Source organism: Numenius arquata, chromosome 2 (genome assembly GCF_964106895.1).
Source record: "Numenius arquata chromosome 2, bNumArq3.hap1.1, whole genome shotgun sequence".
In the NCBI taxonomy this organism is placed as follows: domain Eukaryota; kingdom Metazoa; phylum Chordata; class Aves; order Charadriiformes; family Scolopacidae; genus Numenius; species Numenius arquata.
Window position 1 is genome coordinate 779,126 of NC_133577.1, and position 112,677 is coordinate 891,802.

The window sequence follows — 112,677 nt, forward strand, 5'->3', positions numbered from 1 at the left end:
AGACGTAACAGGCAGAGCAGCATTACTGATTAACGCACGCCTCAAACCCTCCATCAGCTCCCAGGAGCTCAGAGCTCACGCCAGTGAGAAATGCCCTTTCCTACGCTGTGCTGTCCTACTGAGAACCTTTATAAAACAGATGTAAAAAATATTGCGGTTCCGTCTGCAACATCACCTTTGCGTTAACTGTCCCACCCTGTGTGGCTCTTGGAGGTGACAGTCATTAAAATTGCAATTATAATAATTATTTAAGCATCGATTGGCATTCATTTCCTTCTTAGATTTTGTCATAATGGCTCCCTCTTCTTTTCCTCTTTTATGGAGAAAAGCCTGGTGAAACCATAGAAAGAAACTCCTTCTCAGAGACGTTCCTTTAGTCTACGTTATTAAACCACCGAGTCTGACCAAGGGAAGACAAGCACAAACCACCAAAGAGCAAAGTAGCCTCGGAAAACTAGGTGCTTTTTTTTTTTCTTTCATTATTTTATTGCTAAAAAGCACCAAGAAAACATCGACTCCTACATGGAACAGGAGATTTAAATAAATAAAGATTTAACTGCAGAATTGTGTCCATAAATCTTGGTAATGTTACCCTTTTCACACAAGTGCAGCCTAAAGGACAGTCATCCAGAGATGGTTTCATTTTGAACTGAACTTCCAAACTAAAATGTCACTGTCATACTGGAAAGTGGGAATAGCTCCCTTTAAGCTGTTGAACTGTTCACCCAAATGGGACAGCATAAAATGCTCTTGGTTCTTCTATAAAATAATAACAAAATCATCTCACTTGTCAATCAAAATACTGGGGTGCTTGTTAGTTGTGACCTTATTTGTTACAAGACTTCTGTGTCCTAAGATTGCAGTGTCTGCAGGCCCTCCCCAGCCCTCAGGAGAGGAAGCTTACGTGACTCACATCGGCCTTTCAATGGATTTAGCAGCAGAATTATTCTCAGATGTCAAAATTCACACTGATCTTCTTATAATTTCTGGGAAAAAATACTTTTATGGAGTTTGTTTTAGTTATTCTTTGCTCATCAGTTCTATTATTTCCTCACTTTATTTATTTTCCTATTTTACCTATTTTTTTTCTTTTCTAATTGCCATAGGCGATGCTGTTTTGATTGTGCTATTGTAGCATTCAAAAATATTACCTGCAAAAATAATGATGTGCCCTCTAGTGTAAAAGTAGCTGCTTGCACAGCAACTGTATGATGCTTGATATAGGCATAACTGAAGCGAGAAGCCTCTATTTCCATGTGTTGTGTCCCAGAGAGGACTCTCCGGCCTCGGGGAGCTCACCCGTGGGCAGCTCAGAGCTTCTCACACAGGCAGCTTGAAAACTCTGCTGACTTTCCAAGGAAGCGTGGGTCTTTTCACGCTTTTTGATACAGAGTTCCTCTTTTTTAAATATAACCCTGAGTGAGAGGCCTAAGGGCTGATATTTTCCCAGCAAACACCAGCACAGAAGCAGGCAGTGAGTCTGGCCAGTGACGGAAGGGGGTTTTGGTACAACCCCGGGCAGTTGTAGTCGTCAGGAAGAGCTTTATGGGGTCTGCTCAGCACAACAGCGGGATCAGGAGACACAGCAGCACCTACGCTCTACCGAAAACCTTTCTGAGGAGCTCAGCTTCCCTACAGTTACCACATACCATCTAGTGATACAAAAGGAAACTGCAATTTCTCATTCCTTGTTCTTCACATGAAAGCCGAAGATGACAACATGTCGATATTTTGCTTTCCTTCCACCAAAGGCAGACGGAGCCCTGCCTGTGCTCTCTCCTCTCTGCAATTCACCGTTTCTCCATCCATCACAAACCCTGTGACTGGCTAGTTTTCAAGAAGATTTAATCTCTGGAGATGTATGATTACACAAGAATCTCAGCTTCAATAAAGTTAAAATAAAGTCTGCCCTTCAGCTACAGAACTGCGTTTCATCTGTAGTTGTAAGTTATTTTAAGTCCTACAGAGGTAAAACGCAGGGCTGAATTTAAAAGAAACCCAAAATCTAACCTTGTAATTTTTGTAAATGTCATGATTTTGAAGGTCCAAAATAATAGTTTTTAACTACAAGGTTACTATTCCCTGCTGAGGGGGGGAAGTCAAAGAGAAAGAGATCTTAGTGGTCTCGAGACTAAGGCTTGAGATTGGCTAATGGGAAAAGTGGCTTTACTCTTGGAAACTCTCTGCCTGGAACACTGCAGGACTTAGACACACTGTATCGGGAGGCAGTCACTTTTTTGTGGTGTGTTTTTTTTTCTGCTTGTCTGCATCGCCATATGGATGATTTCAGTTCAGCAGCAACATACACTGTGATATGATTCTGACGGCTGGGATAATGGAAAAAGTCAATGTTTACTTATTGGTGGAAGAAAATTTTACCTTGCCTGCCAACTGGGGCAATAAAATAAATTTGTTTTGTATGCTGTGTGGAATTTCTTACTGCCACTAAATGAAAGCAAAACAATCCGGATCTCTCCCGGGGAGTTCGCAGAGAGAATGGGTACAGATCCAGCAAAAGTCACAGATGGAGAGAACTGTGAGAGAGAACTCGCCCTCAGCTTTTCTCCCACTTCCCCTCCTCAGCATCCGTCAGCTTTCTGGTTTTAGAGCAAAATGGGATTGTTCTTACCACTCACCAACACAATCCGTCCCGAACTGTTAAGTAAGAGTTTATTTGGCGCAGGTTGCTGCATATCTAGATTATGTAAGCAAAATGCAGAAATTCTATGAGGTACAGTAGTTGCTTTTCAGACGCCAGTGCGGGCCTTAACACTTTGCTCTGAATCTACAGCTGGTGACCAGAAACCAGTCCAGGTGCAGTGACCAGAAACCGGTCCAGGTGCAGTGTGGTGGGACTGTAAGTGTAACCCTCTCTGCTGAGATGGACACAAACCTCCACAGTTTCCAGCAAGTCAAAACAAAAAACCGTTTGCAGACCCAAGACAAAGCTTTGGACTCCCGTCGATCTCAACTTACCTTTTGTGGGTCTCCAGAAGAACCGCAGTGGCATTTCAGGGGAGTCAGAGTGAGCGTCGTGTTGTCTCGCTGACACCAGCCTGGGCACCGCTCTTACACTCTGCCTGGCTGCAGAGAGACGGGACTGCCTGGAAAAAAATTATCACTGTAATTAAAATCATAGAATAGTTTGGGTTGGAAGGCCATCTAGTAAAGGCCATCTAGTAAAGGCCATCTAGTTCCAACCCCCTGCCATAGGCAGGGATGCCTGGTAGTGTAAGATGGGGATCCCATGTTCTACAGCAACTTAGAGGAAAGGCATGCAGTGAGTGATGAGTTCATGGGAAGAAATGTGCCACTGGAATAAAATCAGGATTTGTATTTAATATATTTACACTTTGGACCCTCCTCTGGCTGCCAGCACAGCAAAGCCAAGGGTGCAGTTCCACTTGAGGGACACATTGACAACTTCATACCTTCTCTGTGGGGTGCAGAGGATGTGCTGAAGGGGCAGGAGTGTGGAAAGGAGGAGGCGCGATACCACCCACCCACCATCCTCTACTGCTGGTGTAACTCACTGCAGTTCTGAGGGTCTCCCCACCAACTCCCCAAACTGCTTTGATGGAAACTGACCCAAAAGCACAGCAGAAGGAAACTGGTTTTCTCCCATTTCTCCTTAACTGTGCCAAGCGCAGCACGTATTGAGCTCTGGGTGAATATAAGACATTGGCAGATCCAGAGACTTATATAGTATCACATACATTTGAAGAAGCAGAAAAAAAATGGCTTATAAATAGAAACACTGAAATATGGATTAATAGTTCTCCATTGCCAAAGCATCAGCAAAATATTAATGGCAGGACTGCAGACACTTAGCAGGGAAAGTGGTGTCTTTTAAGGATTAGTCTGCTGAGTCTTTACTTTTCAACCCACTGTATTCATGAATAATTTAGTGGAAAGCACAGAGCATACATTCCAGACTGGCGAAATTGTAGACAACAGTAAAAACAAACAAGGAAAAACATGGGAGAGAACAGAACGGTGAAAGCAGCAGAGGTAGAAAAGATATAAAAGATGCGGTCTCAATTATAACAGACAGGTATAAACTAACACGTGTGAAGGAAGCCATCGTTGGAATAGATGGGCTGTGTCCCTGCCAAAAATAGAAACAAAAAACCCAAGATTTTCACGGAATTATTTCACTGAATTTTTAGAGTTGGAAGGGACCATAAAGATCATCTAGTCCAACTCTCCTGCTGAAGCAGGATTGCCCAGAGCATGTCAGAGCATGTTACTCAGGACTGCATCCAGGCAGGTCTTGAAAATCTCCAGAGAAGGGGACTCCACACCCTCCCTGGGCAGCCTGTTCCAGTGCTAAGATATGTGACCAATACCCATTCTGACTGAAATAAGAGCTGGCAATAAGGACTGATAATAGTGTAGGTAATATTTTAGAAGGTATAATCTTACCAGAACTTAAGCAGATCATTTCTGACCCCCTTACTCCAATCTATTCAACTAGATACCTTTGTGCTCCTGATTTCTTCAGTCCAGCCAGGTGCAATCCACTGAATTCCTTGGCTACCACCTTGCATTCCCCTTAACTGCCGTGCTTGACTCATGTTGTTTAAAATAAGATCTCCCCTTCACTCGGGCATTCTCTCAGCTGACCTGCAGGTGCAGTGAACGGTCACAAACCCATCCCAACACAGCTGTGGACCCCTTCTTTACTGAGTACAATCTTCCGATGTGCTGCTTCTCTTATGAAGCCACACACAATGAGAGCAGCTTGACGTGAAGGTTTTAGATCCCCCAGGAGTCCAGGCCTGCTTCCTTTTTTTAGCTCAGATTCTAACCGAACCCAACAGGAATTTGGCCTCAGCAGCTTCCCCAGGATCAAGCTCTGGTTCAGCAAAGGATTAAGGCTATTGTTGGGGAACACACGCTGCCAGACACCGACCCTCCCTTGTCTCTCATCTCTGCTCTTTGACTCAGCCTCACACAGGTCTCTTCAAATAGCAGCACAGGCTGCCACCTAAATGCTTGTCCTTGCATGCAATCACGTCACCTTTGTTAAAACCAGCGTTAATTAAGGGTGGGCTCCTCTAGACCTTTAGAAAAACTCAGTGGTTTAACCAAACACATTTGTTTTAGTATTCCTGATCACACTTAGGATTCAGTGTTCATGGATTTTTCATCTTTTGTGTTCTCTGGTGCTTGTGATTTCTGGATGTTAAAATACCAAGAAGAGCAACATTCCAATATCTAGTCTAAAACTCCCCTCTTCCAGTTTGAAGGGATTACCCCTCCTCCTATTGCTACATGCCCCTGAAAGAAGTGTCCCCCCAGCTTTCCTGGAGCCCCTTGAGGGACTGGAAGGGGCTCCATGGTCTCCCCAGAGCCTTCTCTTCTCCAGGCTGAACCCCCCAACTCTCTCAGCCTGTCCCCACAGCAGAGGGGCTGTGATCATGGCTGTGACCCCGCTCCAACAGGTCCCTGCCCTTCCTGTGCTGAGGGGCTCCCACCACTTCCAGGCCTTTGCTCTCTCGGGGGAGGTTCTACCTGGGCAGGGGCCCGGGGAAAGAAAGGGGAGGAGAGGGAAGGGGACGCCGGTCCGGACACCTCGCCTTCCCCGTTAGCTGGGGCTCTGCAGGCCCCGCCGCCATAGCGCCACCGCCTCAGGGACGGGACAGGGCGTGGCCAGCCGTGGCGTGGCCTAGCGTGGTGGCGTCACGCAGCAGCGTCGCACGCACGCACGCACACGGCCCTCCCCGCGGCGAGCTCGCCCCGCCCCCTCTGCGGCGTCACAATGGCGCGTTCCCCCCCCCCCTCCCCACGCACGCACGCCCCGTGACGTCGGCACGTCCCGCTGTCCCGGCGGCCGGGCCGGAGGAGGCGGCGGCGGCAGGCGGAACGGAGCGGAGCGGGCCGGCGGGTGAGTGCCGAGCGACGGGCACCGCGCCGCCGCCGGGGTGGGGAGGACGGGAGGAGGAGGAGGAGGAGGAGGCGGCGGCGGTCGCCGCCGCCGCCGCCACCACCACCACCACCAGCGGCCGCTCCAGCAGCGCCCGGGGCTGCCCCCTCCCCTTCTCCTTCTCCTCCTGCTCCGCCGGCGGCGAGCCGAGGCCTCACCGCACGGGCGGGCGACCCGAACAAAAGGCCGGCGGCCGGGAGGGGAGCGGTCCTGCCGCGGTGCCCCGGCTGCGCTGAGGGGCGGGCGGCCTGTGCCCGTTAGTGTTTTGGCGGCGGCGGGAGGTGACGGGGCCGGGGGGGGGAATCACCCACCGCCCCGCCCGCGGGGTCACGTGCCGGGGCCGCGGCGGCGCAGGGCGATGGCGGCCGCCCCCGCTGCCCCCGCCGGGCAGGGCAGGCCCGCCCCCCGCCGTGCCGGGAGGGAGGGCTCCGGTGAGAGCCGGCAGGTCCCTCCCGCCGGGCCGGGGCTCTCCGGTGGCGGGGGTTCGCTTCCCGGGGAGGGGTCGGGGCCAGCATCTCCCGGTTTCCTTGTGTGAAATGGGCCCGGGGCGGCGGCTGCGGCCGAGCCCCCCCACCCCGGGGAAACGGGTGCAGGGCGGGGGCTCTGGCACACTCCCCCCCCTCCCCAAAAGAACCCCCGTCCCCGCGGGTTGTCACCCGCCGTTCCGAATGTCCCTTGGGAGCGGCGCCGGCCCGGCATCCTGCGGGCAGCACCGAGCACGGCGAGAGGAGTGACCGGTGGCGGTTGTTCACGGAAGGGCTTTTGTTCCTTTGTGCCCGGGCCCCGGCGCTGGGATCGCCCCCCCTTGGGAGCGGTGAAACGGGGCGCGGGAGCGGGCCCGGCGCTCGGTGCCGTACGTACGGCCGCCCCTCAACAATCAGCTACAACAGTTCCCCAAATATGATTTTTTTTCTACCAAAAGAGGATAATCAGAGTGGTGACATAGTTAAACCCAAATATCAAGCGTGGGGTTTTAACCCCCGGAGTCGCTTGTCGGTGGTGTGGGGGGTTGTTCCCGGGGGGTGCGGGTGTGTGGGGGCGCCCGCAGGGAGCAGCAGCCCCCCGGCTCCGCTCCGGGCACGTTTCTAATGCTAAAAATACGGGGTTTTGTAGCGTTTGGCTCTGGGGAGAGCGGGCCATGCACAGCTCCTTCCTACAGCAGCGCTGGGAACGCTCTGCCAGAAATTACCGTGAGGACACAGCGAAGCCTGGATATTGATTTGGTCATTTTGAGTGAATCTGAAATATCGGCCGTTTGCAAGAACGTGCTGTGTCGCCTCGTGTGGTGGATGCTGCGGTTTCCTCCCGAGCCGCTCAAAGTCCCAGTTGTTTCAGTTGCTGTAATGCAGAGTCTGTACCCGGCGGAACAAAAAGTTCTGGTCTTCGTATTTCCCTCAAAATATACTGCATCAATTTAGATCTAATTGGGTATTCGTTTATTTAGGGAGCTGGAAGTGCAGTGTTTTTAAAGCCTATTGAACAGCAGACTCCTGGAATTGTTGCGGGAGAAATCTTTTGGTTAAAACTGATTTTTTTTTTTCCTTCTCTCTTCTGTGTGCACGCTAATCAAGTCTATAGATAAGAAGAGGTGTTCCCGTACTTACTTTCTGTTTTTAACATAGCTTCAGATGAACCAGTTTCTGCTTCGCTTTCCACACAATATAATTTTATTTGAGTGAAAAAACAACATTTTACTCTGTTAAGTAAATTAAAATAGGGCATATGCTCCAAATTCAGTTTCAGTGCTCTAGTTGTAGTGCAGGAGAGGAACCTCATTTTGAATAAATCGGCGGCGGTTCCGTGCTGAAATGGTTGACTCTTCTGTGCTTCAGTCCCAAACGGGCATCAAAGGGTTGGGCGTTTTCATTAATGTGTAATAGCACAGGACAAGGAGTGACAGGCAGCTTGAAGCCTCATCGCAACTAAAGAATCCTGAAGATATTCTGAGTTTAAGAAACAGATGCAGAGCAGCCGGTGACAGGGAAGAGCGAGGTTATTTATCTGTGGTGCTGCCCGGTGCCGGAGAGCCGTTTAATAAAATCCCCGACAGGCTCAGTCCCCGGAGCCCATGCTGTATGGACAGCAGAGGGATTTTCCCATTTAAAATCCCAGCCCCCTTTCCCTCATTTTTCCACCAGCGTTGGCTTTGGGGTGCCTTGTAGGGAAGGGCAGAAATCCAGGATGCTTTTTTCCCTCCTGCCCCCTCAATAATTGAGTTACGATTTCGGGAGCTTGATGGAAAAATCCAAGTGTTTTAATTACAGAAGAGCATTTACTGTATTGAAGTGATGCTCTAGGTGTTGAGTTGTCAACTTATGGGCGGGGGGAAATGCTGAATTTGTGATAGCTATTTTAGAGTAGTCTGTAGAGAGTTGCAGAATGTGTGAGATCATCTCTCGTTCGAGGCAGGACTCCAGCCTCTCCGGCTGGTTCAGTTCGGAGCTGGCGTTCATTGAGTTCACCAATGATTTGTGCTTGTTTGTTTTAAAAGCCAAGCTTTTACTTGCAGAAATGACTTCTTAAGACTGTAGGTAACTTCGTCATCGTTTAGGAGCTGGCTTCTTAAATAAGTACATTTCTGGGATATTTTTTTTTATTATTGTTGCTGGTTTTTTTCCAAAGAAATAGAAAAGTGGAAAAAACCATGTTGGGTCTGATGGTTTACTGGGGATCCAAGGGGCACAGCTGACTCAACTAACGAGAAATTGCTTCATTCCACCTGGGTCTAGTTAAAGCTTGAAATTTTTCTTTGGGAGAACCTGCAATAGATTTTGGGAAGTCACTCTGGTAGGACCTCCACTACTTCCACATCTTCAGGCTGGGTGGGAGAAGCGGAGGTGGCTTCTCCCTGTGAGCGTCCCTCCGAGGGGACAGAGAGCAGTTAAAGGCTGGCTGGGGCTCAGCCGGGGAGGGGACGCTGCCCGATTTACACTCCCGCTCCTCATCGGTGGGGTTGGCATTTCTCTGTTGCATCTCGAGTGAGAGTGCCAAAATCGGTGTGTGAGAGGGTGCGTGGATGTGGTGCGTGGTACCTCGGGTCGCTGCAATAACGCAACTCCTCGTGCCGCCTGCTTTTCTAGCAGGGAAGATGAATTGCAAAGCGTAGAACAAGGCCCTCACCCACTTGGCTTTAAGGGAGTCACCGTCCTCTGGGAAAGGGCGGGGGGTGTAAGTGACCACAAGTGTCTTTTATCCCGTTCAGTAAAATTTTCAGGACTGGCTCATTAAATAAATAACAACGCCGTGAAGCGTAGAGGTTACCTGGAGTCAGCGCGTGAACTAGTTCTTTTCGAGAGCTATGCAGCAGTGAGAAAGTTGCCCTACCACCATCCTATAATTCTGCCCTAATTGGATTCTCCCAGATATAATTGCATACCTGGAAGATGTGCCTGCATTTTTTTTATTTCCGAAGAAATCTGGCGGAACTGACCCAACCTTTTTCCTCCCGTCTCCAGAGAACATCTGGGGCTGTGATGTGGGAGCGGGGGAGACACAGGGCTTGGGGTGGTCCCTGCAGCGGGAGCAGGACGCGGCTGAAGGGCTGAGCACCCCCCACCCCGCGTTCCCTCTGAGCACGGCAAACAGGGCATCGTCTCCCAGGAGCTTGGCAGAGCCAGAATCACCGTGGGGTTGCGGCTCTTGGAGTGATGTGTGAGGAGAGGGACAGCTGCGGGAAGGAGGCAGGGAGGAAAGGTGGGGAAAGGCTCGTTAATGTTTGCCGTTTTCCTTAGGAGCTTTTTATAAAAATAGCTGCGCAGAACGTTATGTGGAGCTCGGCTATAAAGAAAATAACACACTTGAGTAATGTGCCCGATGCTGGAGTCGTCAACATTTCACTCTGTTACTAATGATAAATGGCCGGTCATTTGCTGAAGGACTGTAGCACGGAACGCTGAAACACTGACCGCTCCGGGTTCTTTCAGGGACTGACCACTCCTTGACTGGACTCTGATCTGCACTGAATTTATACTGAAATGATTCCTTTCAGTTCTTCAAATTTCAAATTTTCAGATTTCAAATTGGAATCTAAGCTGTGACATTCTCGGGTCTGCCCCACATCGTTCCTGTGTTTTGCAGCAAATGGAGATGGTGGTTCAAAATGCTTCAGAATCGTGTTGAAAAGCCGCAGCCCCGAGGGCAGACAGAACCCTGTGGCTCATGGGCCTGTTCCCCGAGGAGTCCCCAGTACTCTGGATCTCAGGGGGGTTCTTTGAGGGCAAGACCCTCCTGGTTGGGGTGTGGGAATGCGACGGTGGAATCCTGATGGTCACCATCTTCTCTGAGCTTGCAAGTCCCTACCTCCCTACTGTAGAGTTATTCAGGTTAGGCCTGGTGGACAACAGGATGACCAGGAGCCAGCAATGTGCCCTTGTGGCCAAGAAGGCCAATGGCATCCTGGGGGTGCATCGGGAAGAGTGTGGCCAGCAGGTGGAGGGAGGTCATCCTCCCCCTGTGCTCTGCCCTGGGGAGGCCCCATCTGGAGCACTGTGTCCAGTTCTGGGCTCCCCAGTTCCAGAAGGACAGGGAACTGCTGGAGAGGGTCCAGCAAAGGGCTACAAAGATGATGAGGGGCCTGGAGCATCTCTCTGATGAGGAAAGGCTGAGGGACTTGGGTCTTTTTAGTCTGGAGAAGAGAAGGCTGAGGGGGGATCTGATCAACGCCTATAAATACTCAAAGGGTGGGTGTCAGGAGGATGGGGCCGGTCTTTTTTCAGTGGTGCCCAGGGACAGGACAAGAGGTAATGTGCAGAAACCTGAACATAGGAAGTTCCATCTAAACATGAGGAGAAACTCCTTTCCTGTGAGGGTGGCAGAGCCCTGGAAGAGGCTGCCCAGAGAGGTGGTGGAGTCTCTGTCTCTGGAGACATTCCAAACCCGCCTGGACATGTTCCTGTGGGACCTGCTCTGGGTGGCCCTGCTCTGGCAGGGGGTTGGAGTGGATGATCTCCAGAGGTCCCTTCCAACCCCACATCATTCTGTGACTGTGTGAGGTATTGTTAGACACTGGTTTCCAGTGGTGATGAGGTATTTGTGCGATGACTTCACTGAGGTCCTGGTCAGGGACACACATACAGAATGTGTTGTGGCTGACGTTACCTGCTGGCCTCGAGTTGCATCCTTGTCCTCTTTTTCAGAGACCACATGCATTCATTCCACGAGTGAACCTCGGAGCCCTTCAGCACTTTCTAAAGAAATAAAGGAAGATCCTAATTAACCTTTTTTTATTCATTTTTTGTTTACCTTGCTAAGCACCAAATCCAGGTCACAGAGCTTGTTCAGAAGCTGCTGTGAGGACATACATGTGTAGATTTATAGAGGAAAAAAAGTGCTGAAGGGTTCTGAGGTTCATTGCTGAAATGAATGAGTGAAAAGGGGAAGGAGGGCACCGGGCTCCGAGCTACAGACCCCTGGAAATAGGGAGAGGAGCAGGGGACATCAGTGTCTGCACCCTTCTCTCCTCAAGCACCCGACTCCTGCCCCTGTTCAGAGACGGGACACAAGCCCAGGTGGTCCCTTGGAAGGATGTGGTAGGGACGGGTTTAGGAAGGCGTTGCAGCTTTTTTAACTCTCTGAATGTACGGAGTCATTTATTAGAGGTTTAATTTGCACATGTGTGACGTGCTCCTCTCTTTGTGTACGTGGTGGCTTTATGGACGCGAGCCATTAACTTATTACAGTTAAAGATAATTGCCTTTTATAACACTTTAGAAAAAGATAATTTGCTTAAGTCGGACATCAAAATAATTAACATCAAAACCATGGGCTTAAACTGGTTGTTGCAAAAAGCAAGGGAGAAGTGTGATGGTATTTTTAGTGCAAACAGCATCAGGTAAATGAGAGCACGGTAATTGCTTTTCTGTGAGAGGACCGTGGTGTCCTGTTCTGCTGGCTCATCCCCACGGACAGCACCGTAACGCTGATTTTATTTGCTTTCCATCAGTTTGCGGAGAAGCTGAAAGGCCACGGCATGTCCCCGGGCAGGAGCAGTGAGGAATGAGCCGGCCCCGGGAGCGGGGACCTGCCACCCCAGCCGGGGACAGCTGAGGAGGGGACACCTCACTCAGGGCGTGCTCCAGTAGGATTCCTCAGAAAAAGTAAGCTCTTGCTTTCTTAATGGACTTACGTGTGTCAGCTCCTTCACAGGCTGCCCCGTCGCAGCTGGAGTTTGAAAAATTGCAGTTTTGAGGTGGTTTTGTGGGAATTTGTTTTCTTCAACAGAGTCCTAGAAGGCCCGGGGTCTTTTCATACAGTTCTTATACATCACCTCTCCCATACTGTGTGTGTTGATGGAGGCGCTCTGCGCTGTGCATCCTGAGCTTACAAATTAAATATATGTTTTAGTATTAAAAATACAAAACCAAGCACAAAAGGATAATAGAGAGGTGGGATCTGGCAAGGCTGTGGACTAGTTCCTTTGTTGTTGGCTTTAGGCTGTATTTCTGTTAAAATGCAGTGTTCAGATCCCTTATTTATACCTGAACTGAGGATCTAAATACTTCAGATAAAATTATTTTTAGAGCTTGTCCTTGAGTTTGATTAATTTTTAGCCTCGCTAGTCAATAATGTCATTTTCCCTGTTGCCTTCAAGTGACTTAAGGGAACCCAACCCTCCAAAAACCAGAGCTTTACTGTTTGATAACGCTTCTCACATGGAGCCTGCTTGGATTAAACCTGATCATAAAAATACTGCTCTTCAATTTGAGGAAAATATTCTGCGGTCAGTTTTGGTTAGTTCTTGGTACCACGCAGTTGCAGTGAAGGTGCCCCCCCAGCCATACCGCAGCACAACAGCAGCCCTCGAGGTCTTTCCCCCTTTCTGAAGGATTCCCTCAATAAAAATCTACCTGTACGTCCTCGTACCAGCTTAGAAACACGCTCTGTGGCCTGGACTTGATATTTACAAAGGTAAACAAAAAAAGGATTAATTAGGATCTTCCTTTAAAAATACAGAGTGAGACAGCATCAGTTGGATCCAAACGGCAGTAGTGCTGGGCTCGGGGCCCGGGCAGGAGCAGTTGTGCTTCTCTCTTAGGAGTCTGAGGTGTCTGGGTAGCGCTTGCTCGGAGACGAGGGTTGATTCCTCCAGCTGCATTCATCTTACACATCCCATCTTCCTCCACGTCATTAAAAATCACACAGGAATGTCAAGAGAAGGCGTTTACTCCTTTCTCTTCACACCCTGCATTATTGTCCTGGTGTCGTGAGGGGTCAAAGAGCCCTCAAAGGAAGGGGTGACCTGTTGAGCACAGTCACTCAACAGGTGAGAACTTTCACTCTGCTTCTTAGTTTCCTGCAAGTTACCTCCCGGGATCAGAACGTGACTTGTCAAAATGCATTGCATTTGTAATCCCGGCATTGCATTTTCATCTCCTCCAAAATCTTAATTAAGATACGTGACTGGTATCCCAGTTACTCATCTGCAGGTGCTTTTCATCTTTGACTCTGAAAAGTAGAACCTTGTCAAGTGTATTCAGGGAGAAGCAGCCTTTTGTAAAACTATCTTGGAAGTAAAAATCTCCGTTGCTGGGCTTTTTTGCCCAGTTGTGTCTCATTGTGGGAGCCCTTGAGAATTCAGATCCTTTACCCCAGCCGCGGTTAGCACAAATCATTCAATCCATGGATTTCTCTTGGAGCTCTTGTTGTGAGATGCTGGTTGGGTTGTATTTGTGGGTATTCTGGAGTACCAGTAGCTTTTCTTCCCCCTTTTTCTGATGAGTTTCTCGTTATAAAGCCCTAGTTTCGGTGTAAAATGCTGTGCAGCCTCAGAAGCGTGAGGTTCCCGGAGAGCAGCCTGTTCCCAGCAGGGAGAGCGTGGGTCTTGGAAAAAGGCAGTTCCTGGGCAGTGGGGAATGCGGTGCCTGGCTCTGAAACGCTGATCGCAGAACTACCGGGCAGATTTGTCTTTAATCCCGGGGAAAGAAATTCAGATACGAAACTGAAACAGAGGTAGATACAATTATGTGCTACTTCAGGAAAAAATATTTGAGCAGAAGAGCTTTTAAGAGAATGATTTGATAAAAAATGGGATTAAAGAGGCATTGGTCTTTGGAGAAGAAATGACAGTGCTAGAAGGGAAGAGCCAGCAGACAGAAACACATTTTTGAGTAAATAGCACTTTATACCTTATTGTAAAGGTAAATACAGGTACTAAAGCAAAAATCTTTTTTATTTTATTTAATCTTGGCACACATTCATCAGGTGTTTAAAGCAGTGAGGGCTTTTACAGTATCACCAGGTGTTTTCTCTGGAGGCAGCACAGTGCTGGCGATGTGCGTAACACACACAGGGGACCCGGGGGGGCTCTGGCACCTCCATCCCTGTGGGGAGCAGGGGATGGGACTCTCCAAAGGTCCCTGTCGGCCCACGTGCCCGTGGCAGTTCTGTACGAGCTGTTCCCGGCTGCTTGTGCCACAAGGACCCGTTTCACTGAAAGGCTGTTTTGCCCAATATCCGCCCCGTGCTGCAGAGTCCCTTGGGGATTTAAGTCAAAAAGGTACCTTTTTAGGGCCTATCCCCCAGAGCCCGTTCTCCTCCTTGCTAATAAACAGGAACATAAAAGGAGAATTGCCGTGGAGCAGGCTGTGGAAGATTGCCATGGCAAAAACGCAGTCGACGAGGCATTTGCATATTTAGGCTAGAATTTTTCAACTGCTGAAATCCCACGCAGTGCCAAATCCACACAGTTTTGCGTTCCCTGCTCTCTTACAGTTGCTACAAAAATGGTTTTTAATGACAGAAGTGAGGTATGGCCAGAGGAGGCAGAGGCTGGTGGTGGTGTGTCTGCTGTGACACTGCTCCTCCTGCCGGGCTGCCCCCAGCTGGACCGTCTGGTGTTCAGGGAAAAAATCCAGCGTGTCTTATGAAAAAGCCATTTTAGTTTCCGAATCTGGTTGTTTCTGCAGCCCCGTTGTGGTTCTGAGCCCAGTGCGAGGGATGGTGTGTGGTGGTGATGGGGATACTCCACCGGAGACCTCTCCGGAGGTGCTGGAAGACCAAGTTAAAAAATGAACGAGTGAGAAAATCGGAGGGTTTGTCCACGCAAATGATTACTTTTTTCACAAATGGCTTAAGAGAAGTTCTAATGTCAGTCTTTGACTTAATATAAACTCAAAGCTTCACTCCCTCACTTATTTCCCCAAAAAGCAACTAAGACGTGAGGAGGGAAGTACCTCCCTGGATTCGCAGTTGCAGCTTCATTTATACGGTGCAATCCCTCACCAAACATCCCCAGTCCTGGAGGAGAGACTGGTCTGAGCTGGGTGTTTGCAGCTGCATCACCTCTTGAGGAGAGAATCACAGCCGCTTTCCGTTTCCGGAGGCGGCTCCCAAGTGAGTGGCTGGTGGGAGGTTTGTTAATTATCAGCACTTCAGAGAGAGCAGAGGAAAGGCCACGCTTGGTTTTCTAACTTGGCGTGAAAATGAAACGGAGAAAGGTTGGTGATTGGCAAAAGAAACCCTCCCAGTGCTCGGTTCGGTGTCGGCTCCGTGATAACCTGTTGCCGTCTTTGAGCTGAGCCTCAGAAATGAGGCCAGGCCTTAGTTTAAGGTCAGCAGCTCCGACCCCATAAACTGATGTGAATCTCTGTCCCTCCGCAGGATGGCCGGCTGTGGGGAAATCGACCACTCCATCAACATGCTGCCCGCCAACCGCAAGGCCAACGAGTCCTGCGCCACCCCCGCCCCTTCCCTGGCCGTCCCCGAGTGTGCCATCTGCCTCCAGACCTGCGTCCACCCCGTCAGCCTGCCCTGCAAGCACGTCTTCTGCTACCTCTGCGTCAAGGGAGCCTCCTGGCTGGGGAAACGCTGCGCGCTCTGCCGCCAGGAGATCCCCGAGGATTTCCTCGACAAGCCGACCTTGCTGTCGCCCGAAGAACTGAAAGCGGCCAGCAGAGGCAACGGGGAATACGCCTGGTACTACGAAGGCAGGAACGGCTGGTGGCAGTACGACGAACGCACCAGCAGAGAGCTGGAAGATGCCTTTTCCAAGGGTAAAAAGAGCACCGAGATGCTCATCGCTGGGTTTTTATACGTAGCGGATCTCGAAAATATGGTTCAGTACAGGAGGAACGAGCACGGACGGCGCAGGAAAATAAAACGGGACATCATAGATATCCCAAAGAAGGGGGTGGCCGGGCTGAGGCTGGACTGTGAGGCCGTCACCCTGGCCCGAGAGAGCTCGGCTGACGGGGCGGACAGCAGCCCGGCCCCGGGGGCCACCGCTGGCCAGGCCCCGGCCACCGTCCCCGCCAGGCCCCTGCCGTCACCGGGCGCTCAGCTGGGGAGCCCTTCCACGCCGTCCCCCGAGGCCAGCGACTCTCTGGAGAACTCTTTCGCCCACTTACAGATCAACGGAGAGAGCGTGGCCGAGAGGAGCCACCGGGGAGAGGGAGAAGAAGACCAGGAGTCGTCGTCCTCGGGCCGGGCGGCAGCCCCCGACACCTCGCTGGAGGAGACGGAGTGGGACGGCAGCAGCGACGGGGAGGAGGTGCCTGCCCCCCAGCAGCGCCCGGCCCCCGCCCCGCAGAGACACTGGGAGGCCAGCGGAGGCCAGTCGGGGGCGGACGGAGCGGTGGCCGGGGTGGCCAGGTCCAGAAGGCCGGACGGACAGTGCACGGTCACCGAGGTTTGAATCTAGAGCCATGAGAATAAAAACTCAGCCCCGTTCCTGTAGGGTCTCTGTCCGGGGGCGGGGAGGGGGAGAGGCAGATTTGGGCTGTTTAACTCCAGCCTCTTTAACTTCCACGTCTGGGCTGGAAGACTCCGACTGCAGGAAACCGGGTTGTCCCGGGAACGGTTTGGGAGCTGCTCAGCAATACCCGGTTTCCCTGGAAATGTCTCGTGTTTCTTTTGTAGCATTTTCCCCCCGGGGGCGACTCGCTCCCTTTCTGGCCAATGTATATCTGCTGTACCACCCCGACTGTCCCGTTCCGTGTCTTACTCCTTTCTGCATGGATCCATGGAGGAACAGAACACTAACGAGGCGGGAGCGGTGCCGGGTGTGAGCGGGGTGCTTAATTTAATGTGAGAAACTAGATGTGAGTTTGGAGTTAAACTGTGTTTTTACTAGACGAGCAATCATTTCCCTCCCCGCAATGGAAATGTAAAAACGCTGGTAACTTTCGTTGCGAATTCTTACCTTTCCACCCTTCGTGGCGTTTTCACTGGCTTTGCCATCTAGTCCTTGTAGGTTTGTTTTTTGAGGTCTTTCTTGATCTGTCTCGTTTTTGTTACGGAATTTATAATTTAATAAAACTACATTTTATCAGTAACAATCTTAGCTGTGCCTCCGGTGTAACTGAGCCTCGCTGGAGGAACTTCAGAGAAACCCGTCATCAAACGGCTTAAGGGGGGTGCTGGCTCCCAGCGGGATCTCCCGGACCCAGCACTGTCCGAGTCTCTCTTCCTGCTGGAGAGCCCCGATTTGCAGGTTTAGTGCTCGCAGGGGAAGGGCCGATGAAGGCGCGTGGCTTATGGTGGGCAGAAGTACCGTACGGAGGGCCGTTTAACAGCAGAAACGTTGACAGGAGAGCGAGCGTTACCAAAGGTGACCCTGTAAGGAAGAGCAGGGAGGCCGAGGCTCTGTGGCTGCCTCTCTGGTCTCCGCAGCACAACGGGCAGCACAGGGAAGGCGGCATCGTGCTTCTGTCGGAAACGCATCTCCTGGATCGGCCCCGTTCCTGCAAACTGATTTCTGGGCGTTAGAGACGGTCAGGAACCGCCTCTCCAGCAGCTCGGCTCCTCGGGCTAGGGCAGTCGGTTTATTTCGTTCTGCTTTTAAGTCAGCCGATTCTGGACTCAGTCTTTAAAATAAAGCTAATTACACTCCGGTTCTCAGTCCGTTTCCCTGACCAGGAAGGGACAGGGGCCGATACACAAGCGCTGCCTCTCCCCAGCCAGAAGGCGCTGCAGCAAACAACCCTCTGAAAGGAATTAAATGGGCTGGTTTTTAAAGATGGTAGACTTAAACTTCTAAAATGTTTTCCTTGCTGTAATCTGGGCTGATGTGTCCAATCTTGGGCAAAGCCGGTAGCGTGCACTTGAGAAGGGAAGAGGATGGAATATTTTTTCTTCTGTTACCAGTTGCCACTGCTGTATTTCCCCGAGTCGGCGCCCGGGGGCTCTGTCGGAGCCTGGCTTTGTGCTGCGGGGACCCGGAGGAAGAACCCTCCTGCCACAGGCACATCCTCTGCTCCAGGTGAGGGCACGTGCTGTGGGAGAGAGCAAGGACCTGACTGGTTCCACGCTTCATTTTGGGACTTTCGGTCCAAGGAGTCTACAGGTAATTCCGTCAGTGAGCGATCATCCCCGGTCTGGTCAGGGGAAGGCTCCGGGTGCTGCCCGTGGCTCCTTTGGCCGACGGCACCTGGGAAGTGCTAAAAATGAGTTAAAATAGGGCTGGGGAGAGCTCAACAGCCCAGCGTCGGTGCGGCAAATGCACTGCCCTGACCCAGCCAGGAAAAGGCGGTGACCGGTAACTCCCACCTTGTATTAAAGCATTTAAGCCCTTGCCTTCAGCGGGAGAGGGGTCAGTGGTGGCCGCGGCCACGCTGCCGTGTGTGGCGGCTGGAATGCCCTGCAGGAAGGGATTCTTAAACTTGTACAGCCTGGCTGGAGAAAGGCCCCGTGGAGCAGAATGGAAAGGAAAAGGCAAATTAAAATCCTATAAAATCTACCGCGTCTCTTTGTTTCCAGGAGAACAGATAACCACAGACGCAGGAATCCCGGGTCAACGGGAGAAAACCTCGCTGTGCCCCAAGCGCTCGGCCGGAGCAGCCGGCACAGCCCGCCGGGAAGGGAGATCCTGCCGGCAGCAAATAGGAGGAAATATCTCAAACGCTAAAAAAGATCATCACCAGGATCCACCCCTGAAACACCTGGCACAGAACCCACACCCCCGTTAAGATATATGTTTTATACATCTCTCTCCCTGTTGGTTCTCACCCCCCCCGGGGGGGGGGGGGGCCGGGCTGGGTATTTCACAGCGTGACAGGAGTAACCGAGCCCCCGGGAACCCCCGCGGGTCCTGCTCCGGGTAACTGGGGACCAGGAGTATCCGTTTTGAACACGGGTTTCTAATTTATTTTGTGCATTTAGTGCTTGGGGGCTTTTTAGGCCATTTCTGAAGGGGAACAAAAACCCGGATGAAGCTTCTGGTCTTTACTAATGGGGCAGAAGCCGGTAGCGGTGCCGGCAGCTGCGGGGTGCGGGTACGTGGCACTTCAAGCTGCTGCTTCGTGACATAAAGCCCTCGGGTGTGCAGGTGCTGAAAAGGGACCGCGTTCATCTCGCTCAGGCCGCAGGTCTCTCGGGAGCGCTCTCAGGAATTCCGGGGCTGGTTTTCATCCCAAGGGCTGTGTGTGTTTTTATAACAGAAGAGAAACCAGAAAATATGGGATTAAGCTGCTCCTGGAATCGGATCAAACCCAGCACCTGTCCCTACCTTCAGGATCCCCTCCCCTTGCTGTGTCTGTGATTCCAACAGAGCAGGGGACAGAAGGAGCTTCTGGAACCATTTCCCAAAGCACCTTCCTCGGCACCGGGGAGTTACCTGCCCTGTTCCAACACGGCCGGGAGCGGGGGCCAGGGAAAGGGAGCTCCTGGGCCACTAATTAAAACAGAAAGGGGCCCCGAATAGACGTACGTACGGGGCGTCACCCACTGGCAGCACACGTCTCGTGCAAAACGTGCAACTAAAACACATCCTGCTTTTCTGCATCCTGGCCTGTGTCGGAACAGCGTGGTGAGTGGGACTCGGGAGGTGACTGTCCCCCTGGGCACTGGTGAGGCCCCACCTCGAGGGCTGGGTCCCGTTTTTGGCCCCTCACCACAAAGAAGACATTGAGGGGCTGGGCCGGGTCCAGAGAAGGGCAACGGAGCTGGTGAGGGGTCTGGAGCACAAGTCTTGTGAGGAGAGGCTGAGGGAGCTGGGGGTGTTCAGCCTGGAGAAAAGGAGGCTGAGGGGAGACCTCGCTCTCTGTAACGTGGGTTTCCAGCTGAGGAATCGCCTCCTTTTCCTCAGGGAGCTTGTTCCACGGATCTGGAGGTAGTTATGACAATGGATGTCAGTGCCACAGAGCCCAGTTTCCCCCCCGGAGCACTGGTGTCCCGGGCTCAGCCCCCAGCCCCTGCTGGAAGGAGAGCCAGGCGCATCCCAACCAGCGGTAGAGGGAACGGCCACGGCTGTGTCTGGGGGGTTTTGCTCTCACTGATGTTTCAAGAATCATCTGCCGAAGCAGGGACTGGGGGATGGTTCCTCATCTCTAAAGGGAAACCCCTCCCCACTGAGTTACCTAACGACTCGCAGAGTCACCGGCGCCAAGCGGAGACCAAGTTCCAAATCTTCCTGCCAGCCCACTATGCCCAACCAGTGAAAGTGCTCTGGAGTCAGCCATGGACAAACCCACACACAAGTCCTTCCAGAAGCTGGAGTGGTCAGAGCACGCCGTCAGGCACGGACATCCCACCCCAGGGCACGACACATCATGACCTTCCAAGGTCTCAACCAGCTTCTATGGAGAGCAGGGGGGCAGCAGGACAGGTCCGGGCTGGGGGAACCTACAGGCGTGTGTGGAAGGAGCTGGTTCCTCGAGCAGCGAGAAGACACCTCAGTGCACTCCCAGACCTGGATGGGTGTCAGCGAATGGGGGCCGTACGCTCCGCAGTCGAGTTACAGCTTCTGGAAGAATCCCCGTTAAAATGGAAGCATCCTCAGCAGCTATACACAGAACTGGCTGAGGATGAAGAAATCACCACCACCATCTCACCAGTCATCAGCCCCTCAAAGCTGCTAAAAGACACCGCTCTCGTATTTTGCAGCTTTAGATGCGCCTGTTCCATGAACAACTGAACCTGGTGCCTTTCAAGCAATTCATTCCCACAGCGCTTAGAAACACAAAGTTAACCCCAAAGAAAATGATCTTCAGCCTCGTTCCTAAAGCATTGCAGTTCTATTCTCAGCACAGCGTTTACCTTTACAGCCTAATTTCCCTGATCTCCAGCCAGGTGGTGGGCAGGGCAGGGAAGGACCTTCCAGGGGCTCCTCTGTGGCTGCCCACCGGTGTCTGCCCGTGAGTGACAGGGACGTCACGGGTGTCTGCCCGTGAGTCTCTGAGGTGAGTGACAGGGACGTTAACGCCAGTCTCAGTGACCAAGTCCTGAAATGACTCCCTTTAATGCCAGCCTCAGCCACAGCTTTGGCCGTAGAAAGGTCAAGAACGTTTCTTACACGCCGACTGTCACTTATGTTTTGCTCTTCTCGCCAACGCCTGCAGATTGGCAGGGCCACCCCAGACCCTTCCAAAAATGTCCTTCTCTGTCCTCAGGGCGGCCTCCAGCGGCAGCTCCCTGCCCGCGGCCACCACCTCCTTCACGGCCCGCACCACGCTGGCCGGGCCCTCCGTGTGCCGGCCCAGCCAGGCGCGAGCTTCTTCCAGCGCTCCGCTTCCATCCGAAGACTCCAAGGTCTCCTCTGAGAGCCCAAGGCGCCGGGCCATCTCAGGGTCCACCCCGGTGGCCCCACTCAGCAGCCGGAGGGCGGCGCCGTGGCCCACGATGGCCACCAGCCGGGCGGCTCCTCCCCAGCCCGGCACCAGCCCCATCCGCTTATGGACAAACCGAATCTCGCTGCCGGGCGTCATCAACCTGCCAAGGGAGAACAAACACCCCCAGGTCAGTCTGTGCGTCCGTGTCCCTCTGCAGCTCACCCACACTCTGCCTGTCTTCTCCTCCCCTCGGCTTCCAAGGGCCGATACAACCTGACAGCGCAGAGCTGGAGTATGGAGTCATGGAATCATGGCATGGTTTGGGGGGGGGAAGGGATCTTAAAGCCCCTCCAGTGCCACCCCCTGCCCTGGGCAGGGACACCTCCCACCAGACCAGGTTGCTCCAAGCCCCCTCCAACCTGGCCTTGAACCCCTCCAGGGATGGGGCAGCCACAGCTTCTCTGGGCAACCTGGGCCAGGGTCTCACCACCCTCACAGCAAAGAAGTTCTTCCCCACATCTCATCTCAATCTCCCCTCTTTCTGTTTAAAACCGTTCCTCCTCATCCTATGGCTCCCCTCCCTGATCCAGAGTCCCTCCCCAGCTTTCCTGGAGCCCCTTGAGGGACTGGAAGGGGCTCGAAGGTCTCCCTGGAGCCTTCTCTTCTCCAGGCTCGACAACCCCAACTCTCTCAGACCCTGTGAGTGTTCCCAAAACTCCTTTCCTGGTTCAGCTTGCTTCACAATTTGCTGACACCCAGTGTCCCACTGGGAAAGCAATAATGAAAACATTATTCAGTAATTAATTCCAGCTGCGCTGAGCGACACGCGGCATTAAAAAAAATCAGTGGTCACAGACAGGTAGAGACCTGATGCCAGAGGATCTGTAGGTCTCCTAAAACAGGTCAAGGAGACCTCCCAGATCTCCCCGAGATTCACCTCTCCCTACGGTGCTCCTGTGAACAAGCTCCTCAGAAAACACGGAGGTTAAGTGGTGGTCAGCAGAAGGTGTAAAGGTCGTCTGGGACGCCTTCAGGCTTAGAAAAATCATCTATGGTTTTTCAGTGTTTTCAGCTATGAATCCTCTCCCGAAGCCAGGCCATTTCCCACAGCCCCCACCCCTCACGCTCTCTGTCCCTCTCCACGCCCGGAGAAGCGATGGAGACCCCGGCTCAGCCCTGCCGAGGCGAGTGCCGCTGCCAGGCTGGGACCAGCCTCCGAAGATCCCCAGCTGCAGCCTCGCAAAAATAGTTCCCTTTTTGTTTTATGGGAGGAATCGAGCCTGCCTGCTGAGCCACGACAGATCTCATCTCCCGTTAGGTGAATTTATGTAGGAAAAGCGCATCAAGCATTACTGGACGGAGGCAGACATCAAAAAGCTGAAAAGACAGAAGAACCGCTCTGTTCCTGAGCTGGTTTTTTTACCTTTTTCACCAGTCCTGGCCCTGCCTGAGACAGAGGAGTAGCTGAACACCGAAGGGGCCCTGATGTGACTCTATGCCCGTCCTTGGCTTCCAGGTCAAGGGGGTTACAATCTGGGTCTCCTGTATCCCAGGGGAAGGTCACACCGCTGGGCTCCTGCCCACATGCCTGCCCTGCCCTAAAAAAGGAAGACAATCTGTTGCACGACAATACTGAAACAATATTTATTAAAAGTAATTCACGTACAAAGTAACTGGAGACCTTACAGGCAGAGCAACACCCCTCAGAAATGTGAGGGGCAGCAGAATCCTCACAACTTCAATGGGAAACAGGAGGTTAAGGCAATGTAAGCACCAAAACACGGCTGAAACCTTCTTTAAGAACGTTAAGTTTCCGGGTTACAAGCAAAACACGAGCCCTGGGAGGAAAGCACGGCCACCACGGGCCACGTCCCATTTTGGGTTAGTCATCTACAGGCGTCAGGGCTGCAGCAAGCGTCCCCCCGTGCCATCTCACAAAGCACGGCCCGTCACCTCGCGTCCCGTCACCAGCTCTGCCCGGGAAAAGAGAAGCTGCTTTGCCATTGACGACACAACCTGACAAACCCCATCCTCAACGGGGACTTGGCGCTGGCTGGGAGCCAACGGCTCCGCTCCCCTTCCCTGCAGCACTTCCCAGCTACTCCAAGCTGCAGCACAAAAGCTGCAGCGAAAGCTGAAAATGCAAACAAAAAGATGCATTTCTCAGTTTTTCGTACCTGCTTTTTATGGGGCTGCTGTTACTGAGCTGTTCCAACGGGTACGATCGGTTCCTCGGGCAGAATTAAGATTACATTAAGGTTTGTGCTGGCCCTTCCACCATCGCTTCCTGGCCTTTGGGGTCAGAATTACCGTCACGGCAAAGCCACAAAGGAAGGTTACCAGGGACCATAAATACCATCCGCTATTTTATGCATTTTAAAAGCTCACTAGGATTCTGAAACCCACGGTGTAAAAAAAGGACACCTAAAACATTAAATACATTGTCAGCAACCTGCATGCTGTTCCCATCCCTGTGTGACTCCCAGGGTCACGTAAGGACACAGCTCCTGACTTCCAACCTCCTCCTCCTCCGGACCAGCGAGAGCCCAGCGCCCCACGGAGAGGGGCAACCTGGTTCCCAGCCACGGTCCCGCTGAGCGGGCAGCCGGAGCTGCGGGACACAACTCACCTCCCCAAAAATCCTTCGGCCTCCTGCCCTCAGAGCAGCAGTCAGCACAAACAACAAGCCAAGCTGACACCTTTGGGCCACGGTAAGTCATCCCCCCCCAAATCTGCTGCATTCTATGAGGTGACGGAACCAACCCAAGGTGGGAAATTCTCCAAAGACAGTCTTGGAGATACAATTAAAAGACATCCATAATTTTAACAGACTGCAGAGCAAGAGTTACAGAACTAGAAATAAGAAGAAATTTTCAAGTCCAACCAGACGTTTTTACAAAACCGTGATGCCAGAAGACATCCGGACACGGGAAAAGCGGTGGCCACGGCCAGCCACGCACGCGTTGTGGCCGACTGTGATTGCTCAGCAAAGACAGCAAGAACATAGCGTTGGTGTCAAAGGCTTTCAACCCATCACCCAAACCACACACACAACGATTTTAAGCACAGGAAAAAGACAGACATTAAAGAAAAAAAGAAAACCACTGGGAAAATGGTAGCAGAAAGAAGGCTACCGAGGGCCAAACAGCTGTTTAACCAGCAAACACAGGAACAAAGCTGCTGTACAATCCAGTCACGCTTTCCCAAACGTGTCTGTTTTTCTAATACGCTCATCAATACGGTATCAGCTTAATTAACTCGTTACCTTAAGTAGCAGCCGTGCTATGCTGACATGTGGCCAAACCAGGATTTTAAAATACAGGCTGCTGGGGAACGGGAGCTGAAGAACTGGCTAGAGGTGACGTGGGACGTGATCTGAGGATGGTGGTTATCAGGCAAACGGGACTTGTTTCGCCAGGCTCAGGAAATTTCCGTCACAGGAAATGTGACGACCTCGTTTGCAAGTGACCAAAGCTCAGGTGTGACTCGTTTAGGATTTTGTAACTTCACTTGGCAAGTGCTACCAGGACCATCCACCGCAGCAGCAGCAGCTCTCAAATCACGCTGAACCAAGAAAGCTGGAGTCCGTTACCGACTTCTTCCCTCTTCTCCCACTGCACCTTCCCAACACTCAAAGCACGGCCCCTGTCCCATCACTCCACCTCCACGTTGGACCTCATGGTCCCACTCCATCTTCTCTACACTTCTCAACATCCCGAGGGGCACAGGAGACCCCAGTATCGGTGGTGGGTTCTTGCGGCAAGTGACTGACTCAGGCAGCAGATGGAGAGTTACAGGGGTAACATCTGCAGTCTCAGCTCCCTTCTGCTCTCGCCGATGTGTGCAAGACCCACCAAAAACCCCCAAAACCTGCTCTTACACACAAAGGACTGCTGAAGACGTGCAGCAGATGATGGCTTTAGTCAACAAGGGTGTCACAGCAAGTTAAAACAAAGCAGGGGAGAGCGGTGATTGTTGAATTTATAGCATCAGAGTAAGAACTAAAGCTACCTGTTCCTTTATCTGCACAACAAAAGCCCCGATTTGTTATTAAACCAACGTCCTTTATTTCAGGCTGGTCCAGTGCATGACATAAATCAAGTCATATCTTCTAGGCAGCGTGCTACATCTCGGGCTTTGCAAAAAATAACACAAAAAAGTCACCTTGACTCTTTCATTAGAGGCAACAGCATTGCCATAGGCATCTGCATCTGGGATCTCCTGTACTGTCCATCATGGCACAGGAAAATCAAGAGGAGATACAAGTGTGTGGAAGGGTCTTCAGTGAACAGCATGATGAAGCTCCTACTAGAGCCACAACGGGCTGAGCAAACCTACGATCAGCGGCTGCAGTACAGGCTGGGAGCCCCTGCCCTGCCCAAAAACCCAGGTCCTGATGGTCTCCTCTGATCCCTCCAGCCCCTTGGCTGCAAATGGGGGATGGGGACTCTGCCACTGCCCTGGGCAGCCCATTCCAAGGCTTCATAACCCTTTCCGTGTCAAAATTCTTCCTAATATCCAATCTGAATCTCCCCTGGAGCAACTTGAGGCCGTTCCCTCTTGTCCCATCGCCTGTTCCTTGGGAGAAGAGACCGACCCCCCCCCCGGCTACACCCTCCTTTCAGGGAGTTGTAGAGAGCGAGTAGGTCTCCCCTCAGCCTCCTTTTCTCCAGGCTGAACACCCCCAGCTCCCTCAGCCTCTCCTCACAAGACACGTGCTCCAGACCCCTCACCAGCTCCGTTGCCCTTCTCTGGACCCGCTCCAGCACCTCAATGTCTTTTTTGTGACAAGGGACCCAAAAATGGACACAGCACTCGAGGTGGGACCTCACCAGTGCCCAGTACAGAGGGATGATCACTGCCCCAGTCCTAGTCCAGGTCAAGCACTGCCAGAACTACACACTGTCTTGAAGGGTTCACATCGCACGGTTTGAAAGCCTCCAGGCTTAGAGTCAGGAAGATCCACCAGAGATCACGTCCCTTCCCCATTTAACATACCTCAAACCTGTCCTCCCCACCAGGCACGTGTGAGGAACTACAGAACTTCCTCAACACTAAGATACAAATTCTTGAGGCCTCGTATACGAACGCTCCTTGGCCATTTGCTGCAAAACTCATCCCTACCTTCTCCAGAACCCTTTAACAGCAGAAGTAATTTCCGAGTATAGCCTTGGAAACAAGACCTGAACACGAACCACAGCCCTGACACCTTCACAAAGCCACGGAAAGCCTGAAATTAAAAGTACTGACCAAAGTTCAGGCTACAGCTCGTGCCTACGGGGACCTCCCCTGGACACCTAAATACTGATAGTTAACTACAGGACAGCACTGTTCTCATAGTGACAACTTCTCTTGGATAAGGATTTAGTCTCTCAAAATATTCTTCAGACCATAAATCTCACTGGAAAGGCTAGGAATACTTTCATCAGTATTTTAACTGCTGTGTATGCAGGGCTTTATTTTTAATTCAAGAAAACCAGTTCTAGTCCAATATCCCAACACACGAGCCTTCCATGGGTTTTACAGAAACTCACCTTAAAACAACTGCACTAACCAGTCATTTTTACAGTAAAAAAATGAATTTTGAAGCAGCAAGGTACCGTGGGAAGGATATTCTGCAGCAAAAATCGCAGTACCACAGTAAAACAATTTAGCTAGTCAGCACTGCTGCTGAGGAGCAGTTTCCAGTCCTCACTTCAGTTTTCGTGACAGATGCTGTTAGAATTAGACCCTCAAGAATAAAACAGTCTCCTCCAAAAAGCAAGCGGGGACTAATTAATCTGTCTCTGCCTATCCAGTGCAGTCTCTTGTCAGGCTCTTTATCACTACACCATCACATAATTACCCAGGTACTCCGTAAAGGGATTATCGAGACAAAACAGCTAAAGATTTTTCTGAAATTCAGCTTCTTACTACACCCTCTATCACAAAAAAAATAAAACCCCACTTAATTCTCTGAAAATATTAACAAGTGGATTCATCCTGAAAATAGTTAGTAATAATTTCACTTATCTTTCAATCACCCTTGATTAATTGGATAGGCTTCAAAGGATCAAAAAGCCTCGATTATACATTTGATAAGTAACTCCTTGCTAAATATATTTAGCAGATTATCAAACTATCCCAGTGCAGCGACTATCGGTCAGCCAGGACCGCTCTGTGCTTCCCCCTGCTCCTCTCCCAGAGCTTCTCACGCTTCTGCCCCACGCAGGGAAAATAATAAGACCATTACACATCACAGAAACTGCCGCTTCAGAGCTCTGCCAACACCAAGTGAGACTTCCACAGTGAAAACACTGTAACACTGATAAAACTAAGGATTTGTCCCACATGCTTTGGTGACAGTGCGTGGAGATCGGCATCAGAAAAACAACCCCCGAAATCTTCGCTCTTTCTGAAAATCCTTTAGTCACGAACATTCACTTGACAGATGCCTAAATGGTAACCACGAAAGAATATAAAAATGAAGACAACGTGGTTTAAGAGAGTTTGGGGAAACCACATTCTGTGTTCATATCTTAGATATCATCGCTCGAAGTGGCTCTGCAATCCCAAACTGCAGTGGGGATAGAGGAGACCGTGCACATTGACCATCTCTCCTCTTTATGAGCTTTAATCTGTGACCTTTCCTACAGGAACGCCATAGAAAGAAGTAGGTCCAGCTACGATACTAATAAGCCCATCAGAAAGCCAGCCCTCTCAGATCCTTTCAGCAGTTAAAACAAAACAAAACACCTTCTTTACTCGAGGTTTAAATAAATTAAAATGATACCCAAGGACCAAAATAAAACAATCCCGTTAAGCCTCCCAAGTACAGCGTGTTCCCGGCACTCTCCGAAGCTCGGTGTCAAAGGAGTAGGCTTGATGCCAGCCTAAGAAATCTCACCAACACCAGAGCTCTCTTTTCAGACTGCCTTACAGATGATATAGAATTTTATTTATAGTTCCTGAATTATTCTGTAATACTCTTAGTGCATCCCTTTTCCCCTCACTCACAACAAGAGCTAAGAATCAAGGTTTACATAAAGAAGCCCAGTGGAAAATTATCTCCACTCTCCCCAGCACTTTCTCACCTTATTTTCTTCAGATTTTCCAACGCATTTTATGGACCCTTAAGATTCAGGGTCAAAATCCAATCCCAAAACCCCCTAATTACAGATGCACTTTCTTGAGCAAGAGTTAACGTTCTTCAGGGTTGGCTGGGGAACCCCAGGGCACTTCCCAGAGGGACCTAGACAAGAGATACACTCTTCAAAGGAAATCTTAAAACAACCATTTATAAAGTGACTCTATCGTGCTTTTTCACATCAGCCAAGGTCAAATGAAATGCAGAAAAAAGAATGGCAAAGTCCTATTTTCACGTAAAGGCACAAAACATTTGCTTGATGCTCGAATTTTGAAAAGTGGAGTCCTGGATCCCAAAAAGGGAAGATTTAGTAACAGGAGAAGAGTTTGAGGGAACAAAGAATTCAGGCAGAGAGGGAACACAGGGCCATCAGAGCAGAAGCTGCTCAACAGACACGAGCCGTTTTAGGAGGAATAGGGTCTCCCAAGAACAAACAGGAGCTCAAGGTGTGAATAACTCCATCGTTTATTGCCCAAGCAATAAAAAGGACATTCAGTGGAAGTGGAGCCTCCAACAGGAACAGAGTCAACCCAAAGAGGCTGCAAGATGACCCATTTCAACCGAACCACCCTGGGGAAGAAGCACAAAAATAATACTGCTACTAGCAAAAGATCCTGTGGATTAAACAGCAGTTGGGTTATAACAGGCAGATACAGAAGTCTGCATGCCCCAAACCCCAGCATCTCATCAAGAGCAAAGCCTGCACTGAAAAAAACGTTAAAAAGGCCTCTCAGCAGCAAAAAGGAGCGTAGTGAAGGCTGAGCACGCCGGGACCCAGCAGGACCCAGACTGAAACTGGTCCAGACGTGACTGCGTGAGACCTGACAAGTGAAAAAAGCTTTATTTCTTAAGCACTTCCCTGACCAAAGGAGAGTGGCCAAAATAAGTGGCCAAGACAGATTGTGAATTTGAGAGAGGGATTATGGAAGGACAGAAACTCAGGGAAAGAAGCCGCTGATGAAACCCTGTGAGGGGCAGCCCCAAACAGAACAAGGTGGGCCTCCAAAAGTCTCCTGGGGGTGCTGCTCGCTGTCACGCCAACCACCATCCACACAGTTGGCTCTTCCCACCTCAGTTCTGGACCAGCATCTCCCACACAAACCAGCTACAGATGGGGGTTCACCCAGCAGACCCGGATCAGGGGCTTTAAGTCTTAATTCCTTCCCTCAGGCTTGACGCTTTCTCGCCCGTGGCTTCACAGAAGCTGGAGACAGAAAATCATGCTATAAAAAGCTACATTTCTTCTAAAAGGGATAACTGAAGCTGAATACTGGAAGCAACAAAAAGACTTTTGCTGTAGCAGGAATGAAAAATTGAATGAGATGACAGATCACAGGGCTAGAAATAGGGGCCCAAAAAAGCATGACTGATTAAAACTCCACAAGCGGTATTACAGGGACTAAGATGACCGTTTGGGGTTTTTTTTTTACATTCATTTTTCAATAAACTGTCAGGAAAGAAAATTATTTGTCCAAACCGCAAAGGGAACCTGCCCCATTTCCCAGGCTGATACTTGGTGAGGTCCACAGGCGATGCTCAGGGGGTTCCCACAGCCCGGGGGGAAGCTGGGGGTGCGAGCGCTGGGCAGGGATGTCAGGCAGCCCCCCCACGGCTTTTTAATAAACTTTTTACAATTACACAGTTGGCAAAGAGTCCCAGTCTGTGGGCGCTGCCCCAGAGCTGTCTGACAGCCCCCACTGTGCGCCGAGGGGGAAGGAGCAGCATGGCTTTACAGAGGCTCACGAATGCACCCAAGGCTCGTACCACAATTTTCACAACCACAGAATTTTGGGGGTTGGAAGAGACCTCTGGAGATCATCCAGTCCAACCCCCTGCCAGAGCAGGGCCACCCAGAGCAGGTCCCACAGGAACGTGTCCAGGTGGGTTTGGAATGTCTCTAGAGAAGGAGACTCCACCACCTCTCTGGGCAGCCTCTTCCAGGGCTCTGCCACCCTCACAGGAAAGAAGTTCCTCCTCATGGAACTTCTTACGTTCAAGTTTGTGCCCGTTCCCTCTTGTCCTGTCCCTGGGCACCACTGATAAAAGACTGGCCCCATCCTCCTGGCACCCACCCTTTGAGTATTTATAGGTGTTGATCAGATCCCCCTTCAGCCTTCTCTTCTCCAGACTAAAAAGACCCAAGTCCCTCATCAGAGAGATGCTCCAGGCCCCTCATCATCTTTGTAGCCCTTTGCTGTACCCTCTCCAGCAGTTCCTGTCCTTCTTGAATGTTTAGGAGCATCCAGAACCAAGAGAATAACACAGACAGTTCCAGCGGGGAGCTGTAATTCCCCTGAAGCATGTGCTATAGACTCTGGAAATGGCAGGAACCTCCAGAGCCGTAACACGGGACTGAAGCCCCATCTCTGTGTTTCTCCTCCCCTACCAACGACCGAGGGGTTACTAACACCCTCTCCTAATTCCCAGCGATGGCTTTGTGTCTGTTACCCCGGTGTAGGAGCTCCCAGGCACAGGCACCTGCCTCCCCTGTGACCCTACCGTTCTTCTCAGAGCAGGTCTCACCCCGACATCGCAGCCGGGTCCTGCCCACGGAGCCGGTTTCAGCTCTTCTTGCCAGGCTGCCGAGGCCTCGGAACACCAGCGAGCACACACAAAATAACACTCACAGAAAAATTACTCACGCTGGAAACCTATGATGTTACATGAGTCTTCCCTTCCAAAGAAGGAACGACAGCGATCTGGATCACGTTCAAGCAAGCGATTTCAACAACAGATACGCCTTTCAGACTACAGCAAAAATCTCCATTAGAAAAGATCCCGTGGTATTTTACCAGATTCTTCGATGAAAAAAAGACCACTTGGAGGTAAAGGTGTTTGGTAATTGAAATTTTTCGTCAAATCCAAATGCCAGTATTCATCTAGAAATCAGAAAAGTACACTGGAGCTCGTTCTCCAATCAAAAATATCGTATTTTTTAAATTATGCGCACACGTTCGTGCAGAGTATAACCCTGTGTTCGTAACCTCAGCTTCCCAAACCTTTAGTTCCATCAGAGATGTTTATCGACCCCAAAGAAAGCAGAACAAAAGTCTCCTGGATCGAATTCAAGAGTCTCTTAAAGCAGGAACGTTTGGGTCATGCCCTGTGCTCTCGCTTGGCGATACAGAGAGGGGACGGGGACCATCCCAACGCGCGGCACCTGAAACCTCAAAAAGGCAAATACCACCTTCTCGCCCCAATTCAGCCGGTGGGAGAAGGACAGTATCTCCTGACACCAGCCCTGAGACAAGGTTTGTTTGGTTGGTTTTGGTTTTTTTGGGGGGGAGGGAGGGGAGGAGGAGTGTAACACAACAACACATCTCAAAACAGGCATAAATGGGATAGAGAATTTAACATTAAAATGGTAACTTCGCTTCTTCACCTCTACTTTCTAATACAGCACACCAGCCATATTGACAGGGAACTAATTCTCTTATCAACAGGTGTATAACTTCACCTGGTATCTTTTTATTTACAGTCTCTCTTTTTCACACACACATAAATCCACACTAATTAAAATTATTGGTTTTTTCCTCAGTACGTGTATTTGCTTTTTGTTTATGAATATGAACATGTGGGCACCCAAAGCAGAACTGAAAGCTAACACCCAGTAACGGGCTGGGGATACAGCAGGAGTTCTTACACATACAACCCTTCAAGCACAACAGGAATTTATTTAACACAAGAATTTATAATTTGATTTATTCTCACCGTGACTGCTGAGTTACAGCAGTAGCAATTCATTTCTTATTAATTCTCCTTCCCCACAGCGTACCCACAGCCTGGCATCTCAGCAAGAATCAACACGGATCCAGCATTCCCTAAAATCTTCCTGATCCAAGTTTTCCATTATCTGGGCTCTCTCTGGTCATTATTACCCTGCAGGACCAGCTGCAGGCAGTACTGTTCCCCAGAAGGGGCGTAAGAAACACGGCAGAAGCGGTCTGAAACCTAGGCATGTGCTGCTAACAAAAATCCCATTCGCCCAGGATAAGCAGGTTTGGCCTCCCAAAGGAAAAAAACCCAACAACTTGGAATGAAGTGAATCCTTGCAAAAAGACAACCTCAGAAAGGAAACGTCAACTCACATTCATGCTTTGTGGCCATTATTTACATTTCCAGTTAAATCGAACAGTGGTAAATGTGAACTGTAGGCTATGTAACAAATCCTCTGTAAATGCACCAAATGCAAACCCAAATGAAAACTGCTAGTAAGGAAAAACCCAATACGAGTCCTTAAGTACAAGCCCAAAAATACCAGCTCTCGAGTCCATTTCTAGCAGGGCTGCGATTGCTTGACCAGACGTCAGGTGTGCCAGGGCAAAACCAAGAACAGCCTTCTTTAAAGGCAGGCAACGGGAAACTTCTGGAACCATAACCCATCTCTATGAGAACACGTCAGAAAATTGTCCTAAGAAACCTCCCAGGGCTCTAAAAATGGGAAGTGATGCATGACTGCAATGGTATTCTGAAACTGCCAACTGAGTTGAAGGAGGTTTTACATATACACACACGTATATACATACGCATATATATATGAGAGAGGAAAATGTGATATCGTTAAAAAAGGTGACGTGTGGCACACAGCAAGCACCTGAGGCCGTGAGAACCCACTCAGATGTGGCTACTGATTCCTGGTGATGGGCAGCAACGTTACGGGCTCACATCTAACGGGAAGTGCTTTGTCAGCCCAGGCTTTGTGAGAACTCCCGACTGCGGGAATCCCACCCGGGAGATATATATATGTATATATATACACCCTTCATACCCTGCTCTGCCCAGCACAGAGAGCTACCGTGGGCCGAGGCACCCCGACTTCACACAGCAGCATCCTCTGTACCCAGAAGCTCCTCCTGATAAAACGAAGAGCCCAAAGCCTTGCACACAGCAAAACATTTCCAAGGAGCTACTGCGTTGTGCTCTGACATTCTGAAACCTATTTTTGGAAGAGCTTACTGTAGAAGACTAACGACTTTACAGCTTCTGCCCCCCTCCTTTTTAAAGCAGCAACAACTGAAAAGCCGGGCCTACATCCATGTAGTCATTGTATTACCTTCTGCCCCTCTCACTTTGTATAAATTACATTTAACACACTAAGTGCGTGCTTGTTCGTGTAAATAAACACAAGTCATCACAAGAACACACACACCAAAAGCTATTCAGCGACTGCATTCCATTGTAGCTCTTATCAGGAGCCCTATGGAACAGGCCTAACACCTTTAAATGTGACACCGAGCATGCCTACATATTTCAGAAAAATACAGAAAATCTCCAATTAAAATGCAGCCAGGGCAATTTGATGAATGCAGCGTTGTTAGCATAAGCTTTTTCCCTTGGTAAAAGCTGGATTGTGCCATTCCTCCAGAGCCGGGGCAGAAATCTGCTCAGAGAGCAAACACCTCTGCAACTCATGGTGCCTTTTAGCAGGACACCGCTCAGCACCACCGAGAGGAATGAAACCGCCCCTTTGGGGTTTAACGGTGCAGCACCAGCTCCAGCTGAAGAAATTATGGTAGATGGATTTATTTTCTAAAAAAGAAAAGGAGGATACTGCTGCCTCTAGCTACGAGCCCATTTGGGGTCAACGGTAGGAGAAACGGGTGGCTTTTCATCTTGGCACTTTCACCCTCTGCCTGGAGACACTACCTGGTAAATTGGGTTCCCGAGGCAGCGACACCCCTCTACTTTGACTGCAGTAGCGTTAGAGAGGGAAAAGGGGGAAAGGGGAGAGACGGTATTTTTCAGAAGCACGCAGGGACAATGGAAGTCCATTGGCCGAGCCATGTAGAGCCAAGTTTTCAAAGCTGTAGATGTGCTAAAAGACCCACACAGACATGGCCCCGGCGAGATTCCCCAAAGGCACCCACGTGAAATAGAACACTCAAGGTTAGTTCTTCTGGCTCCTGGCTGGCAGCGCGCTGCAGCCACTGTGCTCAGAGATTATTGGGATCCACTAATTGCACCAATAGATCCATTGCCAAGCCATCTCTGCCCCGTATCTGTTGGCTTATTGCCCAACAACCCACGACAATTCCTGTCCACATCCCAAAAGAGTTCCCCAGGACTCCACGCACCGTGCCAGTACAAGGTACACTGCAAGTTTCTGCCTGCAGGGAACTCGGAACAGGTTCTTCATTTTAATTAGTTGTAAAATTGCACCACCAAACCCAACATCAGTCCTTTGTGCACCTCCAGGTTTCTTCAAAGTCTAAGTTTCTTCAAACGGTACTGAAGAGCTCAGCTCTCCAAACAAGCGTCAGACCTGCATAGTTTCACACTACTGTTCTACAGAAATAATTGAGATAAATAATTAGTGTCAGAAGCCTTATCTTCCCAATTTTTGTATCAGAAAAAGTCTGAAAGGATTTTAATTACCTTGCACTCGTCTGGACGATGATTTTTTTTTTTTCCCCCTCAATCACGTGTTTATGATCTTTGTAAGGTAGTTGCTGGCGGGGAGAGTCCCACTGCAGCAGTCCCTAAAGCAGCTGAGACTGAAGGAGGTGTCTGGAGAAGCTCTTCTCCAGATCAAAGGTGGAGTCACCTGAGATGCTTTCCCTTTTCACCACAGCCTTTATGTCAACAATAAGTTGTGCCAGAGCTCAGGCAGGCCCTCCCTAATCCAATGTTAAATGAGCTGCCTTACAACAGAGTAGGAGACAATTGGCCACAAGAACCACCACTGGAAGAACACGTCACTAGTATCTTACACCACCTCAGCTATTTTAAAACTGGATTTGTCCACACCTCTGCTTTAGTAGAGCTGTGCCTCCCACTGCCAGAGCACACTTCAGAGAGGGCACGGAAGCCATCTGGGTTCCAGTGAATCACTTCAACGATACCAGTACAGCTGGTGTAGTACAAACTGGCAGAGATTAAAAAAAAAAGAAAATATTTCAGGCCAATACCAAGCAGTTTGGTGGTTTACACGGTAACTGTGAAAAATAGAAGTGGATTTGAAAATTTAGAGTTAAAAGCGGCCACAACTCACTCCTTTTGTTCTTAAAAAATAAAATAAGATAAAATGTCTAAACAGTTTCTTCAAGGAAGAAAACAAATATCTCTGATTTCTGTTCTCAGGTTCCTCTTTCAGCATCTAGTAACTGAGGACAGAATACCTGTTCCACTAACAGCTACTCGTAGTCCTCAAAAACCCCAGATTTTGTCCCCCGGTATTTAAATTCTCAAATTAAGGAGCAATAGCAGCACAGAGAATGTTTCTCTCTCTTGTTGTTGTTATAATTAAGTCCCATTTCCTGCTCCTGAATTGCTGTGATTTAGTCACAGTGGCTGGGTGTGTTAGAGAGTAATGGAAGGTGGGTCAACAGCTGTAGTTATTATGGAAACGCTGGCAGCTCACCAGAGGAACCGCAGCTGCTCGATCCATGCAAATGAGAGCTATCGACAACGGCTGTAATTACGGAGCGTGGCAAACAGAGCTGGGGGAAAGGAGGGGGGATGTGTTTCAGAAAGCCAAAAGATTTCCATTTCATTACGTTCACGTTCCCTAAACTCCTTTTTAGGTCTAACAGGACTCACTCACAGACACAGAAAGGTCTAAGTCTCACCGGTATCAGATCAGTAACCTCCCCCCGTGGCTACTGGGCATTTACAACCAGCCTGTGCCCAGAGCCCACGGCCAGAGCCCAGGTCCCAGTTCACCACTGATAGGCAGGTGGGAAAAAAGAACTGGCCATGTCTTTATCACGGAGTGGAGCGACAGGATGAGGGGGAAGGGTTTGACACTGAAAGAGGGGAGATTGAGATGAGATGTGGGGAAGAACTTCTTTGCTGTGAGGGTGGTGAGAGCCTGGCCCAGGTTGCCCAGAGAAGCTGTGGCTGCCCCATCCCTGGAGGGGTTCAAGGCCAGGTTGGAGGGGGCTTGGAGCAACCTGGTCTGGTGGGAGGTGTCCCTGCCCAGGGACAACCCAACCATTCCATGATTCTGTGATCTATTTAGAAGCACAGAAGATCACTTCTGAGGGGCTCGGACAACGCAGATACATCTCCTCTACCCACAGCCTGTTCCCGAGACCCAGAACAGCAGGTAATACTCTCGTTTACTTTGCTCAGTAGTACTTCTTACTGTAAGTACTTTCAGCTTATTCTGGGTAATTCCTTTCCCACTTGAGGAGCTGAGGCCCTCCAGAAGGGCACATTTCCTTCCCTCAGATAAAAACTGCACTAAAGGCTCCTCCTTTTCATAGAGGCTGTGCGGGGTGCTTATCCTGTTACATCTGTAGCCTGTTTGCACATTAGCAACTGTTTAAATGAAGTGACATTTTATTATTTTAGTTTCTCCCAGTTCCTGTTCTGCGTTCAGCCTCTTTAATTAAAGCCGTCTGTTTTTTTTATGAGTTGTTTCATTCTGGCAAATCCCTGCACCTGCACAGAAAAAAGAAACAGGGAGAGAACCTCATTTGCTTTCCTCTGCATCTCAAACTCTTGTTCCAGAAGCTGTACAGCACAGAGTTATGCTACAAATAATAAACCCAGAACACAAAGTACCAGACTAAGGGAGAGCTTTATTTCTTTACTTACCACAACCACATCAAGAGTCAGAAGAGGATATATGCAATTTAGCAGTTCTCCTACCTCTCACTCAGGGGTGAGGAGTTGGACCCACTTGGCCTGTTGCTAAAGCTCCTCGTTGCTCTTGTTTGACACAGGGATCCAAACCTGACATTAAATAACCTTGACAGGAAAGAATCTTTCCTCTGTACAATCAGGAAACCCAAACTCTTTTCCACATGAAGTCTGCTGACAAAGCCCAGTTCCAAGTGCCTTGGAATTGAGGGACCTGACCCCCGGTAGAAGGGACACCTCGGGCTGCCCACGTTTCATAGCCGCAGTCCTTAAATCCCCGACCCAACACGGCAGCTGCTCAAACCGCTGCTCTTACCTGAAATCACACGCCGTGGTAAGTTCTGCTCCTCCTCCAAAGGCTTTTCCTTGGACTAGCGCAACGCTGATCAAAGGCAATCTACACAAGAGAGTTTTGTAACCAACATTCATGCTTTTAGTCTTCTAGAAATTACAAGAAGATTCAAGCAAACCATCTCCATAGTAAAAGATCAGAAAAATACACTGTTCCAACTCATTGCAATAACTACATCTTTGCAGGTAAGCAGCACAATACCAATTCCTCTTACATTAAAATGAAACAGCAAGGCAGGTATCAAATGGAATCAAAAGTAAAGAAGAACATGTTCTACCTTATAAAAATACATCCTACAGATTATAACTGGACAGACTGTGTGCAAGGAGGAGTCCCAGGACAATGGCACAAGACCCTGCACGAAGCCAGAACACTGCAGAAAGCAGGAGAAAGGGACGCGGAGAACTCCTGGCTGGGTTATCTAAAAATCTGCATGGCTGGGTTATCTAAACACAGTGAGATTCCACAGGATCCCTTCAGCAGCCCCGTCAGAGTGCCACCACCTCAGTCAGCAATAAAACTGGTTTTTGGAGGACAAAACCATCCTTTGAGGATAGCAACAATCCTTTGATGGTGTTGTATTTAATGGTGCTCACGGTGTTTTATCTTGTTCAAGGTAATTCAAAGGACAGAGGGAAGGAAGAGCATGTAGGGAGAACCTCCTTCCCCACTGCCATTGTGAAATGAACACTAATACTGACTTTGGATACACCAAGTTCCCCAAGAAATGAAGCTAACTGGTTAGTCCTGGACTTTGCAGGCTGATACAGCTGCTTTGGCTTTTACTACAAAGCGACATTTAACTCATTGAGAGGTTCTGAAATCACACTCAGAAGTAAGGTTCCCCATCATGACCACAGCTTTGGGTTTGCTTCTACCATAACAGAAGCACCAACAATTTCTCATGGCCCAAGTTCACTCAGGGCCGCAGCACACTTTATACAGCACATGGCCAAAGTGAACCTGCCAGACAAGGGTAAGCTCATTTCTCCTGTGGTTTATGGGGAACCAGAAGATATGGGTCCAAGTCCCCTACATCCACCCTCTGGTCCATTTGAGGAACCTCCTTGGGGATCACAGTCGACCCCAGCTCCCCCTGAGAGAGACAGATCCCATCTACAAGAGATGTCCCCAGCCAGCAGTGACCTGCTCCCTCTGAACCATGGCTTCAACACACTCTCAGCCAAGACACCTGAGGTGAGGACTTAATCTTCATATACCTTCCTCCTCTCTGCTTTGCCCCATCAATTTTGGGTATACAGAGACCAATTTACACAAATGGATTCCCATCCTGGGCAGTTTTAAAGAATAATGTTAACTTGTAACACTTTCTCATACAGATTATTTGAAAACAAAGACTATTTCTCTTCAAAGAGCTCTGAGCAAAACAAAGACAGACGCTACCACACATGGATTTAATAAAAATGTGATTTCTTAAGGGAAGCTAAATCTAAAGCAAAGGAAAAAATGTTTTTCAGAAGTACCAGATGGCAGAACTGAATACATTCCTCTTATGAAGTGGGAAGATTAAATAAATATATTAAATAAATGTTACCTGCGTAGGCTGCATAAGCTGGCCCTGCTTGTTTTTTAAGAGCTACCGATTTGCACTGTTACAGAAGGCAGCCTCAGAAACTTTCATTTCCTTAACTCTAGGCGTCTCCTGGACCTCCACATATAACCCTATAGGGTTGGGTTTTTTTCTGTTCCAATCTCTGCAAAGTCTAATAGTTGCAAAATGTCAAGACCTAATTTAAATCCATAAATACCTACCTGATTAACGTGTGCGAATGCAAGGCCTGGGATTCAAAATTACATACTTAAAACTATGTATTTAACTTTAAACATCTTGTTAAAGAGTTAGCCAAAACATATTCCAGCCTTATAATTACTTCATAAAGAAGAGTAAATAAAATATATTACCTCATAAGTCTGGTTAAGGTGTTTTGCATAAACATGCACATATTCATCCCATCCTACAAAGAATAGGAAATTAAAAAATGTTCAGTAATCCTAATGTGAAGCAATTAAACACACAGATGGAGCAGACAGGAATATTCATTATACTTACTCTTACCGGGGTTATTCTCTGTGGTTAATCTTGCCCAAATTCCAGCCCAACCCCACTACGCACAAAGAAAAAACCTAGTATAAATCACCTTAAAAAAATATATCAGAACTCCATCAATTTATATTAATTTCAGTTATAATTAAGCCACTGTTAAAGTAATTGCAATACTGAACTTCTATGATGTGAAATTGTACATCCTCTCCTCTGAATTTCCTCTTCTCACTCCCAGTTAAACACCCATAAAGCTGAGGTTTTACAAGTCTGTACAGGACCTCAGACCGCTGCATACTTTCTACTGTTCCAAATCCATAAAGTTTCAGACAGATACAATTTACCAACTTCATTTTTTTACTGTTTGGGCCAAAAGCATTTCAGCCAAAAAAAAAAAAAAAACCCCCAAAAAAAGACCACCAGAAAGAAGATTCTTCTCATTTCTCTCCTCCTTTACATTTCCCATCAGCTTGCAAACAACAGTGAACAGAGGACAATTGTTCCCTTCCCTTCCCGCACAAGAACTAAGGGGCTCCCAGTAAATTCCGTTGCTGCCAGGTTCAAGAGAAGTGTTTCTTCCTACAGCTCGTGGTTAAACTGGGGAACACTTTGCAGCAGGACTCTGCCACCTCCACAGGAATTCCACAACAACCAGATAAACTCACCACACAAACATCCACAAAAAGTTATTAAATACGAGGTAAGCCCTCTAGCTCTAGAAGTCCTAGTCACAAAGTGCTGGGGACTAAGAGAGTATTTTGAGGCAAAAACCCCCATTATCTATCTGCCTTCCCTGCTCTTACATTCTTTCTCAGACATCTAGTGTTAACCAGGAACACGACAAACGCCTGGGCTAAATGACCCATATGACCATGTTCGTACGCATTCTGAACTGCATACACTCAACTACGCCTGTGCCATTTAATCCAGATTAAAAAAAAAAAACCAAACAAAAAAAAAAGGAAAAAAAAAACCCAAACAAAAAACCTGAAAAAAAACCCAAATAAATGATAAGAATAAAAAGAACAAACACCTCTTTCTTGGCACTTATCAATTTCTAAAACACAGTTTTACAGGGGTTGGCAAGTTAAAAAATCAGCCTTAATTAAAAGCTTCTGACTCATACCTCTGGGAAAGAAAAGCTATGCAGTAAGTCTTTGGTACATCTTGGAACAGGACCTTGAAATCAGCTTCAGCTGATTTATTGCCCTTTAATTCATGTGTTCCCAGGACCTACTCTGCCCACCACCAACCAGCACGATGGAGTTTGGGGACAGACCCTGGCAGACAATCACAATTTCAGCACGTTGTGTGATTTACAAAGAGGCTTTTCATTATCTCTGTAGCCACCTCCTACAGCCATTAAGGCCAGCAGCAATATTTCCATTCCAAATTAAAGAACAATCAAATCCTCCACGACAGCCATCTATCCCAAAACAACCCACCCAAACCCACAAGGTACCACTTCTCACAGTTCCCACACTGGAACCAGCGGGATGAAACTGCAGAAAAAGCTCTTGGGAGAAAGTAATTTTTCACTTCCTCACAGCAGAGTCCTTGCATTTAAATTGGCCACCTCAATTCAAACCAAAATCCAGAACGGTAATTAAAGATTAATGCCAGAACAGACCCGCTTGATAAACACAGTTACGGCTGAGCAGACAAAAAGAAAGGTCTTCATATTCTCAGGTGGTAGAGAGATTACTGTGTATCACAGGGAAAAAAATCCCTGCACAGAGGACACCCTGAAAAAAAATTATAATTACTTGAGTCCTGGCCAATGTGCCCTTCAAACCTTCCTGATAAGAAATGTAAGGCTACTCGTCAGAGTATTTTATCTGAGTAAGAGAGGTGCTCACTGGAGTCTAGTGGAATAATAACATTTTCAGCTCTAATGCTGCCCTTGGAGTAAGAAGGAATCTAACGAGCAGAAAGTGAGGTAAAATGGAAGTACGGAAGAAAAGGATGAACAGTTTGCGGTGGGGCTGGGAGAGGCAGCGAAGAAGAAAGTCAACTTGGTAAAGCAAAAATCCCACCACTGGCTCTTCCTGTTGCCAGAGCCCAGAGCCCGCTGCCACCACAGATACACCAGGATTTCCAGACCATCTCCAACTGCTCAGAAGTCCTTCCTCCACAGCGTGTACTACTGGGAACCTCTGCCCTGGGCTTCTAGGCATCAAGGGAAGTGAAATCCTCCTTTGTGCCTCCTTCCCCTCGGCTGCCCTGCTTTTCAGCCAGCCAGCTCCTCAGGACCTGCTCCAGAAGGAGGTTATTGCTCTGGGGAGCCAGGCTTACAAGGACAGAAAGAAAAAACATACCTTTTTTTTTTTTTAGATTCCACTATTAATTTGCCTCCTGTGATTTCACAGGATCACAGAACTGTTTGGGTTGGAAGGGACCTTAAAGCCCAGCCAGTGCCACCCCTTGCCCTGGGCAGGGACACCTCCCACCAGACCAGGTTGCTCCAAGCCCCCTCCAACCTGGCCTTGAACCCCTCCAGGGATGGGGCAGCCACAGCTTCTCTGGGCAACCTGGGCCAGGCTCTCACCACCCTCACAGCAAAGAAGTTCTTCCCCAGATCTCATCTCAATCTCCCCTCTTTCAGTGTCAAACCCTTCCCCCTCCTCCTAGGGCTCCCCTCCCTGATCCAGAGTCCCTCCCCAGCTTTCCTGGAGCCCCTTGAGGGACTGGAAGGGGCTCTAAGGTCTCCCTGGAGCCTTCTCTTCTCCAGGCTGAACCCCCCAACTCTCTCAGCCTGTCCTCACAGCAGAAGGGCTCCAGCCCTCACAGCATCTTCGTGGCCTCCTCTGGCCTCACTCCAACAGGTCTATGTCCTTCTGATGCTGGGGGGCCCAGAGCTGGACGCAGGACTTCAGGTGGGCTCTCCCCAGAGCAGTGCAAAAGGACAGAACCACCTCCCTTGACCTGTTGGCCACGTAATGTTGGCACTCGCCAAAGAAGACCAGGCAGGGGACCTGGGTTTGTTAGGAACAACTGAAAATGGGAGAAGGAATCATAGAATGGTTAGAGTTGGAAGGGACCTTAAAGATCATTGAGTTCCAACCCCCCCGCCATGGGCAGGGACACCTCCCACCAGACCAGGTTGCTCAAAGCCCTGTCCAACCTGGCGTTGAAGCTGAAGAGGAAGAAGAGGAGGAGGAGCCACTAGGGCCATGGAAATCTTTCAGCATTCTTGGCCATTATCCTGCCTTTCCTGCACCACGGGGAAGGGCAAACTGTATCGTAGATTACGAAAAACACAATCTTCCTTCAACCAACCAGCTGAATAAAATAAAAGTGTTTTCTGGAACTACCAAAAGCTACGCGTTAAAGCAGCCTTGCAAAAACAATAAAGGAAAATTATCCAGTTCAGGCACAAAGCTATTCACTTTTTATTTTTTTTTTGCCTTAGGGATGCCCGTGGACAGAAAACTTCACCTAAAGCTCTTTTAACCTGAAACCAGAGAAAACTTTCTCATCTGTGGCGAGTTAGAGAGCAGAGTTCTGCAAGACTAAAGAACAGTAAATGCTATTCTTTATTCTATTAAATTTTTATTTAATGAAGACTATTAAATGTCACCGAACAGATGGTTTAGGAGCTGGCTATTATAAAGAAACTTTCAGTTCATGATAAATGGTTTGAACTCCTCCAAGGAAACAGAAAGCAACCGTGTTTAACCATTCTTGGAGCACTTCTGGTGACTCTGAGACTGACATTTCAGTACTAGAATGAGATCTAGATTCTTTGCATAGAATTTTCAACAAAGTTATAATTAATACCAGTGCATTTCATTCTGCCCAGTAAATCTGTTATGGACCCTAATCCTTACAAGGGCCTTTTCTCCCACTGCAGTGGCTCTGAATAATTTGTATAAACTTATAGAGAGAATACTAAATGTCAAGGAGAGTATGGAATCCCTGAGAATTACTGAGTGCAGGGCTCTGAAGGAAAGCCTAGATTGCAGATGAGAAAAGAATTGGCCCATGCTTGGTTTCAGCTCCTGTCCTGTTGCTATAATGCTAAAATAAGCTGAAAATTTCAGATTAAAAAAAAAAAAAAAACAATTAAGAAAAACCAACAAACAAAATCACAGATACATCTGTATTTTTAAAATGACCAGTGAAAACTCCCCCCAAAAATTTACATCTATAAAGCCTGGTGTCTCCATATTAAGCAAATCTTCCCTCTCATGGTGTCTTCCCAACGCCAACAAAGCCTCCTGTACCTTTTGAAAACTGGACTGTCCTATTTATTTTATCAGGCCAGAAATATTTAAGACATTGTGGTTTTTTATGATATTTAGTTTCATCAACAGAAACAAACCATCACTAAAGACAAATACTAGACTCATGAGTTTTTGAGTTGGTGTTCTTACTGTTCAATTTATAATTAAACATTCAATTAAACGTTTAATTGGTGTGGTTAAATGCTGGAACTGGAAGTCTCCACAAAAAAGCACCGGGATGCCGGTTACTCCAGTTGCAAACCACGACATAAGAGCCAAAGATCTACAGCCCAAGAATCGCATCTGTCCTTCCGTTTCATGCAGGTCCAAGCACTATTTTGACAAAATTGAAACCTTTCTGTAATAGCGAATGCTACTTAAGTTTGGGGTTGACTTTAGAATCCATGAGAAATGATCACTTGCATCTGCTTCGAAAGGTCAAACTACTGAGGCACAGCTTATGTGATGTGTAAATTCACCATACACTGAGAAACCAAAATGACATTTTTAAAAGAAAAGGCTAAAAAGAATTTGTAATGTAGGAATTCAGGGTTATGAATCAATTACAATAGCACTTAAGCCATGGCTTAAAGGGGCTGCCAGCATTTTTTCAACCATTAAAAGCTCCGTTCTGTGACATGGATATGAAACTGCAGCAGAAGCACAGTGTAACACCTCTGTCTGAGAAGGACCTCAGAAGATCAGAAAGTTCACTTTTCTCCAAAAAATTCATTTCTATCACCACTTGCCTGGGAGTTGGCTATTGCTTTGACCGCATTCAAATCGGATCCCGAGCAAAAGGTGTTTCCTGCACCGCAGATGATAAGGCCTTTGCCATCCTTCCAGTTTTCCAGCTCGGACACCCTCTCCTGGAGCTCCAGCATCATAGTGCCTGTCACAGGGGGGGAGAAGCACAATTTTTAACAGGAAATTATTCTCACCGTCATGTTTTATGCCTTTTTTTTCACCACCAAAACCAAATCATTGTTCATATGTGATGGACTTAAAACCACAAGGGAAAGCATCACCTTGAATCCTGCATACAAGCACCCACACACATTTTTTTCTCCTCAAATAGTAATTTTTCCTCTAAATAGTAATTTTCTTCCAAGGTCTCCCAATTCGGGGTCAGCTGACAATCTCAGCAGTTCACCCTCTATTCCACCATCCAAGCCACGAAGGAAAATATAGCAGAACTAGGCCTAGAGGAGATTTTTGTGGGTCTTACTCGAAATGCTCTCCCAGCCTGACAGTAAACTCAGCAGTGACTTTTCTGCAAATGCTGGTGTTTAAATAGGTGTGCGTCAAACAAAGGGATTTCACTTTTGTACTTCCCGAGTTTTCTTACAAAAAAGAATTTTTTACAAAAAATTTTTCTTGTGGAAAAACTGGCTTCACACGGCCTGGATGAGCATACGATCCGCTGGGTCAAGCAATGGCTGACTGGAAGGTCCCAAAGAGTGGTGCTCCATGGATTTAAATCCAGCTGGCGGCCGGTCACAAGTGGTGTGCCTCAGGGCTCAGTGTTAGGACCGTTTCCGTTTAACGTCTTTATTGATGATCTCGACAAGGACATAGGGTGTATCATCAGCAAGTTCGCAGATGACACCAAGCTAAGCAGGAGTGTTGATTCCCAGGAGGATAGGGAAGCTCTACAGAGAGACCTAGATAGATTGGAGCATTGGGCTAAAATCAATGGTATGAGTTTCAACAAGGGCAAGTGCCAGGTTCTGCACTTGGGCCACAACAACCCCGAGCAGCGCTACAGGCTTGGGGAAATGTGGCTGGAAACCTGCCTGGAAGAAAGAGACCTGGGGGTTCTAATTGACAAGCGGCTGAGTATGAGCCGGCAGTGTGCCCAGGTGGCCACGAAAGCCAACGGCATCCTGGCTTGTATTAGAAACAGCGTGAGCAGCAGAAGTAGGGAGGTGATTGTGCCCCTGTACTCAGCACTGGTGAGGCCACACCTGGAGTATTGCGTCCAGTTTTGGGCACCTCAATCCAAGAGAGATATTGAGGTGCTGGAGCGAGTGCAGAGGAGGGCAACGAAGCTGGTGAAGGGCCTGGAAAACAAATCCTATGAAGAGCGGTTGAAGGAGCTGGGGCTGTTTAGTATGAGGAAGAGGAGGCTGAGGGGAGACCTCATCACTCTCTACAACTACTTGAAAGGACACTGTAGAGAGGTTGGTGCTGGTCTCTTCGCACAGGTAATTAATGACAGAACAAGAGGGAACGGCTTCAAGCTCCAGCAGGGTAGGTTTAGGCTGAACATTAGGAAAGAATGTTTCACAGAGGGAGTGGTCGGGCATTGGAATAGGCTGCCCAGGGAGGTGGTTGAGTCACCATCCCTGGATGTGTTTAAGAGACGTCGAGATGTGGTGTTGGGGGATATGGTGTAGGGGAGAACTTTGTAGAGTAGGGTAGATGGTTGGACTCGATGATCCCAAGGGTCTCTTCCAACCTGGACGATTCTATGATTCTATGGAAAGGTGCTTGGGCCCGCATCCAAGCTCTGCCAGAGCCGATACAGCACAACCACTGCTTGTAGGGCTTTTCATAGTCAAAGCAGCGAGGTATTGAGGAGCCTTTCCCCAGAGTATTGCAAGCCAAATAAATACATAGTTAACTGAAAAATGGAGTTTACAAAAAGGAACCGTAGGAGCCAGTTACACACAACAGCAGGGGACAAGGGATACTGGCCAGAGCTGTCCCCTCCTCCTGGGACAGGATCCCTTCTGCTACTGACAGCACTGAGCTGCTGTTTTACCAACAGACGCAGCCTGTGATGTTTGATGTAACGAGGAGGACACGATCCTAAAGCAAATCCTCATTCTGCCGGCCTTGGCCCTTCAGTATTTGTTACCAGTAAATCTATGCTCTTCACAGAACTAAATCGACTTAAAATAATAATCTGTTTGCATCTTAATTATAATCTCAGAATAAATGCTTTAAAGTCAATTCTAGAAAATAAAATTATCACCATTATTATCTAATTCCTGCAGGCTGGCCTCCTCCTCTTTTAAATTAAGCTCACCCTTAGTTCAGCGAGAGGGTGGGCTGCTGGAATTGGTTCCACCAGGCTTAAACTGACATTATTAGCATTAGTTTCCAAAGAGACCATTTCAAACAGGTGGCTATCAGATTCCAATTAAGCAGAGAAAAAAGGCATAACAACCTCCACACTGCCCAGTAGCAATTTGCTAACAATTTTGTTCTGCTTTTCATTCCACGAGTTGCTCAAGCTTAGAATAAACATAATTCCTTTGAGATAAAAAGCTGCTGTGCAAAGTAAATGCCTGGCAAATAGGATTCCTCTCAACAGTTTAATGATGTTTTGCAGCTTTCTGAAGGAAGCCGACATATACATAGAAATTCCCATCTGCCAGCAGCTCTGAGGCAAAATCAAGAGAACTGATTTGAGGGGGGGTATTTACAGGCTCTGGCTGATGAAGTCAACCAGGTCTCGCCAGAGCAATTTAGGGGGTGTGCATCCCATCCCTTTTCATGTTTCTCCTGTACTTGATACACGAGGACAGGAAAAGGATGGAGTGCTTGCTAGTTCCTCAGCAGCTACAGCTCACAGACACAAACGGTAAGATGCAATGAAGAGCAGGAGAAACGAATATGCCGAGCCACCCTGCCAGCAAGAGCTTGCCTCTGCTCTTCCCTGCTGTAACAACGCAAGTCTCTGGCAGGCAGAAGTGCACAGTAGAAAGAAGCAGCAATCTCTTGAACTGCAAGAGTAAGACTTTCCAGAGCAAATTTCTGTTGCTACTACCTAGCAAAGTGGAGCTGCAGGGCTCTAAACGCCACTGTAAAACAGACCCGCCTGCTCCCGTGGCTCATTTGCTACGTGCTAACCAGGGTCTGTAACAAAGACAGAACTATTAATTTCCACACGGGGTTTTGTAGCACCCCCTTTGCTACGAGAGCATCTAATTCGCATACACGAATAACTTCTTTTCCCAGCAGCCCTATAAGGAGAGAAGATATTATCTTACAGAGCACTAACTGAGCCAGAGAGAAAATAATCTGCTAATTTTGGGTGCTGAACTTGCGATGTGTGGTATGATTTCACTACATTGACACTATATAGCCCCGCGTATAGTCAACGCACAGCTCCCAGTGGCCTAAGGAGCAGCCACTAAGAGCTCAGCACTTCAGCAGATCCGTTCTGAGCCCCTTCTGCCCAGCACCCAGAGAACACAGTTGTAAGTTTCTATGAAAGTCTAATTTAAGCAATTTGACTTGAATTACTTCTGATCTCCGTGGCAGACTGGGCTTTATCTGTCCTTTCTGCTTTTGCTGTTCCATCTCATTTCTCCTGTCCCTTTCAACTCCCACAACAAAGACGCTAAGAACACACAGCCTATGAGCTGGACATTGCTCAGCACCGTTCTGAATCAAAAACAAAAATCCATGTGTAGAAGGAGAGGAAACAAGGATGTAATTGTGATTACATACAATTGTGAACAGCCTGTCCACTGACAGGGAGGCATTCCGAAGGACAATCTCCACGCTAACGTCTCTTAGCTACAACTGTTCAAGGTGCTCAATAAATACAGGAGCTTTTAAAGGGAAAGAGAAACCGCAGAGACATCTGGGTGCGTTACCACCAACTCCCCTCTTCTGCTGGGTTCTCTCCCTCTCAGCTAACGATCATTAGTGGCAGGAGTACACTGACATTCTCCAGGTAAACAGCTCTGCACTTCGCTAGTGGGTTGCAAACATATTTGCTGACAGCAAAGGAACAGCGAGAACTGGGCAGGAAAACAGAACAGCAAAAAAAAAAAGAAATTAACAAGATGATACAAATGTCTCCATTTCAAAATATTAAGAGACAAAAGCATTCTTAGAGTAAAGGCTTCTGCACAGCTCAGGCTCAGACAGACGCAGACCCCGAACCTGAGCCACTTATGTCTGAAGAGAACAGCATAAATTGGAATATTCTAGACAGTTGAGACAGCAAATACACCTACCTTAGAGATCAAAAGCCTCTCATAATACAAGATTAATAAAATAGGGCACCTGGTTTTGATAGCTAAGTATCATCCAGTGCAAAAGCATATTAAATGGATCCCTGACCTGCACAGCTGAGAACACCCAGCTCATCTGAGCTCTAATTAACCAGTCGTTGGTATTTAAGACATAAGGTAAATGAAGGAGAAATGGAAGCCACTTTGAGTGACAGGAAAAGACCAATTAAGAGAAGCTTAAGTTACAGGGAAGGCTTTAGGTAAATAACAAAGAAATAAAATCACCCTTTCTACACCACCTACAACACAAAATGGGCATCATCCCACCCCCATAAATACACCCTCTGTGTTTCCAGAGCAGGAGAGACAAAGCGCAAGGAGACACAAGCAAGAGCTCAGCAGCGGGACTGTACCGACTGAAAAACGAGAGGCACGTTCTGCCTGACAGTCCCTGGGTCACGGAGAACTTCCTATATTCTTATCATGTTTACGGCAAGACTACTATGCCCAACAGTGGGCATTTGCTGTACATCTGAATAAAACGTAAGCATTTCTTCTTTTAACTGGGGAATGGTAAGGCACAGATTTCCACTCTGTTCAGGCAAAATGCTAAAATGGGTAACTGAAGGAGGAAAAAAAACAAACCAGCAACCCCATCAACTAATTCATACCTGTAAAGGCATTCATTAGCTTCGGGTTGTTCAAAGTAAGGATTCCAATGCCATCATCTTCTTTGCAGAGGGTGATGGATCCACCAGCAAACTGCTGAAGTTTCTTCTTGATCGCTTCTTCCTCGTACCCATGGGCACCGTTATAGAGTGACACCCCCCTCTGCTGTAGTATCCTCTCCTTCGTAGTCTGAAGTACGTTCTTCCACAGAGAAATGGCCATTTCTGGAAATAAATGGAAGGGGAAAAAATAATTAGGAAATTTCCTTTGAGATCTCCCTCAGTCCCCCATGAGAGGGAAGCAGCACAGCAGAAACTCAAATAAAGGTGAGGCAATTACAAAAGTCTACAGAAACCACTGCAGACTGTACTTGCAAAACTCCTAGTCTGAACCTACTCCCACAAAGTTAATAGAAGGAGTTTTATGAAGTGATTTTAGTAGTTAAGACAGAAATTAGCATCCTTTAAAGTCTTTTCTTCTAAAAATTACCCAGAAGTATTTGGGTGCAGAACATCAAAGAGGCTCCAGAACTGTAGTAAGACACTTACACATTCCATCAGACCAACTTGCTCTGAACTAATCTTCCAAATTCTCCCCCTTCCACCAAAAAGAACTACACCCCCACACCCCCCCCCCCCTGTGTTGGAGGAGAAATCCTATCAAAGCCCCTGGTTTTCAAGATGTGGATCTCCTGCTTTTCTGCAAGCAACTCTTACATTGCAGGACCTTTCTGGGAGAAATACCTGAGGAACACAGAAATTAAGAAAATGTAGAAGTACATCCATGGTTTATGCCTCTAGTATTTCCACTCTACACTGTACACACGTACACCAGGAAATAACATGGAAGTCAATACCAAATATTATCCTCGATCTGCGGCTCTACCTGATTTCATTTACTTTGGAAAAGGGTCTATTGGAGAAAGTGGCTGACGAGTGATCTGAAAGAAAGCCTGAGACAGCTCATCTGAAAAAACAAGTCACCTTAGAAGGGTGGGAATCAAAAGAACCACCATGGGATGCGGAAAAAGATTTGCTAGATTTAAATCTTGCAATTTGCTGGACTAGTCCCAGCTTTGCCCCAATCCCTTTTTAATAGACACAGCTGTCCAGAAGATGTTGATTTTTGGAGAACTAGGAAAAGCCCATCTTTGTTTCTTCATCATCTTTGGCAGAAACAAGATTCTTCCAAAATTGGCAAGAAGCTCCTAGAAAAGTTTTTCTAAGGTGAACTCGGACCAGGAATGTATTTACTGAGCCAGCACTTGGTGACAGCTCTGTTTTATGCTGTGCTCAGGGTGTCTTACCGGTTTACAGACTCAATGTTTTTCAAACGTTTATTATATACACATGAACAAGCAAACACGCACTAAAAACCCCCACACAATTAGTTTCTAATGAAAGCAGCGAACAATCCTGCCAGGTGGACACTTATCTGGTCTCACCATCCCACACGGGAGGGGAAAACGCTTCTGCTGGGTTGGGTGCACTCCCGGACACAGCGGAGGACTCTGCCCAGCACCCACACCGCAGCCAGGTTCCTACTAAATTCAAGGCTTTAAGCTGTCACGATCAACTTTCCTACACTCAAGCGTAAAGTAATAAAACTAATCAAAATTTAATCAATTTAAAATCTGATTGAATGCAAGATTCATTCCTTCATAAACATGACCCGACTGCTGCTGCACCCCATCACTGCCCATCTAGGCACACTCTAACTCTGTCTGCAATATTTCAGCCATCACCTTTCAGAGCCTTTACAATGGCTTCTCTTGGTAAAACTTAATATTTAAGAGCAGTAACAGGTTTCCAAAGCCCATTTAACAGCTAAAGGATTCTTTTTATATTCAGACTCTCAGCAGAGAAACAGCCTTCCATTTTCTTTAAAACTTCAGGAGTCTTTCCCCAACATTCATCCATGCAATAAAACTTTCCACCCAGCTGGAAGTTTTTGCTCAGGAGAGAACAAACATTAAAACACGGACAGTGCAGGCTCTCGCTGCAAAGCGTAGCTTGAACAATTAGCTCCCGATTTTTAATGAATACAAAGCCTCCCCCATCCTCGCAAGGAGACAGACTGGATTTCATTCTCCAGGAAGCCCCGAGGACTGGCCTGAAAGCGAAGGCAAGGCCGTTCTGTGAACCTAACTCTCCGCCAAACAGTACTTGTTTGATGACTTCTACACTCCCTAGATTGCACGTGTCAAAAAACCAACCAAGCAAAACAGGCTTAAGATATGGAAATTTTATTCCAGAAAAAAAAAAAAAAAAAAAAAAAAGAGCCTGTCATTTTCAGCTGCGTGGTTCTGTGCATTAACAGCTCTTTAATATTATCGCTATGGTAATAAAAAGCATCAGCAAGAGCGGGATTAGGAAACAAATTGGACATCACTGCCTGCTGATCATGACTCATGACTAATGACTCATGCAAGGTATTATCATTGAATTATTTTCTTTAAAACCACCTCTTACAGTACCGGTCAGTACCCAGTACTTTTTTAATAAAAACAAGATTATTTTAACAGCTCAGTCAGAGAGAGAGAACCACTCTGGAGAAGCATGATATTTAAGCTACAGCTCTCTCAAACTAAAGGGATTTCTGCTGATTTCTGACAAACAACATCCCAAATTTCAAAATTTCAATCCATACAGAGCACTCACAACGTACGGCACGGCTGAGGTTGGTTGTCTGCACTGTAGGTGAAAGCAGCGCGAGAGAGAGATGTTGTAGGAACCTGCACAACGTTGTGGGACAAGTCAAGAGATACTCATTATACTAAAATTTTCAGATTTTCAGTTTAACAGAATTACGTCTGTTTAGGGACACTTACAGAAAAGAAATCTTAGTCTCTTTTTAAAAGGTCAGACACACTATACCCATTGACATCTATAGCACACACAGTCTATGCACAATTTTTACAGTGAAAAAAATATCTGACCATATAGGAATACAAACACTGTGGGCAATTAGCATCTTTCAGATGTTTTTAGAAGTGCTACAGCTTTACCTATATCTGGTGACAACAAAGACACAAGCCCATAGTATGGATATCAACAGTTGTTCCCTCCACAGTTATTCTACCTCTTACCTCTTCAACTGATAAGGTTTAATGATGGTTTTTGTCAGTGCTGGGTTGATGGTTGGACTGGATGATCCGAAAGGTCCCTTCCAACCCGGGCAATTCTATGAGTCTACATAAAACAACAGTTTAAACCCGATTTGGCGCTGCAGCGATTTTATAGCAGCCTCGCCTGCGGGCCAGCAGGCTGTGGGTTAACGGGAATGCTTATGTCAGCACTTCAGTATCCAAGGGATGACACACATTATGCCAGAGCAGCATATGTATGCACATGCAGACACACACAATATACGTATTTTTGTGTATGCATCTGTAACAGAGGCCTTCTGAAAGCCTCCGGTAACTGCCTGGTTAAAATTCAGCTCTCACAACATTACTAAAAAAACCAACAGGGATAACGCCAGCATCGATATTCCCTAACTGAGCAGATTCTTTGGGAAACCAATAAACCCCAGCTCTTGAACAAGCATATTTGCCCTTGTCATTCACCAGTACTCTGTTGCAAACCCAGTTTTTCTCTTAAAATAATGCTGCCGGCTGCGATGGCCAGCGAGCGCAGGGACGGCTGGGCAGAGGGATGATGAGGGATGCAGGTGACAACTCCCCAGGTGGGCAGAAGAACTAAAGACAAACTGGAGAATGGACGCTGGGAGCCCAAAGGAGCATTAGAGCTGCACAAACAAGAAACGCGGCACTAGGGAGCAGCTACACAGAAATAATCAGCAAATTAAAATACACGAGCAGGGAAATTTCCAGCTCAAGGTACTGCCTGACACAAGTCAGGGAAAAAGAAAATGGAGAGAAAAGCTGCAGGGCTGTGTTTTCAATACAGCGGGGAAATAAGCACGCCCTTTCATGAGGGGTAGGGTGCGATGTGCAGACACAGACTCGTGAGCCACCTGCGACAAAACATCAGCTGCATTTCTGGGTTTGGATGAACGTATCCTGGGATGAAGTGTAGCAGAAATAAAGGGATCCGACATACAAAACCCACAGAAGAAATTTCAGGGAGAAGAAAATATTCACATGACCTAACAAGAACAGTTAGAAAGGCACTTTTGTGACACTGCCAAAGGCAAGTGATGGGTTAAGAGGCGCAGGAGAATCCGACTTGATGAAGACCTTCAGCAGCTGCAGTGTCAGTGCAAAGACAGGGCATGGAGAAAGGGCTGGGAGACAGGAACTGAAGATGACGATGAGATGACTCGCAGTTCAACCCCATGTCTGAGTCTCACCAGCCACTGCAGAAGGCATTCATCTGTGCTACAGAACAGCGTGCGTGACAATGGGGTGCTTCATCAGGTCCCTGCAGTGACTAATGAGAGGAGAGGCAGGGGTGAGCCGGTGCTGAGGACTGGCACGGCTGACCCTACAACGTAAAAGCAGATGGAAGAGCAGAGTGGAAGTGAAATAGAACCACATCATGAATATAGTCCATCTGCATAAAAAAAAGTAGGTTAAAAGTTGAGTGAAAATCATTAACACCCAGTGACTGGAAGCTGGGACAGCGGGCTGGGGGGTGATTGTGGGGAGAGAAAAAAAAAGAAAATAAATTCATGTGTTGGACAGAGAGAAGGAATTCAGAAACAGCAAATCAAAGGGGGCCAGCCTGGATGCAAATTGAGACAAAAGCATGGGTCTCACAGTGAAGTCACTGGACCCTGCCTTTGGACACACGAACAGTGTAGGAAGGTGGTCTCACCTGCAGGATCACCTGAAGGTTGCAGAGCTCTCCATCTACCTCACCTGCTTATGCAGCTCTCTCCTCTCCCTGGGCGATGCGTGGGCTGGGTTAACTGAAACACCTTACCCGACAGGTTCTTCTGACAATTACAGCTGAGACAAGCTGAGGGCAGGCACCTCTCCCACTGGCAGAAAGCCAGGAGCAGATCTCGCTGAGGGATCGGCGGCAGAAAACCTACTGACAAAAGGTAACGTACAAATACAGAAACTTAAGAAAGCATGGGAAATTCTGCCTCCCCGAGGAGGAACCCGTGCCTCCTTTGTGCTTCTCACAAAGCAGAACTACCAAGTTCAACAGGAACTCCCTCAAGCTCATGCCTTTCCCAAGACACCGGGGCTCTCAAACTTGCTGGCCCCTGTTCAAATTTTTTAGTATATTGTCTCTGGTACCCGCATTGTAGACAAATTAGGTGGGATGAATAGTCCCTTCTTCAGCGTGAAAATTCTCAAAGACCTTTGTGAATCCTCTAAAAACCAGCTTTAGAAGTAGCTGGTATTATAAAGGACAGGTTTTTTAGCCTCTACATTACTGTTGAGAAGAGAGCAAGAAGTTTGGGCCTCCTGGTCTCTAGACGTCAGCATTAGAAACAACGTTCACCCATCCAGAAGCTGAGAGAACAAGAAGTGAGAAGACGCATATATTAACTAACCAAAACGGCTTTAATTCATGCACATGTGAAAAAAAAATAAATTGTGGGAAAGAACCTTTTCTAACATCGGAAGTAAAAAACCACTTTGTCTGTGGTTTCAGTTTTAAGCTGGCCTACCCTTTCCACCTCTTTTCGGCTTCTACCTCTCTTTTTTCCTTGTTTTTTCACTTGTTTTTCACTTCCGAGCAGCCTAATTCCAGGGATAGCAAGCGATGTGTTTTCCAAATTATTGGTTCTTTGTTTTGTATTTTTTAATGGTCCCTGCGGGATAAGGTTTAGATGTGAATTGTCTTTCTGTTCCTAACCAATTATATACTCTTTTAATCACATCTTAATTACTTTGAAGACCTAGTAAACAAATCACAAAGAAACATACCTAAGTCCAGCGAAAAATAATGGCATTCAAGGATGCAAAAGAGCTGACAAAAGAAGTCTTTCCATAAATACACACGACACTACCTAAAAATATTTGGGTTTGGTCACACAGCGAGTACACAAGATCTTAAGTTTCACAGCAGAAGGCTAGAGCAAGGATCTGCTGTCTTCTGCAAAAACCACACAGGCCCTTTATTTTCTAACGCTTTGATCTAAAGAGGTTCTCTTTGCTTCTGTCAGCAATGCCCTTTGCAACAGTGACAGAAGACACTTTTAAGTTCCCATAAAGCTCGCTGCCCGCTAGGTGTACTTTGGACACCTTTAAAACAGATGCGCTACTTCACATTCGCTTTTTAGTTGCCAAATCCTAAACCATGAAAAGCATAAGGATGAACTCATTCCAGCTGCAACTGCAAATACCGATGCTTTCCCAAGGTTTAATGCGCCTTGAAAACTGTATAAAGTTTTCTAGTCGAGCAGTGCTCCGAATTCCACTCAGTATATTGGTCTCCTTACCACCACCACCAGCAGTAAATAAATGGTCCTGCTGACAGCAGCAGCAAAACTGCATCCCGATGTCAGAACTGGCCACTCAGCAGGATTCTTGGGGGTGTATCTCCTGGAACAGCGCTGGGAACCTGGCTCCTTGGCTCTAGGCACCAAATTTCAGGAAGAAATGGCATCCTGCGTGGCATCACCCTGGGGAGAGGGAAGCCTCGAGAAGGAGAGAGAGGGAAGCTCCATCTTCCCCAGCAGAGGTTTCTTGCTGCTGACCTTGTGCAAGGCCAAAACCCCAACAAGTGCACAGTAGCACCTACAGAATCATAGAATTGTCTGGGTGGGAAGGGACCTTTCTGATCATCGAGTCCAACCATCAACCCAACACGGACAAAACCCATCACTGACCCATGTCCCTCAGCACCACGTCTGCCCAGCTTTTAAATACCTCCAGGGATGGGGACTCCACCACTGCCCTGGGCAGCCTCTTCCAAGGTTTGATAACCCTTTCAGTGAAGAATTTTTTCCTAATATCCATCCTAACCCTCCCCTGGCGCAACTTGAGGCCGTTTCCTCTTGTCCCATTGCCTGTGACTTGGGAGAAGAGACCGACCCCCCCTGGCTACACCCTCCTTTCAGGGAGTTCTAGAGAGCGAAAGCACTCCTGGCACGGACCCTCTTTTATTTATGTATTTTAAATCCACGGCCACGGGGCAGCTCCGTGCCCAGCGGGGCCGAAGGGGGCAGTAACCGGCTGTTCCCAACACAAGCCCCGAGGTCTCTGGGCTAAGCCCAGCAAGGACATTTTCAGGCAGAAGCACCGCCGGCCACCCCAGCACCGGCCCCGCCTTTGCCCCAGGCACCAGCGGCCCCTGAGGGACCGGGGCGCTCCCCGTCTCCCGCCGGGACTGGGCCCGCTCCTCGGCCCGAAGCCCCTGCCGGCCCCTGCCCTTCCCCTTGGCCCCCGGGACCCGCAGAGGCCCCGAGCCGCCTCCCCAGCCCCGGCCCCCGCCGCGCCGCCATGGCAGCCCCCGAGCGCTGCAGACCCCTGGCCGGCCGGGGCGGGGGGGGGGGAGGAAACGGAGGCCCGCGGCCCGGCACTGACCTGGCCCCGCCGCTCCCCTTCCCGTCGCCCGCCGGGCAAGCGCCGGTGCTGCGGAGAAAGCGGCCCCGCCGGGAACCGCCGCCGCGTCGGGCCGGGCCGGGCCGGGGCTTGCTGCTGACGGGGCCCGGGGGGCCAGGCCTGGCCGAGGCCTCGGGGCTGGGCCTGCAGAAAAGGCCATTAAAGAGAATATCCAGCCCCTTCCAGCCCGAGGCTGACGGGGGCCGGCAGCCGGGGGGCCTGTGACCTTCCCTCCATGCCACATCCACTCAGGGTGACCCCAGGCGCCGAAAACTCAGTCTAAATTTAAGCAGTTTTGCTGCAGAAAGACGCTTGTTAGTTCCCAGGTTGCTAAGTACCACCGCATAAGCAGGTCATTTGTTATTTTTATTAGCCTGCATCGCTAAACAGCAAGGCCAGGATTTCTATCCAAGCCATCGTAATTAAAGATGCTAATTTATCCGCCATCCCAGAACGACATCTCGCCTCAGGTCGCTGGGGTCAGGACACGTGCTGGGAGGATTCAGCCTGCTGCGAAATGGCTGCTCACTGGTGCTGGAGAGGCATTAGTGCCCGGTCCACACTGCCACAAGGAGAGACTCAGGCTCCCCATCTTCATATATGTATATATATATTTACCTATTTTGTCTGCCAGCCCACGTGTGAGCCCTTTCCCACAGGCCTGCTCCTGGCCACGGCCTCCCCGGCTCGAGGGGCCACTCACCAGCACCCATGCTCTGCCATCAAAAGGCAGCAATCAATCCTTCGGGTGTAATTCTGTGTAAACTTGCAGCTGGTATGAAACAGCACCGTCACACACAGCCCTGCCCTTCCCCTGGCTGCTGGTGTTCCCCCGTGGAAGAACAAGATCAAGGGAGATAAACGCTTGTTTCAATGCAGATCACTTAGCGTAGTCAAAGCAACATGCAAATATGTCTTTATTACGATGTCCTTGTTAATACACATGCATAAGATGACTCAGTTTTCAGTATTTTGTAGCATGGCTGAAAGAGGTATCTGGAAATACATCTACTCCACCTTTATTAAAGCTGATTTTCAACACGACTGTCAATACAAATGTCCTGACGTTGGTCTAGTTGATTAAATATTATGATTGAATATGTGGAGAGTTTCAATTAATCATACATTTAGAAAAACAAAATCTTTGCACTCTGAACAGATATTTTAAATGTTGCATTGTTAAGAGAATCCTGTGAGAATATGAACTATTCTAGTCCCAGGTGGCGATATCTTTATACAGCAGAAGGATTCATTCCCTTATTATGGAATACTGCAGCGGGCGGGCTTGCCTCTTATTTTTCCTCTTGGGTTCAGGGAGGAGAGAGTTTTTTTTCAGTAGGATTCAGTCCTGCGTTTGTTTCTGGAAAACCTCAGTCCGGAGTCAGATCTCGGTGTGAGCGAAACAGGTTCTGCTCCAAGGCCAGGAGGAGGGCAACGGATGGTGGTGGGAAGCTGGTGGTTTTCGAGGTGACATATTGCCACCTAGCAGCTCTTAGAGAAAGCAGCACAAATCCCACCTTCCTCTCCAGAAACAACGGTTCGCCTCGCTTCTGCTTTTATTGCGTTGTATCATATGCGGCGTAATGATTGGAGTAGCGTTTCCAAAATCCGTAACAAATCCATCACTCTCCAAACCAGGTCCAGAGTTCAGAAGGCTGGTATTAGTTTATTTACAGCGCCGGGGGCATGGGGGAGTTTCTCCTCCCGTCATGCACACCCATCAGAGCTCTCCCGGCGATTTTTATACACATTTTACAACATCATTATAATATTAGTGCCTCCTACCGATATTTGATTGGATAGTAATTTACACACGATCATCAAGTTACAGCTCCCACACGTGCTCAAGGGAAGGGTCTTCCCCTGGGCAAGGGTCTTCTTGACCTATGGGTGTGATTTTTAGTATTATAGTGAAGGTAGTTCAGCTTAGGGCACTGAGAATTTTCATTTTCCTGCCAAGTGGGCTAAACTTCTCAAAACACAGATTAGTACCATCCTCACGGTCTTTGTGCTCGGTGTGCTTCTTTGAGAATGACACAATACTGGCCTCCCTTGATGAGGAGTTCTCACTAGCTCGTGCTTGATAAATTCACAGATAGAATTCTCATTATTCGTGAGAATACACGGGAGGCCTTTCAACATGAGTTACTAATAACATCTCAAGGATATGCTTTGGTAGCAGTAGGATACATTGAGAGTGCAGAGCGAGGACTGCAGGAAAACGAACAGGCAAATGGGATCCTCTGTGAAAACAGACATTAAAGACCCCTTATGGATTGTAACTTCCAGCAGGGTGGTGACACTAGTCCCCGCGTGTTTGACCGTATAATAATAATAAGAAAAATACCCGACAAAATAAGAAAAATATGTACAATCCTGCAAAGTTTCTCATTTTTATTCGTGCAAATAATGCCACTGATTTCAGTAGCATTTTCCCCTGGCATTGCTAAAGCAGCACTGCCCCAGGAGAGCCAGGTCACCCCTGAATTATTTGGTATCTTCCCATTCCCTGTCGCTGACCCAGAAGCTGGTGACCATGTGCTGGCTAAAAGAGCAACCCCTCACTCTTGGATCCAGACTGCCAGACTGAAATATTGAATTCCGATAGGCACAGAGCTCCCTGGTGCTATTTTTACAAACTCTTTTCAGAGCCATAGAACAAACCGATGACAGATCCCAGCTTAGATCTCAGGAATTATTGGATACTAACCGACACGTAACCCCACACTCAGTTCATAAGGGGTTCCTTGACTGTATTTTTAAGGAAGCAAATACCCTTGGCTGTGTGTGGAAGTGTAACAGGCTAAAGGATGGCCTAATGCAGACTCCAAAGACTACGTCCACAAAAATTATGTGGATACCTGCATTCTGTTTCTAAATTTTGGAAAACTTTCTAAAATGTAGATTTCTGGATTCAAAATCATGATGTTTGCTTTCTCCTCGCAGCCTAGCCCAGGAGGGTCCCAAATCCCACTGGTGCCTGGCAGCTGTGATTCACGGGAAGGGACAGTCTGGGGACAGGGCAGTCACCGTGCATACCTCAGGGCTGCAGCCTTATCAGGGACTCGTCCATCTCATGAATCACAGCTGCCAGCACATGAGACTGGGGTCATTTCCCCACACAAGAGTCAGTCACTGGACATGTCCGCATCCCACACGACATTTGGTCATTGGACATGTCCACAAAGGGCTCAGCTCTTCTCGGGCAGCTCCACACCTATCCTACCACAATGTGTTGATTTGATGTTCTCTGCCCACGTTGTTTAAGGTTCTCCTCCTGCAGGCCCCTGTGAGAACCAGCAGAGCTGACACCAGGCTCCACCAAGACATGGCTGGAAGAAGAGGCAAAGAGACACCCATCTCTTGTAGCACAGCACGGGAAGATGTCACCCGGATGGGCTGAATGCCCTTTTCTGGTGAGGCCCTACCTTGAGTGCTGTGTCCAGGTTTGGGCCCCGCACAACAGGAAAGACATTGAGGTGCTGGAGCTTGTCCAGAGAAGGGCAACGGAGCCGGTGAGGGGTCTGGAGCACGTGTCTTGTGAGGAGCAGCTGAGGGAGCTGGGGGTGTTCAGCCTGGAGAAAAGGAGGCTGAGGGGAGATCTTCTCGCTCTCTACAGCTCCCTGAAAGGAGGGTGTAGCCAGGGGGTGTTGGTCTCTTCTCCCAAGGAACAGGCGATGGGACAAGAGGAGACGGCCTCAAGTTGCGCCAGGGGAGGTTTAGGATGGATATTGGGAAAAAATTCTTCACTGAAAGGTTATTAAGGTTATTAAGCCTTGGAAGAGGCTGCCCAGGGCAGTGGTGGAGTCCCCATCCCTGGAGGTATTTAAAAGCTGGGCAGACGTGGTGCTGAGGGACATGGGTTAGTGGTGGTTTTTGTCAGTGTTGGGTTGATGGTTGGACTGGATGATCTGAAAGGTCCCTTCCAACCCAGGCAACTCTATGATTCTGGCTGAGCAAACCAGCTGTTTTCGCTGGGGAAGGTGCTCTGATTGTCAGGCTGGGGCATGTTGTGGGGAAGCTGAGGGAAAGGAGCCCAGGCCTCCACGCCAAAAGCCGTTTCCTTGGGATATAATGCCATATTGATCGGGCCAGAGAGCAGGAGAGAGGTTCCGCATGGCCACGGCTTGGTGTTTGCTCACTCTCCCAGTGACCCAGCAAATATTGATGCATTTAAACATTAGTATCTACTTGAGTTATTGCCTGCAATCTGGAGCAGTTTGAACAGTTAGGGTGAAGTGTGCCCTTGCTGGGCGAAGTCCTCTGTCTGGTTACAGCTCAGCGCTGGAAGAGTGGCCAAAACATGTGGTCCCACCTCTTGCTTTACCATACTGTCACTGGATGGGACATTGATTTTCTGGCAGGAATTGTATTCAGTGCAAAAATATGCTCATGCGTGCTTTACCTTCCTGTACAAGATGAGATCTTATTTCACAAGATTGCTCAATTTACGGTACAGATTAAAATAATAGCTTGTCTCTGCTGATTTGTGGTGGTCCCACTCTTCTCCTCCTCCTTCCCTGGAGTGAGGGCCAAGGACAACCGCACCGTGAGTGGGTTGAGCTCACCCAACTGACAGAAACCTGATTTAGCACATGTTTATTCCAGGGCTAAGGAACAGAACCAGCCTGGCTTGCTACCAGTTGAGCTGCCAGGACACAAAACTGGGGAAAGAAGGTGGAGAAAACCATGGGAGGAAGGCCATATTTTTTATTTGTTTGTTTAAAGTGCTGTTTTAGCATCACCGAGCTATCAAATGGTCAATATTCCTGAATTTCCTGGTGGCGCTTGGGGCATTGCCAGTTCCAGAAGAGAGAGCGGGTCAGAAATACGTGGCCCAGGACAAAGCTGAAAGATGCGTGAGAGGGTGTCCCTCGTTTGGGGGGGCACCAGTTCCTGGGTCAGGGTAATTCTTCTGGAAAACTCCACCCTAAATCCCTCTGTGTTTCCTCCCTCTTCCTCGGTTCTCTCGCGCCACTCTGTTCTGGAAAACTTTCAGGAAAAAGAGGCATCACATCGTGCGTTTTTCTCCAAGAGCATTTGATCACACAGAAGTGGGACAGGTGATAATCACACAGCACATTGCGGTGCTGCTTAAATGTAAGCTGTTAATTAAAAGCCTCTCCTGAAAGTGGGCCATTAATTAGGGTGAAAGCAGCCCTTTTTTTGTGGGTTCTGACTAACCAGTGAGTTAGCGTTATTTCAACATCGGTATTGGAATTGTTCATTTTTATTTGTCCGAGGTGTATTTACTATTTAAAGAAAAAACAACTGAAAAAATTATAACCTCCTGAACTTACTGTCTTTTCTTTTAAAGAGAGTTTAAAATAAACATTTTGGGACAAAGCTATTCCCAGGCACACAGATGGTGATGGGGAACATGGCAGTATTGGGTCCAGATGTCTCTAGCAGTTGTACGGCCTTGGCAGGAAGGCTTAAACGCTATAGATACTAAAATACAGCTCTGACCTGGGAAAACAGCCTGTTGTGGTGCTTCACTCGTGTCTTTCTGTTCTTAAGAAAATGGCACTCTCTGCCTGAATAATGTCACACAGACAACAAAAGGTTTGCTAAATCAGGGCCAGAAAGTAAGGCATGTGCTTCCTTTGCAACTTTTCTAAAGAACCGTGAATTATTAGGGAGAATCATAATATTGATAAAGGGTCTAAGTGTTCCAGACTGAAGATATATATATATCCGAGACTTGCAACTAAACCGTCTTGCTTTTTGTCTCTTTGGCCTGGATTCAGGAAAGCAATTAAGCCCCTAAATAGTCCCATTGATTTCAGTGAGGCACCGGCACTTTGCGGGGTCAGGCCAGCTCTGCCTGCCAAGCCACATCCCTTCCTGCCTCACAGGCTGCTAAAGGTTTGGGAAGAGCAATTCCAGGTGTTCTCAGCAGCTGTAACATGAAATCGGGGTAGATGTTGGCACTTAATATGCCCAAATACCTGTGCAGGTGGTCCATCTGCAAGAAACCATCCATCTGTGGCTGCCCCATCCCTGGAGGGGTTCAAGGCCAGGTTGGAGGGGGCTTTGAGCAACCTGGTCTGGTGGGAGGTGTCCCTGCCCAGGGCAGGGGGTTGGAACTCAATGATCATTAAGGTCCCTTCCAACCTAGACAATTCTATGATTCTATGATAAACTCTGCAGGGATCTGGCTGAAGATTTCAGTTTTTCCCTGTTGCAGCATTTCCAATGGAATGGGGATGTCCCAAAGGACACCAATAACTGCATTTATGGCAAGATCTTCATCAGCGGAGCAGCCACATCTCTCCAGCTAAAGCAAAGACAAGCCCTCAATGTCTTGAACATCTCTTGAAATCCTCCCAGGGAGGAGAAGCCCCTGTACTGGAGGGGTCTCCATCCCGTGGGTGCCGGGAGGTGGCACAAACACTACTTCGACCTTGGTTTTGTGTCACACACGGTTCTAGTTCCCCCTTTTCACGTGAAGAGATAGTAGGTGGTTCTGGGTGAAATGGAAAACGCTGTGATGCGAGGTGAGTGTTGTGGCTGAAAGAAGACCTGCGATATTTTTCTGTACCTTGTTCCCCACTTCCGTCTGCCTTTTCATCGCTTCTCCTCCTTCTTTTTCTGGTCATCACTGGTTTTTGGCTCATAATATTTTTCTAGTTCACACTTTACAGAGAGAGAAAATGGGGAGAGGAGCTGCAGAGCGTTTCTCTTTAAAAGCAGGGATGGGTTTTATTTTTCTGAAGCTCGCGTTGTGTGAGTGTATCATTTCCGCAGCTGAATTATTTCAAAAGGTGAATAATGAGGTTCTTAGCCGGGTGGAGGAAGAGCAGCCCCCTGCATCCTCCCACCCCACTTCCATGGGAAAGCTGACCAGCTGAGAGCTTATCTTGTGATAGGCCGTGCTAATTAATTAGGAACGCAAAGCATGTAAACATACTATAATGGGAAAAAGAGGTAATTAATAAAAAGAAACTTCTGACTATCACCAGAGATTTCATTGTATTAAATCTGGATATTTTAATAGTATTAAAGTAAAATAGTATTAAAGAACTGTTAGTGGCTGCGGTCATGTCTCTGAAGTAGTTAATTTAGGAATAAATTAATTTATACCCACATGTCAGTATTTTTTTAATACTGTAAAATGCTGTATGGGTTTGTATACTTTTTTTTTGCTTGTCACAGAAAAAAAATCTTAAATATCTACTGTTCTTAAAGCCTTTAAAGATTAACCAGGCCCTGCACTTTTCCTGCATTGAAAGCACAATCCTGTACAAGCCTAATATTCTAACTCATCGCTCTGTTTTGCAGTGTCAAAATGTACTGCTTTTGTGATCTAATTCAGAGCTAAAACCAAACGCGGAGAGATTTGGAAGCAAAATAAGCCTCTTGAGATTCCTGCTGTGTTACCGGGGCTTCCTGTGCTGACCCATTTTCCCCTGTCAAGAGATGTCAAACTGGACGAACAACATACACAATTTCAATTAACCGTTGGGATGTTTTTTAAAGAAATAATTTTAGCCTAAAATAACACTGGAATATGAATATCTGTGACTTACCGTTCTTGCTGTGTTTTCACTAGCAGTGTGATCAAACCTGATTTTATTTTAGTTAAGTTGCTGTAGCTGGATGCCTGTTGCCAGCTGGCCTAGAGTCACCGGGATGCAAAACCCCCGGAGTGTGGCAGGTAACCAGGGGACGGCAGCCCGGAGTCAGCCTGAGCCGAGATTTGTGTGAGCTGTTGCTCCTGCTGGTGTTGGTCGAGCATCGTCTGCTTGTGCATTCAGATGCCTTGATTTCGGGATGCTGCTGAGGAGCGTACCCGAAAATACAACCAGCCTGACAAGAAAGGGTGTAAAGAAATGAAGAGATCACTTCATCCATTTTATCACCTCTCTTTATTGACTTTTAGATACATGTGAATTAAGCAGGATTTGAAATATTACCAAAAAGCCTGAATCTTCACACAATGCCTTTCTGTCTTTTTGTTGCTTAAACAAGATGTACTTCCCAGTAATGCGCCAAGAAAACAAATTTTACAAACTTTTAACTGTCAAATCGAGTGAATAAATCACCATGAATAACTTATTTAATGCAAACAAATTAATTTTTCTATTCCTATAAAGCTGGTGATGAGGTCATTGTTTCCAAAGGTTTTTAGGATTGGCGTTGGTTTTCCCTCCATGTTCACCCAGTGTTACTGGGAGGTTGGGTCAGCTCGGTGGGGAGCTGGCCCATGTCACTGGGGGGATGCTCTGCCCAAGGGGTTGAGCCAACATCTCCAACATCTCTGCTGAGAGCGAGCAAACATTCCCCATGGATGAAGACAACGGGTGCTGGTGAGAGGAGCTTCCTGCCTTTCCCTTTACCTCCCCTTCTGCAGAACGACGGACGGATGGTGGGACAGACGTCCTGTACAGCGTGCTTTGTAACACTAGGTATTGCTGTTATTATTCATCAAACGTGATCAGACACATGGCCGTATGTATTTTAGCAGCTTCTAATCTGGCATGCTGAGCAGTAGACTCATAGAATTTCCTGGGTTGGAAGGGACCTTCCATATCATCCAGTCCAACCATCGACCCAACACTGACAAAAACCCATCACTAACCCATGTCCCTCAGCACCACGTCTGCTCATCTTTTAAATATCTCCAGGGATGGGGACTCCACCACTGCCCTGGGCAGCCCATTCCAAGGCTTGATAACCCTTTCAGTGAAGAAATTTTTCCTAATATCCATCCTAACCCTCCCCTGGCGCAACTTGAGGCCGTTTCCTCTTGTCCCATCGCCTGTTCCTTGGGAGAAGAGACCAACCCCCCCTGGCTACTCCCTCCTTTGAGGGAGCTGTAGAGAGCCATAAGTATTCCACTTGCCATTTCCTCATCCAAGCAGGAAGAGATGGGAATGGAGCATAATCACATCCCTAAAAAAAACCACCAACAACTGCAAGTGAAAATAACAGAAATGAGCCTTCTGCAGACTTGGCATGGGGAATCGGCCTCATCTCAAGCCCCAGGTGGTTAAAACCCTGCCTGGGGAGCTGGCACCCAACCTACCGGCCACTGCTTGGGACCCTCAGAGCCACCACCGGGATCTAAGTGTCATCTAAGTGTCAGACACTTAGTGTCAGATGGCTGAGACATCTAAGTGTCAGAGGGAGGACGGGACACCCAGGAAAAAAGTGACCCAGAAAATCTGTAAGGATCCAGTGCATGAGATGGGCTCTGTCCCCAGTATGTCGACAACTTCTTGACATTTCATTTGCATTGCCCTGTGCTCTGAGATCCCTTTCTGGATCCAGTCAGCCTGGGGTGTGGAGCCACACGTACCGTACAGCAGTTCATGCCAGGGAAAACTCTGCTTTTTCCTACAAGCAGTCAGATACGCCGGATACTAGCACCGTTTCTGGTAAATACAGCTTTCCTCTGACACCAGGTTACACACATCAGGCCTGCTCTACATCGTGGGACGGCAGGAACATCCGTCATCTGTGAGCAGAATGAGCTCAGAGAAGAAATTTATTGTTGTAACACGGTCATCTGCCCAAGATATTCAGGGCTCCCTGACACACTTCCCCAGCTTTGGTAGCCCATGTGATATGGGTGGCTTAAGGACTTCGGCCGCCTTTTCTGGCTCTCCAAGACACACCATGGCGATGCAGGACCCTGCGACCCAGGAGCAGGGGAATTTCCATCCCCTCCTAGTAATAACATTTACTCTTTCCGAGGGGGCTGCTCCTCTCTTCTTGCCTTATAAAGTCAAGGCAGGAAGGAACAAGGAGCAAGGCATTAATAACGATGGCAGGTTTATATACTGACGACAGAAGGGAAGTGTCAGGAGAAGGGGGAAGAAGATGGGTGAGGTGTTGTGCACAGAGAGCTCACTTGGCCGCACCAAGACAGGAGACAATCAAATCTGTTTGGCGGGTCAATGGTTTTGAGGTGAAGCAGAAGGATTCACCCAGAGAGGTGGTGGAGTCTCCTTCTCTGGAGACGTTCCAAACCTGCCTGGACATGTTCCTGTGCGACCTGCTGTGGGTGACCCTGCTCTGGCAGGGGGTTGGAGTGGATGATCTCCAGAGGTCCCTTCCAAGCCCATAGCATTCTGTGATTCTGTGATCCCTTGCTGTGGCTGTGCTTTTTGAGCTTTGCAGCTGTGGGGCTTGTGCTGAGAGGTGTATCAACGTCCAGGCGTCATCTGTCTTGTCCCATCGCCTGTTCCTTAGGAGAAGAGACTGACCTCCCCTGGCTACACCCTCCTTTCAGGCAGTTGCAGGGAGCGAGAAGGTCTCCCATCCAGGTCTCCCCTCTCCTCCCAGCAAGAGCTGCTGGACCCATGGCAGATGGGCGAGAGCTTTCAGCTCTTTCAGCTCTTCCCTACAATAATAAACCGATGGAACTCCCCTGTAAGGTTGGACAGATGGGGAAACCCAATGTCTGCAGCAGGACAGAAGAAGACAGGAGGTCGTAGCTGGTGCTTCGGTGATGGTGGTAATACAGTTCCAGGGAAGGCAGCACAGCAGTCAACATGCATTTTAGCGTGGCCTGGTACTCACCAGACAGGCTTGACTTCAAGAAGGAAATAACGAAACCTTGCACCGGCAGAGAAAGAGTGCTGGTGTGAACCAATGTGAGCCAGCTACTGCCAGGGGAGAAATCTTTCACGTTTCCAAGTGAGAAAATAGACACCCATGTTTCAAGCGCGGGCGTGGAGTGGGGAATCAACCGTGGGAACAAATGCCAAGAGAACTCATGGGGGGTTTAGCTCTTGGTGTGCATTTCACTCAAATGCCTCCCAGTCAAATTCCCAAACAACCATGCTTAGTGTAGGAAAAAATGGGTGAAATGCAATGCTGTGTTGTGTTCAGGCGGTCAGAGACGGTTCCCAGTCTGTCCTGGCCTCAGAGTTTAAAAACCAGTGTCTGGTACAGAGTGCCATCCCCAGTACGCTGTGTTACAGAGGGCCAAATGCTCCCTGGGGATAAAAACAAGCATTTAAAAAAATCTCAGCGCAGACAGGGAATGTGTGATGGTATAACCTGAACTGCAGCCGGTGGTGTCTCAGTGCGGTGTATGTACAGCTGTGGCAGCCACAGTGGGAGCTGCCCCCTGTCTCCCTGCAACCCCATAACCCAGTGTCACCCTGCCCAGCTGGCCTGGCTCCTCCTGCCCTCACACTAATTACATCACCCTAATTATGAAAGGGCCAGGACACACTGGTGGGCCAGAGGCAGACGTGTGCCCATCTCACGCTGATATCACCCAACACGTGCTGCAGCAAATGTGTTGTCAGCTGTCTCGCAGGAGACTTCTTCCCAGTCCCACCGCGGGAAGGGACCAGCTGGCCGTGAGCTGCTTTCCCAAGGTGCCGAATGGATGAGGTGACCGGCTCTGATCGATAGCAGGGGGAAACCGGTGCTGCGTAACCCCAGTGAACCCTGCCTTTTATTAAGGACTTGCAAAATGACCATGGTTTGAGCCCCGACTGAACTGCCTCAACCCAGCCTTGGCTTTTTCCTTAGCGATCCTGGTGAAGGTGACCAAAGAGCCAATTTTCTAACATTTTGTGCATCTGTCATTTTAAGCCGAGGTTTCCCAAGCTGCCACACTAAGACCAGACCCCCGTCCCTCTGTGTCTACAGCTTCATTTGGTTGATGACCCGAGACTTCCACTAACACGCGGCAGCTACGGAGCACCTTTCAGGTTCATGCCCACCGTGACCCCGTGGTGCTACAAACCCGCTGCAGCAGCCCCATGGGCCTGACCAACGCGGCCATCAAAATATTCAGGAACCTGCCTGGGAACAAATGGGAGAGTATAAAAACAGTTGACCGTGGGCGGGGTTTTGTGGGAGAACCGAGGAAAAAATATCCCACGGTGTCAAAGACTGATGGTATTTTGGAATTGCTCATCATGAGGTTCAGTTATTGCTCTGCTTGTCTATGCCAGGGAATACTCTCTTCCCTTCCATACAGTTACCAGGGAAATTAAATAGGAGGTTGCTACTATTTCGAGACTCAGAATGAAAAATAGAAGTGCCGGTTTGGTGCAGCAGAGTGCAGTTAGAGGGAGTCTCTGGGCCAGGCTGTTGAAACAGGCTGAGAAGTCCACACGGGTCTCTATTTTTCATGTCAAAAGCAGCCTCAGGCTCTGATTTTCCAAGCAGGAAAAATTGTGGCGGAGGTATGTGCCCCTCACCTTGCCCGCAGTGGGGAGTGAAAGAAGTTTAATGTGCAGATACTATGCAGTGAAGGACCTTAGTTAAAGGCATTGCAAAGACTTTAATGGGAGGAGAGCTTTTCTGCTGTTTAATTCCTGCTGTGCCTCGTTTGCAGCCCTCTGGCAGCTGCACACCGATGCGAGGAGGTCGCCAAGAGATGCTGCTCTCCGAGCCTGAGTAAGAACCAGAGCTTCCAGCAGGAATTTCTGCGACATGACCCGAGAGCATTCCCTCCCCTCTCCGGGAAGCCTGGTTTCCTTTTCATCATGATGTTAAAAAACTCAAGTGTATATGGATGCAAGGACCTGGCGTTAAACAATGAGGATAAATGTGGAGAAGCAGAGTTATTTGCTGTATGTACAGATTTATTACACCAAGTCACTATGGGAAGAGCGGTGGCAAGCAAAGCCCTCCCCCGAGTTCCATTTTGATAACTTTATCAAATTAACGACATGGTATTACATCCTGAAATTCACTTGCAGTTCTTCTGAAACTTCCTCTCGTGATCTGCAATGGCACACGAAAAATGCCTCCGAGTCAGAGGAACGAGCCATCTCTTGCGAGGAACCGCGTCTTCATTGCACTGTATCAAACGCCAGAAGCCCTCATGAGCTCCAGAGCATCTATGTAAATGAACAGCAGGAATCAGGATAAAGAAGAGCAGGATGTGAATCAGGTGCTGCCAGTTAACCCCTGGGAACGGAACAACCTCTCGGCAGAGCCCAACCCCGTCCCGTCAGGCCACGCACTGCAGGGAAGCCGATTGCACTGCCGTACCCTGAGCTGTGACCCTGCTGTCCCCTGAACTCATCTCAGGGGTGACAGGAGTCATCTTCAGACGCTGCTTCAAACCTCTGCTCTCCTCCTGCCTCTGCCTGCCTGCAGCTGCAGATGAAACACAAGGGTTTGTGTCTGTCGGATTTGCTGTAAACATCATGAACTGTGATTTTTGTGAGAAATGCCACAAGGGGGAAGAATCGTATTATTCAGCGGGCAGCGTTCCTTTAAAACCTTTGGCTTGCTCTGTCAAGTTAAAAGTGAGATGGCTCCGCATACCCTTTGCTGGGTGAGGCAGGGAGGGATAGAGGGGAAAGGACAGATCAAACAAATCTCTAGGACCCAAGGAAAGCTCAGTCAAACTTCAGACAAGCCTGGGCTTGTACCCAGAGTGGGCAAACTGAAGTTTTCCATCAGATTGGTGGAAAAAAACCCAACAACTTAGTCTGGCCCGTGCAAAATCAATCCCTTTGAAAAGCAGGCAGACTTAGGCTCTTGGACAAACTGCATTTGCTCAAGATTTCTTTAATCTGTTCAACAAAAGATTATAAGGGTCATCATTCGGGTGCTCTGAGACAGTGTAATGAAGTACAGAGTGCGAATTGCTTTAAAATAGCCTGGGATGTTCCCAAACTTTTGCCTGAGCAGTTTGACTGTAGGAAGAGAAAGGAGAGAGGCACGGAATTAGCATTCCCGGGGAATGAATAAAGCGGCGCAGCCCCATCAGGAAGGCAGAGGTAACGTTTTCTCTCCTCGGGAAGTATCGGAAGCCGAGTTCATTCTGCAAAACATGACAGAGTGTTTGTCGGAAGCTAAAAATCAATGGACTCCAGCTGTTCCCATGGTCCTGCAAGGTTCATTTTCAATGAAGAACCATTTCTTCTTGCAGGAGCATTCCAGAGAAGAGACTTTGCGCTCAGTGGCAGTGCGGAAAGTCAAATTGGGTGGGACCCAGCTTTCCAAGTAGAGAGGATCCCTGATGAGGCCTTACAATATAAAAATTCACATGCCAAATGAAGATTTTAGCCCAATTTCTACAATTAGAAAACCAGCAGAATGAGACTCGCCTCTTCTTTTGGACAGAGGTTCAGCCTCTATTTCAAAGCTGTCTCTGGCTTGCCAAGGAGCACCTTCTGCCACCAATCCATCACGCTGGAGATGCAGAAGGTCAGCTTCTGGGACGAAGCAGACTAGCCTTAGGGTGCCTGTCTAGTTAAACATTGACTGATCTGACCAAGGAAGTATCTCGCTAACCAGAGCAGATGGATCATATGGGATTTTGGCTTCTCCACCTTCTGAATCTGCTTCCTCTTCATCATTAAAGAAAGTCTTCTGGTTGAGTGTCTTGCCTCCGCACAGAGGTTGAAGATGCTGGAAGTCCCTTTTGAACAGGAGGAGGTGCCTCAGTGGTAGAAGGTGTGTTAGGGATCTGCTGTTTGTTCCGTGTGGACGTGGCAATGAGCCTGTGTGACGGTGAGGAGGGAAAATTAAATGCGAGTTTTGCCACCCAGGCAATAAATCTGACAGAACCCTCTTTACTGTTGGAAAAACGTCCCACATGCAGCCTGTTTGGGTGGAAAAGAAATGATTTCGTAGTTTCTGGAGTTCCTCATTCCTGTTTATGTCAGTGTCTCCCAGGAAAATAAATAATCAAAATGCTAGTGGGAATTTTAAGCCAGACTCGTACTTGGAGGCAGCCATCAGAAGGGATCACCTCAGTCCTGGGAGCGAGCGCAGCAAGAAGTGGTGTCAGGGATGACGGCCCCTGTCTCCAGCTCACAAGGTTGAGTAATGCCAGCACTTGAGTGAATTTCATCTAAACATGAGGAGGAACTTCTTTCCTGTGAGGGTGGCAGAGCCCTGGGACAGGCTGCCCAGAGAGGTGGTGGAGTCTCCGTCTCTGGAGACATTCCAAACCCACCTGGACACGTTCCTGTGGGACCTGCTCTGGCAGAGGGTTGGACTGGATGATCTCCAGAGGTCTCTTCCAACCCCATATCGTTCTGTGATTCTGTGATTCTGTGAATTTAGCCAAGAAACACCCTGGGAGAAACCCACCTGTACCGCGGGTGGTTAAAGACCAAAGTCACGGAGCAGTTTAGTCGCTGGCAATTATTCACACGGAGTGAAAAAGTAACTGTGTCAACAGGGAAGAAGACAAGGGAAGTTACAGTTAAGTCTGGGTTTCATATTCTTCTTTTAAGAAATGTAAACCCAGAATAATTTCTCAGGGAAAGTGGGAATATTCCTGAAATATTTCTGAGATTTCCTTCTATCCAGCATTTATTCACAGGATCCCCAGCTCCAGGGGATCCAGGTTGGAGCCGTGACTTCTCAGGAGCGCGAGACCCACAGATAATTAAAAAGCAGTGTTTCACAAGCTTTATCACCTTCTAGTGGTGGTGCAACCAAAGGATTACATGGTGTCACCTCCCGGGCTGAATTTAGGTGCTGCACTCTCTGTATTACACGGTACGGGTAAGTTCAGTCATTGATTTCCATGGTAAAGCTATTAGGAAAAGGGAGTGGTTTTTCCCCCCTCAGTTTCCTCAGGCCTTTCTTGTAAAGCCCACCCTTGCCACCAGCCGCAGGAATAAGCAGGACTGGCCCACAAATACATTCCTCTGATGTCGTGAATTTGGACTCAGCGATCCTGCTTTGGAATATGTTACTGTAAGTGAATTCAATTTACCTACACCGATGAAAAGAACATTTTTTAAACTACCATCAGCTCTCCTTAAAAAAGCCCACACAATTTTGCAATCAACATATGCACAAAATGTTCCAGAAAATAATGTCTTTTTCTTAAAAAGATTTAAATAGATTTTTTTTTTTTTTAAAATGGAAATATGCAATACAGCCTGAGTCTTGATGGCTTTCATCCAGGAGTCACAGAAAAATAAGCTCAAAAGATCAATGGCCTTATGTCATTATTTCTGATAAATCTTAGTATATTTGAGAAAATCTCAGACTTGGAAGCATTCAAGCAGAACACAAAAGAGGACTCAAATAATTACAGGTTGTCTACCCCGCTATCGCATTCCGTGTGGACAGTGTCAAGGCACATGGTTTATGGAAAATGTTGGGTGTGAGACAGGCCTGATTTCACTCGTTGAGGGGTTGAGTTGATAAACGTAGCTTGCACATATGTAAATTTTCATTATTTTGGATAGTCTTATAAAAGATATGACCTTAATCTAAAGCTTTGTCCCATCGTGTAATGCAATCAGCTTCGAAGCACACGACATTCATGTTTTAAAAGTGAATATTCTCCAGTACAAAGCCATAGGTGACCCCCTGTCTCAGAGCTGGTTGTCAGTGTGTTAGTGACATGGTTTAGTGTGGTTGGTGGTTGGACTCGATGGTCTGAAAGGTCCCTCCCAACCCAAACGGTTCTAGGATTCGTGCAGGCAACAGGACTGCACACGGGAGCTCCAGTGAGGAAACGAATCCAGCCGTTTAGGGCAGAAGGGAGCAATTTGGGCTGTGAGGAAGCACAGATACGTAGCAAAATGTTGATGGTTGGACTGGATGATCTGAAAGGTCCCTTCCCACCCAGGCAAGTCTACGATTCTGTGATTCTATGATTCTATGGCTAACCAAAATTGAACTGTTCAGGGCTGAGGACCATGCTAAAGATTAAAAGCAGCCTCACGCGGCCGGCAGGCACCCTGTGAAGCTCACGACAGCCAGACAGCTGATGGAAAGCCCTCCCTCGCTCTCATCCTGGCTCTCACGGCGCCGCTCCAGTGCGAGCGAAGTCTCTGCTCCCGGGGTTTGGCAGAGCCGTGGAGAGCTGGCTGCTTTCGGGGCCGAATTCCCCTGCTTTTGTTCAGCCTCGGAGGCGGATGGAGCCAAGCCAGCGGGAACTCGCTGGAAACCAGCCCCTTCCCAGCCCTCCAGTGCCCGGCCGGGATGCGGAGTCTGGCTAAAAACCCTGGGGAAGCTGCAGCTCAGCTCCCCCCATGATGTACAGCATTAGGTATATACATATATGTATACGTATACGTATATGTATGTGTATCTCTCCTATGGCATATACATGCGAGTCTACCCGGCAGCGGGCAGCGCTGCAAACACAGGTTAGTTAATTCCCTGCTACACTACTGTCCTTTTCCTCCCCCGTGACAGTTAATAAACAAAAACACTAGAATGATACTTTAAAAATAGTTCTACTATAAGAGCATGTGGTTGCAATTACTGTCTTTATGGACAAGTCTATTATTTTTCTTTCCTTCCATCTCCTCTGCCTTACAGGAAACATGCCAGTTTTCAAGCATCTCGCTTCATGACTATTGGAAGGAAATTTCTAAAAAGCGGGTTTTGTTTAATGCAGCCTCCTGAGCCCCTCCCAAGAGTCGCCCCCAAAAACTGGGCTGGAGCAAGTCTGAACAAACCGAAGCTTCTAAGAGTTGTGGGCACTTCCTGGCTTCTGCACTTTCATTCTTTATTTCTCCCCATTATATTAACATCTGGCATGTTTTCTTTCCATTTTTCTCCTCCTGATGACTCTTACCCCAAGTCCAGCCTCCCTTTGCCTTCCCCCCATGACCTTTTCTCTGCCCTGTCTCTTGTTCCTGCAGCTTCCCCTCCGGTCCTTGTGCCATCCCTGAGGCTGGTCTGCCCCCCGTATCCCTCTGTCCCTCCAGGGAGTTCCTTCCATTTCCTCCTCCTGGGAGTCTGAAACCACCCTGCCTCCTTATCTTCCCTCGTCTCTCCTCCTTTCCATGGTTTCCCGTGTCACTATCTTTTCCCCTTCCTGAACCCCAATCCTTACCCTGTCCCCCAGCTCTGTCCCCCTGCTCACCCACCTCCCAGCATCCTTCTCTATCCCCATGTATCTTCCCAGGGGCTTTCATAGAATCACCGAATCACAGAATCATAGAATTGCCTGGGTTGGAAGGGACCTTTCAGATCATCCAGTCCAACCACCAACCCAACACTGACAAAACCCACCACTGACCCAGGTCCCTCAGCACCACGTCTGCCCGGCTTTTAAATCCCTCCAGGGATGGGGACTCCACCACTGCCCTGGGCAGCCCATTCCAAGGCTTCATAACCTTAATAACCTTTTGATGTAGGAATTTTTCCCAATATCCATCCTAAACCTCTCCTGGTGATAGAAAAGAACTTGCAGGGCTCCCCTGCTGCTCCCCGTTGCCTCCATCCACCACCCCCAGCCCTCTCTCGTGCCGCCAGAGCTGGGGTCCCCCTTCAGCAGCACCTCATTGCTCTCCCCCAACATTCCTTCACCTTCTGGTGGGGCTGGCACCGACACGGCATGGGATTTGCAGGAGGTCCAGATGGCTTTCTGGGGGGCTACTGCCGTGCCGGAGCAATGGCCACTGGCTGGAGGCGTTGGCAGGCGATTTCCCCCTGGCCGGGGAGCCGCCGTGGGAGCCAGCCCGGGCTCCAGCCCTACTGCCAGAGGTTTGTTTGTAATGAAAACAGCCCTGCTGGATTCGGGGGAGCTGCCTCTTCCAAAAAACACATCAGATTTCAATATGAGAGGGGGAGAAGTGGCCAAAGTAACACAAGCCACGAGATGCCTTTGAACTGTTGGGTTTTTGGCGCGGTGGCAGCGGGCACAGTGTCACATTCAGCCACCAAACCAGTCCCGCCTGCGAGGCTGAAACCAGTCCTGCTGCTGCTGCTGGGTCCTGCCTCCCTCCAGGGAACCATTGTGGGAGTGTAACACAAATGCTAATTAATGAATTATCACAGCAGATAAATATTTATATTATTCTCTCCCAGACAAGGGTTCGGGTCAGGCGCAGGACTCCCCGCTGTGCTCGGGGGATGAAGGCTTCGCACTTTGTAGGTTAAATAAAATCACACTGAAGGACACAGAGGATTCATGGAATTGATTATTCCTCCTGATAGAATTGATCCTGAATATCAATCGACTGCTCCAGCTGGACAAGGCACCACGTATTTCAACACCTCCTGTCCGCTGGCCACCAAGAGACAGCGAGCCAGGAAAGCAAATCCTCTGCGTTTTTAAATTGCGGTCGTTTCACTCAAAACTAACTGCAAAGCACTAGTAAGATCAAAGGCTAGGCTTTAACTTGCCTTTCACTACTTCCAGCACTCAGGAAATGCACTCTTTCGGACCAAAAGATGACTGGGGGTCCTCCTGGGGCTGTTGTCCCAAAGGGGGACGCTGTGCTGGGGTACCAGTGACTGCCTCAGGGCTCCCTCTTTCTGGGGGCTGTCAGAGGCCATGCAAAAGGCATGTGGGTGCCCCGGCCGACTGGGGAAGAATTCTTTTTCTTTTGCTGGAGGATTTAACATACTGAGCTGCTCAGCGTGGGGTCCAACAGACCCCAGAGCCGTTACAGCGTGGGGGGCAGGAGGCAGCCGGGAAGGGGCGAGTGGAGGGAGAGAGGGAAGAGAAGCCAGGTCAGCCGACAGCGGGGCGCTCAGGCAGCCCAAACCCAGCTCAGGACCTCGGGGGATAAAATTCCTCATGGTTAATGCTTATTTCTATTTCAGTCTGAAAAGGGCAGCCCAGATAAACAAACAAGTTTCCTTGGAACAAGCCCTGGGATGCTCCTCCGCATGAACCAGGCTGGGCTTTGGTGGGCAGCCCCACAGGTCTGGTGTCACGCTGCCACCAGGAGGGACAGGGCTGGCCCTGCTGTGGGCTGGACAGGAGTCTTTATTTTCCCTCTGGGTGGGTTTTCGGCCGGATCCCTCCCCAGATCCCATGTGCCGGAGGGGGCACAGGCATTGGAGCTGGGAATGTGCACCAGCAGCACCCTCTGGCACCGTGTCCCTGTGTCCGGTCCTTCCTCGCAGACACGACAGAGCTGTCCTCCCAGGCGTGGAAGCTGGCACACACGTGATTCCTGTCCCGACTTGGCAGGGTCTCCCCGTCTTCCTGCCATTAGTGCATTTTTTTCCTTTCGGTGGTCCAGCCCTGGAGACCACCCTGAGCTCTTCATGGGATGAGTTTGGCAGCTCCGAGGGTTTGCGTGCCAGCTGGATGATATTTTATGTATCAGCAGCCGTGCCTGGAACAGCGCCTGATCTTTTGGCTTCCTTTCCTGGTGACCTTCTCTTTCCTTCAACCGCTGCATGCTCCGATGCCCCTGGGTCTGCCCGGTACCAGGGAAGCAGCAGCAGGACAGAAACGCTCCAAGGATGCGTTACGTGCCCTTTCCATGAGCTGAGGCACTACGAGGGTGTTTGCGAGGAGCAGCTTATGAACAATCCAGCTCTCGTTGGACAATGTCCCCCGTGTCAAGCAGCGGGCCAGCAGGGTTTGACAGCTTTGGCTTGTCCGAGGTAACAGCCACGCAGTCACCCCAGCTCTGGGCCATAAAGAACAATCAATCACAGCTCCTGTCCTTCCCTGGAGATGATCTACGTCCTTTGGCGTGTGGCCCTGTGAGAGTTTGTGTGTTTGTACGCGTCCTGCCCTGGCGATACAGCGGTTTGGGTGTGCTCTCTAGCACGCTCTCGTGCCACAGCTGCCTCTCAAGTTCAAACCCATGTCCCACACTGCACAGACCAGAGAATAGTGCCCGTCTCTTCACAGACCACAAGGCACGGCTGCCATCAGGCTGTTCCCTGTGGATGCAGCAGATGCTGGTCTTTCACACGGGTCTGCAGACTGCTCGTGGACCACTTGTAGTGAGGAGAGGAACCCACCTGCTCTCCTGGGACCTGCAGGAATCTGATGTGAGATGATCCAGCTGGGCTTTACCCACTCTCACAGTCCCTCCTGCACTGTGCATTGGGAACTACACACCTTCTGTCCTCTGGATAAATAGTTTGATTTCACCCTGGAGACCCCTTAACAGCTGGAAGCTTACAATGGACCGTGGTCAGTGAAGCAGTGGGGTGGAAGCTCCTACAGAGAGGAGGCAGGAGCCCAGCTCCGTGGTCCGGCTCACGGGCACCACAAGGGCTGCAGGGAACACAGAGCACAACCAGCGTGTCACGGGGGAATGGGGCTGCCTTTGGCACCTTTTACGCCGCACAGAAAGTGTGAAAGGCCTTGAAGTAGACACAAATTCTGTATCAACTCCATCGGTGCTTCTACTGCCTGTTTTGCTCTAGGTGACAGCCAGGCCCGAAATACCCAAGTTAATGTATCATAGCAATATAATTTCATGTTGAGTCACACCATGAAGGACAAATGAAAGATGTAGTCCTGCAGAAATATTTCGTACCTCCAGAAGACTCTCAGACAGCTCTTGGTGACTATTTATAGCGGGTGCACATCGCTCTGTGGTGCTCCGAGGTCCGGCAGAAGGATGGACAATCTGGAGCAAACCATCCCTGCTCATTGCTGGTAAATAACAGAGTTTATTGCAGCTCTTCTTCCACTGCTGTTGGCTGCTCGCTTTTAAATACCACTCACTTTCTCTGCCAGAAAAGCAGGCAATTACTACCAGCGATCAGAATAAACCACATTCCTAAAGTGATTTCCACTGAAACAGAGACCCCTCCAGGGTGAATCGCTGCAGCTCAGCTCTGCGTAGCTGTGCTCGGGTGCGAGCAGGGACAAAATAAGAACATGCTGGAGCACAGGAACTTGAAAGAATTGTCACGAGCGTTCCCAGTAACATGCTCCCTTTCTTCTGTTTCAGTTAAATATTCCCTTTGCTGTCACCTTTTCCATCCTTTGGCTCCAGTTCAGTGAACAACTTGGGCAGAGGTTTAACTTCAGCAGTTCACCACGTGCTTACGTGCTTTGCTCAGTCAGGAGCCCGATTATTAATTACCTGCTTCCGATCACACAGGAGAGCTCTGGATGATGGTGAGCATCTGCCAGCCTTGCCTTTGGGGGGCTGTGAGGTTACTCCAGACGTTATATGCAATGGACTTGTTCAAGGGCATTACAGTTGCTCTTTCCACTGGGAACGCATAGAATCGTGGAATGGTTCAGGTTGGAAGGGACCTTAAAGATCATCTAGTTCCAGCCCCCCTGCCCTGGGCAGAGACACCTCCCACCAGAGCAGGTTGCTCAAAGCCCCGTCCATCGTGCTGTCACGGCGTCAGTCTCAGACTGTGGACACCTCATTCTTGAGATGGCGACTTTCTGCGTCCTCCACACCAGCCTCTCTGAGAAGGGTTCTCCTGGGAGGGCAGGTTCCTGGAGGGGAGGCTGGGCAGAGAGCCACCTCTGCAGGAGAACAGACTCACGTCGTGCCATCTGCCCTGTGAGGGGTTTTGGCAGCGCAAACACACATGCCATGTCTTCAACGTCTAGCACGCCCCATAGAGAGAAAGCCAACGCGCTTTGCTAAATCACACTCCTTTTTTCCCTGGCTTCCACTCTGCTTGGAAAGATCCTTGCAGAAACGCTAAATGCAGGGTTCTGGGACTGGCTTTAGTCCCCGTTGCTTTGGACAGGCCTGAGCTCCTGTAACAGGAATGTGTGTTTAGTGCTTTGTTCGTGGTTGTGCCATGAGGACGGAGAAGCTGTAACGACTGTTCCATGATGCAGGCACTATAAATAGGGCGTATGGAAGGGATGCTCTCTCATGCATTATGTGCTAATCAATAACAACAAGCTGGCTCCAATTATATTTTATTGTCTCTGATTGAGGAGAGCGTTTGCGCTGCAGACCCGCTGTGTCTCACAGCAGCGCTTTAGCTGGGAGTCAGATCCAATTAGGAGTATTTCAGACGAATGGTTGTTGTTCCCTGCACTCAGGCACTGTTCCATCCACCGGTCTTGCTGCAGTTCGTGTGTGATCCCTTCACTGAACTCACACAACTCACATACACGGTTGTCTTCTCCAGAGCGCTCCTAAGGTCCTAGGAACCAAAAGGTTCATATCTTTGCTGGATGCAAGCAAACACAATAATTCTTTGTATGGGTAAGTCTAGAGGTCCCGAGTGCATAGGATCCTTCGAGTTCTTTTAACCAAGTAAACAAGAGAGAAAGAGGAAAAGTAAAAGGGAAGAGAGGAAGACGACAGGTCAAAGTGATTTTTCCCAAAGTTGCAGAGCAGAGTGGCAGGGTCAGGAAAAACCACCAAGTTTCCTAATCCCTGCATTGTCAGCTCTGGCTGCAGTCCTTGGGCACCGTGTTCTGTTTTCCCAGCAGTCCGAGCTGTGCTGCATTGCCCTGTATCCATGGTACACGGGGGATTACTGGTGATACCCAGGCCTTAGGTGGCACGTGGCAATTAACCAACTAGTTAGTCAAGTGACAGAGATCTCGAATAACATACGAGCTTGAGGAGAACCTTCACAGAACACGACCAACCTGCAGACTTCAAATACTCAGAGCGCGAGCAAATAAAATCCAAATGCTGCGTACTGACCCGGAACGAGAACCGGAGCCGGCAGAAGCACACAGTTCCAACTTTCAGCCGTTTCCCCTCTGCAGAAACGGAGCGATGAGAAACACTGAGAGAAGTACATGTTTTATCTTTCTTTCCTAACAGATTTAAAAGCGTGGCTAATGCTTTTAAAAAAACCCAACCCACCCTTCAATTATATGCTGCAATATAGTAAGTACAATGGTAATTATTATAATTCCCTATTCCTATTTTCCCTAGCAGCACTTCCATCCCTGGTTTCCCCAGAGCACTTAAGGCTGTCTGGCAGCCGGTGAGGATGACTTGCTGAGAGGTGGAAAGGAGGGAGGCAGAGCTCATTCCGTGTTCCAGAAGAGGATTCACATCTACCTGGATGTTGCCTACAGCAACTAACAGTACAGAGGTCCTTTTGTCTCCCTAAAGTGGCAGATACACTGCTTATGTTTCCTTGCTTTTTTCAACTGCCAGGCAAGGAGAGGAACACGGAGAGAGATGAGAGGCAGTGAGGGAAACAGGTCGCAGTAAAGAGCAAAATATAAGGTAGCCTCAGAGATAAATCAAACAGATTCATGTGTCTCTCGGACACGGTTTTGCTTTGGGGAGAGGAAACTCGCTGCTGCCAGTGAGTCACAGACGTCAGAAGCCAGGACCTGAAAATATCCACTAGTACATTATTGGCAGGCTGGATCCCAAAATAGCTTTGCCTTTGAGAAAGGTGAGGTTGACTTGCTCTTAGCCTGTACCTCTTGACTGTTGAGATTGTGGGCTGTGACCGTGTCCAGAGAAAATGTGCATTATTGGGATGTACATTTTGCCAAAAGTTGTTTTTTCCTCATTTGATAAAGTCTCGGTGGGGCTCAAGTCCCCGGAGCAAGCACAGGCACCAAATTACACTTTTGCTAGGGATGCCCGGTGGTTATTCTGAGATGAAATGTGAATTCATGTTCCCAAATCACCGCTTGCCCAGTGCGGCGGGGCTCTCTCACGCCGCGTAAGCATGCAGTGTGCTGAACTGCCACGGTCCATCGGTGACACCCTCCTTTGTCTCATTTTGCAGTAAAGTGTCTTTTCGTATTTATCTGCACAGTTATAAGAAATGCTGGCTGCAGGGGACCTCTAGGTGTGTTATTATAGCATTTCCAGCGATAGTTCCCATCGGATTCTGCCAGCAGTAGGAACTTTCAGCACAAGGACAAACAATTTTTTTGGGTCTCTCCGTCTCATCCATCTAACGCTGTTCATGCCCATAAATCCTGACCAATGTGTGTTTGTTTGTGTCTGGTACAACGCAGTCCGCATCTCCCCTGGTCCCTCCAAAAAGTACTCAACTAGATCTTTCTTACGTTAAAATGCACATCTCTGAGTATTCTGATGTTTTTAAACAATTAACCAGGATTTGATTACCCTCCTGCTTTATTTTGTCTATGCTATTTTAAAGGGTATCTTTTTCTGAACCCTGTCTTGGTAATCTAGGAGAGCAGTTCACTTACTGAGACAGTTATCCACTTAAACACTTCTTTAATGAAGCCAGGGATCAGAAGCACTAAATCAGATGAAGGTCTGAGCAACAGGATTCTGGGTACTGTATTTGTGTGATTGATTTTCATCTTATATTTTACCAAACAAGAAAAGCAGCAACTTTCAATGAGGCTGTGCCACAAAATTTCATAGCAGTGTGTTTCAGAGCAGGGGCTACCCTACTTTGTACAGGCTGAACTTGCGTCCCTGCTTTCGGCTTGAACTTGGGCTCCTTTCAACCATGACTTGCCCTGTGGCAGGTGGCTCTTCATGGAGGAGCCGAGGAGATTATTCCTCGGCAGGGCCCAGGATCGACTCCTTTCCACCCGGGGTCTGCCACTGCCAGAGGCAACGGGGCCACGGAAGTGCCGGGGAAGCTGCCATAGTGCGGGGCTCACAGGAGGGAGCATCATTTGGCTCTCCCGGGAGCCACGTCCCGTGGAGGTCCCACCAGCAAGTGGTGTCGGGAGGGTGAACCCAGCCCCACGGTTCATCCAGGGCTGTGCAAACCCAGCCACCGGCAGGATTAACTTTTACATATATACTTCAAGTATGGCTTTCAGCTACATTTTTTCCCCTATATAGTTTTACTCTTTGTCTGACCCTGAGGAACTTCTAGTGTTTTCTACTAGTCGCTGGCAAAACTCCCGTGGACTTCAATGCGAGTTAAATTTGGCTGCAGAAAGAGACATGTCATTTAGTCTGTGTGATGGGTTTTGGTCTCTCATTAGGATTTGCTGCCCACTGCTATACAAAACAAAATGACAAGTTTCTAAAAGGGAAGATTACGGTTTTGCCTGTGTGTTTTCTAACCACACGAGTAACAACAGACATGGTAATTTCACTGCCTGCGAGTGAACGTCTGGGGCCTCTTGAAAATCATCCTTCAGAGGCACCACATGAACCTGCAGAGATCACTAACTGGGACCAGGTGCTAATTCCATGAATAAGCTGTGCTGACGTGACCCAGAGACAACCACAAAATGGTATTTGGTGGCTGAGCATCTCATCTGCCCCAGCTCCACGCCGTTGTGTGGATGCGCCCAAGGGCGTCTGTAATCCCTGTTAGGAATTAACTCGGTGTCGGCAGAGAGAACCACAAAAAAACCTCTGCCCAATCTGCAGCGGTGGTGAAAAGAGCTGGTGTTTGTCAGAATAAAAAAAGGAGGGGATGGAGAGCAGTATGGAAAATGCTCCGTGTCATTCGATAATCCAGGGAGACTTTCTTATCCAAAACACATTGTTTACTCCTGCCCATTTTGAGAGGACAGAATGGTATTGGAGGCAGTCGCAAGGCATAGTTAGAGGCAAGGCAAAATTCCCCTCTAAGGAGGCTTGAAAAGTTTGGGATAATTTTCTTCAACTGAATAAAAAAAAGTTTTAATAAAAAGAAAGAAGAATATTAGCACATAAAGTGACCCGGACAGAGAAAGGGAATCGGGAAGTTGCATTCCTTCTTTCTCCTAAGAGCAGGTCCTGATCTTAGTCGGGCGGATGTAGCTATAATGGATGCGAGAGGTGAGGGTTCAGTTTCCTTCTCCACCTTGCAATCTCAGCTTGGCCACGGAGGGAGGAAAAACAATAGCTGGCCCGATACTGGAACTTGGTTTGGAAACCTGGCTCCCTTGGGAAGTCTCTGGAATGAGACAGTTCAGACCCTTTAAAACACGGGTCTCTCCGTGCCTCCGCTCTCCAGCTACAGAGTGGGAACAATGGCATTGTACTCCTTCCAAAAAACACCACAGGGCCAAGCCATCGATGTGGACAGACACAAATCCCTGTGACCAAGAACAGGAGAAGCATTATCTTCAAAATAATTAACTTATGCTCCTACTTCTGGTTTTTTTTTGTTGTTTGGTTGGTTGGGTTGTGTTTTTTTTCTCCTTCCCCCAAAGCACACGATACTTCTGGCTGCTACCAAGGGCTTGGGCGGCAGCAGCGGTCGGACTCCTGGAGAAGGTTATTCGGACGCCAGAGAGTCGGGAGCGCAGAAGCGGTGCTTGACAAGTCTCGCTTGCGACTCAGCATCAGCCTCCCCTCCTGCATTCCCCAAACCCCAGCCACTGAACATATATCCATCCTGTTTCTCCACCAAGCATCAGAAAGGGTCGCAAAAGTGACCTCAGAGGGAAGCTAGGAACCAACTATTGTCAGCAATGTGCTGATCCTTTACCTCTGTCAGTGTTGGGTTGATGGTTGGACGCCATGATCTGAAAGGTCCCTTCCAACCCGGGCCATTCTATGATTCTGTGGTTCCATCTTCCACACCCCGATACAGCACAGGAACTACAGGTCCCAGCGTGCAGCATCGCCTCTTCCTCAGAATGGAATATTGGTTGCATAGGAATCAAAAATCTTGGTAATAAACCATCGATACTTACGACTGTGTGAGCAACCATGATCGGACTCGGTATTGCTGCCCCTGCAAAGTGTGCTGGAGGCATTTGGCACGGCAAAATTCAGAAGTCAGCAGGTTCAGAGCCCCAAACAGCTACCGCATTCGCAGCGGAGGAGAAAAAAAAGGGGATGCAGCAGTTTTTGACTGTTCTGCAGTACATACTGGTGTGTAAATCACACAGCGAGTATCAGAAGATGCAGTGTGGCGTTATGTACGACCGTGCTTGAATAATCAGGTCAGTCTTATTTGCTGCTGTTCCAGTCTCTCCTACAAATACCAGCTCCCTTGTTTTGTTCTGGTTTACGCAGGCCCCACAACCATCTGCGGTTTGGCAGCCTCTGCCGAGTTAGAAAATGTCAGCAGGAGAGAGGAGAGGTGATTAAAGAGAAGAAGAGGAGAGACAGAAACTGTTCCAGCCGTCGGCTGGCCTGCCTTTTCGGCGTGCTCCGTGTGAGCGCTGCTGGCAGCACCCACAGCTGCTTCCTCTCCTTAGAACATCTGATGGGGCTGACTGCGGCTGCCCAGCCCTTGATTAAAGACGTGTTTTTAACTGAGAAGAGTGCAATTAAATGTGAGGGTTGTAGGCATCCAAGACCTTAATCAGAGGCAGGAGAACAAAGTATTGCAGATTTGGAACCTGCTGCAGGGAATCTGTTAACTCGCACTGGCAGTCACAGACCGGCGTGGGTTTGAGTCCAGTATGCCTTATATGGGAACTTCAGCAATATTTTAATAACTTTATCCACTGCCTTGATAATACAAAGTTGTTTCGGTGACAGTCTGCAAGGCTGTCAGCTGGCCTTTGGTATATCCCCGTTTTCCCACAACTAGGACTAACACTCAACAGATTTTGCCAAAGTATAATTGGGAGCTACTCCTTCATCGAAGAAAAGAATTCTCTTTGCCTCTGTTCAGGTCCTTCTTCCACGGCTCCTTTCCTTAGTGTTCTCACAAAATCAAAGATAGGAAACGGTAGCTGAAAATTGATCTTAAACACACAGGGCATGATCCAAGATAGAGAAGACTTCTAACGATTTCAGTGGGTTTGGGGTTTGTTACGATGCCTTCGCACTGAAAGGGAGTTCCTGTTGTTTCCCTGCTGTGTCTGCACAGTGACTAACATAATCTAAACACATCCCTCGGCCAAGAAAGTAGTATTATAACCATTATTTTGCACGAGGGGAAGAAAAGCTGGGGCCCACAGAACTGTGCAAGTGCCTCACTCGCTCCTGCAGAAATAACCAAGCACCAGGTCCCTACCTGAGAACCCCCCCAGAGGTTTGAGCTAGATCAGATAAGGCATCTCCTGGTAGATCAAAAAAAGGGAGCACAGGTCTCCAAAGTGCCAGTCCCACGACCCATTTTGCTGCTGTTTCTGTTTTCTTTGGATTAAGACCCTACAGATCAACAAGAACAGAAAACTAATTGCAAACGTACCATTGTCAGACCAGAAATGTACATACAGGGATGAACCTCGGCAGAACATTCAACCATTTTGAAAAAAAACCCCCACCTCTTCAGATTGTGAAGTTATGGAATTACTTACCAAACGTTACACAGTTCACTGGATAGAATAAGCTTGACAGTTATCAAATCACTTGAGATAGTGACCAAGTCTCTAAATAATCCTTTCCTTGCTGATCTATTAAAGTAACTAAAGGCTGTACCCAACTAGTTTGTCACTCACTGTGAGCTGAGTCTAAGCAGAACAAATGGTGCCTCCTACAGTGAGATCTAGCATTAATGTAATATACCTCTGAACTGCTTAATAGGTTGATATTTCATGTTAGGGGGAGGCGGGGGGAGAGTTCTAAGAGGCTGAGGCCCCACATGGAGGAGCAGGAGGCAAAGCCTGGAGAACAGGTCTACCTTCTCGTCCTTTCAGCGCTCGAGCCAGAGACCTGCCCCTTGCCCTTGGGTGGCCTCGTACAGAGCAGTCAGGGCTGATTTCATAGAGTCATGGAATTGCACGGGTTGGAAGGGACCTTTCAGATCATCCAGTCCAACCACCAACCCAACACTGACAAACCCACCACTAGCCCATGTCCCTCAGCACCACGTCTGCCCGGCTTTTAAATGCCTCCAGGGATGGGGCCTCCACCACTGCCCTGGGCAGGCTGAGCCATTTCTGCCACTTGGCTGTTCTGCCTTTGACTATAACAAACCAACATGTTCCCAGACCCACTGCAGGGTGCACACGGGAACACCTTATACGCTATTTCAGCCCAGGCTAGTGCGTTGTCAGATTTGATCAACACACCACAAGGGTGTGTTAATGGCACAGTAACATCTCTAGCATGGTCTCGCACTGTAAGCTGCCCGAGGGGAGAAAAGTGGTCTTCCCAACCCCCAGATTCATGACTTAGCTGGGTCACAGTCATTTATTGAGTGCTTAGAGACATAGTTTAGTAATGTGGGGGTTTTTTTTGTATGGTTTTCTTTTGGTTTTTTATGAGAGTTACGTTGATGATTGGACTAGATGACCTTAAAGGTCCCTTCCAACCTAGACGATTCTAATATTCTACCTCCAAACAAAGTCTAGGGATAAGAAGTTCTTACTGCGTGACAGAATTAAAGAATTTTGCAGATCAAGACCTGTCTGAAATGATGGAGATGAACAAATGCCCTCTCCTCTTCATCCAACTGAAGCCCTTTTTCCTTCCTGCCTTTCTTGGTCAGTAGTTGTAGAACAAAGGTGACAATGACATCAGGATCCATTCCTTGCACAAGAGCTGTTCTCAGCTCAGCTTTGCCAGTTGTTGCTCTTCCAGGAAAGTTGGTACAAACCTGGGAATTCAGCTGTGAACATGGAGAAGTCCCTCTGATGCTCCTCTGGACACAAGGGAGAGGCCACTTCTTTTCCACCTCCATCTTTGTCACTGAGGCGCCGATGCTGGAGGTTGTGCAGCAAAGCTGGTCTCTGCTTCCCTATTGCAGTAGAGAGGTCCCAGGCCTGGAGCTCAGGCTTCATTTCGTGTGTATTTTTGGTGGTTTTTGTGTGGTTGTTCTTTCTCCTGTGGGTGTTGGGGTTCGTGGCTTTTACACAGTTGGTCTTACAAGCCAGAGTGGAGAGGGATCACCAGTGTGACGTATCAGCAGGAAGTTTTGCGCTCCTGAAATGCTTTGAGATTCACTGTAGCGTCCGCACGCTGGTAACACACACGCGTGTACAATCTGAAGTTTCTCTCTGCAGCCATTCACAATTCAAACTCTGCGGGAGGTATCAGGACTGGCAGATCAATTTGAGATGTGCTTTTGGATTTGAGGGAGGTTCAAGCAGCAATTAGACTAAAGCAAAGGTCTGAATTTGAAGACTCGGATCCTCTCCAACTTTCGATAAATTCTGGTCAGACACAGTTTACGTTTGACCCCTGTGTGCCAAGTGAGCGAACCGAACCCAATCATCCCGAATTGGGGAAATCTTCAGTCTAATTCAAAGTCCTTTTTCTACAGCCTGGCTTTCTCCAAATCACAGGAAAATGTAGACAAAGGAAAACACGAATATACTCAAACTGACCAAAAGACATATGGGCTGGCACTGAATGGCACCCTAGGAAAAACAGAGTATCTAACTCAGCACTGCTCATGGAAGGCTGTACAAGCAGCATAGAGCTACTGAGATCACCAGACCGCTGTTTTCTTCCTTTCTGAATGTTGCAAATTACTTTCATCATCCACTTTTCACTCCTACAACAGAAACAAGTGGGTTTATTTCCGAGAGCCAAGCTTAAAGAGACAGCTCAGTTCTAAAGCCCTTGGTGCGATGACTGTAGATCACTCTGGCTGGAGATTTTTAAACAATTTTAAATTCTTCTTGGCCCTTTGTACATCTAGTTCAGCTCTTGGCTACCTTCCAATAAGAGAATGAGGGATTCTTTGCTTTCTGTCCAGTATGCTGTGAAATTTTGCTGTAAAATGAATTAAAATTGCAGAAACCCTTCCAAGAGGTGGTTGAGAGGGAGCCGGGCTCCCGCACAGAAGAGGCAAAAGCTTTCTCTGTGCTACAAAAGCTAAAAAAACAACAAACCCACAAAGCTATTCAGCCCCAAACTGGATGCTTTAGTGCTTGTTGCTGAAAGACCACAAAAGGCATCTTTTCTCTGGCTTCTGGGCTGGAAACGTCGTGTGTCCTGCAGGTCTGGAGGCTGCAGAAGAGGAGCTGGGAGAAGCTCCCAGGCAGCTCTTTTCACCAGGCCCATTTCTCTGCTCCTTGGGTGGCTGCACCTTCACCTCCCAATGGAGGCAGAGGGAAGGAAGGAGTAAAACTACAGAGAGGAGAAATGGAAGTTCAGCTTCTGCCTAAGAGAGAGGATTTTTTTTTTTTTACTATTTCCACTTTCTTTTTTTTTTTTTTTCTCTGCAGAACAAGAGGCAAAACCAGGCTCAGGGCTGTCAGGTGGGCTTACAATAGTTGGAAGCACAAGGTTACACGCATAAGCACACTTTTGTCATTAAGAGATTTGACTGCATTTACCTATCTGAAAATGGGCTCTCAAAAACTGCTGGATCCCGTTAAGTCACACGCTGGTTTTAAAATAAAGCATTTCAATACCATTCTTTGGGAGGAGCCTGTTTACATACAATATTAGATATTGTTTGTCTGTATGTACTACAGATGTGATTGTGGTAACTCGTATATGCAGAAAATGGTGTCTTACAGCAAAAAAAAAGCTGCCTAGGACACTGTGGGACTTCCTGGAGGGAAAGATGCTAAGGTCTGTCAGATATGCATATATATATTTACAGAGATGTGACAGGGGATGAGCCAGCTTGCAAACCTCTTGCCTCCTTTGGTAGCCAGCTACTTCTCTGAGTAGACATGCTGGTTTCAGAAGAACTCCCTGTGCAGCTTCCTACCCAGCTTGGGTAGCTGGGGAAGCTCAACTGCCTTTCAGTGATTTTGAAAAAAAAAAATAAAAAAAAAAATCCCAAACTCCCCAAACAATCAGAATATCTTTGTGGAAACTAGAAGGGTTTTGCCAAGAAACAAGCAGACCGTAGGTACGCGTACCCATGGGGCACTTCGATCAACAGCTTCTTAAGCAGCTCTACATCAGAATATCCTCTGGCCTGTTACAGCTACAGAAATGATATAGAACTAAAACTCAGCACGATTCTCTGTGTTGCCATGCCAGCTGGTGGTGTCATGTTTTCATATATGAACATATAGAGTTCACATATGAGTGCAATTTTCTTTAGTGAAAGTCCTTTTCTACAGTGAATATGATTTGGTGATGCCAGAAGTTCTTGCAGTTGCAGTAAATGGCTTTAGGGAGATTTGAGGGGCACGGGCAGTGTCATACCTCCCGTTGGAGGGGCAACCAAAACCAGACTCCTTGGCATCAAGTTCCCCGTGGCACGAGAGCAGGTTAGTAGAAGTCTATGCATCCACTGAGACTGAATATTGAAGAACCTCTGGCTTTCCTGGGGTGACTGGCCAAGGGATTTTAGCTCCCCAATGCCTGCTCTCTTCCCCCCAGGTCACGTTGGGATCACATCTCCTCTGTCGCAAAGAGAAACACTACGTCATGCAATAGAACAGTATATTTTGGGCTCACACATCAGATGATCTGATTTAAAAGTGTCAGAAGTACGGACTTTCCCCTGCAGTGGCATTTTTTCAGTGAATCTTGGCCATACACACCCCACTAGAAGGAATCAAACTCTGGACCCTTAAACAGAAACACTGCAGACTGCAGTCACTGGAAAAAAGGCATAAACCAGCAGCCCCTGGATAGGTACAAGGAAAACTATATGTATAAACACTAATGGGTATCTTGCACTCACTTTTTTTTCCACTCAAAAGCAGTAAGGGATTTACCACTAGGTGACATGGATCCAATCCAGCATCAGGAAATGCCTCATCCTAGGACAGGTTCTGCTTCTCCTTTGCTCCCCGGCTGTCCCCAGAGCAGGGCAGCCCTCTGCAACACAGCATAAGTCTGTCATTTTGTCCCAGTGTGGTTAAAACCACCCATCCCTCCAGGAAAGACCATAGGGTTGTATTTTTGTCCCAGTGAGGTGAAAAGCATCCTGTACCGAGGACTGAAGTTGCTTGTAGTGCAGTCACGTTGCTTGGCACAACCGGTGGAGCTGAGGTAGAGCCTGGCTCTTGATGAACCGGAGCACAAGGTTGGTTCACGTTTATTTTCCAGGACTGTCCCCATTTCAGCAGTGTGATGGAGCGTGCCCTCGTGCAGCCCTGGGAATCCGGCGTGGGTGGAAGAGACAATATGTTGTGCATTCCACAGCGTTCATGCTGTGAGAACCACCATGGACCTGCTGATAAAACCAACTGCTGCCACGGAAAGGATTAACAAATGGACCCTGAGCATTCTTCAGTAACCACCATAGCATCAAACACGGGAAGGAAGGGGAAGGGCTGGCGTTAATCTGACATTACTAACACCAGCCTCTCAGTACCTCGTGCTGCTTTGGGCTCACGGAGCAGGAAAAGCATACGTACAAATAGCTGATTGCAAACAGACAGTGCAGTACTGAAGTTTCGGGTGGTATGAAGCAGGCAGCACAGAGGGATCTCCCATTAGAAGCAAAGAACTAGCCACAACATTTACCACAAGTTTGCACCTTCCTCCTTGAGCCTTCTGTTTTCTTTCTGCTTTTTATTTGCACACTTTCGCTTTGACCCTGCGGAGGGTTCGATGTCTCTTACCCCATGGGAATCCAGGCACTTCTTTCGGAGTGACACGGACAGCAAGGCACCCTTCGGTAGCCACAGGGCACCCGCAGCAGCCGTACGCAGCAGAAACACCTCCCCGCCGAGGCAAGGGCTTTGCAAAGCAGACAAGGTGCGGGGGAGAGGGGCAGAAGCAAACCTCAAAAGCAGATCGACCAGCTTTTCGAAAACCACAAGCTCTGTACAATGTGTGCCACTGACAGCCCATGGAAGAAAGTGCATTTTCAGCGATGCGAAACAGCAGATCGAGATCTGGTATGTTTGTCAACGGCAACGGTAACACCAGCGCTTTGTAGGGCAGGCTGTCCCAAAAAATATTTTGGCTGCGGTACAAATAGAAAGCCCTGTCATATGGCATATACATATACATCTAGGACAATGGCAATAAACCACATGGAAATATACATCCACTGGGAGTCGAGGAGGAGTGGAAAGGCCAGAGGCAACACGGGGTTTTGAATTAGTGCATTTTGGAGCAAACGTGTTCTGCCTTCCAGTTCACAGAGCACCTGCGCAACCAAAGACGCCACCACGGCTCAGTCCTACAGGGAGTATCAGCAGTAGAACGGCTCGAGATGTACATCACAGGTCTCCAAGCCAAAGAAATTCTTTGCATAGCAGCACTGTGAGAATTGCATAAGTTCTTGCGTGCGAGGAAATCTAGGCTTGGTCCAAAAATAACAGCAGTCTGAGGGAAAGGGCCTGCCTGCTGGGGTGCTGCAGATCTTTGCTAAAATGCTGTGGAAGCCATTTGGATACAGAATCCCCGTTTGCAGAAACAATTTTTAAAATAGACAACTAGAGAAATAAATTAGTGCTCTGGATGCTCTGGAAAATTAGGTTACAGTAATTGCCAGTTCTTTGCTGTATATAACGGCTATCTCCCTTACAGCACGGGCAGTAGCGAAAGGCAATTGTGGTGGTGATGGAGAACAAGCAAAGTTCATCCCTTCAGCAATGTTTTAAAGATACATAAGAAGTGCATCACTAACACTGGAAACATAAAACGTCTAGTGGAAATGTACTCTGAGTTACAGGAATGATATCCAGGAGGTTTTAAAGGAATTTTTTCCCCTCTAGTCCTTCTGCCTCTGAGCCAGACCAGGTTTCCATCCTCAGGTGGACGTTGCCTGCCCCATTGCCCAGGTAGATAAGGTCTAACTGACTCTTCTCTCTGTGTTCCTGCCCTGCCACGCTGCTCCCTGAAAGGGTCTCAGGCAAAGGGTATGGCTTCATCTCCCAGCGTGAGGGAGAATGATGCTTTCTGTCCAGTGAGTACCAGTTTCCTCTGTCAACTGATTCCTAGTGACATCCCCATCTCAACGGGCAGGGAACTCGCCGGGTGCAGGGAGTCTGAAAACTCCTTCTGCATTTATTTCAACACTAAAGCCCGTAAACATGCAATAAAGAGAGACTTAGACTCGTTCAGAGCACAAGTTAAGAAGAACCTATAGCTGCATTAAGACTTTAGACAGCATCTGAAGGAATAATATTAAAAACCTATTGTAAAAACAGGCTTGCAAAGCTCACCCCTTCCACAGGTGACACTGGGGTTACTAGAAAGGTCACATTATACTTAGATCCTGTGTGGTTTTTGCGTGAGTGTGTGTGTGTGCACACAGTCTCTCGCTCCAGAGCTCCCAAGGTAAGGTATTTCCTTGTCAGAGGTAACAAGGGGGAAACCTGGAAGTCCCATGGAGCTCTCCCCCCTCAATAGCAAATCAGTGCAATAAAGCCATTTCTGGGGTTCAGTAATCACAGTTCTGGGAACTGCCAACTTCACCGGAGTGCACTGGCCCTGTTACAGGTGAATCATAGAATCATGGAATTGTCTAGGGTGGAAGGGACCTTTAAGATCATCTAGTCCAACCATCAACCTAACTGATAAAAAAACCCACCACTAAACCATGTCTCTAAGCACTGTGTCAACCCATCATATTCTGAAGAGAATATTTAAACAGTGCCAGTGGCAATTTTCTAAAACTGGTATGTCCAACTAGCCACCTGCAGACCAAAATCCCCAGTTCTGAGGCTTTTGGGCCTCAGAACCAATGTCTTTAATTAGACAGACACAGAAAATCTTGACAAAATGGACTTGTCCTTGACCTTATTAGTTTATTTCAAAAACCTTCTGTTCATTAAACTTACATACATCAAGGAATGTTGTAAGTATTTGATCCTTTCTCTGGTATTCAACCATGTGATTTATGTCAAAGGCAATCAAAGAAAATGAAGGGAACTAAAGAAACTCCTTCACTGATGAATCCAGGGAAACACTTTCATAGCCACAGATCTCAAACAGAAGCGCACCACCGTTTCGCAGAATAAAACTGCTTAACTTTACCATGAAGGTAATTTAAAGAAGTTTTACTGCAGTCAACACTGACTGAAATTAAGAACGATTTTTTTACAATTCTCTCATATTACCCTTTCCTCAGCCTTAGGCGTTTAAAGCTGCTCAGCTACGTAGGCATTGAAAAGGTCAATTTGCAAGGCATTTTGGTTTGCTAATTTCCACTATTAGTTCGAGTCTTAAGCCGTGTTCCAAATTCTCTATGAATCATCTCTAATTTTTCTAGTTCTAAGGAAGTTAATGGAGTGCAATCTCTAAATTAGGGCAAACAGGCAAATTTATAGTACCCTTGATTTTTGACTCAAGCACACGGATTTTTTTGTCTCCATCCAAACCGTATAAACTTTCTTCAAGATTTTCCGTCCTTGTGTCTTTTCCAGAAATAACTTTGCCATAACGTCTGAGTAAATTTTGATGAACTGTTGATCTTTTTGAAGCCTTCGTATGTTGTTGTGGGATTTTCTCACCACTCACACCTGGAAAGGACCAGGAGTCCCGATTGGGCAAATTACTCTGAGTGTGTTTTTGCCAGGCAAGCAGCCCCCATGGGGTGGTAAGATGGGATTTATGGCTTTAATGCCTGCTCGCTCCAGTACTGGGGTGCCTGAAGAGTTACTGCTGCTGCCATACAGGCTACACTGCTCAGAACACACGGCCTCCTGCTTTCTCCCTCTGCAAAACTGAAGGTGTGCAGAGGAAAGAAGAATAAGGCTCTAAAAGGAAGGAAAAAGGTGTAGATTCTCAGCATGACTGGAGTAGGACAATAGATCACTACCAAATTAAACACAACTAATTTTCCCTATATTGCCACACATACAGTTCACTAGGACAAAAGCCTACACTCTCTCTGAAACCCTTTTTTACATTCACATAAGAAGATGTGCACGTTAATGGATCGCGGGATGATTTTTGAAATTCCTTTGAAGGTGCTATGTTTCTCCAGGAGAAGAAGAAAAGTTGCGAGACAAGATCAGGCTGATGTTGAAGAAGTGCCTCCTTACTCCTTTTAACCCAGACACACTGTTTGAAGGTAACATTTGCCATCATCACCGCGCTACGCATCCAGCAACAGCCTAGAGAAGGGCGTGAAAATGCCAGGATGAAGGACACCGTCTTTCTGAGAGTTCAGCCAGAGGCTGGGTAGCATCCATGCTTCCTCCACGCTGCGGGAAGGAACATCATTCAGATGGCCCATAACGCCAAGCCGAGTGATGGCAAAAACACACTTCCAACGCCACGTGTGTGGGATTTCGGGCACCGCTGTGGTGATACCTCAATGAGATATTTCTGTAGGAGGTGCAGCTTGTTGCCAGAGTGCAAGAAAACGTCGTCACCGATGGCCAGGAGTCAGCCCGGGAGCAGTAAATGAGCGAGGGGCTCAGGACCCTGGTCTAGGAGAAGAGTAAAAAAGGAGCGTGGCTGCAGCACAGGGGGCAACAGTGGTCCTTGTTCTCCTGCCTGGAGCAAAAGCAAACAAGTCCATCGCTAGCGGACTTTGCCAAAGCTCAAAGTATAATGCTAGAAGGAAAAATAAGTTTTACAGAATTAAGCATATACAACCCTTTTTTTTCCCTTCATAAATTGTATGTTACAGTAGTTGGAACTACCGAAGTGTTTACAGTATGCTATATATATATAATGGCACATTTAAGCTTTTTAAAGGGATTGGAACATTTCAGGAATGTCTCTGGTGCTGAAAAAGGCTAATGTATTACAAATCATATAATATTTTAATTCAGAAAAAATATGTTTGGGTATTTTGCCCTAGCATGGGAAGGGTTAGGAAACCGAAGGCGGGTGCCGTGAAGCATGACTGACGCCTCCGTCGAGCTCGTCTGCTTCAGATACACATTGTGCAAGGCATTATCGCTGCGATCAGTCACAAAAATGCATATTTAGTTTTGTACATTAAATACTACACCTGTGAGCCTATGTAAAAGATATACAAAATATAAATGTCATCAGGACTGTATTTTTCAAACTTTTTAAAATAAACACAAAGTATATATATTTATGTAGGCGTATAGGTTGTAATTTCAATGTCAACACTAGCACAGTTTGTCTCTTCTAAATACAGACCTGTATACTTCCTAGCCCAACACATGCACCTACGGACACAGGACCATGCACACAGCTTTACCTTCTGCTCTTTGCAGAAGAGTCAGAATATACAGCACTATACATTGGTTCAACTCAAAACTGGTTGGCAAATTAAGGAAGATGCCATTCAAAAGAAATTCCTGGTGAGCTATTATCAAAAAAAACAAAAACAAACAAAACAACCAACAGAGAAAACCAGGGGTATAGTTATTTCATCTCAATAAAAACACTGAAGACCGTGGTGATGATGACCCAAGATTCAAAACGCTTTGTCCGGCGTGTGGTGGGGGTCCCTCCTGGAGAAGACCTGGTTGCTCTGACCCAACCCGGACACAGTTATAATGAGAAAGAAGAGCTTTCACGCCTCCGTCCACCCAGCCCAGCCCTGGGTTCAGACCACCGAGGGCTCTGAGCGAAAGGAGCCGGAGCAGTCGTACGCCGTTCTTCTCACCGCAGGCGGTGCCGAGGGGGACCTGGATGCCCATCGGGAAGGTAAGCGGCGGTTCGCTGGCCGAGCCGGCCGGGAGAAACCCTTCCCACTGGAACCTTTGGCTGGCAGGGATATCTAGAACACAAAGGCAATTCCTCGCTTTAGGCAGTCGCGGCTTTTGTGGAATGCGTTGGGAATGGAGGCAGGCATTCGGGCCGAGCTCCCAGCAGGCGCTCCGCAGCTATTAAAAGGGGCTCAGCAACGCACAGAATGCAAAAGAACAGCTATTTCTATCTACAGGGGCTCTCCCATCGGCTGCGGTTTAAAATATACGGAGACAAGCGTCAGACACAAGGAAAGGTATAAAATGCTCATGCAGGCCACAACTGACACTCACTTCTCATTTCATTCTTGGAAGGATTTTTTTGTCAGTGAACACTCTATACTGTTGTGAAGGTGAAACTGGGTACACCATCCTACATTCCTGCAGTATGACCTATACACTTCTCAGGTGTTTTTCGATAGATCCTATTTCAGCAGCCACATCTTGCTCAGAACTCTGTTCCCCTGAGTGCAACGTGAAGCTCTTCACACTCAGTAATTCCGAGTGGTTATGGGTTAACGCAGCGACATGTCCACGTGCAGAGCCTTGCATACACAGGGAAACCAACGGGTTTTGAACGTGGCTACAGAGATGTAAATTCGAAATAATGGAAATAAACCAAATGCCTCATGCCATGTGTAGTTCGTTATATCTTTGTGACGTGTATGCTGCTGGACCTAAACTGGTACCCCCCAATCAGGCAGCATTCTACACTTGGCTTGTACAGATAGAAATGACAACAGAAAGTGTGAGCCTAAGGAGAAAAAAAATCCAGTTGGCTTAGTAAAGTTTTCCTGGGCTTACATCAATGTAAACCCAGTCATTATCTGGTCATTATTCCTTCCCTACATATTCATTGATGAAAATTTGTTTTCCTATCAAAAGTTCACTGGATGGAAAAGAAATCAGAAGGTTATTTTTTTTTTTTCCTTTCTGTGCTGCAGTAAAGACGTGTCTGCTGAGCAAGATGCTGCATCACTGCAAGGCTGGCAGAAAGGCACGCAGAAGGAAATCTGCATGGTCAGATTCTCAGCTGTTTAAATCCACATAGCTCCACCAGTCTGTGAATTTGTGAGAGTTTAAAGCACAGCAGCTGACAGTCTGAACCCTCTGAGGTTTCTCAGCTCCGAACACATTTGCCTTCTTTTTTCTGAGGCACTAAGGGGCATCGCTCTTTGTGTTCGTTGGCCAAGGAGCTCCTCAAGAAAAATTACTTTTCTTTCTTTGCGGCCTTTTACAGAACTTGCAACTTACAGTGTATTTTCAAAACCATCCGTTTCTCTTTTCATTAAGAAAGAATGTTGGCAAAAGCAATATTTCCAAACCTCTTCAAATAAAATTCAGCCAAATATAAATTAATTAGTCATGCCATACTCTTCTGTTTCTGTGAGCCTATGCTTATGTATATATAGGAGAAGCCTGGAACTGAGAGGAGTTCACTTTATTACTGGAAGCTTTATGGAGTTACAATACCCTTCTCACAGGCAGCTCCAAGGCAATCCTGGACCGAGCAGCGCCCTGGATGCTGAGGAATGCTATCTGAGCCCTCAAGGCCTTTGACATGTCCAAGTCTGCTTAAGCCCTTTGGGAAGGCTTATGAAATAACTCCTCAGCTAAAGGAAGAAGGGAGGGAGTTAAAACCTGATTGCAGCTCTATCTAGTTCAATCCTTGACTAACTGCACTGCAGTTAAAATCTAGCTTTCCACAGCAGCAGCAGAGGTTAAAATCTGGCACACGTCTTCACTGGTCACTCTTACTTACATGCTTCTGCCCTCCCCTTTTATCTTCTTCTCCTCCCTACTATCCCTCCTCCATTATCTTGAGAGGAAACACTCTTGATTCATCCAGATCCTGGCCCAAAGTGTCTATTTTTACACAATTATTTACAATCTCACGTTAGCCTGCCTCATTTTAGAATCTGAAGCTTGGTATGAAATGGCATTATTTTGTTCTTGCCGTTCTTATGAACCTTACCTCTGGTAACTTCTGTCTCTCTTTTCCTTGCTTGAGTTGCTGCCCAATATGCCTGGCTGAATTCCTTGGAAATTCTTGCTTTCCTTGCTCAATCTGGACCATTTCTAAATACTGACTCCATGTCTCACAACCCCCGTCTGTGAACTCACAATTTGCCCGTGTCCACTTATCCTTGCAGCATTTTGCATTACACGGGGAAGTCGTTGTTGATTTTTCATAGTTTTTCAAAAGCTTTTCAACAACACCATAGTTCGACCTCGAGTCAGCTGAACGCGGGCGACCAGATAAATTACTCGGTCTCCAGTCGTGCTCGTGAAGCATGTGCCTGTAGCCACTCGTATTTGGAAGTCCATTTATTTGCTTTTGTTGCCCGGCCGTTCCGACAGCTTTGCTGGGGTTGGCGCTTTCTTTCTCCTTCGCTGCAGAGATTTTGGTGTTTGAAAGGCAAGTTGTATTGACAGTGTCTGTCCTGCCAGCAGCAGGGTCACACCGTGGGCCGCAGGGCTTGCCACCTTCCGATGCTGTTCCAGGCACCTGGCTTTCGTGCAAAGCGTTGTTACGTTTATCTGTGTGAAATACAGTCCGGTTGAACTCATCAATCTTTGCTGCTAAAGTTTCATTTCTTTGGGTCTTTCCTAAAGAATACCCAGAGCCTTCCAAAAGATCGTTGTGCAGGGCGGCGGGGGCATAAAAGTCATTACTGTAATAAGGGCTGCTGTGAGACGTGGGATTTTGTTTCTGGTGCATCTTGTTGCTTTGGGCCATATTTCCATCTGAACAACTCTTTTGGGCTGACAGTGGGGAAGGTCCACTTTGATTGTCTTTTCCAAGCTTGCCCACATCATACGCCCAAGTGTTGTGGCAGAAACTTGTTGGTACATTGCAGTCACTTTTAGTTACCGGTGTTGAAGCAGCTACCATGGCGGGGCCTCTCACAGCCTGCCCTTCCTTTGCACAGGCTGCTGCAGCTTCCTTCTGGTTTATAGGTGAAGGATTCAGCAGTCTCCTTCCGCTCCTACACTCCTGAGCCTTGCAATTGCTTCTCATGCCTGGGTCTCGTATTGGCGCTTCACAAAGCTGTACCACTGCAGAAAGGGAGTTTGTCAGGTGCCGGGAAGTGCTCCTGGGAGGAACCGGCGGAGCTTCTTTCTTTTGCCAAGGTGTGAAGTCTGTCCCTCTGTCACCAGTAAGACCACCATAAGAAACGTCCTTCAAAGCCTTGCTGGAGCTCATCAGATTCTTCCTGTTATTATGTTCCTCTGTCTCAAAAGCAACCGAAGTCTGTGAGTCGTTGCTGGACACATGGTTCATCTCAGGCAGAATAACTGCCTGTTGCGTTTCCTCAAATTCCCTCAGGAAAGGAAGTGACTTCATTCTGGAAATAAAAGGAGAGGTGTTTTAGGGATGAGCAATAAGGGTATTCCCCTGGGGGACCGCAGCATGGATTCAATCTCCCCATGAGCAGGAGTTTTAACACTGGCTGCTTAAAAAGATTTGGGAGCGGTTTTGCTGCAGCTGATACACCCAGTGTGTGTGAAACACACATGACGAATTTGAAGAAAGCTCAACAAAGGGAACCTCGTATTCCTTTCCCTCGCCACTAAAAATTCTTTCTCTGAGTTTTTGTAGATGATTCCTTGTTTTCTTACCTATCCCACTGTAAGGACAGTGGGACCTTGTGAGTTGTAATGACTCCAGTGGGAGTCTACCTGACTACGAGATGAACGAAGAAAGCTTTAGGACATAGTGCCTCCCTTGGGTAGGTTTCCTAACATTACACATGACAGTAGAAACGTGTCTTTTGAGATCTGTTCAAAAAATCACCTTTCTCAGCTGGGATTTAGAAACTACGCATCAGCTATGAATCTATTTGCTCTAAAGATACAGACACTAACCCAGCTACAGTAAAAAAATAGCGACAGCCAGCCAAGGGATTGCACGGGGGAATGTAAGAAGTCCCTCTGCATTTTGGGAGCATCTTTCTCAGTCTCTTTCATGGTACGCTCCTGTCCCACCACGGCTTCAGTCTTACCTTCTGAGACTCTGCACAGCCCGAGAGGAAGACTGTTGTTTACCTTGCTATGGCAGACCATGAATATTCCATTTTTAACAGATGGCAGAATGTTCATTTGCCGTACTGTCCAGGCCCTGGCTGACCATCTTTCCATTAGTACAAATGTATGGCTGTTCTTCCTCCTCTTGCCTTCCTTGCACTCCTGGGTTGTCTGTCCCTGATGCATCCCCCACACTTAAGGTGAGATCTGGGCTTAACATAAGAAACCTCCAGCCTGACAAACCCACCCAGGGTTGTATGGAACTGCACGGACATGGGACCAGGGCAGACAGAAATATCTGTTCACTCTCCCAATCCTCTGTATAGCCATTAGCAACGAGTACAATTTCATCTCACATAAATACTAGTTCCATTTTGTGGGTTCTATAGCTAAACTCTGTTTTGCTGGTAACACGTGGCCTTGTATCATATTTCAGTATATTTCATTTGAATGTTTTATGCCGAGCACTGGAGCACTAGGAGGACAGGAACTGCCCAACTCCTAATAAATTCAACAGCAAACCCCACTTCAAAGCGAACAGGAGCACAGTCTCATCCATCACTTTCTTCCTCTAATATAAAGACTACAAATATGTTTTTACCTTCTGTGGTTGGATTTCTTTCGAATTTCCTCTTGATAGCTGCATAATTCTTCACTGACTCTGGCAAGTTCTTTAAGAGCCTTTATAAATATAAAAACAGTCCTTTAATATAAGCCTTTCACATGGTACCTCCAGAATTATTTTGAAACTTGTGGCAATTTGCATTGAAGACTCATAGCAGAGGATAGCAGCACAAGGAGAGACACAGAAATGCCCCCAGGTTATGAATGGAGTTAAAGAGCACACTGTTGGCACATTTAAACAGGGAGAAGACACTCATCCATAGCAAACCGAGGAGGAAGTAGAGCCAGTGCCTTCCTGGAAAGCTAAAATCAGATGGATCAGTTCTTTAGGTTAACCTGGCAGGCCAAACCCCTCAGTTTTTTCCTCACGCTTGTAACTGAAACATGCTCATACTTTACTTACTATGTTGAGATCACCAATATAATTCTTGGCATTTTTCTTGCAAGTGTTGATGCTGAGGCTGTCTTCAGGTTCCTCTTGGTTCTCAAAGCCCAGATTGTCCATCAGCAGAGTGTTGTTTCTGCTCTTGCCTCTGGTTTCTTTACATTCATGTCCTGTTTTACCGAGCAAACTCCCTTTTTCCATCCTGTCATTTTCCACGTTGTGTCGATGGTTCAGCTCCACTGTGTCACTCTCTTCGGAAGCAGGGGAACGCATGGAGAGCTGCAGCACCTTGCTCTGAATGGCCGCCTTATCATGGACATTCATATTGCTCTCCCTTCGCAGTTTTACCTCCTGGTAAAGCTGAAAAAACAATAGAACCCTCTATTAAATCATGGTATTGTGATAAACTTTATGGTAAAAGAACATACTAATCTTCTGGTTTGAACAATGCTTCACTCAACAGCACCAAGTGGAAAGATTTTATACATGCATTAGTAGAAAAGTGTTGAGTCACGCAGTGTGATAGTTCCTGGACCATACTGTCCCAGGATGAGGAAGGGGCTGTTACCATTTACAGACCCTTTGCCATGGTTTTAATGTATGGCTTCCACCCACAGGGTGGGATTGGAAGACATCTCACCAGGTCAGTGGCCCTGCCTTGGGCCAGAAGCTATAGCTGTCCTCCAGGTGATATCAACACACTACATGGTGGACACAGCCTTGATCTGATGGATGAGGAACGTGAGGGAAGGTGAGGGAGAGAGAGGGCTCTGCCAAATTACAGCCTGTTAAAGTATATTAACAAAGTTTAAAGTGTAAGGAGCAGAAGTGAGTTCTCATCCCATACAGCGCCATCGGCACTAGAGCAGACTCTTCTGGTTTTCAGACAAGTGGAATTCTTCCCTGGGACTGGAGTGATAAATCAGGACTGCAGAATGGTATCATCTGGCAATGTGCTGTCACCCTCTTATCTTCTTTCATGCTATCTGCTGAGATCCAGTGGCTTCATTAGCAAATAAGAAGGTGTTAATTCCTGTCACCCAGCACATTCAAACTAGGGAACTGTGATAAATTATAAATTAGAAAAAACAGCAACATCATAAAAACCTCTTCTGCTTACACTATCATTTCCAGGGCCAAGAATCCCACGGCTCTTTATAAACATGCATTCTTAACTTGCTCTTGTGAAGAGAGGGCAGAGCAGGCACCTCTGGAGAGCCCTCCGCCTGCTCTCTCCCAGCACCCAGGGCCAGCACAACCGCTTTTGGAAGGACAGTGTGAAAAAGAATAACAAAGTGAAGAACATGCGGCCCTTTCACGGGTAGTGCTGTGGATCAGAAGTATTCTCACATTCAGAGTCCTGACACTTGGCCTTATCCTGGGCTTTCAGATTTCACTCCCAAAGCCCAGCTGCGCGGGGAACCTGGGGGCTGAACTTTTGTCATTTCCAAGAAATGAGGGCCTCACAGGGATTCGGCATAGCAGTAAGAGGGAAGGATACCACCCCATAACTCAACAATATCCTCTCCTAAACCATGTAAGCCTTCCTGGAGGAATCCAGGAATTAAGTTAGGGTTTGGTGGGCTAGAGAAAATTGCCAAATAAAAATACAAACTGATACGGTAGCGTAAGTTTTATGGAGGAAATTCCTCTGCAGATGATGGCATTTAAAATGTATCTCCCCTTTTCTCCAGCCATGTGGCTCTTGGTGAAGAAATGTCAGGCAACTGAAACCAAGGGCAGCTACACACCCAGCTTAGGAGGGGACCTTAGGACACCGATAACCTTGGGGTGTCACCTGCAGTTTTGTCTGGTCCTGCTCTACCCAGCAATTTGCTTCGTTCTCTTCCCCTCAGCCCCATTCCATCCTTTATCTTTTTCTGTCTCTGTCACGCTTTCCTAATCCATACGCTAATAAAGAATGTGGGAAAAACATGTTCCTTGCTGTCTGCCTGCTGATTGCCAGAATACCTTTTCAAAACACTTTACCGTCATTTCCGACCAGCTCATATACCCAACAAACTGAAATTCCCCTTTTTGAAGGGGAATTGCTAACTTTTGAAGCACTCTCACCTTGGGGGTGAAATTAGGGAGGACTGCACGGAAGTGTCCTAACACAAAAGACAAAATGTGGCAAAGACTATCGTACCAAAGTCTGCCAGGACTGCAGGTACAGTGTAAGAGAGCTGGTGTTAGGGGGTTACACTGCAGGCAGGTTTAACGGGCAGAGTATGGCTGCAATTCATTTGTTCTGATCATTTTCCTTCTCATTCTTTCATGTGAGCAATCTCTGCCCTACATTCCTGCGCTGCGCAGCCACAGGACGGTGTTGGCAGGCAGCGAGCAAAGCTACTCCCTGTGTATATTAGAATGAAAAATGTGGAAAACTCAGTGGTGAAAAAACTTGCTTCTACGTGTTGCCAAGGCAGATTCAGTTTGTGCATTACAGAGTGCCAGAGGGCTCTGCTGCAGGGGCAATTTGGGGATAAAAGAATAATAACTAACTACCCTCCTGGAAGGAGACGCGTTAGAAATGGCAGGGAGTGAGTGTTTGTTAGTACGTGTAAACAGACGTGGTGTCAGGACTTCCATGCTATTTACTGTCGCTGTTTTCTCTCCTAAAAGCCATCCATAAATGGAGCAGGTTCTAGCCAGAATGCAGCATGTAACGTACGACGTTCTTCTTAGTATTACCATTTACCCCAGCAGACCTGTGCCCTCTCATGCCTTTTTGCCAGAGAACTATGATGCCTAGACTTTTTGTTCCTAGACACACGTTTTCCTAAGCCCCGTCTGTGCAGTTGTTCAGCATGTGCCTGACGCCCGGGTGCAGGGTAGGAGCCGTGTGGCTCCCCCGGCAGAGCTGGCAGCAGTACGTACAGCCAGCAGCGCCACAGCAGATTTCAGCGATATATAACCTCCCGCTACGTATTTATGACTATTAAACGAGCAATTGCAAATACTGCTTAACCCCAGGCTTTGCATCCTACTATCAGCTGTTAGAAACGTCCGGTGACGGATAAGATACAGGATAAAATTCAGAAAAAAAATAAGTTGAAGCGACCCGAGTCACTTCACCCCAAGTGAAAATGTTAGTGTTCAGAGTTTTGGTTAAAACTACCTCTTCTATTTTCTTCTGCATGACCTTCCATTGACATTCCCATTCTTTCCTCTCGTTGTCAAATCTCTCCAGCAATTCCATCTTCTCTTTATTCCAGTTCCTCTCAGTATTCTCCAGTTGTTTACGCAGGTCCATGGTTACGGCCCGTGTGACAGCAAGAAGATAGCTTGGCTTTTTTTTCTTTCTTCCCTGAATGTCTCCTGGAAGTTTATCAGAATAATTCTTACTTGTGTTTGATACTGGCTTCCACGGGGAAAAAACAACCAAGCAAAACCCCCAAATAATTAACTGAAATGTGCTTGCAGGAGACAGCCTCACACAATTGCATGACATATTTCTGGAGTTTGACTGGGATATGGGCAAAGTAAGCGTTATGGGACACAAACCTGAGGGCAGAGAGGCCCAGTCTGGAAAGGGGAGCAGGGGCACGCATCCAGCATCACAGAATTCCCTGAATTCTCTGCCACAGCGAGCTCTGTACCGCAGTCACTTTGCATCCTTGCCACTACTCTTCACTATAAGCCCATTTTCAATGAAATTCCAGTCTGCATGATATTGAGTGGCGCTTCAGGACCTTGGGATCCTGCAACGTCTGCCCTCGAGGGTGAAAGCTATTTTTACGCTTGCTCAAAAGACAACGGCAAGTGTAAAGGTATCATGTTTGCTCCAACACTCCCGTCACACACGCGTAGAGCACGACAAAGACCGGGACATTCTTTTGGCAACTGAAGACTCTAAACTTGATACCTGCAGAAAATTCTCCTGGCCTTATGAGTGCTTTAGAATATATAAAGGAAAACAGGACAGGAAAGCTAATAACAGGTAACAAACACACATATACAGTAGAAAGCATCATTCTACTGTATAAAGGACTATAGGTCACTATAAAGAGTTCGTGTATTTTGGATTTACAAATCTAAATCTAGAAATGTCTGGTTCCAGGACAAGCATGGGGAAAACTAGAAACTATTCTCCAATAGCACTAACTCAAATCTAGTTCAAAACTTGCTCAGAATATTTAACTAATTTGTGCTTCAGTTTCTCCTTCCTCTTCAGAAGCCTTTAGTATTTAGTGTCTGTGAATGAAAAAAATTTAATTGAACCACTGAATATGTATATTTTAAGGGAAATATTTTGGATCTGCACATGACTTTGGAGCAAAACAGTTCCAGATTTTACGGGCCTTGTGTTCCTCTTGCTCTCTTAGGCTTTACAATAGAAACCCCACAACCATCAGCACAGCGAGGCTGAAATAATAGTCATTTATTCGGTTACAATGGCTCAGCTCCTGTGGTATAATGGCTGGTACACACACACTGATACTGAGTTTGTTACCTTTGGCTCTCAAAGCCAGCTGTTGTGTTACTCGGGTGGACACGGAATCTAGTTCTAGTCCCCAGATGCCTCTGCACTGCTTTGGTCTCCTGCCAGAAACCGAGCCCATGGGCAGGCAAACGAGTTATCAGAGAGTTAACGAGGGATAAGCCCAATTTACCTTCCTGGAATGTGTTCACTTCCCTGACTGATGGTCAGCGACAGTCAGCTCACAAGAACCACCCATTTTATCACCCACATTTTCTTTGACATAGCGAAAATTCACTCTTGAGCTTCATGTAAAGTTCTTCCTCATCCCTCTTTTTATTGGAAGAGTCTTGTTGATTCAGCTGTGGCTACTGTGTAATCACTGCTTACCAGTGTCTGCGTTATTTCAGCTGACTGGGGAGCTGATGCCAAACTTGGAGTCAGCTTCTTTCGTGAACAAGTGAGCAGAGGAGCTCAGCTGAAGCCCAGTGGGTTACTCAAGTCTTTGGGGCATAGGAAGTCCTGCTACAGGACCTCTCAACTGACAGCCAGCATTGGCCCAACCCAAACTCACGTGTTGAAAACCTGTGTACCCCAAGCAATTTTGGATGGAGGACTTGGAGAACAAGCTGACTATTCTTCAGACATCTCTGCCAGCCCGTTTCACAACAGTGTCACCATGTCACCATGTAACATGGTATTGGAGCTTACTCTTTCAAACTCTGACTCACGTCTCGATTACCTACCAACAGATTTCCTTCTTCTTCCACCTGCCTAAAAACATACAGGGCAGCTTTATAAAAACATAAAACTCCTTGAAACTCATTGCTGCTGAGAGACAGCGCTGCATTCTCATCACAAAGAAGCCAAGCCCTGGTTTGCTCAGGGCTCCTTAGGGGAGGCAGCCAGGCTACGGAGACTGCACCTTTCCAGGCCAACAATTCAGCTTTGTGCTGGACTTCGGTAAGTGTTGACCAAAACCAACTTTTACCAAAAAATTCCACTGCACTTAAGACCTGTTGCAATCTAAACATCTGTTGCTAATGAACTTTAAAACCATTTCAATACTTCCAATATTTCCACACCTTGCTAATTAAAAGGTTGCATTTTTTAGTACAGTCATTTACTCTTTTTTTCTGGTCTACATTTTTGTCTTTATAAGCTGTCAAGGCATCTCTGAGAAATAAACAAGAATCGACTCTGCACTCCACTAGAATCCTTCAAATACATCTCAGAAAGAAATAGAAGAACGTAGAAACGCTGTAAAGCCATGAACAAGACGGGCATAATCTGTCTGCAACTTGCACAAACGGTGATTTTGCTAGTGCACTTTTTGTACTAATGACCATGCTTCCATCAGCAGCATGTTACTAGAAAGAAAGTCAATACTATATAGCTTTTTTTTAATACATATAATAATGGATACTTAATATGTACTCCTTTCAAGCATGTATATCGCATTGAAAAGGCCTCTGATGGTTTCTTAGTTCTGGGAACTGCTATTGCCATGTTTGCATTCATCTTAACAGATTCCAAGTTGGTTTGTATGGGACTCCGATTATAAATAGAGACTGGGGCCCATCACAATAAAATCAAGTGTTGGAAGGGGTTAGTTACAGAAGTTACAGATAGTCACTTGGAGCTCTAAGATGCACAAAAAGCTTGTATTGCGCTTCTTGCACTTCTCCAATTTCGTCTTGGCATAAATTCTGAGAAGAAAACTCATGTTTATTGATGCAAGCAGCTGGATTTCTATGCAGTTTTACTGCTATTGCACAGCAGATAAATTCCTCAGAGAATTTTAACTCCTATTTCTATGAATCTTCCCCCCCCCTTTTTTTTTTTCTCTTGGTGTTTTGTTTTCTTTTGGTTTTGTTGAGGTTTTTTTTTGGCGGGGGGAACAACACTTTACTTGTTTTTTTCCTACTAGCAATAAAATCCAATTTATAGTGCTGGTAGTATAACCTCTGTATGGCGCACCAAGATGGCCCCATGGGTATTTCATGTGGCTTAAGCAACCCAAAGGGATGTAAAATGCCACGTTATAATTTGCTGGATCAGAACAGTGTCTGTGCTCTTGCAGTATTGGCACTTTCTGCATGTCCTAGACAAGGTCAGAAGCTCATTACAGCAATCAAATTCAAGCAAATAATCAATATTGTCTACATCAGCTGCATTTTCCCTGAACTTTTCCTTTAGCCCTCCCTCCTCTCAAGCAAAAATACTTTAAGCACCTATTTGATGTTAATGTCATTATTCCCCATGTCTTACCCATGACCTTTCTATTCACATATCAAAAATGCAAAATAGTTTGTAACCAGCCTCTATCAACTTCTGAAAACAATATGCAGTGACATCAGATGAGATGTTATTTTTCAACAAAGATGAATTAAATTGGATGTGCACAACCATTCAAATACACAGATATTCCCTTGATTTTACAGGAAAAAAAATGATTAAATTAAATTTCCAACAAAGTGCTGTATTTTGGATGACTAAGGAAATTGTAAATTTATGTATTTGTTCAGCTACAGAAGCGTGTCATGTGTCACAATACCACACACTTTATACATAAAAAGAAACTACAACTGAGTGAGAGTGAAAGGGAGAGAGAAGGGGAAGAAAAAAGAGGGAGAGAGAACTGAAAGAGTGAAAGAAAGAGTGAAAGAAAGAAAGAAAAAGAAAGAGTGAAAGAAAGGAAGAAGGAAAGAAAGAGAAAGAAAGAAAGAAAGAAAGAAAGAAAGAAAGAAAGAGAGGAAGGAAGGAAGGAAGGAAGGAAAAGAAAGGAAGGAAAAGAAAGAAAGAAAGAAAGAAAGAAAGAAAGAAAGAAAGAAAGAAAGAAAGAAGGAAAGAAAGAAAAAGAAAGAAAGAAAGAAGGAAAGAAAGAAAGAAAGAAAGAAAGAAAGAAAGAAAGAAAGAAAGAAAGAAAGAAAGAAAGAAAGAGGAAGGAAGGAAGGAAGGAAGGAAGGAAGGAAAAGAGAGAAAGAAAGAAAATAGGAGGAAGAGAGAGAAGGATGGAAGGAGACTGGAGTGCTCACAAGGCTACCTGTCATCCCTGTTCCATTGATGTATCTGCGCCTGCTCTGCAGAAAGTGACTGAACTAATGAGGAGTCTTTCTCTAAGAATAAAGACCATCTATAACATACATGAGCACCACATTCTATATAAATAACATTAGAGAGATGTTTAAGTTGCTGTTTGCCACATTGGTAATTTGCTTTCTTTTTTAATCTTAACTGTTCAAACCCACTGATTTAAAATAAACCTTAACCGTACCTTTTCATGGAATAAGAAATCCTCCAGAAGTTTTTCAGTCCATTTCTAAGCAGCAGCGAAAGCAGTGAAAGGCATAGCTGGCTGGGACCCGGTTCTGCGAATCTCCATCTTTAAAAGAGAGAAGAAAGCTGAGCGAGACACCGCCTTTCAGCCGGGGCAGCATTCGCCACTCTCTTTGGATAAACTCCGCAACTTTTGCAAGCTGGAAGGCAGTTGGGCTGAGCATCGCCCCGGCAGCTGGCTTCCACCTGACGTCAGCGCTCGGAGGATGGTTTTACAGCCACCCCTTCCAACCCCCAGCCCTGTAACTCTATAGCTCCTCATATTTTGTGTAAACAACTCCACGTCCAGGACATTTTTAGGTTTTATAGCGCAGTCCAGTCTTTAAAGCCTGCCAAAGCAGCCAGTGTTAATATTAAAGCTATGACAATAGGCAATTTTAGGTTTCTTTTATTAGTGTCTGTGTTGTAAAGGAAGACTCTTTGCTGCCTTCCAGACCCAGTTTTCAGGGTTATATTTTTCCGTATGACCATTTTGAGCTTTGCAACTGGATCCTCATAAGCTGCTTTGTAAAGGGAGTTTGTTTAAAGCAGCAGTTTTATTGGGCAACAGCTACCTTAAAGAGCTAAAAACAAACCACTTCTCCCTAAAAGCTTTTTTTCTGTATTCTAAATACACCATCACTTCGGAAGTGCAGAATTATTGGGCACCGTGTAATCCTACTGTCCCGCATTCTGGCAATGGTGATAATGGCTTCTTTGGGATACACTGAAATATTTCTGCTACTTTATAAGGTTTCTGGATCGGATTCTCCAGTCTGTTAAGATACTCTATGTCTCAGCAAAGCAAAAAAGCACTTGAAACTGGATGGAGAATCTCCCTTGGGCAGGGAAACTCATCCCTTGCATCAGGCTAGTGAGGAAGGTCCAAAAACACCTTGGGCTGGATTTCAAGCAGTGGGAGCGCCCACAGTTCGTGAGGTGAGGGAAGGGACTGTGTGTGACAAAAATGGTCCAGCCAGTAGAAGTCCATGGGACACCCTGAAGCACAGAGAAATTTGGCTGCTCCCCCTGCTGAGCCACAGGCACAAGGAGCTCCGCTCGCTCCGTTGCATCTCTGCCCACCTCGGTGACTCTCCCCTTACACTGTGTGTTAAATTGCTTTCATTTGTGTGTTAAATTGCGTAAGTTCACTTGGCACACTGAGAGAGACCCCTGGGAAGAAGCTTCACACCCATACCACTGCCTGGCTGGATGCTTGTGCTTGGATGTGTCTGTGGACGGTGACCGAGACCACCCATCCTCAGAAAATTCCCATTTTATCCTCACGTGTGCCTGGAGAAGGGCCACAAAGTACTCGACTCATGCAACAAAAAAACCCTGGACAAATTCTGCTACCGGATGGGTGTCTTCGCATGCACTAAGCAGGAGCGACGCGTATTTTTGTGGGCAGAGCAGCTGATGACAAAAGGATCACTGAGACGAGGAGGAGGATTCACACATCCTTTGCTTAGTCAGCACTCGCCTCATTAGAACAATACGGTTTTATCTGTGATACAATCCATGTGCTGCACAAAGGTTTTTAGCTCTGGGTGCATTTTATCGTAAATACCAAAGCACGTTTCAGGGAAAACACATTTTTTCTCCTTTTATGGTCCAGCCATAAGTCTCAGCACATACGTTAGTGGGGTGCTCTTTCTGCTCCCACATAACGTAATAATGGGACTCCAGCTCTTTGTGGAAATCTCAAATACGAGCTAAAAATTGAACAAAAATGCCCAAGGACATGACTGAGTGTTCCTGAAGAAAATCCCCAGCCTCTAAACTCTGAGGATTTAAAAATTCCCTATTCATGAAGCAGCAGCGTGACTTTCTTTGGGGGGTTACACCCCAACAGGCAGACAGGGCTGGGAGCCCGAGTGCCGGGGGGCAGGACGGAGCCCGGGTGCCACACGCTGCCTCCTCCTCGGAGCCAGCATCGCTGCAAATGAAGACAGGCTCTCAAGACATGGGTTTTTTTCACTCTTACCCATCGGTTTTGGCTGTTATTCTTGTCTGTAATATTGCTAATGCAATGCCCCTTGTCTTGTTACGCGAGCTCTTTGAAGTAAAACAGAGTAAAATTAAAAAAACAATGGACTAAATCCCAGACTTGAGTTTTCACTCAGGCAAAATCTTACATTTCTGTCAGCGTGAGGAATTAGAAATGTGTGAGACCAAGGGGCTCGTTAGGAGACAAGAGCTGGACCCCGTTCACAGGTCAAAGGGCCATGTTGAACTCATCACAGAATCCCAGAATGCTGTGGGGTTGGAAGGGACCTCTGGAGATCATCCAGGCCAACCCCCTGCCAGAGCAGGTCCACCCAGAGCAGGTCCCACAGGAACGTGTCCAGGAGGGTTTGAATGTCTCCAGAGAAGGAGACTCCACCACCTCTCTGGGCAGCCTCTTCCAGGGCTCTGCCACCCTCACAGGAAAGAAGTTCCTCCTCATCCTCATATGGGAAAGGCAGAGCAAAGCTGGGACAAAAGAACCCCATGAAGCAAGCTCTAAAGACTCACTGCTCCTGACACCCTTTAGTGCAGCAGTGGTGACTTCTGCATTTGGGGAAAGAACATTATCTAACAGAGGCTGTCCCTTGCCCAACTGCAGCAGAGAGCGCAGCAAATGTGGCTTTCTGGCCTCTGGCACAGGAAAAATAAGCAGGAAGACTTATTTTTTAGTAGTAGTAGCAGTAGGTTATTGTATCTGACACACTGCTTCCACAGGCAAAGTGCACTTTGTCCATACCTGGTATCAGCCCTACTTGTGTTAAAAGTCAGCACCTCAGCAAAATAAAAGGTGCAGGGGCATTTTAAAGAAGCCCTCTGCTGAATTTCTCTTCATCACGCAAGACTGAAGACGAAGGAGCGTGAGTTTCAGGGTGGGCTATAACCTGATCGCACGGTCAGGGCAGCGTGTGCTCTGGTTAACAGTCTGCCCAAGAGCATTTCGGAGCACCTTCCGTTCTGCTGTACTGGCTGGGCTATGGCACGTCCCTTTTACCGTGTCCACATAAACTTGGTAACAAGGAGGAAGAATTACCGCTGCCACTGTCACCAGCCCAACCACAACGTCACGTTCCTGAGTGATGGTGCTCTCTACACCTCGATAGTCCTGGCAAATACACCTCAGGAGCGCATGGATAAATCAGGTAACGGGCAGAAGGGAACACAAATCCTGTCTCCTCTTACTGTTGTGCCCTTGTGCGATGGTATATAACTTAGCGGAGACACAGAGCCAACAAAGTGTTATGTCATGTCGCTTCTCCAAGGTTACATTGGAAATCGGTGGCAGATACTTTAGATGTTTACTTTAAATAGAGCCACTGTAATTTTCCCCATAGGCAACCGCATGTGTAATGGCAAAAGCTGGGTTTGAATATCACTTCCCCTGGCGTTACATCAGAGACAGAAATGGAAGCCAATGCGTCCCTGAGACCGATGCCTTTAGAAATCTCCTACTCACCTATCAAGTTCTGGGGTGATTAAGGGGAAGGGCATCTAATATCCTAAAGCTCTGCTTGTTTTTGTAAACAACTCCCAAAGTTCATGTGCAGTTCATCTCTTTTTATAACACGCATTTAGACAGCCATGGTTTTGGCAATTTTCTATTTTCCGACTGCCAGGCATGTTTCTGCGCCATAGCACCTGCTCTCTTCTAGGTTTGATGCTGAAGCACTGGTGACATGTGTCAGCAGACACTTAACTCTGTCTCTAACCGGAGCTTCAGGCACGCATATTTTTAGTTGAGGAAAATATCTCTGATCCTGGAGAAGATGATCATTCTGGTATCATAGGAATTTTTTCAGTAAGAGTAAAGAAAAATATTCGCAGAGGTATTTTGTCAGGGCATTCAGAGCTGACTCTAAATATGAAAAATAATTAATTGAATTTATCTGGTTGCATTAAAGGAAAAAAGGCATCTATTTTCTAAATGATATAAAAATTCATTGGAGTTACTGCCAATTTACACAAGTGTAAAAACGTCAGAATTAGATCTATACTTGCAAGATCTCTTCTTTCTGAAAGAACATGGAATGAATTCCCTGGGAACACAGAAATTTAATCTTTCCGAGACACGGAAAATTAAGGCAATATTTGGCTTCAAATTCAATTATACTTTGGCCAGAATATTAATACTTTGCCAGAATATTCCAAAATGGGAGCTGTG

The 112,677-nt window shown here is 47.6% G+C and overlaps 3 protein-coding genes across 4 annotated transcripts; 1 reads left to right on the top strand and 2 right to left on the bottom strand.

The window, feature by feature from the left end:
- The first annotated feature begins 5,820 nt into the window (after positions 1–5,820).
- On the top strand, positions 5,821–17,206 carry RNF146 (ring finger protein 146). 2 transcript variants are annotated; one of them, XM_074167938.1, is made up of 3 exons: positions 5,821–5,890; positions 11,871–12,024; positions 15,527–17,206. In XM_074167938.1, exon 3 carries the CDS (start codon positions 15,528–15,530, stop codon positions 16,557–16,559), a length of 1,032 nt encoding a protein of 343 aa, XP_074024039.1. In that variant the 5' UTR covers positions 5,821–5,890; positions 11,871–12,024; position 15,527; the 3' UTR covers positions 16,560–17,206. The 2 variants fall into 2 exon arrangements, with proteins under 2 accessions (XP_074024039.1, XP_074024040.1); XM_074167939.1 differs by lacking the exon at positions 11,871–12,024 and having other exon boundaries at positions 5,835–5,890; positions 15,527–17,200.
- Positions 17,207–20,860: 3,654 nt separating this feature from the next.
- Positions 20,861–56,882, bottom strand: ECHDC1 (ethylmalonyl-CoA decarboxylase 1). The gene is made up of 6 exons (XM_074167940.1): positions 56,859–56,882; positions 49,411–49,632; positions 44,513–44,655; positions 39,399–39,451; positions 37,440–37,520; positions 20,861–21,571 (listed from the first exon to the last, which is right to left on the bottom strand). The coding sequence occupies exons 2-6, from the start codon at positions 49,628–49,630 to the stop codon at positions 21,166–21,168; spliced, it is 903 nt and encodes a 300-aa protein (XP_074024041.1). The 5' UTR covers positions 49,631–49,632; positions 56,859–56,882; the 3' UTR covers positions 20,861–21,165.
- Positions 56,883–94,645: 37,763 nt separating this feature from the next.
- KIAA0408 (KIAA0408 ortholog) lies at positions 94,646–104,090 on the bottom strand. Its single transcript, XM_074168114.1, has 5 exons — positions 103,890–104,090; positions 100,787–101,128; positions 100,361–100,440; positions 97,706–99,080; positions 94,646–95,762 (listed from the first exon to the last, which is right to left on the bottom strand). The coding sequence occupies exons 1-5, from the start codon at positions 104,022–104,024 to the stop codon at positions 95,589–95,591; spliced, it is 2,106 nt and encodes a 701-aa protein (XP_074024215.1). The 5' UTR covers positions 104,025–104,090; the 3' UTR covers positions 94,646–95,588.
- Positions 104,091–112,677: the final 8,587 nt, after the last annotated feature.

What these genes read in the sequence shown, in the direction of transcription:
- RNF146 (XM_074167938.1), top strand. Translation starts at nt 15,528, where the DNA reads ATGGCCGGCTGTGGGGAAATCGACCACTCCATCAACATGCTGCCCGCC.
- ECHDC1 (XM_074167940.1), bottom strand. Translation starts at nt 49,630, where the DNA reads ATGGCCATTTCTCTGTGGAAGAACGTACTTCAGACTACGAAGGAGAGG. An exon ending in GCTAATGAATGCCTTTACAG is followed by an intron (nt 44,656 to 49,410) that starts GTATGAATTAGT and finishes CCCCTGTGACAG; the next exon opens with GCACTATGATGCTGGAGCTC. An exon ending in ACCTTAACCAGACTTATGAG is followed by an intron (nt 37,521 to 39,398) that starts GTAATATATTTT and finishes TCTCTTGTGTAG; the next exon opens with ATTGCCTTTGATCAGCGTTG.
- KIAA0408 (XM_074168114.1), bottom strand. Translation starts at nt 104,024, where the DNA reads ATGGACCTGCGTAAACAACTGGAGAATACTGAGAGGAACTGGAATAAA. An exon ending in TGCAGAAGAAAATAGAAGAG is followed by an intron (nt 101,129 to 103,889) that starts GTAGTTTTAACC and finishes TTGTTTTTTCAG; the next exon opens with CTTTACCAGGAGGTAAAACT. An exon ending in AAGAAATCCAACCACAGAAG is followed by an intron (nt 99,081 to 100,360) that starts GTAAAAACATAT and finishes TTTTATTTCCAG; the next exon opens with AATGAAGTCACTTCCTTTCC.